Source organism: Lynx canadensis, chromosome B2 (genome assembly GCF_007474595.2).
Source record: "Lynx canadensis isolate LIC74 chromosome B2, mLynCan4.pri.v2, whole genome shotgun sequence".
NCBI classification, from domain to species: domain Eukaryota; kingdom Metazoa; phylum Chordata; class Mammalia; order Carnivora; family Felidae; genus Lynx; species Lynx canadensis.
In genome coordinates this window covers 18,474,882-18,619,060 of record NC_044307.1, presented here as the reverse complement: position 1 = coordinate 18,619,060, position 144,179 = coordinate 18,474,882, and the positions used below count along the sequence as shown (strand labels likewise).

Below are 144,179 nucleotides of genomic sequence, written 5' to 3'. Positions count from 1 at the left end.
GCCCCCTGCCCTGCTCACACTCTGCCTCTGTCTCTCAAAAAGTGAATAAACGTTAAAAAAAAATTTTTTTTAATGAAATTTTCCCCTTGATCCTCCTTCATATCTTCCATCCACAGTCCCCTAACACCTTTCCATCCCACCCGCTCGCTCCACATAACACGTTTTATCCTCTCTGTGCTCATTTAACCAGATCTATACATACACACACACATGTGAACACAGGGACAACACATTGATAGAGGTGATATTCATTGTTACACAAAAAGCATTTTATATATTGTATACCTGCCTATACCTCTTCTCAACAGTATCTGATGGAATTCTCTTCAAGTCAATTATTAGAGCTCTAATGTATTATATTCGATGGCTGCATAATATATTAGCACTGCAGATGTCGCTTGATTTATTTAACCATTCCCTATTGATGACATTCATTTTTCTTCATTTTTATATTTTATTTATTATTTATTTAAGAGAGAGAGAGTGTGTGTGTGTGTGAATGGGGGAGGGGCAGAAAGAGAGAGAGAATTGAAAGCAGGCTCTACACTCAATGCAGAGCCTGAAGCAGGACTCAGACCCATGACCCTAAGATCATGACCTGAGCCGAAATCAAGAGTTGGACGCTCAGCTGTCTGAGCCACCCAGGTGCCTTTATTTTTATATTCTTACCAAAAAGAATGTGACAGTAAAATCCATTACTCGTGCTTTTATTCCTGTGGATGGGTTTCCAAGGTGAGATTGCTGGGTCAATGAGTGCTCATGCTTTAAATGCTAATCGATGTTGTCAGATTGCTTTCCAAAAGCTTGCATATGTATTTACATATGTAAATATATAAGCATATATATGTATATATATACATATACGTATATATTTCCATAGCAATTTATAAGAAAATCTATTTTTCTAAATCCTTGCCACCAGTAGATCACCTTTGAATTATTAATTCATAACATTATTCTGTGATGATAAGAGACAGTGGCCTCTATTATTTTATTTCACATATGTCTGTCATAGATACAAAACCTAACAAGATTAGGTTACATTTTATACTCAGCTGTTGTGTTATTTGATGCATATAGATTGTGTCATATTATATCTTTTTCATAAATGATACCTTTTATCATTATAAAATGTTCTTTTACTGTTTAGACCTGTTTAAACCTCAAATTTCAACTTTCCTGATATGGACATTGTTTCCTGGGACAGCTTTATTTTTGTTTGAATTTTCTGGTATCAGTTCATCCATAGGTGTTCAACATTTCTTTAACTATGTTATGCTTGTTTACTGTAAGTACTGTATAGTTGGGGCTTTCTTTCTAATTCACTTAGACAGGATCTTTTAATGGGGAAATTATCACACTATTAAAATATTATATGTTTTATTTTATTTCTCTTTTATTCATTTTACTTTTCTACTCCCTCCTTTCCTTTTCTTTGTGTTGCTGATTAGCGTAGGATGATATTCGTTTATCTTGGTATTTCCTTCCTTACTGTATGTGCTACCCTATTCAGTTATGATTACTTTCTCCAGAGTGTAGGCATAGGCAAAAAGGACAAAGTTAGAAGTGCACCACACAGTGTCTGGTCTAATAAGGGAGCGGTAAAAAAAAAAAAAGCACAAAGTGAGAGACCCCTGGCAAAGGGAAAGATATGGAAGTGTATGTCTAAAGAAAGCATAAAAGTGTCCCATGAGAGAATAGGACATGTTTTAAAAACCCAACAATTTCTGCCATTTGACAACACCAGAGAAATAAGCCCTTCTCTGCCTTCAGCTCTGTCCTGTTCCTGGTTAGATCACAAAGGACTCAATAACCACAATTCACAAGATGGAGAGAAGGGGTAGAAGCATAATACTCAAAACTAGAAAAAGATATACCCAAGTTCTGCCTGCACTTCTCAATATTTAGGGCCAGTCTGAAGTAAACTGTAGGCTGGGTAAAGCCTTTAAAAGATGTTGAAAACTTTTTTTGTTACTAGCCCAACTAGGCATATGAACCAGTGATTTCAGACTGGAGGCAGGAGTGGTAACAAGGTCAAAGGAGGAATATTGGATCACCACAGACTCCCTTCATACAGGTACCCACCTCATACTCTAACTCCACCTGCTATGTTTGTGGTAGAAGGAGAGGGCCCCCTTATTCCCTGCACCTGTTAACACTTGAATCAGATGATGATGTTACTGGCAACTTTACGACCACACACTCTGTATTTTCCCTGGCTAAATCCACAAGCGCTGAATCCAGTCTTGTTACTTTTAAAACCAAAGTGCCGGGTGATAATTTATATCCAATAAAATATACATATTCAATTGACAAACATATGCACCCATTTATTCCCACCACAAGTAAAATATAACACATTTAGCATCACCTCCCCAAATCCCCCCATGTCCTTTGCAGTCAATCCTTCCATCGCCAACACACACGCGCGCGCGCGCGCACACACACACACACACACACACACACTCACACTCACTCGCTCACTCCTGGTGACCACTTATCTGATTTCTACCATTATAGATTAGAATTATGTTTAACATTCATATATATGCAATGATACAGTATCTACTCTTTTGTCTCAGACTTCTTCTACCCAGAACAATATTTTGATACTCATCACTTTTTTATTATGAGTAACCATCCTTCTTATGATTGTACTGCAATTTATTTATTAATTCATCTATTAATAGATATTTGGATGTTACAAAGTTTTGACTGTTGTGACCAGGTTTCTATGAACATTCATGTTGAAATCTCTTTGTGGACATCTTTTCATTTTTCTTTGGTAATAGCAGTGGAATCACTGGGTCTTTTGTAGGTGTTTATTTCATTTAACAAAAAACTGTCAGTTTTCCAAAGTGGTTGTACCACACCAGCAAAGTATGAAAGTTTCCTCCAAGTCACCATTAACGCTTGGTAGTTTCTTTTTTATATATTTTAGCATATTAGTAATCGTGAAGTGGTAACACATGGTTTTAACTTGCATTTCCTGATGACTAAAGATTTTAGGTGATATTTATAACTAACTGGATATTTCATCTATTCTTTTGTGAAACTTCTAAGTATAATTTTTTAAAAGTACGTTATTTTCTTCTTATTAGTGAATGTAAAAGTTCTCTATATCGTCTGGATACAAACCATTTTTTAGATACATGTACTGCAATTGGTTTCCCTCAGTTTGTAAAACTTGCCTTTTTATTTTTCCCAAAGGCAACTTGCTTAGAAAACGTATAATTTTGTTGAAATCCAATGGATCATTTATTTTTCTTTTAAAGTAAGTCATTTCTGTCTCCTGTCTAAGAAAACTGCCAAGATTATGAAGATTTCTCCTATGTTTTCTTCTAAAAGTTTTGCTGCCCTGGCTATGACTTCTAGGATATAAAGTGATGAGACTAGACATCCTTGCCTCGTTCCTGATTTATAAAAGGAAACATTGAACATCTCTCCATTAAGCCAGAGAAATGTATGCTGTACTATTCAAGTCTTTAAAATATATTAGGATCTAATTTATTACCCAATATATGATCTATCGTGCCTTCTGTTTCCTCGAAAAGAAGGTGTATTTTGCTGTTTTTAGGTAAAGTGTTTTGTAAAATCAATTCAATCAGGCTGGTTGGTAGTGTCATTCAGATCTTGTATATCCTTCCTGATTTCTTTTTCATCTCTTTGCATTTCTCTGATGATGAGTGATATTGAGCATCTTTGCATCTTACCTGCTGGTCATCCATATATCTTCCTTGGAAAATGTCTATTCAGATCCTCTGCCCATTTCTTAATCAGCTTCCATGATTTTTTTTTTGTTATCGACTTGTATAAGTTATTTATATATTTTGGATATATTCCTCTATCAAATATATGATTTGCAAACACGTTCTCGCATTTGGTAGATTATCTTCATTTCATTTCATTGGTGGTTACCTTTGTTGTGTAGAAGCTTTTAGTTCAATGTAATCCCACTTGTTTGTTTCTGTTTTGTTTACTTGTTTTGCTCATTTCCTTTGCTTTTGGTACCAAATCCAAAAACAGTCATCAAGACTAACATCAAACAATTCACCTCCTATATATTCTTTGAGAAGTTTTATGGTTTCAGGATGTTCCAAGGCTGTTTAATCTCTGTCATTCGGCACACATTTAGGATTGTTCTATCTCCCTGGTAAATTGTCCCTTTTATATGCGTCTCCAAGTCTACTCTTAGATTTCTCATATGAGATATTAATGGGGCCACATCAGCTTTCTTTTGTGTAGCATTTCCATGGTTTCTGTTTTTCTGTCCTTTCATCTTCAAGTTAAACTTCTTTTTAAATTTTTTTAATGTTTATTTATTTTTGAAGGAGAGAGAGAGAGAGAGAGAGACAAAACACGTACAGAGGAGGGGCAAAGAGAGAGGGAGACACAGAATCCGAAGCAGGCTCCAGGCTCTGAGCTGGCAGCACAGAGCCTGATGTGGGGCTGAAACCAAAGTCGGACACTTAACCGACTGAGCCACCCAGGCTGTCCCAAGTTAAACTTTTGTCTTCAGATTTACAGGGCACGTCTCATAGACTGCGTATAGTGGAGTCTTGCCTTTTCATTTAGATTGACAGTCCCAGCTTTTTAATTTAATTATTTAGTCGACATTTTATGCCATTATTCATATGGTTGAGTTTGTCTACCATCTTGCTGTTGTGTTTTTTGCTTCTTTTTTCTTCACGTTGAACTTCTCCTGCCTTCTTCTTGGTGTCTTACATGTGTTTTTAGTATTATATCTTATTTTCTCTATTGTTTCTACACTTTCCTCTATTACTTTCTATTATTTCTACATCTTTGAGGCGGTTCTACTATTCAACCCAAGACTAATAGCATGGATTTGAATTTTTAAATTCAAATTTTTAAATCCACGTCTGGTTATCATCAATGTTGTATAATTTCACACTTCACACCTGACAGTTCACACTGTCTGCTTCATGCTTCTCATTTCACAAATGTAATAAGCTCACAATTTGATTCTATTTCCTACCCCCCACCCATGATAACAATCATGTCTTTTAACAGTACATGGTTTACATCTCCACCACAGAATGCCATTTTATTTTTTTAAATAGTAAGTTACATTTTAAGAAAAGTATCAGAAAAATTAGTCTTTAGTATTTACCTCTGTATGTGCCATTTTTGGTTCTTCTCCATTCTCCTGTGTCAATCATCTTGTAGCATTTTCCCTCCAGCCTGAAGAACATTCTCTAGTTCTGATGGTTTGTTTGTAGTGCTGGTCTGCTGTAGAAATATTTGTTCAGCTTTCCTTCATCTGAAAATGTCCTCATACCAACCTCAATTTTTGAAGGATGTTTTTTGCCAGATACGAATTCTGGAATGACATTTCCTCAGCACTTAGAATATGTCATTACATTGATTTCTGGTCTCCACCGTTTCTAACGATAATGTTAGCCATTTTTCATACCATTATTCACTTCCATATAAAGGCTTTTTTCTCCTTCTGCCTCTTATCAGAATTTTCACTTTAACTTTGGTGTTCTACAGTTTGACTCTGATATTATTTTTTTAAGATTTTATTTGTTTTAATTTTTTAATGTTTATTTTTGAGAGAGAGAGAGAGACAGAACTCAAAATGGAATCCAGGTTCCACACTGTCAGCATACAGCCCAACACAGGGCTTGAACTCACAAACTGTGAGATCATTACCTGAGCCAAAGTCGGACACTTAACCTACTGAGCCACCCAGATGCCCCTAAAATTTTATTTAAGTAAACTTTACACCCAACATGGGGCTCAAACCTACAACCCTGAGATTAAGAGTTGCAGGCTCCACTGACTGAGCCAGCCAGGCGTCCCAGCTACAATATTCCTAATACAGGTGTCCCTTTTATACATTCTTTTGGGGTTCACTGATGATATTCAACTTATAATTCAATATATTCCATCAAATTTGGGAAATTTCAGTCATTACTCTTTTAATACATATTTCTTCCATTTTATGACCCTCCTTTCCTTCTAAGATTTGCATTACATGTATGTAAAACTATATGATATTTCCCCATGGGTCTCTTGAGTCTTTCTTCATTTCTGTCTTGGCTTTTTCTTTTCTGTACTTCAGATTGGTTAATTGATTTTAATTCTTGGACTTTAAGTTCCATAACTTCCATTTGGTTTGTTGATTATAGTTTCCAGATCTCTGCTGGGATGATCTAACCATTCATTAAGACCCTATTTTCCTTTACTTATCAGAAATTAATTTCCTTAAATTCATGAACATACTTACAATGAAATGTTTTAATGGCTTTTCCTGCTAAGTTTAATATTTGAATCATCTTGGAGTTATTTTATTCACTATTTTCTTTTGTCTAAGATTTATATTCCCTTGATCTTTGCATACATCATAATTGCAGATCATATAATGTACTCCAGAGAAGACTCTGGATTCTGTTATCTGCCTGGAGAAAGTGTTGATTTTTTTTTTTTAGTTAACAGTTCGATTACTGGCAAATCCCATTAAACTTCTGTAGGCTTGAATGTACATTTAGTTACAACCTATCTGTGAAAAACCAAGGGTTTTCAAGCCACATGAACTTATCAGAACTCAACCTCAAAACCATAAATCCTCTGATGATCTTGCTGAAGCATGGTGGCAGGTTTTCCTCAGGGCAGTCTCAGAGTATGCCACTTAGAGCATATGATTTTTTTAATATATATAGGACCTTAAAAATTCAAGTATAGTTGACACACAATGCTCCATTAGTTTCAGGTGTACAACATAGCGATTCAACTTCTCTATATGTTGTATTACAGTCACACCAAGTGTAGCTACCATCTGTCACCATGTTAGGGTATTACAATATCACTGACAATATTTTCTATGCTGTACCTCTTATTCCCATGACCTATTCATTCCTTAACTGGAAGCCTGTATCTCCCACTCCCTTTCACCCATTTTATCCATCCCCCTATCTCCCTTCCCTCTGGGAATCACCAGTTCTCTATATTTATAGGTCAGATTCTGCTGTTTGTTAGTTCATTTGTTTTGTTTTTTAGATTCCACATAATGCACGAAATCATATGGTATTTGTCTTTCTCAGTCTGACCAGTTTCACTTAGCATAATACCCTCTCGATCCATCCATTTTGTCACAAATAGCAAGATCTCATCCTTTTTTATGGCTTTGTGTGTGTGTGTGTGTGTGTGTGTGTCCATTCATCTGTCAATGGACACTTGGGTTGCTTTCATATCTTGGCTATTGTAAATAATGCTGCAAAACATAAGAGTTTATATACATTTTAGAAATAGAGTTTTCATTTCCATTGGGTAAATACCCAGTACTAGAATTTTTGGATCATATGATATTCCTATTTTTCATTTTTAAAGGAACCTCCATACTGTTTTCCACAGTAGTTGTACCAATTTGAATTCCTACCAACTATGCATGTGGGTTTCTTTTTCTCCACATCCCTGTCAACATTTGTTGTTTATTGACTTCTTGATTTTAGCCACCCTAACTGGTGTAAGGAGATGCTTAATTTGTGGTTTTGATTTGCCTTTCTCTGATAGTTGGTGATATTCAACATCTCTTAATGTGTCTGTTATCCATCTGTATCTCTGCCCTGGAAAAATGTCTATTCAGTTCCTCTGTCCACTTTTTAACTGGATTGTTTGTGGTTCTGGTGTTGAGTTGTATGAGTTCTTTATATATTTTAGACATTGACTCCTTATCAGATAATATCATTTGCAAATATCTTTTCCCATTCAGTAGGTTATCTTTTTTTGATGTTGATGGTTTCCTTTGCTGTGCAAAAGTTTTTTTTTTCTTTTTTTGATGTAGTTCTAATAGTTTATTTTTCATATTTTTCCTTTGCCTGAGGAGACATATTTAGAGAACTGTTAGCCATGGCTGATGTCAGAAAAAATTACTGCCTGTGCTCTCTTCTAGGATTTTTATGGTTTTAGGTCTCACATTTAGGTCTTTAATCCATTTCGAGTTTATTTTTTTATATGGTGTAAGAAAGTGGTCCAGTTTCATTATTTTACATGTAGCTGTCCAGTTTTCCCAGTGCCATTTATTGAAAAGAATCTTTTCCCCATTGCATATTCTTATCTCCTTTGTCATAGATTAATTTACCTTTTAAATGTGGGTTTATATCTAGGGTATCTACCCTTGTCCATTAATCTATGTTTCTATTTTTTCTTTATACCATACTGTTTTGATGACTACAGGTTTGTAGTCTATCTTGCTGGCATTGTGATACCTCCAGTTTTGTTCTTCTTAGGATTGTTTCAGCTATTCGGGGTCTTCTGTGGTTCCATACAAATTTCAGTATCATTTGTTCTAGTTTTGTGAAAAATGCCTTTGGTATTTTAATGATTGCGTTGAATCTGTAGATTGGGGTAATATGAACATTTTGACAGCACGAATTCATCCAATCCATGAGCATGGAACATGTGTTCATTTGTCTGGGTCATCTCCAATCTCTTTCATCAGTGTTGGATAGTGTTCCGAGTACAGGTCTTTCACCTCTCTGGTTAAGTTTATTCCTAGGTATTTTACTCTTGTGTGTGTGTGTGTGTGTGTGTGTGTGTGTGCAATTGTAAACGTTCCCACTGCATAGACTGAGCATCTCCATTTGCTGTCAAATCGATAATGAGGTATTAACATGCCTCTCCTGGTTTGAATTCCATCTCTGTTCCAGCTCTAGTATCTCTGTTCCGTTTTCAGGCTCACCTAGCAAAGCCCTAGTTAGTCTCCCTGAAACAAGGATTCATGGTGGTTTTCCTATACTGAATTCTTAGTTCCCTTCTGCAAATCTCTCTGTTCTGCGTTCTGCTTTGCAGACCCCAGCTGCTTCTGCTGTCCTGCATGCCAAGCTCTGTCTCCTCAGCTCAGGGAGACTCTGCTGGGATTCCACCTCCCTGCTGTACTGTCAGGACACTGAGCCCAGGTAGAAATCCAGAGTTTGCCTTAAAATGTTCTCTTCTCTCAAGGATCAGGAAGTCTGGCGCTTCCTGATGGCCAATGCCCAGAACAGCTGTTTCATACATTCTCTCCAGTTTAATAATTGATTCTAACAGAAGAGCTAGTCTGATACCAGCTACTCTGTCAGAGCCAAAATTGGAAGTTTCACTATTGTTTAAGTTTTTAATTAAAAAGTATAATTGGATATATTTATTGTCATGGGCAAGCTAGCACCCACGCTTATGTTTTCGTAATACAAATACAGGTTAATTATTTAAAAAGTTCACTTTATTTTATGGAACTACTACTCAACTTAATTATCAGATCCTCTTACATTGAGAAAAAAGACAAAATATTTACAAGTAATAGTAACCTGCTGATGCCTTTGGAATGTGTCAGCTGGGATCACCTAGAAAAAAATAAATGGAACAGGCATATTTTCTAATAATGTATGAGGTGCACAAGGGGAAAAAAAAAACACTTGTCAAAACTGTATGTTACAGTACCCTATCTATATATAAATGCATATGTTTATAAAAGTGTGTTTTCCCTGTTGCGCTAATCTTTTTTACTTGGCATATTTTTAATGGTTTTTCCAAATGACCTTTGTAAAATTAATCAAGGATCTGACACTATCCTTTGGAGAAATACAAAGAAAGAATGCTGCTTATAATAACTTTTGCATGAAAAACAGCCAGAAAATGACAAAACAGAGAAAACATTAATACTAAAAAAATTAAAGCTTGAAAGTGGAACTAACTGAAAAATGTTGCCTTTTTGTCAGTAATATTTTTGTGTGTCTCTGAAATTCCAATCCCTTTTATTTTCTAGACCATTGTCTTAATTACTTGAGATCAGATAGATTTCTCAAAACAATTTACTAAGTAAAATACACCCCAATTTTCCAAGAGCTCTAACAGTGAGAAGCATCTCAAATTAAACATTAATAAAATGTACAGGAAATATAGGTAAAAAAATATAAATGCAAAGAAACTAGAAAGATGTCTGCAATTAGACCGGATGGAAATCTAAAAAGAAATTAAATTTAGTTATAATACATTTTCTATTCTTTTCTTTGAGAAAATTACTACTGAAGTGAGGAATATTTTCCCCCTGTAATTTAAATGGTAAGCTGCCAGATGTGTGTCTCATGCTTGAAGAGTCGAAGCTTTGCATTATTTAGCATATTAAGAATCACAGAATTTTTAAAAGGGCTCCTTTATTGCCTCGAGGTTCTAATTAAGTAAACCTTAGCCTGGTACATTTAAAACTTGCAATACAAGAGATTTTTGCTTTTTTTCCCCCATAGTCAAGTCACATCTATGTAATAAGTATAGAAAATCTTTAAGATGATATAATTTTTCTTTGGCTTGAAGAATTAAAGCTATCTATTATTTTAAGAAGTTTTTAATAGAGGCCAGCAATCTAGAAGACAACTAAGGATTCGAAATACTTTTTAATCATTGCAAGTTGCTTTCCTTATTTATACCAAAGCATATGTGTTTCATAAAGGCAGTTCTATAGCTATCAATCTCCCCCTCTCTCTCCTTTCCTTCTTCTGTCTCTGCTGTGGCCTCAATCATTCTCTTGTTAGACAAAGGCGATTACAAGAAGCAACAAGATCATAGGTTTGGGACTGATATCATGTTTTTATGTGTTTCTGTACGTGTGTCTGTCTGTGTTCAATATCTGATCACACGGCATTAATTAGTTGTCTTTCAGCAGTTTGTAGAAAGAGTCCCAGAAGCTTACGTGAAAACCATAATCAGGTGGAAGTTCTGTAGGCACACGACATTCATAAATCATACCCTTAAATACAGTTATTTTTGCCATTTTAGAAAATGTCAAAGGTGTCAACTCTGTCCAAATATACCGCTTAACAGTGACTATTTTAGTAAATGGACTTGAAATGCATTCAGAGAACTGACAGTTAAAAGCACATAATCTAGTTCATAGTACCAACGAACAGTCTAAAGGCCAAAATAAGCCCCAAAGTATGAATTCTCGATGACGTGTTGCAGTGACCCTGGCTGCAGCCACAGACCATGGCCTTGGCATTGTGTTTCTACATTAGAAATTGATGCCCCCAATTTTTGAAATGTGATTTTTTAATATCTAGGTTCCAGTTAGGAAACAGAAATGTTTCAACCACTTTTAGAGTGATAGTCCAATATCTATTGGAGGATACAACGAACAAACCAGGAATGACATAAGTTCAGGGAATGAGTTGATAACGTTCTCTGCCAGCAGCATGGTTTAAACCTAGAAGCAGTGACTTCTTGGATGCCGCAGACATGAATAAACCAATGTTTGTCATAATGTCAAGACACAGGAAATTCTCTTATCTTTTCTTCACAGGAAGAACTAACGGACACATGGATCTTTAAATCTGAGCGCTGACAAAGGGCAAGTATCAAAAAATTGGAGCTCAGGTTTGGCCGGGATTATTCCCTCCAAAGTCCAAAGTGCTTGGTAACAGGTGACGGGTACCTAATATGTTATGAATTGGTTTCTTACAAGTGTTAAGAAGCTTAATGGTTTCATATTTGGGGATGTTTTGACATTATTGGCAGCAGAAATGCAACAAAACCATCTTTACTTTCACTTCTGTCCAAACCATTAAACCACAATCTGTCCACAGGGAACCACATGACACTTGGGTACTCCTTCTGAAACTCAGCAATTAGTTGACTGGCAATAATACGTTATGCTTTATCCAGTATTTTGCAGTTTATAAAAACAGATTTGCATATGCTACTTATTTAATTCAAGCTATTTGATTAACTTTATTGCTGGCACAGAACTGCAAATATTTCTGCCACAGTATCCATCCAGCAGAAATCTCTGAGTGTTTTGCCCTTGCAGGATAAAAATAGATTGATGCACGCAGGCCTTGCCTAATAAAATATTATCGTAATGTAAGAGCAGGAAGACATTTGGCTATTCTTTCTAAGAATAATGTTTAAGCATCACCCATTTCTGCCATGCTTAAGAAGATTTTACCTTTTGGGGCGCCTGGGTGGCTCAGTCGGTTGAGCGTCTGACTTCGGCTCAGGTCATGATCTCGCGGCTTGTGGGTTCGAGCCCCACATCAGGCTCTGTGCTGACAGCTTAGAGTCTGGAGCCTGCTTCTGCTTCTGTGTCTCCCTCTCTCTCTGCCCCTAACCCACTCGCATTCTGTCCCTGTCTCTCTCAAAAATAAATAAACATTAAACAAAGAGAAGATTTTACCTTTTTCATGGAAGCATCTTTTTTTCATTATTCTTAAAAATATGAAACTCTCCATCTTAAGCACAGTGAAAGAACTCAAACATTTTAATATGTTTCTCATGAGTGTTCTTTGGTTATCATCAATGAACACTTTCGTTGAACTTAGAACATCCAAATCTATTTAGAAGAGTAAATTATTTTGCCCATTAGTAAGTCTCTAGTGCTGAATGAAAATTACAGGTGAGAATAAAGTCATTGCCCAATACTACAATTAAGCAGGATATAGACGTACTCAAGGATGTATCTAATATTATGATAATCAACTCAACAAAACAGGGGTGATTTTGTGAGCACCTATTATATGTATATAACTCTTACCATGAATTTTCACTAATCTCCAAATAGGGCCTGTTACCTCCCCTTTAAAGGTGAAGATACAAAGATTCAAAATTTAAGGAATTTGACAAAGGACATTAAATGTCAGAGTCAAGGTATGAATTTAAGCCTCTCTGACTCCCATATTGAAGGTCTATCCCCGCCCCCCCCCCTAAATCTGCACTGATCTGAATTCTACTGATTCCTTCATTGGTGCATTTCTGGTAATAGACAGGGATTATGGCTAGTTGTCTCAAAAAAGAACAAAAACAGAGCTTTGACTCAACACCCTAACTGCTGACTTTTAGTTATTCATGCTAAGGAGGAAAGGAACAACAAAATACTGAACAAAATAATAGTGATAGCCACGCTGTTGAGTTCATACTACATCTCAGACTTTACAGGTTTCAAGGTCCCAAGTTAGCTACGAATTTAAAACTTTCCTCCTCAATGTTTTAAAACATTTCAATGACTAATACATTTTGCCAACTCAAATTTTACCACTTTTTATGAGGGCGTTATGCTAGGTGTATTTAACGAGTCACAAAAGAACAAATACTTTACAATTCTACTTATGTTAGAGACCTAGTAGTCAAATTCGTAGGCACAGAAATCAGTATGGTGCTTGTCCAGGGCTGGGAGAGGGAAGAAAGGGGGAGTTAGTATTTAATGGGGACAGAGCTGCAGTTTGGGAAGATGACAAATTTCTAGAGATGGATGGTGGTGGTGGTTGTGGGACACTGTCCGTGTACTAAATGTCATTGACGTCTACACTTCCTAAGCGGTTAAAAGGGTAAATTTCCAGTGATCTCTATTTTTACCACAATTAAAAACATTTTTCTACTTCCATATTTTTCAAACCCTAAATGAAATGCTAAGAGACTTTTTAAATGCTGTGGGACCTTAAACAATAAGAAGAGACTTCTGTTTAGGCCCAGAGGACTTAGACTCATCTCTCCCTTCTCCTTCCTTCTAAATGTAACTGTAGATTCCGGAAATAACGTAAGAGGCAGCCAAGGGAGAATTCTGAAAGTATACTGAGGAAGGAGAAGTGATTACAGACCCTGGAATCGGAGCACCAAGGTAGGACAAGGCAACTTAATCCCATCCACCAACCATCCAACAGAAGACCCAGACCCAGCATCTTCAAACCCGTCCCAACAGCAGATAGCGGTGAAGGTGGACTCATTTACCTACCTTTCAGAAAGAAGTCCCTCCAACACCACCAAGTGGGTCCGGTGGCATTGGAGAGGAGGGTAAACCAGAAGCCAGACTAGAATGAGCACCCAGGGGATACGTTCTCCTCCCCTGCAGCTTGAGACAGCCCTCCCGACCAAGACACAACAGGTGTCAGTGGCAGTAGCAGGTGGATCCTTTTGCTACTAGTGACTAGGCGAGGAAGCCTCTTAACATCCTGAGGCAGGAGACTCCCTTCCCCACCCAGAGCACTGGGTGGCCAGGCCTGGGGAAGCTCCTTCTGTCCTCTCCAAGGTTACTGGCGGGGTCCAGTGGGAGCCCCAGATGCACAAACTGAATAGTGCACACCAAAACAACACAGCATTTTTCAAGGGCTGATAGAGAAATACATACTACCAACCACAAATTCTATATTCAGTGACTACACTCCAGGAATGAAAGGAAATACACTTTCAGATGCAGGAAGGAAAGCTAAAAGAATCGGTCACCAGAAGACATATCCTTAAAGAATGGCTAAAGGAAGTTCTGCAAACATGAAATGATAAAGGACACGATAAAAGAAGGAATCTTGAAGCATCTGGAAGGAAAAAAAGGAAAATGGAGTGATCACCAAATGTGAGTATACACTCTTCTTTCCCTTGTGAGTGTTATAAATCATATTTAGTGATTAAGACAATACTTATAACACCATGTGTTATTCAAGACGATTATATTTAAAAGCGTGGAAGGTAAAGGGACTTAAACGTGAGTAAGGTGTCTGCACTTGACTCAAACAGGTAAAATACCGATACCAGGAAACTGTGATAAGTCACATATTTACATGGCTACCTATAGAGAAACTACTTTGAAAACTACACAAAGAAATATGTTCAAAAACTATAAATAAATCAAGACAGAATCCCAAAAAGCATTCGAGTAATACACAAGAAGAAGTAAAAAGGAACAGAAAAATAAGAAACAAAGATAATGTGAAAATACATGTTAAAGTGGCAGACTTAAGCCTTACCATATCAACAATTACCTTAAATATAAATGGTCTAACTATATCAATAAAAAGGCAGATATTGAGAAACTAAATTTAAAAACATGGCAAATTATATGCTCTTTACAAAAAAAAGTACTTCAAATTCAATGATGTAGATTAAAAGCAAAAAGAAAAATGAAAAAAACATATCATGCAGACATTAATTTTTAAAAAATGAGATATATATGATATATCTTAAATGATAAAAATGATATCTTAAATGATCTTAAATGATATATATATTTTTATATATTTTAAAAAATAAGATATATATGATATATCTTAATATCATATAAAATAGATGATTAATATCGGAGAAAATATCAGAGAAAACAGAGCTCACAGCAAAGACAATTGCCAGAGAGGAGGATTATATAATAATTAAATGATCAATCTACTTATAAAATATAACACTTAAATACACGTGCACCAAACAGCAAAGATGCAAAATACATGAAGTGAAAACTGATAGAGCTGAAAAAGAAATAGAAAACTTCCCAATTATAGTCAAGGATTTCAACACTCCCCTCTCATCAAATGATAGCACCGCTAGACATAAACTCAACAAGGATATAGAAAATCGGACCCACACAATCAACACACAATATCTACTGAAACATGTACGCTATACCCAACAACAGCTCAATATACATTTTTTTCGTGTGCCTATGGGTCATTCACAAATATATCCTGGGCCATAAAAGAAACTTCATCAAACTGAAAATAACTGCAATCATGTAGAATAATTTTTCTGATCATCATGAAATCAGACCAGTGATCAATAACAGAAAGACAAGAGGAAACCTTTAAGCCCTTGGAAATTGAACACACTTCTAAATTGTCTGTGGGTCAAAGAAGAAACCTCAGAGGCAATAAAAAATAGAACTGAATAAAAATGAAGATCAACATTTGTGAGATTCAGCTAAAGTAATACTGAGAGGGAAATCTATAACACTAAATGCTTACATCAGGAAAGGGAAAAGTCAATAATCTAAGATCTTATCTCAAGAACCTAGAAAAAACAAGAACAAAATAAAATCAAAACAAGCTGATGGAAGAAAATAATAATGATTAGAATAGAAAGCAGTGAAACTGAATTGAATTTCCAAAAAAAAAATTGACTAAATTAATACACCTCTAGCAAACCTGGCAAAGACAGAAAGAGAGAAGAAACAACTCACTAATATTAGAAATTAAGCAGAATACTATTACAGATCCTGCAGTCACAAAAAAAGAAAAAGAAATGCTTTGAATAACTAATGTTCATACGTCCAACAACTTAGAAGAAATAGATCAACTCCTCAAATACTAAAAGTAACCAAAATTCATTCCAGGTGAAAGAGATCATCTGAATAGTCCTGTAACCATTAAATTAACTGAATTCACAATTTTGAAACTCTAGGCCCAGAAGTTTCCCTGCACAATCCTACAAAAATATACAAGAGAATTAACACAAATTTTATTTAATCTCCTAGAAAACAGAGGAGCGAACACTTTCTAATCATGTAATGAGGCCATTTTAACCCTGACACCAAAACAAGACAAAGTGCATAAGAACAAAAGTACAGACCAATATCTCTCAGGAGCTTAAAAACTCCTCAACAAACTATTAGTAGATTGAATCCAACAGTGTGTGAAAACAATTCCATAGCTTTTCTATATGGCTACAGTATTCATTTCTGTGCGGCCTTGAGATAAGCACATAAATCAATGGACTAGAATAGAGAAGGAAGAAAAAGTTCAAGAAATATGCTCAATGGCTGATTTTTTAAAATATTTATTTATTTTTGACAGAGAAGGAGGAACAGAAAGAGAGGGAGACACAGTATCCAAAGCAGGGCTCCAGGGTCTGAACTATCAACACAGAACCTGACTCAGGGCTCAAACCCATGGACTGTGAGATCATGACCTGAGCCAAAGTGGGGGCTTAACCAACTGAGCCACCCGGGTGCCTCTCCATGGCTGATTTTTAAGAAAGGTGCAAAACCAACTCATTGGAGGAAAGATATCCTTTTTGACAAATGGTGTTGAAGAAATTAAACATCAATTCCAAAAATAATAATAATAATTATAAAATAAAATAAAATAAAAATTGACCTAAACCCCATTCCTTATATTAAAAATAACTTAAAATGGATCATCTTTTTGAAAAAAAAATGGAGAAAATATTTAGGGTCTTAAGCTAGACACGGAGTTCTTAGACTTGACACTAAAAGGCTGAACCATAAAAGGAGATTGATAAATTGAACTTCATTAAGATTCAAAGTCTCTACTTAATGAAAGACCCTGTTGAGAGGATGAAAAGGCAAGGTGCAGACTGAGAGGATATGTTTGCAAACCACATATTCAAGAACTATTGGTTTTAGCCAGCATGACATGTGTTACGGGGGGAAAACGACGAACTCCTCGTCTCTCCAACGACTAACTCACTACACTTCGTTAAAACTTTATTTTATGGTAATTATTCACACACATGATGCTTAATTTCTGCAAGTCTGAAAAGGTGAAAAAAAAGATGTCTTAGTATAAGTCTGTGTGAGGTAAAGGAAATGCTATTAATTATGGTTTAAAAAATGCTATAGTGTTTTTAAAAAAAAATGATGACACTTTTTAAATACTTGACCTTAGGAAGTTTTATGTGAATTTACGCATGCATGTGTATGTGCACGTGTGATTGATAACATCTTAACGCCGGAGAAGACATGCTTGCTGATAAAAACAATACACCGGCCTAACCATAAGGAAACTAACTAAAGAGAATTCGTTTGAAAAGACAGGGTGGATAAAATGGGCAAAAATATTTGTGGTTTGGGCTCTGCATTGCTTTTCACTAAATCATGTTTTCACAACCTATGTCTCTTCACTGCACTCCAGGAACCATCAGTGCCTTTAAAACTAGCATCGTGCCTTCTCTATGTTTATGTCTATGCACGTCAAAACCATTGCAGGATTTTTTTTTCACCAGAGCTTCAAACCTACCAACTTCTAAATGCTCAAGGCCCTACCGAAATAGTTAAGGTCTAGTGGTCATTTAACAAGTTATGGCAAATAATCTTAACCATTTTTTTGGTTTTGCAAATAAAAGTGGGTCAAACTCGCTGGCTTCTAGTAATGCAAAATACTCAAAGACCACGTGTTAAGTATGGTGTTACAAAGTGCCAAGTTCTTCTATCACTCATTGCCAAGGTGTCCACATTCAAGAACAGACTGATTTCTCTAAGAAATAAGGAGACTTCCAAAAGACTGGCTGAGGGAAATATTGTTTCACTCAAAATCCTATTTTCTAATTTTTATTTCCTGTTTCTTATTCCATATGGATCATCTAATTAGACTGAGTGGAACATTCTGGATAAAATTAATTACTTCCCCTTTCTGGCCTTTTTCGTTCTAATTTATTTCCACTTGGAACGAAGTCAACTGTATGTTCATAAGAAGTTAGACACTGGAACAAGGTGCACTAAATGAGTCAGACCATTAAAGTGTTCAAAGCCAGACTCATGTTTAGAAAGAGTTAATGAACTCATTTATTCCTGGGATGACTCACAATAGTGTTTACTTTTCATTTTCATATGTGGTCTTACCAGTTTGAAAAGCACAGTGCTAGACCAAAGGCAGTGCTCCCTGCGGAGTACTTATAGAAAGAGCCTATAGTACGTCTTCTTTGGAAAAATGTCTACTCATGATTGCACTCCCAGGAAGAGTTGCAAGTTGTCAAACTCAGGGAATCAGAGTAGGCTGGTAGACGCCAGGGGCTGGGGAGGGAAGGGAAAATAGGGGGGGGGCCCTTCATCAATGGGCAGAAAGTTTCAATTATGCAAGATTAGTACATTCTAGAAGTTGGCTGTAGTACATCAGCCACATGATTAACAACACCGTATTGCACACTTAAACATTGGTTAAGAGGGTGCATCTCATGTTATATTGTGACCACAATAAAACAATACTGAAAAAAAGAAAAATGAAAGAGGCTGTAGTTAAAATCAGTCCTATCAAGTAGAGCAGTTGTAAAGTCATGTCGGGAAGCCCGCTGCTTTGTCATGTCTGAGGTGCAAATTCTCCTCGGCCATGGTTTCTTTGATAATTCATTTAGTACATGTTATTGCCACAGGTCCTTATTTCCAACTTGTCCAAACTGTGCATTGAGCGTTGGGTACTTCTGGAATGCTCAGTTGAAGAGTGGGGCCAAAGACAAGTTTGTTTTATCCCAGGTCTACAGCGACCCTTCCTTTCTTAAAAAATGCTCCCAAGCCTTTCTGGAAAGGTTCAAAATTTCCCCAACTGCTAGGTCGATGGTGGTGGTTCATATTTAGTCCAGAACTATGACAGTATTTGTCATCAACATGCACTCCTGCGATATCATTTTGCAAGGGTATTTGTCTAATACTGAGGCACTGAGTATCCACAGATTAAATAAGAGAGATTTCATCAAGGAAAAATCACATTATTTTCATGGATAGTTCATTTGTTTGAGCAGTTGTTGAACAGACAAGGCATGCTTGCATTTGTCAACCCCTAGACTACAAAACACACACGCGCACACACACACATACACACACACACACACATCCACAAAACGGTGAGTGTGTGGAGGGAGGAGTCAGTACTTATTACCTCTGCATGAACGACCACATTCAGGAAAGTAAGTATCCTTTCAATTATTTCAAAAAGTGTTTCCAAAAATGACTTTATTAGTGATTCTTAAAATATCAATAACTTGAAGAGTTTTGAAATGGCCCAAGTCAACTGAGTGGGAAGAATGACAAATCCGTTTGAATGATAACACAAGTGAATTGCTTTTTTTTTATGTTTCCTCGCCAAGCTATTTAACAGCCCAGGTACAGAGGAAAAACCGAGCGTGATGAATATATGAGAGCAAATAAAACGTTGAGGGTGTAAAATGTCCCGAAAGCACAAATTGTAATCTGCGGTTGTCAGTCTAATACACACACACTCTGTAATTAGAAACATATTGGAATAGGGCAGCAAGCACGTATTTGTACTTTTCCCTCAAACCTTTATTCCGATCATTCACACGTGACACATTCATTTTTATTGCCATTTCCACTCAAAACAAGAATTTTAAAGAGGCAGCCTGAAACCCTCCAGAATTTCTTGAACTCTTCCAAATAATGTTTCATCCTTCCCTCATGAAAGGAAGCAACACAGCCAGGATTCTAACCTGCTGGAAACGTTTTAAGCCCATCTCCTCTCTCTGCTCCCCAGATCCCTTTGACACACCCTTCTCCCTCCCTCCTTGGCGTTAAAGTGCGTCTCTACTTCCTTTACATCAGTGGGAACACTTCCCTTATGGGTGTCGGGATCTCTCAGAGGGGTCAGGGGCTGCCCTGCGGAGGAAATGACAAGCTGTGAAATGTAAAAGAACAATTCCTTCCACATGTTCCTTTGCTCCTGGAGCAGTGAGAGGTTGTCAGCTAGCATCGCTCTGGAACCAGGCAAGACTCTGCGTCGGAGTTCTGTCAAAACTAATTTACAATTAAAGACCTGCATGACTGTTTAAAGCTTTTTCGATTCCGGCAGTTTTCTGAAATGACTTTGACATTGCAGTGGATCAGACCAGAAACCACTGCTGTAATTAACTGCAGTGGATGGTGAAAAAACTCACGCAATAAGGCAAAGCTTAAAACAAATGTATACATAAATATATATAATATATATATTTATAAAAATATATTTATAAAAATATATTTATAAAAATATATATTTATAAAACTATATATTTATAAAATATATATTTATAAACTATATATTTATAAAATAAATAAAATTATATATTATATAATATATTTATATTTTATAAATATTTATATTTATAATATTTTATAAATATTTATACTTATAAAATTTTTATATTTATAAAATGTAAATACATATTTTATAAATATATAAATATTTCAAAATATGTTATAAATATATGTTTTATAAATATATAAATATATATATATATGAGGGAGAGAAAGAGCGAGAGAGGGAGAGAGAGAGAGGGAGAGAAAGAAATCCTTACTACACCTCCAATTAACACATCTGTGGAAATTTCCTAGCTGAGCCCAATTTAGGGAGTTTAGTGTTGCACCTATTGGAAATTGTATTTAGTTTATAAATAAAATTACAAAATGACAATTTCATTGATCTGAAGGAAGGACCAAAGGAAGGATGGAAGGAAGGAAGGAAGGAAGGAAGGAAGGAAGGAAGGAAGGAAAAGGAGGGTGGAAGGGAGGAAGGGGAAAGAGAAGGAAAGATTGACTGATCTTGACCACTTGACACTTTAACAGTTTTTAATTACTTAAAATACTTCAAAAGATTTTTCTGATTTAAAATAATTTGATGAATTTCCCTGATATATTAAGTAAAAGCATCTTCAAATTGCAGGTAATTAGTTTTTGTACCGATTAATCACTTGGAAACATACTGTGGTGGTTCCCTGAGGTTCAATTTTGCATGCATTATAATCAACTCGTACTCACTTATGCTATTTGAAAATCAAGAAACTTAGGGCGCCTGGGTGGCTCAGTCGGTTAAGCAGCCAACTTCGACTCAGGTCATGATCTCACGGTCTGTGAGTTCGAGCCCCATGCCGGGCTCTGTGCTGACAGCTCAGAGCCTGGAGCCTGCTTCAGATTCTGTGTCTCCTTCTCTCTCTCTCTGCCCCTCCCCCACCTGTGCTCTGTCTCTCAAAAATAAATAAACGTAAAAAAAATTTTTTTTGAAAATCAAGAAGCCCAAAAAAACAAATGTCGTATCTAAAAAGTGCCTCAACATCTCACCAAGTGGTGATTCTGAAGTGACCATTCCAAGTTCTTGAAATCTAGGATGCATTTTATAGATGCACTCATTCCTTAAAAGCTAGCTGAGTGAGTAGAAATACACCTAACAGGAAATTGTTGGGGGCCAGTGTCTCCACAAACCCAACTCCAACTGTCAAAAGCGAAGAAGTCATATATATACCATTTTCAAATATCAGATTCATAACTCTTCCATAGAAACAAGGTAACAATGGACTTTCAAATTACTAACTGAAAGTATATGCCACTATGGTCTGGGATAATTAACAGTGCCTGAAAACTGCTTTCCTTTTCTTACACATGAGAGAAAGGTGGCCTAAGGACTTTGGGGAACATGTGGAGAATTGTCTAAAACTGGCCACGTGTACTGGAGCTCTGACATCCACACGGAAGTCCTCTTATATAATAATATGTAAAATATTATATAATGATATATACTAATGAATATACTAACTGAGCTCTAGTGACCAGCTTGTCTCTCCCTGTTCTGAGTTCCAGTATTACGGGCCTTCAGCTACTTTCTATCTATGTTTCTGTTCCCACTGTGGCTAATTAATTTTCCCTCCATTATGCCTCTACTTCGTGGCTTAGATTGAACACAATGGTACACGCTGGGCAGAGGCCTCCCACCAAGCCACCTAATACGTCACTAAAATAGAAAGACATATGCATGGCCAACTGAGTTTTGACAAAGGGCTAAAGGCAACTCAGTGGCGAAAAAATAGTCTTTTCAACAAATGCTGTTGGAACAGCTAGACATTCACATGTCTGAAAAGAAAAAATAGTAATAATAAAAAAAAACTTCAATGTTCACCTCACACTTTATTCAAAAACTAACTCCAAATTGGATCATCAATCTAAACATAAAATGTAAACTCTACAACTTTCCAAAGGAAAAACATAAGAGAAAATCTTCTGCCCTAGGATTAGGTGAAGAGAGTTCATAGATACGATTTCAAAAGTGCAATCCATTAAAAAAATGATAAATCAAAGTTCAAAACTTTTGTGCTGAGAAAGACATTTTAAGAAAATAAAGTCAGGAGGACCTGGGTGGCTCAGTCGGTTAGGCATCTGCCTTCAACCCAGGTCATGATCTCATTGTTCATGAGTTTGATCCCCACATCAGGCTCTCTGCTGTCCATGTAGAGCCCACTTCAGATCCTCTGTCCCCCTCTTTCTCTGCCCCTCCCCCACTTGTTCTCTCTCTCTCTCTCTCTCTCTCTCTCTCTCTTTCAAAAATAAACAAATAAATACAAAGAAGGAAAGAAAACAAGAAAGCAAGAAAGAAATAAAGGCAAGCTACAGACACGGAAAAGGCATTTGCAAACCACGTATCCAACAAAGGATTTGTATCCAGAATGTATAAAGAACTCTCAAAATTCAACAACAGAAAAACCAACAACCCAATTCAAAATAGGCACAATAGTTGAACAGATACTTTAGCAGATATTAATATAAATGGCCAGTAAGCATATATGAAGATGGCTAATAAAATTAGCCACTAAAAGAACACAAATCGAAATTATGATTTCAAATTTAATCTGAATGTGAATTAGAAAAACTTTTGGAAAAAACCGACAATACTAAGTGTAGACAAGGGTGCAGAGCAACTAAAAGTCTCATGTGCTCCTTGCAGAAATACAAAATTGTACAGCCACTCTGTACAAGGGGAAGTTCCTTATAAAGTTAAGAATATACATAGCCTCCAACCCAGCAATTCTACTCTTAGGTATATCTCTTAGAAAAATAAATACTATACTCACACAAAAATTTGTATGTGAATATTTATAGCAACTCTATTCATAATCGCCAAAATATGGAAACAATCACTGTGTCCTTTAATAAGTGAACAGTTAAAGGATGCGACATCCATTCACAGGCATGTTATCCCTCCAGGAGTAGGAATGAGCTGTTGATACATATAATTCAGATGAGTCTCGAAGGCACTATGTTGGCTAAAAGGAGGCATTGTCAAAAAAAATTACTGTACTCCACAACAATTTTGAAAGTACAAAACTTTAGTGATGGTAAAGAGATCAGTGAGTATCAATGCTTACTGGCGGGGGTGGGAGCGATGGAGTAAGGGGTGGGGGGGCCCACAGCAGTTAGCAGAAAGAAAAAAGAAAGTGTTTGGGTAATAGAATGGTTCTTTATCCTGATTGCAGTGCTAATCACACAAATCTGGATAGGTGCTAAATTACATTAGCACTCCAAAAAAAGTAAATTTTATTGTATGTTGATTTTAAAAATAAAATAAATAACCTGTTTGCTTGACTTATTTCCATAGAAAGGAACCGTAAGGTCAGATAGCATTCAGAACCTATGCTCTTACTCATTCAACAAATATTTACTGTGAATCTGTGATGTGCTAAATATTGCTGTAAGCAATGGGTACACGAATCAACAAAACGAAGATCCCAGCCCTCCTCACAGAGTCTGCAGTCCAGCAACACCTCCTTACGTTGACTTTTCTAAGATGTAGTCAAGTAAATAGGGGCTTGAAGATGAAATGGAGCCAGTGCTTTCAGAAGGAGCTCAAGGCTTTATCTCGAAAGATGAGGGAGGCCTTATATCTAAGAGTATGTCTGTTTCAGGCCACTTGGGTGGCTCAGTGGGTTGAGCGTCCAACTCTTGGTTTCTGCTCCGGTCATGATCACACGATTCTTGGGTTTGAGGCCTCAGGGCTGACAGTGCAGAGCCTACTTGGGATTCTCTCCCTCCCTCTCTCTCGCTCACTGCTCCTCCCCCACTCCCATTTACTCTCTCTCTCTCTCTTAAATAAATAAACTTAAAAAAAAAAAAAGAGTACATCTGTTTCAAAGTCCCTTCTCAGAGTGTATCATCCCCAGCACGGCTGCAACGCCTACCATACTTAGGCCACCTCCCGCCCTTGTTCTCATCTTCAGGAACCAAAACGAGAGAGGACTCAAGAATTTCTGCTCTGTCACAGAGAGCAGTTTCAGGTAACACAATATAATCAAACCAAATTAAAAGATTAATGAATTACCAGAATGTTTACTATTTTATTTGATTCTCTCCACAAACTTGAAAATCAAAAATTCAGCCACTACTATCCTTATTTCATGTACATAAGGAAACGATCTCACAAAGCTTTCATGAATACGGAGCAGTAAACTTGTGATTCACACTGGTTTTCAGACTCTGGGTCCATATTACTTTCCCCTGTACCACCGCGTCACGGCCAAGTGAAAATCATTCCTTTGTACCTCTCGGCTTTGGTAATCCAGAATTACCTAAGAAGTGCATTAATTCACTCATTTATTTAACAAATCTGGATTGAGCAATTGTTGACGGCCAAGTACAGCGATGGAAAATGTAGACCTAGGGCCTATCCTCAAGAGGCTTGTAGTCTAGATCAGGAGACATACAGATGAAGGCACAATTGTCACGAAGGGAAAGAACCCTGGGGTAACTCAGTGGAGGCACTGAATAGGGCCTCTTTGGGAAGGAAGTCTTAAACTAGATTATGAAGGATGAAAAAAGAGTGGCAGTTAAAGGCTCTTCCTGATACAGGAAATAGCATGAAAGAATACCCTCAGGTGGAAATCACGTTGCTTTATTTGTAGGAATTGAAGAAAACCAGAGCAATCAACAGCTGCACATCAGTGCTTCTCAACTCTGGCTGCACATTCGGATCACCAGAAGGAGTTTTGTAAGGATAGCGATGTCCAGGTCCTGCCCCCTGAGAATTTGATACATTTGTTCTGGGGCAGAGCCCAGACAAGAGTATTTGTTTAAAGCCCCACAGAAGATTCGATGTATAGGCAAAGTTTAGAAAGCACTGTTTTTATTAGGTTTGTTGAACCACAGATTCCAGGCAAATTTATGTTTAAGTGTGAATAGACTTCTTTTGGAATTCATCCACATTTTGGTTAATTTCAAGTGGGTCTTAATTTTTTTTTATCTTAGTCAAGTTCGAGTGGTCTGCTTCGTACTAACAAACTCACATCATATTAATTGATTTCAATATATGCGGCACATGACGCAAGACTAAATAGGGGCTCTTTGATTCCTCTTATATATGACAGTACTTACGTTATGGTCATTGATGAGAGAGATCTAGTAAGAAGGAGACCATGGACTCCCCAAGAAATATACTTCCAAAGATGGACGAAATGCCTATTTGCAAAGGAACATGGCATTCATGTAGCACCCACACGGGATCACAGGCTGAAGCAAAAAATAATTAGGGAATCAGGATAGAGCTATATTATTTTTTCAAAGGTTCTTTGAGATGGACTTCCTGCCCCCCCACCCACGGAGGGCATATTTCTGACCCCTATATCCTTGACCCATCTCACAGTATAACATAGTCCCAATATATCTTAATAATGCTGGATAAAAGTGAGTGCCATAGTAATCTCATGTTCTCTAAGAAAGTACTTCTCTACACTTGTGTGGCTCAGCCTTTCCAGAAGGTATCAGAGCCCTGTTCATCCTTATTTTGTCCTCAGGCCGAAACCTACAGCAATTTTGAAAACAGTAGCTTATCTTGAGAGGGCCCAGAAGGGAAAGCACTTAATAAGATTAAGACACTTAAAAATTAGAATTCCAAGTAACATTATTGTTCCTTGGTGATTTATTACATTTCCTAAATTTCACAAGCAAAAAAATTTTTTTTCTTTATGCTGCTGTTAGTTTTTTTTTTATTTTTTCTTAATAGAAAGTATCAAAGAATTGTTTTTTAAGCTACTCTGCTTTTTTTTTTTTTTCCTTTACTCCTTTACCTCAGAGGAAGAATTATCCTTTCTGCTTTCCAGGACTAACCTCTCCCATCTATCTTGCTTATGATGGGAATTCTCCCCAACAGACCCTTACACTCTTGATTTTTCCTCCTCCGGATATTTTCCCATCGTTTATTAAGAGAGGGGTAAGTATTCATCCATTAAAAAAAAAAAAAAAACACACAAGTACAATCTTCTTTCAACCCTTCACTCCATTAAGCTGCTCTTGAAACTCCTTCGCCTCATTTTTGAGAGCGTCTTCTATATTCACTGCCTTCATTTCTTCTTTTTTGTTCCCTCCTCTGGTCATTGCAGTCTGGTTTGTGCCTCATTTCTTACCTATCCTTTAAAAAGGCATCAAAAGGTACTTGATTTGCAAAGCAAACTATGTTTTCGTCATTCCTCAAGGATGAGGAATGTATCATGTATCACGTAGGAGCTGCAAAGTCTAAAGCCCGACTCAGACCTACCGGATCAGAACTTGCATTTTAACTAGATCCTTGAGGGATTTGTATGCATTTAAAATTTGAGTAGTGCTTCAACAGAGTAATTTACTGAGGTGACCCACCCCCTGGCTCCTTTCTTGAGATGCTTAAAATTCCATAGCCTCCATGATACCACACATTCTGGTCCTTCTACTTCATTTAAAAAAAAAAAAATGTTTATTTATTTTTGAGAAAAAGAGAGAGAGAGGGGCAGACAGAGAAGAAGACAGAGGATTTGAAGCGGGTTCTGCCCTCTGCACTGAGAGTGAAGAGCTCAGACAGCCCCAGGCGGGGCTCAAACCCATGAACTGCGAGATCATGACCTGAGCCGAAGTCAAACAACTGAGCCATGAGGCGCCCCTCTACTTCTTCAGATTGCTCCTTTTCAGTTGACTCTACCCTTTTCTTTCTTCTGTCCCTTAAATTAAGGTTTTCCTATAGTTTTCCCACTGTCCTTTTTGTGATTTAGGCCCCATCTCTATTAGGATGACACCCATATGTCCCTCCTGAATTTAAATCCATTTTTTTTTCAACTCCAAGCTGGTCACAGTCTTACTAATTTCCCCAATACCTTAACCTCAATTTGATCAAGGGGCGCCTGGGTGGTTCAGTCCATTCAGCGTCCACCTCTTGATTTTGGCTCGGGTCATGTTCTCACAGTTTGCGAGTTGAGCCCCGCATCCAGCTCCGGGCTGACAGTGCAGAGCCTGCTTGAGATTTTCTCTCTCCCTCTCTCTCTTGGTCTTTCTCCCTTCCTCCCTCTATAAATAAATAAACAAATAACACACAAACAAACTTCAAAAAATTTATACTCAGTTTGATCAAAACCAATTGGTCAACTTTTATCTGAAATCAGCCCCTTCCTTTAGGTACCTCACCTCTTATAAAAGCAAGACTATCTTCCTAGATATCCGAGCTACAATTTTCTCATTTCTCTTTATGGCACAACTTTTCATCTGCCAAATCCGGTTGACTCGACTTTAACATTTCTCTTGAGGAAACCCTGTTGATTGCATCTCGCTGCCACTATCCTATGCCGAGCCCTTACCATCTCTTCTTCTTTGGGCTGATGCAATGGCCTTCTTACCGGATTTCTCACCTTCAGTTACTCCTTTGCCCAAATCTATCCCCATACGTGTGCTGAAATCCTACAGTTCGTTATAGTTCTTCAAATATACTCTGTACCATTCTGACTTCTTAACTTCTCTTGTGGCTCTTCTTTTATCCAAAAGCATTTCCACCAGTGAATTCCAAACTACCGTTTTCACCCCAGGACAAAATTGTGAAGTTAACACACATTTTCCAGGTCACACCGATGTAGGATTTAAAACGGGATTGCATTAAAAAGAGTTCATGAGAACTCTCATTCATGAGAATGTCACCTGCCTCCAAAAGCTCACTTGTTTGTTTCTGAGAGTCCATCCGAGGGTTTCACATGAACTCACAATCTGCTTACTTATCTTGTCCCACAGCAGGCTCTGTGACACCTTGGATTACAGAATTATAGTATAGGGAACACAGTATATGCATATAACACAACCCAATGCGTCACAAGGTAGCATGTACTATACTGTATTGTAAACTCCCATGTCTCCCGTAATTCCATTGAGGAGTTTCTCTCTTTCAGCAGGTTGCTCTTTCCGTGTGGTCCCCCTCTCCCTGGGAATCCCACTATGAGATGACTGAACCAGAGAACACATCTGATTAACAGGGTACATTTCCCACCTAACTCCTCTAACTACGTCTTTCTTATTCAGCCAATTGCATCTGCTTCACTCCTCCAAGTTTGAAGTTTGTTCCAGAAAGCTTGATGGTCCTGAATTGTGAGTAGAGTGCTGGTAGACCTTCCCATCATGTATCCAACGCGCGCGCGTGCGTGCGTGCGTGTGTGTGTGTGTGTGTGTGTGTGTATTTCTCAGCAGAGGAGTATGCTTGGGCTCAAGTAAGCCCCTGCAGGGCGAGGATTGCATGCTATTTTGGTTTGCATTCCCAGAGAATTTGGCGGCCTTCTTTGCTGACGCTGGTTACACAATAAAACTTGCCCGAATTGAATGTTGCATCAAAAAACATATATAGATGTTGCCAGAGACCATTGTGTATGCCATGTAGGTACACACAAAACAAAATTATCAAGCATAACAAATATTTCCTTAGTCTGCCCCCTAAAAAGTAAAACAGCCTAAAAGATGGTAATAATGCAAGAATTATCATGGCTCTTTTCTTCTAGCCTTTCATAAATACGTTCTGGCCTCAGGCATCCACCTATTTGCAAGGCTGATCACTGCTCAAAATACCTTACCGGCCGTGGGGTTAAATTCAGAATCCTCTCAAGAGTGCCTGTGTGTGTGTGTGTGTGTGTGTGTGTGTGTGTTTGCAAGTGAATCTTAAAGTCACTTTTTCATGATTTGCAAGTGAATTTTAAAGTGTTTGCAAGTGAATCTTAACGTCACTTTTTCATGATTTGGGGGGTAGAGTGGATTCAGCAGATTCTGTCTGGAGCCTGTCAATGTGAGACAGCTTGTGAGAGATCATAAACATATTTTTCAGATAGAAACGTTGCAGCCATGAACACGTCACGTGGCCACCCCTTCCCTAAGGTTTGCTCCTTTAATTGTAAATAGCCAGAAAGCCATCAAGCCAGAGTTTAATAAACTTTTAATTTGAAATGAATTACCACATGTTGTGTTTGTTTACCCATTATTAAATCTCTTAGCAACATATCAGTGGCAGAAACAGCATACTGTAGCACAGCCCTGATATATTAGAAAACAAACCCATGGGGGATATTAACTGCTAATAATATGTTTAGGAAGCCTCTAAGAAAAATAAATAAATATAACCAATGTAGCAGAGACACGTATTTGAAGAGGTTGTTATGTTCCGTTTTTGTATCAATCTATTCTGAATGGGAGCAAAACATCCCCGTGCAGTCTTGGACTACACAGCTCGAATCCGTCTCTGAGCTGAGAGCAGAGCAGATGCAAATCAGCCTTTTCCAAGCATTTTCTTCAAGCATAAAACATTCTTCCTCTCACGGTACACAGTGTTCTATTGATCATGTCAGTATTTATGTTTCTTGGAATACCACCTGTCTTCCTTTTAGGGGAACTGAGGGCAGCGTTCTAAAAGCTAAGTTCCGAGCATGGTGCAGAAGGTGTGGAAAATATAGCCACAGTCCCCCGAGGAAAAACTAGAAAGCAAAAATGATCTGGTGACGAAGAGTCTGAGAGTAATTGCTTTGCGTCTTCAGCTCAGTATCCTAAAACTAGGTCAAAATGTCAGTATCACTGAAATATTATTACTGTTAAGGCAGAACCTATTTTCCCAAAAGTTGAAAATTATAAAATAAGATTTTTGGTTCCATGCTTAATCCTAAAATGTTGGGAGGAAAAAAACAAGGAAGAAAGAAAAAGAAAGAAACAGAAAGAAGGAGGGAAAAAAGAAAGGAAGGCAAAAAGAAAGAAAGAAAAAAGAAAGAAGGAAAGAAAGAAAAAAAGAAAGAAGGAAAGAAAGAAAGAAAGAAAGAAAGAAAGAAAGATAAGAAAGAAAAGAAAGAAAGAAAGAAAAAGAAAGAAAGAAGGAAGGAAGGAAGGAAGGAAGGAAGGAAGGGGGGGAAGGGAAGGGGGAGGGGAAGGAAGGGGAAGGGGGAGGGGAAGGAAGGGGAAGGGGAGGGGGAAGGAAGGAAGGGGGAGGGGAGGGGAAGGAAGGAAGGAAGGAAGGAAGGAAGGAAGGAAATCTACATTACACATACACATTTTTTAGTACCCCACAGTGGCTTGAATTGACTGGACATTTGAACTTGGAATTTAAACAAAAAATCAACTGCAATGTTTTCTTTTTATCTAATGAAATTATAATCATTTCTTCTACATTTCTTGATTTGCTAATTCTTGATGATATTCAACCATCAGAAAAGATTTAGACATTTATTTCCTTTTCTATATCTAAGACTCCCAAATTAAACAGGTAATATTCGAATGTTGAAGTAATTTGTTTTCACAGAATAAAGGCATCCCAGACCCTCCCGCTGGAAGGCCTGACCATCTGATTCAGTATAAAGAAGAGACATTGGGCTGAAGTCATTCTCCTATAGACACACAGTAAGTCTCAACCACAGTGGCCACCCATGTCCTCAATAGAACTGCCCCACCAATTTGGAAAGATTCTAAGTCTGGCATTGGCTGGCTTTTTATGGCACTTTTTCTTACACTGCCAGTGCCTTAGGCCCATTCTATGTACCCCACCATTCCATCCTCCCCTTATCACACCAAGCATATTGACAATAGCATTGTTATCCACCTAAAATAAAAAAAATTAAAGTCTTAAACTTATTAAGCTCCAACACAGAATGCTTAAACTCAACTTAAACCTGTGCATTTTGAGGACAATCAGCTTTACTCATTATCCTGCATAACTAGACCATGATGTCAGTCACCCATCTTCTCTGGCTACAAGCAGAACAAATCCAAGTTCTCAAATGTGGGAAGCAATACACCTTCATCAACTTGCTTGATAGTGTTGGCATTGACAACCTAGGTTCAGTATATACAGTAGTCTCCCTATCTGGGGTTTTGTTTTTCATGGTTTCAGTTACCCGCGGTCAACTGCATGGCGGAAACCAAATGATCTTCCTTCTGACATATCGTCAGATCAGCAGTAGCCTGACGCTACATCACAGTGCCTGTCGTTCACCTCACTGCATCTCATCACAGAAGCATTTTATGATGTCACATCTACAATAAGATACTATGAGAGAGAAAAAGAGAGACTACATCCACATAACTCTAAGTACGGTACTTTGTTATAATTGTCCTACTTTACGATCAGTTAGTGCTGTTAATCTCTTACTGTGCCTAATTTATACCTTAAACTTCATCATAGCTATGTATGTATAGGAAAAAACATAGTATAATATATCTAGGGTTCACTACTATCTGCAATTTCAGACATCCATTGGGGGTCTTGGAACGTATTCCCTGCTGATCAGGGAGGACTACAGTATCTCATATCTAATTTATTTTCACAAATATTTGTTGAAAGCCAAGTGACGTCATCAGATATATATAAATTATGTATATAAAATTTCAACATAACCTTCCCAGTTATATGTAACTCTGTAAAGTAAAGGGACATTTGTTTGTCTGGAGGTGGTTGGTAATTTAGTAATCACCAGCTGATGATAATGGTTTCCTCACAAGCAAACAGGTCAGGTATGGCTATGGAAGCCGAGGGCTTGTACTGGACCCACCTCTTAGTGAAGAAAGCAGTGGGTTCTAGAAATTGAGTCCAGCAATCAGTGGAGTCTTACTCGGCTCAGCAAAGCATAATCTCCAAGGGCTTTGGGAAACTCCAGACACAAGAAACATTTATCAGAAGTTGAGTATGAAGCTCTGTGTTGCCCAGCTGATAGGCAGAACAAGCCAAGAAGGCAGATGCTATCAGGAAATCAAATACTGCAGGCTTTAGATCTGGCCATTATGGCAGGGATCCAATATCACTTCCCAGGAGACACTGCTGTTTCCCTGACCTATGCTCTCAACCCAACGCCACCTTACTCTACGCACTCTCCGTGGTGGAACTCAACCACTTAGCAGTTTCAGGTAGGGTCTTTGTGTTCATGCCTCTCTAATGGACACATTCTTCTCCCTTACTTTCCATCTCTCTCCTGAGCTTCATGTGCATTTTCCCAAAGATCTCCTAAACATTTCTACTTGGATACAACATGGGGATCTCAAACTCAGTAGCTCCAAAATCAAGCTCCTGTTTTGTTTTGTTTTTTCCCTCTAATCTTGTCCCTTTTCCTTTATTTAATACTATCTGCTGGTTAATATTCATGTCTACCCGTGCTAAAATATGAGGAATTATCCTTAATTATTCCTTACCATCAATATTTAATCAATCAACAGGGACATTCTTTTCTTAGTCCTATAGTTATTCTCTTGCACTTTTTTAATACTTGATACATTTATACTCTCTTCTCCAACTTACTATTGCTGCCTTAATTCAGACCCTCTTCTGTGGCTGGCATTATTCTAAATTTTTGTTAACTCATCTGATTTTAGACATGCCCTCTTCAAATAAACCCTCCTAAAAATTACCAGAGGGAACTGTCTAAAATGGAAATTGAAATACATCACTTCCCTTCTTCAGATCCTTCAGTTGCTACCCACTTAATACCAACTTCTCATCAGCTTCAACAGACACAAAAAGACACTGGAGAAAATGGTGAGGGAAAGTTATTACTATTCTAGAATGAATACATGGATAAATGGTGAAAAAGAGGAAAAGTAAGAAAGAATAAAGACTTTTTTCAGATATACAATGGCTAAGAGAGTTTGCTACTTATAGACCCAAACTCTAAATGAATTACAACAGATTTTTTCAACAAGAAGAAAAATGGAACCAGAGTGAAGACAAGCTATATAAAAAGACTATGAAGCACAAATATTGATGAAATGTGTCAGTAAATTAATTTTCTCTTGAGAGTAAAAAAAAAAAAATAACTGAGTTTTCTGTTTAAGGAAAGAGTGAACTGAAAGCATAGCCAAGAATAATATGAGAGTACATGGAGGTGTTTAATAGGTAGGCAAAATATACCAAAAGTCCTTGTCATGTTCAGGAAGAGAAGAGAAAAACCAGGTGGAGTTAGATTTTGTAAAACAATTTTTAGGGGTGCCTGGGTGGCTCAGTCAGTTAAGCATCCAACTCTTGATTTGGACTCTAGTCATGATCTTACACTTTGTGAGTTCAGTCCCCTACTGGCAGTGCAGGGCCTGCTTGAGATTCTCTCTCTCCCTCTTTCTCTGCTCGTCCCCCATTCATGCTCGCTCACTCTCTCTCAAAATGAATAAACTTAAAAAAAAACCAACTTTTAGTTAAAAATGTAGATAAGAAAATTCAGGATGACATCTGAAATAATTAATAAAATCTATAGATGATAAACAGCAGAGGATAAACAAAATAAAATTATTTTTGGTGAAAGAGAAATGCAGGAAATAAAGTATTTTTTAAAAGCAAACAAATAAGGTGGCAAAACTAAATTGCAAAAAAAAAATGTTATCAGCAAGTACAAATGTAACAGCAATAACAATAATTACAAAAAATTAAACTCATTTATTAAAAGACGCATATTAACTACTTATCTTGAATACAAAACTAAAATCTAGATTCATGCTGCTAAGCCATACTCAAAAGAACACCACAGATGAATTTTAATTTTTAATTTTAATTTATTTTTTTAAAGATGGGCTGTATTTTTTTTTAATTTTTATTAATGTTTATTTTTGAAAGGAAGAGAGAGAGAGAGAGAGAGAGTGCAAGTGAGGGAGGGGCGGAGAGACAGGGAGACACAGAATCCAAAGCAGGCTCCAGGCTCTGAGCTGTCAGCACAGATCCCAATGCAGGGCTCGAACTCACCAACCACAAGATCATGACACAAGTCAAAGTCAGATGCTTAACTGACTGAGCCACCCAGTTATCTCTAATTTTATTTTTTTTAAATAAATATTAGAAAAACAACATATGCCATAAAACATTTATCAAAAAAAAAATTAGGTGGTAGTATTAATAGCAGAAGAAATAGAATAAAAATTGAAGCATTAATAGGCACATAGAGAGAGACTACATCTGTATGAGAGAAATAATTACATATAAACTAATAATCATAAAATTGCATGCATTTAACAACACATCTAAAATATATAACACAATATTGATAGCACTATAAGGACAAATGCACAGATCTAGGACAGAATTGGTGATTTCACCCATATCTACCATATAAATAAAACTGAAGATAAATACTCAAGCTCAAATCAGGACTTAAAAGTAACTCTTCCCCAAACCTGAAGAAAATAGGAGTACAGAAATAATAAAGCTAAGTATAAATACATGGAAAACAAAAGATCAGCGGAGAGGGAGTCTTGGTGGAGATAGATAAGCAGTTGTAAATGTTTAAAAAAATGAATAAAAAGATAAAACCCAACCAAAACTGATAAAGAAAAGCGAAGAAGGCATATATTAACCAATATGAATAATGAAAAGAAGACTGTAATAGTGGTATTGAAAAATTACAATAGTATTTTTATGTATTTTCCTATAGAAACATAAAATATCTATAGAGTAATACTCAGAAAACATTGGTTTCCTTCAAGGAGAAGAACTAGTTTCCAGTGGGACGCAGATTTTATTTTGAGCAATCTGAGTGTATTCCCTAGTCAAGAAAACTGGAACAAAAGGAAATAAACTTTAAAGATAATAAACTACGAATACAGACGTAATATACATATATCATGGGTATTATGTATAACATATATTATAGACTTAATACACGTATATATCATAACATATATTGTATTATGTACATATGTATATAATATAATCTAAATTAAATACGTATATTATACATTATATATAATCATATATAGTCATAGTATTACTATAGATTATATGCACAATAATACTATGACTAAGTTAATTCAATTGATTTTTTAAATGAATTAAATAGAATGAGTGAATAATCAGTAACAATCAAAGATTGAATTAGAAATCAAGTGCTTCCCATGACTCATTTCACATTAAAAAAAAAAAAAAGTCCAGAACTCTTACAGATTAGTAAGAAAAAGTTTTAGGGGCACCTGGGTGGCTCAGTCGGTTAAGTGTCCGACTTCAGCCGAGGTCATAATCTCACAGCTTGTGGGTTCAAGCCCCACTTCGGGCTCTGTGCTGACAGCTCAGAGCCTGGACCCTGCTTCAGATTCTGTGTCTCCCTCTCTCTCTCTGCCCCTCTCCCACTCATGTTCTCTCTCTCTCTCAAAAATAAATGAACGTTAAAACATTTTTTTAAAAAAGAAAAAAAAAATGACCCAGAGGAAAAGCGAACAAAATATAGGTATAGACAGTTCACAGAAGATAAAAACGAAATGGTCAAAGAAACATTTGGAAAAAATGGTCAAACTTAGTCATATTCAGGAATATTCTAATTCAAGCAAAGAGATATTTCATTGCAACTGAATTGGCAAAACTGACTGTAACAAAGATTGATAGGATGTGAGCCAAACAAGATCCTAGACATCTGTTAGAAGGGCAAATTGATACAATTTTGATGGCAGTTAAGCATGTGCCCTGTGAGTCAGTGATTCCTCTCCTAGGTAGACAGATGCTAGTGAAATTCGCACCTATGTGCTTAAGGAGAACATTTCCAAGAATAAACACTGTAATCTTGTTTACAATTGAGCCAAATTTGAAACAACATATAAAATAAAAATAAACACATTTTGTTAAAATCATGCACATTGCTATGTATGCAATTTTACGGCAAAGGAATCAATAAACCAAAATATATATAAGTGTGTGTGTATGAGCTGTGTAAATCTCAAGGATAATGCTGAGAGAAAATAAAGTTGCAGACATAGGTATAAAGCATGGTTACTTACATAACCTTTAAAAACATAGAAAAGACGTTATACATTGCTGATAATTACATACATCTGTAGGAAATGTATTGAAACATACACGGAAACTATCAATAGGAAGTCTAAGAGGGTTGGAACACAAGTAGCAAGCAGTTCACAGGTGACCTGAATCACATGTAAAATGTTACTTTAAAAAAAATGTTTATTTATTTTGAGAGAGAGAGAGAGAGAATGCACTCTTATGCATGCTCATGCAACAGGGGGAGGGACAGAGAGAGAAGGAGAGAGAATCCTAAGCAGGCTCTGTGCCACCAGCTCAGAGCCCAATGCGGGCATCAAATTCACGAACCCCAAGATCATGACCTGAGGCAAAATCAAGAGTCTGGCGCCCAACAGACAGCCACCCAGGTTCCCCTAAAATGTTACTTTTTAAAAGAAAAGGCATAGAGCAAAGATGGCAAAGTAGCAAGAATGGACACAGCTGGTTACTATTACTGGTATATGTTATTTGCTGAACCATATGTTTGAAATATTTGCTAATTTCCGAACTAAAAAATAAAGTCCTTCCTATAGTGCCTGGCACAGGAAAAACATGTATCACATGTAATTATTATTACTGGTAAGTCTTCTAATATTAGTTGTACTACCAGTTCAGCCCCTACTCTTGCTCCTGATACTATTATTACTGCTAGAAGATACAACCTGTTAAAGAATCTTGTACATCTTTTGGTAAAGGAAATAACTCTCTCGCAAAAAATAATAGTAATCGCTAATATATCCCTTCTGTAAGCTGTACATTAACTAGTTCAGAGAATGTTATTTGCTTATTTAGTGCTTGATTAAGCCAGGCTTTGAAAACAGCTTTATGAAATAAACTATATTAGTTGAAGACTGCTTTATGAGAGTATGTTCTCTTTCATAGCCATTTGTTGGTTACCACTCTTGTGAGCAAGCAAGAAAGTTCTAGAGCTTTACTTTAAGCCACAAGTCCGTGGAGAAAGACCTGTGTTTCAATGAAGTAATTCTACAGTTGATTATAATTAGTAAATAATTATGCAGTATGGAAACTAATATTCTTGTCAATGATTACATTCTCTTTAAGCAGCATGGCATAGAAATAACTACGTTAATAGTTAAAATTTCTTTCTCAGTTTTCTACAATATAACACAACTTGAAATATTAGTAATAGAATGCTGAAGACGGTCAACTAACCCTGAGAAGAGCGTAGGGAGGATTTTAGCCTTACCATCCAGGGATGAACAAATGTTTTCTTCTGTTTGTTTCTCTGAAAGGCCAGCCGTATTCTCCACGCCTGATTCTGCTGTCTCTGCTCCAGCCATTAAAGAAACTGGAAATTCGGGAGGAAGCTGAGTCTGCCTTTCATAGGTTGTTTGATCATCCAAACACAGAGGAAGTCTAATAACCTATTAAGAGATAAATCTCTTATCTAAACTGTTGAAAATATTTCACACACAGTGAATTTTACCCTAGAACAATGATACAATTTGCAAACTCCAAAAGGTCAATGGCGAATCAATTTTCCGAACCTTATAATTGCTTTTGTTTGGCGGCTTTACAAAGTATGCTTTTTTTGTAGCAACGATTTACATAATTGCTTTAGATATTTTCATTGCTCTATTTAGTTCTTAGTTTTTCCTTTGTTTTACCTTATAATTTTCCTTAATATCTTCTTGCAAATAACACTATCTGATACTTACACTGGGATCAAGTTAGCAAATATTCATTCTGTATTTACTATCTCCAAGAAACAACGTTTTTAGTCCAAAAACAAAAGACAAAATTGTAGACTCTAGGGGTGACTGTATGGGTTTCACTGTGCAATTTTTTTAACATCTCTCTATGTTTACAAATTTAATAATAATGTGCTTGGTGGAAAAACTCCATGACATTGGAAGTGAAATATTTAAGAAAGTGAGGAACTTTTGCCAGGGAAAAGTTAAAGGTTATTTTGCTTGCATAATTTCTCCCCTTGTATTTTTTCACATACCCTAGGGGGACGAATCAGACCTGTTCCCCAGTCTCCACACTCGGACTGTGAGCCTGAATTCTATCCCTAAAAGCAACATGGTAGAACATGTGAGGTCATGGATTAGCTACGTGCTCTGGGTTGGCCACAATCTCTTTGAGTGTGATTTTTTTTTCCACTCACAGACACAGGAGGGAAATGATCCTAATTTATCTGACTTATTTCCTTTAATATCTCCTAAGGTTGCATTACAGAAATGACTTTCCTGTTCTAGTATCCCATTTACCTATCTTTTCTCTTCTCTAATCCAAGTTACTTTTTTTTTCCTGAGAAACTCCAAAAGGAGTACTCAAAAATTACATTTACTTGTTCAAAAATTGCATTTGAGAAGACTCACATTGGAAAATTCCTAATATTTAAGAATTTCACATAAGAGGAAAATCGGATTTCAAGATAAAAATATTTCATTTTTATCCTCATGAAAAAGAAGCAAATGCATTCCTACTTATGCTGCTGACAATCAGAAAATCCTATCTTAAATAATGACACTGTTCTCCTTGATAAGACTCACGGCCCCCCCATGAAATATACAGAGAGAAAACATTTATTAACAAATAAGAAAGTCAGAGGACAATTACAATCATCTGTAATGAATAATGACCAGTGGGCTCTACACATAAGCCATAATACTACATTTCACCATTTTTTAAGGGAGTCAGAAAAGAAAAAGGAAAATTTTAGTAATGTGTTCAAATCAAGTAAATTTTAGTGAAATCAAGCTTTCTAATGTTGTTTTGCAAATAGCTAGTTTTCTTGACCTTATAAATTTTAAACATCACTTCTTGATTTATCTTAAATATAACATACTTATGTCTTTATAATCAATACCAGCACTACCGAAATGACCTTGCCATAGTTAACACAACACTGAATTTTAGGGAACAAATAGTAAAAACATCATAGATGCCTTTCACATTCACTAGTAAACCTATATCAAAATTTATTTGCTTTTATAACTGTATTTTATTTCATTTTGATTTTTTAATGCGGTATTCAAATCATCCACTTATAAAATATTTTGTTTGGGTTAGCTCACTTCAAAATTTGAGGGATTTTTCAATAACTCCTTTGAATTCATTTCTAATGGTCTCCCTTTTCAAATGTATTTATATCAGCATTTCTAAACCATAGAAGGTTTTATAAACTTCGGATCCTGATACCCCACCTCAAAACAATTGAATCAAAATCTCTGAGAACAAGATTTGGACTATTTCTAAAGTTTCCTACATAATTCCAATATACAGTCAGATTTATCCCAGAATGGTGACTATTTTTAAAATGAGTAGAAAGGTACATATTTATATTTATATTTGTTTTCTTAACAGCAACCCATAATATCTCAAAAAGATATTTCAGCAAAACATTATAATGGTATTCACTAAGAGGGGGAAACATGCCGGTTGATTCAACATAAAATACACAGGAAATGGGAAGACCATCACATAAGAAGGATATATAGCTGTTGATTTTTAAGCCAAAACTACATGTGTTTCCTGGAAATGTCCGTATTTAATAGTTCAATCACTTAGGTGGGTAGATGACAGTGATAGATGATACATACATACACATATAATACATATATATGTACATGTACATACATACATACATTAGATTAGGTTGATAGCAACCTAGCTAGTTAGCTAGATAGATAGACAGACAGACAGACAGACAGGGAAATGTCAAACACTCAGGTAAGGAAGAAAAAAAAAATCATAGCATTTTCTGATAGGGGCGCTGTGGAAAACCATCATAATCAGAAAGAATAAATTTGCACATAGAGGACTGAAATAAACTAAAATTCTGTTGGAATGCTTTACACTTAAGGTATTCTGTCATTTTTTTTTTGATCCTCCGCAGTTTCTGCCTAGAATGAATTTCTGCAATGACATTTCTGCTAAAAGACTTGGTTAGAAAATAAATTTCCAAATATGTGCAAATAAATGGTGTTCACCCAAGGGTTTTTTGGGAGTGTGTTTCGTTTTTAATTCTTGAGGTAATTAAGACAGCATGCTTTGAAGTGATATGTATGGCAAAGGGAGTTTGGTGAAGACCATTTTCATCCCGTGGAAATGTGGGTCATTAATTATCTTATGTATGAACACATGCTTGTCTCATCAAATAAGTGGCGAGCATCAGGAAGGCACAGACTCTATCTCATTTCTTTTGTATTTCTAGAACAAGCAATGCCCAACACAAAGTAGTAGCTCAATTAGTACATTGGATAAGGAAACACCATCGCCTTATACCCAAGTTGATGAGACAGATCAGATCCAGCAGCAGCAGATTATAAACAGAGAATTGAAGGATTTGGGTGCCCTTCTCAACCTGCTCAAGACATAGAAGTTTGGGTTAAATTATCTTTAAATTTCCTGCTAATTCTGGAATTTTGTTCCTTATTTGTAGACATCAATTTAATCAGCATTAATAAAGCATTAAGATGTAAATGCTTTCACAGATTTATGATACATACTGAAATTTTCAATAGCGCAAAAGTCAGCTAAACGCTAGAAATAAGCAGTTTTAGAAAAAAATAATAATGTTTATTTTTGAGAGAGAGAGAGACAGAGACAGAGACAGAGAGAGACAGAGTGCAAGCAGGGAAGGTGCAGAGAGAGAGGGAGGCACAGAATTCAAAGCAGGCTCCAGGCTCTGAGCTGTCAGCACAGAGCCGGATGCGGGACTCAAACTCACAGACCACGAGATCATGACCTGAGCTAAAGTCGGACGCTTAAATGACTGAGTCACCCAGGCGCCCCGGTTTTAGAAAAAATTTAAGTTCTTTACTTACAAAATCATATCACAGGCACATCTGTGTGGCTCAGTCGGTTGAGTGTCCATCCGACTTCGGCTCAGGTCATGATCTCGCAGTTCGTGAGTTCAAGCCCCACATGGGGCTCGCTGCTGTCAGCCTGCTTCAGATTCTCTGCCCCTCTCTCTCTGCCCCTCCCCCACTTTTGCTCTCTCAAAAATAAATAAAACATTTGAAAAAAAATCATATTACAAACCTGAAAGTAGAGATTGCACAGCCAGTGGTCCAAGTCCCGGCACATCAAATCTTCCATTTTCCTGAAGCTGTCGAATTTCTGGTCATAATGACCTCGGAGAAGGGGACACTTGAATTTCCCGTCCACTACATCGAAGTTGTTGTCACACACAGGGAAGGCTGCCCAGCCCACAACCCAGTCAAAAGAAGCATATTTCCCACGAAGGAGACAGAGTTCAAACAAGAACGCCATGCCAGGTTTCACATCTTTCTTCGGAGGGAGTGCCTAGGGAAGGATACCAAGGCAAGGGGAGATCGGTATGCTTATACACAGAAATGTGCTACATTCAATGGCACCTATGTATAATTTAGAATTAAGGACAGAGTTGGGTTTTACTTCCATTGGTTGCCCTTAAAAATTCACTATTGTCAATAATGTTGCAATAAACGTAGGGGTGCACATATCCTACCAAATTAGTGTTTTTGTTTCTTTGATTAATAGCCAGTGGTGGAATTATGAGATCCCATGGTATTTCTACTTTTTTGAGGAAAATCCATACTGTTTTGCACAGCATCATTATTTATTATAGCCAACATGTGGAAGCAACCTAAGAGCCCATTGACGGACAAATGGATAAGGGGGATTTGGGGTGTGTTTGTGTGTGTGTGTGTGTGTGTGTGTGTGTAGGAATATCACATAGGCATAAAAAAGGATGGGATCATACTATTTGCAACAGTACGGATGAACCTAGACTAAAGAGTAAGTCAGACTGACAAAGACAAATACTATATGAGTTCACATGTACATGGACTCTGAAAAAAAAACAAAGAAATAAACAAACAAACAAAAAGCAGAATCAGATGAGGAAACACAGAGAACAAACTGATGGTTGCCAGAGGGGAGGAGGCTGGTGGGGATGAACAAAATGCGTGAAGGAGAGGGTGAGATACAGACTTCCAGTTACAGACTGCATGAGTCATTGGAATAAAAGACACAGCATAAGGAATGTAGTCAGTGATACTATAATAGGGGCGTATGGGGACAAATGGTACCTACATGTGTGGGGAGCATAGCATCAGGTGTAAACTTGGTTCACTACGTTATACACGTGAAACGGATGAAACATTGTGTGTCAATTACACCCAAATCAAAAAAAAATTGAAGAAAAATTCACTATTGGATGTATTTGCATGCATAACCTTTCCAGCCCAAATTAATCGAGCAACATGCCAGAATGAAAATGTGACCCAAGCAACAAACTTGATGCTGCCCATTCAAGATTCTGCACTTCGTAAGTTACCTAACATGGTATACTGAACTTCCGGTTCCTTTTGCTTGAGCTGCTGCTTCTATAGTATAACTATTTCTATCAGTTGTCACCATCATCGTTTTACTTGCCTGCCACTCATCTTTGTAGTCTTCTCGTACCCCAAACGAGTCCTTTACACAGAAGAAATGCTTTAAAAAAAATGGTTGAACTTGGGTGCCTGGGCGGCTTAGCTGGTTAAGCGTCCAACTCTTGATTTCTGCTCAGGTCATGATTTCATGGTTCATGGAATCGAGCCCCATGTTGGGGTCTGCACTGATAGCGAAGAGCCTGCTTGGGATTCTCTGTCTCTCTGTCTCTCTCTCTCTATCCCTCCCTCGCTCTACCCTCTCCAAATAAATAAATAAACATTTAAAAAAATAAAATAGATACAAAATGGTTGAGCTATCGCACTCCAGAGAAACTAATCCTAGGTATAATGATAGCTTAAATTACTATTACAACGTCTACCTCTTCAAGGAAAAATAGTGTCCCATTTAATTATGTGACTCTCCTGTTTATTTCAGTTGAAACTGTACTGCACGTCACTGTATAAGCAATTTGTCCATGCTAAATAAATAGTGTTAGGCATAAAGATGGATGAAATGATCTGATTGACCAAATCATTGTTCAGGTCCCCAGATGTAGAGATGGAGCTTGCCCTTTGGCCTTTTAAAAAAGAATTTCAGGAAAGTGAATAATCTTTTTTTTTTTAATAGAGCATAGGCTTGGGTTTCTTTTTCAAATTCTATGTGAATAATTGTAAATGGACAAAGATAGGGACTTGCCTAAGACTATTTTATAACAATATATTTAGCCAAAAGTGTGTAGGCATATTTTATATGATTTATGTAAATATTCCAAGACTCAGTTTATGTTTAAAATGAAACAGAAGCATCTGTTGAAAAATACCATAACCCTGTGGCAGCTGCTATTAAACCATTAACAGGATCAGGTTTCATTTAAACCAGATTTACCATTTTCTACAACAGCCCATGGGAAAGCTAAAAACATTAGACACAAATTACTGACAAAAGAGATTCTTAATCAAGCCATACTTTTCATTTGGCTAGTTGGCTGTGAGTAACCTTTGTGATAAGAGAATCAAAGCTAACTGAGAAGGAGGAGGAGGAGAAATGAAGTCAGAAACCTGTTTTGAATCATCATTTAAAAATAAAGCTGAACCGATGCCATTATAATAATTTCTTCTACTCTTATCGGTGCCTTTAAAAATGCCCCTCTACTACTAACCTGATCTTACTCAGCTATACATCCAAAATAGATAAAGTAAGAATTTGACCAGTACTGACCCAATTCTATCATTAAGTTTCTGTGGTCTTGGGCTAGTCACTTTTTTTTTTTTTTTAAATCAAGGTTTCCATGCACTCAAGTTTCCTCCTCAATAAAAGACAAGGGTATAAGCATCTTCCTCAGTAAATTGATACAACCATTGGGTTGGACAATAAATACAAAAAAAAAGGTCATAAAAACATGAAATGCACATGTATTATTACTATTTTAAGCTTTTATTTCAATTATCTCTAAGACGAATCAGATTACAGTGTATTTAATAAAGAAGAAAAGAACCTATCGAGGTTAAAATTCATCTGTAACCTTGTAAAACACCAGTATCATTCTGCGTGAGGAACGACAGTTCAAGGCCGCTAAACAAAACCTAATAACGCCAGGCAGCATGTGTCCGTGAGAAGCCAGTCCTCATGCACGAAAGGAAATTCCATGGCAGCCTATTTTACAAGATAGAAGAGTCACATGCAGCTACCTTGACAGCCCAAAAAAAAATAAATATATGAACAAAAATCTAGTCACTGATATTGATTGAAAAGGAGGAAAAGAGCTATATGTTATCAAATAAAGGAATTTATCTGACAACAGTTGTCTTATCTTATTTATTCTTGTAGTCTCTTTCCCTCACCCTGTATCACAGGAGAGATCTGTTGCTCTGTAATGTGTAGCTTAGGACTCATTCTTTTCCTCTTCAGCAAGAAAGGATCACCGAGTTTCATTGTATCTCTCAGAGGATCCTCTCCACCAACCTGGATATTTCCACAGCTATCTTATGGTGTGATAGTTCCATGAGTATTTTACAATAGCTTCGTAAGTGAGTACTATAAAATGAGGGAAATAAATGCATGGGTCTCTGCCATCCACCAATGCCATCTCATCAGTCCCGGTGGTTGGGGGTCATAATGTCCTTGGAATAATACCTTTATTTTCTGAGTACCAAGAAGGGCCTACTTTTGGAAGGAAAACACACTACAGACCTAGAGTTCACTGTATAGCATAAAGGTGATGCATTTCACGTTCCATGTGATAGAAGGTACATGTGAAAGGAGAGTAGAGAACAAGCAAAATCCAAGAAGAAAACAAGAATTTTGAAGGCTGAAGCCTACATGGAAAATTGGAAGAGAAAGTAAAATTCTTAGATACCAGATACCTGGAGATTGAAGCAACTCAGAGAGGATTAGGGTAAGCCTTACAAAATGATGAAAATGCATATCGGTGAAGTATTCTTCAATTTTCTGGACTTTCTGAAATTTTGAAAAGGATTGTTATTTTTACGATCAGAAAAAAAATTAACAAAGTAATTTCACCAACAGAAGACCTTCAAAGTGCTGCTTCTGCTTTATGAGGAGGGTGGTCAGAAATGACAATAATTCTCACTATAACACAGAAAAGACACCGGCTAAATTACAAAATTATGCATATTATTGAACCCACTGGGGAACTAGGGCACAAAGAAATTTAGGGAAAACTAAACCTCAGAGAGGGGTAAGCCCTTCATATATGACCTTGGACTACAGGTGGCTTTTAATCTTAGGAAATAGATGAAGAAGCAGACTTGTCACTGGGTAGGAGGCTTCGCAAGTAAATGGAGAATCTAGCTGAATGTTTAGCCATCTTGGCCTAACATGGAATACCAAACACATAGGAGCCCCAGACACAGAACGAGTCCTCATCATCGACCAATTCTCAACCTTAGCACTTGTATCCAGCGCTCGGCCACATGTGAGTAATTGGACCCAGGGTGAGAGCCAAAGGGAGATATCCAGTGCAGTGAGGGAGCAGGGCAGAAGCCTACAGTTACACGGTGCTTGGATACCAAACCCGACTAGAAGGAGGGATTTTTTTACACCTCAAAACTTTTGAAAACCAAGAATGAATTAACACTAACCAAAGCTACAACTTAACCCCAACTTAGCTTAATTCTAACCGGAGACATCCTCCCCTCACCACAGCTGCCTGACAGAGACAGCTTTTTAGTGGGGGATAAATATCTTCTACTTCAGTCTTTACAGTTCATTTACGCACCATGTTTGGCACAAGATGGAGCCACGGAAACAGAAACATGTGATGTCTACATAAAAGATAACAGCCAATGGAGACCGACCCACAGCTGACCTGGCTGGTAAAATTAACAGACAAAGACATTAAACAATCATAATTAGGATAAAGAAATAAAGGAAAAGATAGAAGTAAACCATGAGGAGGAAGAAACTCCAAGAGGGAACTTTTTAAAAGTTCTCTAAAATAATAGTTAATAATAATAATAATTACTTTTTTAATAATAATTTTCTTTAAAAACAATAAAGTACTTTGAAATGAAAAGTTTATTGAGTGGACTTCACAGTAGAAATGGACATAGCAGGAAAAGGATGGATGAATTCTAAGAGAGATCAAAAAAATATCCCAACTGAAGCGCGAAGAAAAAAAGAATGAAAAAAGAAAAAAAGAAATTACCAGATCAGGGCATGTAAGACCCGTGGGAAAATAATGAACACATGGAATTGGAGTCCTGAAAGAAAAAGAGAAAGACAATGGTGCAGAGAATAATTTTGAAGAGACGGTGGCTGAGGATTTTTGAAAATTGATGAAAGACATCAACCCACAAAACCAAAAAGCTCAGAAAACTCCAAGAAGACAAAATAAAAGAAGGAAATAATACCTAGCTTATCAGAGTCAAGCTGATGAAAATCAGAGATAAAAGTCTTAAAAATGTAGGGCCATCTATGATATGTAACAGAAAAGTTTATTATTGGCTGTCAAAGGGCCAAGTATGGTCAAGTATCCTTATTCCCTCATTGTGAACTCCTGGATGTCATATAAAAATATTTATATCATATGGAAAATTCTACTTTCATTTTGTTGTTGTTGTTCTGTAGTCTGGTCATGTAAAGTTACTTCGGTCTCTGGAACTAAACAAAAAATTTTCAGAAACTTCTGTTAAGAATAAGCTCCACTTTTTGCTTCTTGGGTAGTCTGGTTCTTACCTAACTGACATCTTTTTATCAACTTATATTTATCGTATAACTTGTAGTTCCTTAGCATCATATTAAAGGCCCTAATGCACCCTCACCACAATCTAACTTTCTAGCATTATTTCACAATAAACATATATTATTTTAATTAAATATAAGTAAATAATAATATAATTAAAATATCAAATATATACAAATATAGTCAAAATTATTTTCTCAGATGTCTGCCCATCACACACACACAAACACACACACACACACAGTCTGTTATCTTCTCACAACACCCTTTTGTCAGGCAATCCTTCTTCCTCTCCCAAGTTTTGCTCATTATAACCAAAGTATCTTGAACAATACCTTTGAGGTAACAATTTCTAATCTACAGGTTCTCAAGCAGAAGTACAGGCAGAGATGGCCCGGACATGGGCTAGGAGGCTTACACATTTTCATAACAATTACTAAGATGTTCTCAGAATTTTAAAGCCCCTAAATGTAAAGGAAATAATAACAATAATAAGAAAAGAGGGACAAATACACAATGACTTCAGAAAAGGGCATTTTTAGAAATTTTGTTGTGGAATACAGGTAATCTAATAAAGGCACAGGTGGCAGATACAACACAAAAATTGAGAAACCGTGTTATATTCGACCCCTTGCTCCGTTAGAAATGTTGTATAACATGCAAGACAGTTGCTCATTCTCCATCTAAACCCTACACTGGCTGATGGGAAGGTTTGCCAATTCATGAGGTAAATTAATGCCTGCGGGAACAGTTCTGTTAGGAAGCTCCGGTCACTCCTAAGAAGCCATATTGTCATTAATGCTGTTTGTCAAATATTTCTATTTTCTGTTCATCAAATATTTCTAAACATATGGTAGGGTTGCGCTTCCTAGCTCCTTTGTGGGTGGGTGGGCCCTGGAACTAGTTCTGTCCAATGATCTGTGAGTGAACATAACAAGTATCACTTCTAGGCCAGAGCGTTTATTGTTGGTTCTAGACCCTCCAGAGTTCTCTTGTTCTGTCCTTTGTCACAGTGACAAATGATGTTCCAGACAGCGATCTTTCAATCAGTCTTTGACTCAGAAAGAGAATGGCTAAAACAGAACTCCCAGCTTTCCTAAAGTGGACATGGAGTTTAGGTGAAAAATAAGTTCTATTGTATTAAGCCACTGAGATGTTTTGAGGGTTTTTTGTTTGTTTCTGTAGAATAACCAAGCTGAGGTACACTGATTCATTGGCCTGCTTTGTATTGACTCAAGTTCAGTCTTCGCTGTTCTATCAAGATGATTATTATGACCAAAGAGCTTCGAGCCACCAGTCTCAGTCACCAGAGATAAAGTCAGGGATGTAGTGGTTTTTGTCAGGTTCATGACCAAGTCAATAGCTGAGGAACATGCAGATACTCATATAATGTGTACCTCCATAGAGAAGCAGAATACTCAATAATGCTTATGTTGTTCAAGGTAGGTCGACAATGGGGCTATCTGCACATTTCTTTGCTTCCAATTCTTCTAAATGCACCTTAAATGGTTCATTTAGGTGCATTGACTTTAACTTGACCTTAAACATGGATTACTTCAGTCCTCATTGTTCAAACCCATTCCGTTTAAGTGCTTTCCAACTTTAAAAGGGAAGCTATATATCTTAGTGGTTAAAATCATGGGCTTTGGCCTCAAACAAACATGAGATCAAATACCAACTGATCACTTACATAGGCAACCTACCATCTCAGGATCTTGATCTTGCCATTTATTAAATGCTGGCCGTAGTAGCATTTAGTAGTGGAAGAGGAGGGAGGACAGTGGTGATAAAGGGAAGGTGGCAGCTACACAGACTGGGAAGTGAACTAAACAGCGTCTTCTAGGACTAACATTCAAAGAATAAGAGGAGTCCAGGAGGTAAAGAAATACACTTAATTTGCAGTAGAAATAGCAACATGTTCTTTCTGAGGCAGACAACTCTGGACAGATGATTGGGAACTGATGCCACAGCCCAGGGTAACCTAGGTGATCCAGTGAAAGTTTTATAGTACCATTGTTTTCCTTTCCAGTCCCTCAGCCAAGATAAATAAATAGGCACATTAGTTCTAATCCCCGGTCTTTCTGCTGTGGGATAAAATAAAGTAATGACTCTTGGAAACTTTTGTTGGACTAGGGATCAAGGACGGAGGGTGGTAACAGCTACCATAGTTTCCGAGAGAAAATCTTCCTTCCCACACCACTGGAAAACCACGCGCTCTCAGGTGCAACTGTAGTATTTCTAGTTCCCTGTTTTAGAAAATTGATTTCCTTTGGTTTTCCTTAATCCTAAAAGGTAGTATGTCAATAGTCGACATTTATCGGAAGTTGATGAAATGCAAGGAACCCTTTAAGTCGCTTTATCCTTGCCAACTCCATCACCACAATAATTCTAAGAGGATTTTATTATTAGCTCCATTTTGTGAAGGACACAAATGAGACAAAGAGATTGAGTTCAAGGTCGCACAGACAATAGACGTCGACGGTAGGGCTAGTGTCTGACTCTTGGCAGTCTACAGCAGGGCCATTCAGGATATGTTTCCTGATGTAGGAGGTGATACAGCAAAAAGCCTGCCTTGGATTCACAGAGAAAAGGCTCAAGGGGATTCTTCTCTGTCCTATTTACTTCTCTTTGTGATTCCTACAAACTGAGGAGCTAGGGCTCTTTCTCCACGTGTTTCGGCCTGTTCTCTCTTAAATGGTTCACTTTGAGGTCAGGCATTGAAAGTACACATGGGACTGACCGAGAAAAAACATTTTTTATTTCAATAAAACCCCATTGTCCAGGATCCTTAATTAAAGAATGAGTTCTTTCTGAAGGGCTAGATTCACCAGATAACTTACAAAATAGTAATTCTGAACAAAAATCTTCCTGAAATGGGGTCACAACTCTATGATCCCTCAAAACCTCGAGTCCCGGATCTAATTTTTTTACTTCTCAACAACAAACTGTAATCATCTGAGAAACATCAGCAATCATACAATGACATCCTCAAGGCTCTAGACTAGCAGTCCCCCAAATTTAATTTGTCTAAGAATTACCCAAGGGTGCTGATGAAAAATGAAGATTTCCAGGCCTCGTTCTCATCTTGAATCACTAAGGTTGGGGTGAGTCTCAGGAATGTGAATTTTAACAAGCATGCCAAGGTAAGGTGATTCAGGTGGTCCTTCAGACCACACTTTGAGTATCACCATCTAATATGGACACAAAGATAAGACAGATTTGTGTGTCCTTGATCGCGTGACTTACACAGCGTAGGGCAACCACCTTTCTCTTGAAAATCAAACTGAATCAGACCTGAATAATTACAGGCTGAAAAATATGACCTTTCCTCCATTTCCCATCACACGTGACTGAAAAAAGAAATATATGGCATGCCATCTCATTATATCGAAATTCCATTACCTGACCTCAACCTCAATGTGTCATAACTCATCTCTACATGCTACTCAAATGTTCAACTAAGAATATTTCACTCCAGGGAGATAGCAAAATCTAATTGAATATTTTAATTTAGGAAATTCAGTTCTGGGATTTCCACACCCCCCCCTTTTTTTGACTGTGAAAACAAAAAGTCGAATTTTCTTTTCAGTTTCTCCTTGTTAGGCAAAAGATAAATTTCCCCCTCATTGTCCCTGAGAGTTGAACACATTGGGGAAAAATTGGGCACAGCCCATTACTTTTACAAACCCCAGTGACTGAGCCTCAATGCACAAAAAGATGGCATTTCTGAACATCTGCAGCATGATTAGATCAAAGACCAACAAATTAACCACAAATGGTTTTACAAAGGAGCAGACAAATGCATCATTTGGAAAGGAGAAAACTTTTGGCAATAATTGCTTATCAACATTTTTCCTTTGGGCAACCATTTTGTACCAAAGACATCTAGTAATAATAGTCATACCTATGCCACATTTTCTATGTTACAAAGTTCTTAAAGGCATATTATCACATCTGATCACGTCAATCCTTTTACATAATTGATATTAGCCCATTTCACAGGTGATGGGGAAAAAAAGATTTAGGAAAGTAATGATTGGCTCATGTTTTCTCAGGTACTAAATTGTTGATTTGACTATATCAAAAATGATAATCCAACTTCACTGTTTCTTTTCATTCATTCATTCATTCATTCACTCACACACATTTTATTAAATGTTCATACTGCACTTAATCACCATTTTTGGCACTGAGAATAAAAATAATTGAATAAAGACAAAGAAGCTTCTAGTTCTCATTAATCTATAATCTGATGCGGGAAGGGATAATCAATAACACATCAGACCATTTTAATAGCAATAAATGCTCTAATTACCACTACTGATATTGAAATAACAAAGATAAAATTGTGATGCACTAGAAAATGAGCAGAGAAGGAATAAATCTGTTAAGAAAATCTAGTCTAAGACAGTGATACTTAACCTGAAACCAGCCATGTCACAGTTGAAGGAGGAACCCTAGTAGGTAGGAAGCCACCACTAATTCGGTGGCCCTACGACAAGAATGAGCTGGTTGTGTTCAGAGAATGGAAAATGAGGCTGGAATGAAACCCACAAGGAATTTGGATTTTATTCTAAATGTAATGGAGAGCCACTGGGAGATCTTTTTTTTTTTTTTTAACATTTATTTATTGTTTTTGAGACAGAGAGAGAGCATGAATAGGGGAGGGTCAGAGAAAGAGGGAGACACAGAATCTGAAACAGGCTCCAGGCTCTGAGCTGTCAGCACAGAACCCGACGCGGGGCTCAAACCCACGGACCGCGAGATCATGACCTGAGCCGAAGTCGGACACTTAACCGACTGAGCCACCCAGGCGCCCCTGGGAGATCTTAAACAAAAGCTTGACATGATCTCATTTGCAGTTTACTAAATAGACCCTTACTGGCCCTTGAGTTCCAATGATGATTTTGTTTGACCAGAAATCATTTCCCTGCTCCCACCATGAGCTTTCAGAGACCCCTCAGTTGAAAAGTCACTGACTACTGCTTGGTAGGAAAAGATCACTGTCCCTTTTCTTCACACTTAACAGGACATGCGACCTTGGAGAAATTCCTTAACTTTTCTCAGCCCTTTATGGCTCCACTCGGTGTTCATATGAGAATTAGGGCCTTAAAAGTAATTGTAAAGCATTTTGTGTAGATGTTGAAACATTAAAACATATCCCCTCTGAATGTGAGTGAGTTCAAATATAGAAGCAAGTTTCTCCTCTTTAGAGAATTCAGAATGATTTGATTGTTGAATGGCATGCAACGCGGAGAAGAACTACTATTTTGTAACTAGGGCATTCTTAACTCTGAATACAGCAAATGTGAACAGATGTAGAGAACAGACACAAAGGGCAAGGATGGATTTATGGCACGTCAGAATCATTTCCAATAAAATAAAGAATGTGAATCTGCATAAAACACCAAAAACAGTTTTAAAGTTAAAAACGTTTCAACTAAAAGGCAGGCAATAGCTGACTATTTAAAGTCTGCACTGAGACTCTGGACTTTTTAGATTTGCTCGTTTTAGAAATATTTGAGGGTCACCTGGGTGGCTCAGTCAGTTAAGTGTCCCACTTCGGCTCAGGTCATGATCTCACAGTCCGTGAGTTCGAGCCCCTCGTCAGGCTCTGTGCCGACAGCTCAGAGCCAGGAGCCTGCTTTGGATTCTGTGTCTCCCTCTCTCTCTGCCCCTCCCCTGCTCATGCTCTGTCTCTCTCTGTCTCAAAAATAAATAAAAACATTAAAAAATGTTTAAAAAAAGAAATATTTGAGACAGCCACATTTCTAGGTGCTAGATACAGCAGTGAACAAAATAGACCCAACTCCTACTCCCAAAAGGTTTCCATTCCAGTGTTATCAAATATTCATAAGATCTTAGCATGTACTGTAACAGCCTCATTCCTAAATGTTAGTTTACTACATGATACAAGATCTGTCCTCCAAAAGTACAGGGAAGAGAGAGAGAGTTTTGGCATTAGAAATAGAAATAAGTCTGGTAAAAATAAAAAAGAAATATAATGGGCATTGATGAGTAATTTAGAGAGAGAGAAAAACCAATATATCAGTTCTTGCTGCTTCCTTTAGGGTGGATTGTGAACCTTGGTGTTTACTCTGTGGGGTTATTCACACCTGGGTTTCAATCTCAGCTTCAAACGTATGGGCAAATCCTCGTGTCCAAAACCTCGGTTTCTCTTACCTGCAAAATGGGTTTAACAATAGATTGGGTGATGTGAAGTTTGCATTGATAGTGTATATTAAGCATACGGTGAAGAAACTGGCACACTGTAGGTACTCAGTTATACTTACTCTTCCTCTCTGCGAGAGGATATGAGGCACAGTGATAAAGTGACCTTCTACACTGATGGCCTTGAACCCCTCACACTACTTAGTAGCAAGGAGCAGAGGCAAAAGAGCATCAAATAAATGTAACGAAAATTGAGTTGTCTTAAATAAATCAAGGATGGATTAACTAATACTTCTTGAAGGGAAGAGCCGCAGAAACCTAACTCAGCGGGAAACAGAGAACGTTCTACATGGCAGATTATTATCATAATGATAAAAATAATTAGAGCAACCAATTATTTCCTACATGTAACCCACTACACTAAGCGATTTGTGCACCATATTATTTAATGCTCACAAAGCCCCTATGAATTAGGTATTAGATTCCCATTGTACACATGAGGGAACTGAGGCCAGCGAGATTAAGTGTTTTCCTAAAGTGCTGAGCACTAGTAAGTACAAGAGCCAGACCTTGGACAAGAGCAGGATGCCCCACGACCAACCACGCCATATGGGAAAAACCATCTGCAATTCCGTTCCCACAAGTCTGGGGGCCCTCTTGACCAACAGAAGTGACCTGTCCAAGAATTGACGAGAAAAAAGCCTTCCTCCAACTCATATAATGGAAAACTTTCTAAAGCTGCATGCTGTACTCCAGGATTGTTCGTTACTAATGGTAATAATCAATAATCAATAAAAGCAATGATGCTCAGGCTCTAAGTGTCCTAAGACTGCCCCATCTTATGAGTTACTAAAATCATTTTATTTTTTTGGTATTAAATGTCACACAGAAAATAACCTCTTGCAAAATGTTGGGTTCATCATATTTTAAGCATTAATACTTTAGGTCATTTTAATCAGTTTCTGATATATGCAGTTTTCAGAAAGCACTTCAGGGAAGAACACTGTGGCCGTGACTAATAATGACAAGAATATGAACTATATTCTTCATATACATATTGGAATCAGAACGTTACTGAAGTACTTTACCATCTTAAGTATTTAGGAAGCTTTAAATAAAAAATAAATTTGCCTAGTTCACTGAAATTGAGCATCCTCTTTTCAGGCATAAAACATCAAACTTATTAATTTCATGGCTATATTTTAAAATGAGTGCCAGTATCGGTTAGCTGACTACATGATAAGTGTCTTAAAATTTCAAGAAGAGGCACTAAATTTTTCACAGTATTTGTGTTTCATTCTCAATGTAATAAAAATATGCCACCCTTTTAATAATGAATAATAGATTCTCAGTTTGATTTACATGCATGGATTAAATGTCATGTTTGAAAAGTTGCTATTTTATTCATATTGGATTTCCCTCCAGTAAAACAAAAATGGTGCCCATCTACTACTATAATAATGATACCTTGCCACACTGATATATAAATATTAACTGGTTGATAGACTTCTTAAAATTCTATAGATACATGAAATAGTCTGATAGTACAGTGAATCTAAGTCAGGTTTTCTGTGGAATTTCTGAGGTAACTATTTGTGCCCTACAATTAGCCAAAACTTACCTACATATAATGTGGCTATGCCAAAGGAATAGGAGAGCCAGACCCTATTTCAATGATGCTGGATTTACACATAGAATTCTAAAAGGTTAAAATCTATCATTACTTCTTCTTTCCAACTGGGAAAAAAAAAAAAGGATAATTCACTGTCACCGGTTGTTCATGAGCTCCTGTATTCATTTTCTTGGGCTGTCATAGCAAAGTACCATAGGCTGAGTGACTTAAACAGCAGCAATTTATTTTCCGGCAGTTCTGGAGACTAGAAGCTCAAGGTCAAGGTGTTGACAGGGTTAATTTTAGTTAGTCTCCCTCACATGGTCTTCCAGGGTGTGTGTCTGCGTCTTAAATTCCTCTTCCTATAAGGACAGCAGCCATATTGGATTAGGGCTCACACTAAAGACCTCGTCTTAACTTAATTACCACTTTAAAGACCCTTTCTCCAAATACAGCCACAATTCAGGAGATATAATTCAGTCCATAACGGCCCCCTCTCTACCCATTTCATCTTCTACACCTACCTTTTTACGTGTAGATAGCATAACTAAAGGACTAGCCAAGATCCAAATGCCTTTTGGGGGATCCAAAGCTGAACTTAGAAATAAAATGATTTTTTCCCCTTAAGCACACAAGTTTCAGTGTGTAATAGCCACCTACACAATTTACAGAGAACGTCCTGACTTTATTCCTCCAGCTCTTGATATACTTGGTCATATATACTTGGTCATATAAGGGGCTAAAGAAATAAGTTCTTCAGTTACAAAAATTAATGCAAACATTAGTGGCTTGAAACAATATTTTCCCATATCTGCCAATTCTGTGGATCAAGAAAAGAGGCACGATTCGGCAAAGTGATTCATCTGCTCCACACAGCATCAGCTGGGGCCACTGGGTGGTATTTATCTGGTGGCTGACCTGAACCGGAGGGTCCAAGATGGCTTCTCTCACAAGCCAAGCACATTGGCAAAGACAAAGGGAAAGCTAGACCCAGTTCAGGGGCTCTCTCTCTCTCCTGTTGTTAACAAGGCCTCTCCTTCCTCTCTAGCAAGGTAGCCTCTTAGGAATTTTTTTATGTAGCACCTCAGGGCTCTACGAGCATGGTTTCCAGTAAGACAGGAAGTGAAGCTACCTGTCCTTTCAAGTCTTTTAAAACCAGAACTTACACCTAGAAAATGAGAGCATCTCTTCCATAATTTTCTATCGATTAAGCAGTCACAGACTTCTCCCCCCACCTCTCAGACTGAAGGGGAGAAAACATGGAGCTCACTTTTCAGCGGGGGGAACAGCAAAAAAGTTACAGCCACCTTTAATCTACCACAACAGGTTATTGGTAATTGAATGAACGACAATATGCAAAATATATTATGCAATACAAATAAAATTAATCTATTTGGCCATGTACATTGCAGTGACCTTTGACTAACCCAGCAACTTCCATCTGAATTAACAGCAAACATGAAAGATTTCCAGTAACTCAAGTAAGCTAATGTGAATTCAAGAATACTACTTGACAGGTTTTCAAATTTTTTTAACTCTTTTATTATGTATATTTTCTCCTAAGTTTGAAGTGCTGATCTATTTATTTACTAAATCTATTTTTCATTTCTACAGTGAATGAATAATTTAAGCAACTTAGGTTAGATGGCAATGATTAATAAAAGGAAGGTGAGTGTGTATGCATTTAATATGGCTGCAGGATAGACACACATGCTTTCTGAGAACTAGACTTTTACATATAGTTTTTAAATTCTATGATTTTCTTAATAAAGAGCTTATAGTGGCATTCTATAATTAGAAAGGCCGATATAGCTATTTTCACTTAGAAATATCAAAAATAATCTGGAGAACCGTGTACTTGGTCTTTAAAATAACCAAGTTTGCAGTTACTATAACAGAAAACAGATGTATTTGTGGAGGTCCCCATGCACGCGTATGTACCCTGGGAATTCTTAGAAGGCATTCTACTTGAGAATGAGCTTTGTCCAATTTGGCCATGCTTCAAGGAAGGGAGTTTCTGAGCTCACTTCTCTCTTTAGAAAAGTTTTACCTAATGGGGCGCCAGGGTGGCTCAGTCAGTTAAGTGTCTGACCTTGGCTCAGGTCATGATGTTGCTGTGGGTGAGTTCAAGCCCCGCCTAGGGCCCTGCACTGACAGCTCAGAGCCTGGACCCTGCTTCAGATTCTGTCTCCCTCTCTCTCTGCCCCTCCCCACTCACATTCTGTCTCTCTCTCTATATATCTCAAAAGTAAATAAATATTAATTTTTTTAAAAAAAAAGAAAAGGTTTGCGTAAAATACTGCTTTTGAATAGTAAAGATGGGAGAAAATAAAAAATAAACATAAAATTGTAAAATCATAAAACATTGATATGTATTTTCTTATTCATTACCAGAGATGGGCTCCCCTTTTACAGGTAATGTGAAAATAGTATCTCTTTCTCTGAATTGATGGGTCTTCTCAGCCAGGTCTATTTCAAATTTTAGAAGCTACTATTACCAAGATTTGACTCTTAAGATTATCTTGACATTTCCTTGTACTCATTTTTGGTAAACTGAGTTTACAATAAACCTTGTTGCATCTCTATAACCAGAGTTTCACATTTCATTTTATTTTGTATTTTAGAAGTATCTATTGATACTACAGGGGCGCCGGGGTGGCTCAGTCAGTTGAGCATCCGACTTCAGCTCAGGTCGTGATCTCATGTTCCATGGGTTCGAGCACCGCGTCAGGCTCTGTGGTGACCTCTCAGAGCCTGGAGCCTGCTTTGGATTCTGTGTCTCCCTCTCTCTCTGCCCCTCCCCCCGTTCATGTTCTGTCTCTCACTGTCTCAAAAATAAATAAACATTAATTTTTTTCTAAAAAAAGAATACCTACTATGTACAAATACTGTATGCTTCAAAAGACACAAGAATATGATACGCCCACTGCCCTCAAACACCTGAAATCTTGTTGGAGCTCATTCATGCGTATAAATGATAACAAAAGTGATTGAGTCTGGGATTTGAAGGATATGTAGGAGTTACCATTGGGGACAAATGCCCAATGGCACACCAAACTTGTAGGATATATAGAACTTGAGTATAGCCCGCGCTAAGAGTGTGCCTGGGCTCATAATGGGAAGTTGGCTCTGATTAATGAGGGTAATCAGACTGTGGACAGAAGCTGAGGCCATATTACCAGTCTCTTTGAATCCATGGCAAAGACTTTGATTTATCTTAAGAGTAATGGGAAGTCAACCTATGTGTTAAAAGGAAAGTGCTAGAGTGAGGTGATGGAAAGACCGCTTTCCCTAATGACGACCAAAGGAACATTGATCATGCCCCTGGGGTTAGTGGAAAGCCCTTTTTAGAGGCAGAAGGTAGCTGAGTAGCCAGAGGTACAGAGCAAGGGTTTCATTGCCAACATTTCCTTACTAAGCTATAAGATCTTGGGTAACTAGCATCATTTCTCCAAAATGCAGTTTCTCATTTATGAAATAGAAATATTAATGTTTATCTCACTTATTTCTTTTGAGGTTACACGCCATAATATTAGTGAAAACAGAAAATTCTATCTTGGTCTAAAACACCTTACTGGGGGCACCTGGGTGGCTCAGTAGGTTGAGGGTCCGATTCCTGACTTCAGAGCAGGTCATGGTCTCATGGTTTGTGACAGCAACAAAGCTTGCTTGGCATTTTCTCTCTCCCTCCCTCTCTGCCCCTCCCCCACTCACACTCTCTCTGTCTCTCTCAAAAATAAATAAATAAACATTTTTAAAATAATAAAAAAATCAACACTTTACTGGTTTTAGAAAGAATGGACTTAAGATGCAAATATTTCACACAATTGTTTATCCTTTTAAGTTTTCTAAAAATGTTCATTTATTTTTGAGAGAGAGACAGAGTGTGAGCGGGGGAGGAGGAAAGAGAGAGAGGGAGATACAGAATCTGAAGCAGGCTTCAGGCTCTGAGCTGTCAGCACAGAGACCGACACGGGGCTCAAACTCGGGACTGACAAGATCATGACCCAGGCCGAAGTTGGACGCTTAACCAACTGAGATTGGGCACCTGCTCTAAGTCTCATCGCTAAGCAGATTTTGGAAACCAAAATTCAATTCCAGGTAAAGAGCGCACACTTATCCACCAGCCTACCATGTTCTGGTTCCCTTTATTTATTCTTCCCATTGGAATATACAAGAAAATTTTCTATGGAAGTATTTCCAAAAGATTCTTTTCGAGGAATTAAGAGGTATTGTCCTTACCTTCATCCATAGAAAAAGCCTCATTCGGTCACAAAGTAGTACAGAGCAGATCCTCTTGAAAGTAAGAGACTAATAATCGCCTTCTCACTGCGATTCTGTCAGGTGGAAGCCTGTGTGGTCGTCACATTCTGTTCTAGATATTTCTTTTCCTGTAGCTTCTTTGCTGTGGTGTGCTTTTAAATACTATCCAATCAAAGGATGGAGTGTGTCTGGCTTCTTTCTTAAATCCTCCGATTGCCAGAACTTACCGTAAGGCACATTACTTTTTTGCCTTTAAACTAGCATTCATAGAATTTCATCATGCACACGCTGACATGTGATTCAAACAACAGATGTGCTTATCAAATAAAATGGGGTTAAGTACCGTCAAAATTGAGTGATTTCTTTCCCCCCTTGGTGACACAGACACTCTCTCCAAGACCCGGTTTTATTTTCTTTGTGGTGTCGGGTAATGTGAAAAATGAAATATGGAAGCCCAAATTGAAGGAAACCATGGTCTTAATGGAATCATTAGAGAAATTGTTCCAGAATGCTACATCCTTCCAGAAATAATAACCCTGTAATGTCAGCAAATTCGGAGTCAGCATGGGTTACCTGCTCCATACAGACAGCCTGGTCACGTTTGTTAGAGTTGCCTGAAGGCTTAGCCCAACTTGAGAACATGACCTTTCAGAATTGTTTTTTAATTCATTAATCAATGTTCTTTGCCTCAATTCTGTTGGTTTTGTTTCTTTAACCTACCATCTGTATCATTTTTTTACATTTTATTTTGGAGAGAGAGAGAGAGAGTGCTTGAGTGGGGGAGGCACAAAGGGACAGAGAGAGAAAGAGAGAATCACAAGCAGGTCCCACACTCGGAGCAGAGCCCAATGCCAGCGGGACTCAATCCCACAACCCTGGGATCATGATCTGAACCAAAATGAAGAGTCAGAAGTTCAACGGACTGGGTCACTTGGGCGCCCCTGTATCATTTGTTTAAGTTGGCCAATGCCTGTACCCAACGAAGATGAGAATTATAAGCATAGCAGTTTTGTCGAATAATTAACAAAATGTTCTTTCAGCTCAGATACTGTTGCTAAAGTGCAACAGTAATGTTTTTGTCATATTTAAATATATTTAAATAGTGATAATACCTTAAGTGATAATGCAAAATGCTTCTCATAGTCATTACAATTCTTAATTTATGACTTTAGATTTTTACAAAGTACTTTGATTTCTCTTCTCTTTCAATTTTCCCTACAGCGCTGAAGATTCCATGTTTATTTACCCACATAGATTAGAATATTAGAAACCAAGTACGACGGAAGACAGTAAAATCTTTCACCAAGTTTTCAAAGGATCAGTCCAATTTTCTTAGAATAAGATTTTCCTTACGTAGTGGTTTTCTATAGTACCATTTCCTATAGCTTCTCATCTTTGTAGCTGTAAACAAAATGAATGTCCATGCATATATGAGTGGTCGAAATCAGTGCTTTCCAAATTTGGTGTACGTATTGTGCAAGTAGAGATGTCTTAGCCACAACTCTTGATTTAACTTTGAGTTCATTAGTTGGAGAAATAATCATGTAACTATACAAATGATACAATCATTTATTCCTTCTTCTGCTATTCAAAAGCTCTTAATTGCCTAATAGTTTATCAAAACTGAATAGTAAAGGCATACTGTTTATTTAGTATTCCTTTGGAAAGTTACAAAACGTTTCAAATATAGAGGATTCAAAAGAATAGTACAAGATGACATCAGTTCTTTCGTTCTTCCTTTTCTTGAGAGATATTCCTTGTTAGTTATTTTAGCAAGGTTCTATGAAGGATACATGGGTTCTGGATTGAACGGAGTCCCCCCCCCCCCGCAAAGAAGCTATATTGAAATCCTAACCCACAGAATCTCAGAATGTGATCTGATTTGGGAATAGGATCTTTGCAAGTTTAACCAAGTTAAGATGAGGTCATTAGGGTGGGTCCTAACTTATTACGACTGGTGTCATTATAAAAAGGGGAAATTTGGACACAAAGACAAATGCACACAGAGGGAAGATGATGTAAAGACACACGGGGAGAGGGTCATGTGAAGACAGACGATTGGGGTGGTCCATCCACAGGCCAAGGAGCACCTGGGGCTACCAGCAGCGAGAAGAGAAGCATAGGACAATTCTTCTCTAGCACAGACTGAGAGAGCAGGGCCCTGCTGACATCCTGCCTTCAAACTTCTCGCCTCCAGCACTGTAAGACAGTAAAATTCTTTTTTTTTTTTTTTTAAGCCACTAAGGCTACAGCCTTTTGTTAAGGCAGCTTTAGGATGCTAATACAGTATTCTTAGGCAAAAGTGTTTCTCTTCATTTAGACCATTCCCTACCCTCTTTTTTTTTTTTTTTAATTTTTTTTTCAACGTTTATTTATTTTTGGGACAGAGAGAGACAGAGCATGAACGGGGGAGGGGCAGAGAGAGAGGGAGACACAGAATCGGAAACAGGCTCCAGGCTCTGAGCCATCAGCCCAGAGCCCGACGCGGGGCTCGAACTCACGGACCGTGAGATCGTGACCTGGCTGAAGTCGGACGCTTAACCGACTGCGCCACCCAGGTGCCCCACCCTACCCGAACTCTTGAAGGGTAAGTTAGGTAACCATCTTCTTAAATTTTCTCCCACGGCACTGAATACGTTGTTCAATTGTCCTCAGACTTCTATAATTGCCGTCTGCTGGTTCATCACAATGCGTCCACCTGTGGATTGATTGTATTTTCTCCTGCTCACAGACTTTTGCTCCTTGAATCTGAGAGCTTGGGTTTTCCAGCAAGTCCGGGAAATTAATACCTCGCTGAGAAATTAACTCATGTAATGTTTATTCCCTCTTTCTCTCTATTTTCTGCTCCCGGAAATATTGTAAGAGGCACGTGAGACCTTCTCCCAAATCACTTCACTTTTTCCATCTCTTTATCCCTTAGTGGTGCAGTCCAAGCAAGGTCTTAGCTCGCCATTAGCTCTCTCCTCAGAAGGTCTAATCTATATTATATACCTTTTGAGTTTTTCATTTCAACTACTATATTTTTTCCATCATAGGAATTCTATTTCTAGATTAACAGGAAAAAATATTTTTTTTAAGTTTATTCATTCTGAGAGAGAGAGAGAGTGGGAGAGAGAGAGAATCCTAAGCAGGCTTCATGCTGTCAGCACTGAGCCCGACACAGGGCTCGAACTCATGAACCATCTCATCATGATGAGACTGAGCCAAAACTAAGCACTGGATGCTTAACCCACCGAGCCACTCAGGCACCAGGCACCCAGCACCCCTGGAGAAATAAAATTGTCAGCAGAGCCTAGAGAAAGAGGAGTTTCTTATTTCCCTATTGAGAGCAGATTTTTTTCTTGGTCTAGTCCTTTTCAGACTAGTCTTGAACATCCTTGATTTATGCAGGAGACTTTCAACACTCCATAGCTAATGGGCCCAAGGCCTTACCTCCTGAATGGTCACTGAAACCTAAAACTTTAGATACCCAAGACTGATACTCTCTTCTCCCCACCATCCAAGGCAGCCATAACCTCGGATTACTCACTTCCCTCTCTGATTTTCAATTTCCTCTTCATTTCTGATAACCAAGGAAATCCTTTTTCTCTCTTAGGTGTTTATCTGTGCATCTCAGAGCTATTTGCTCTTATCACATCTAGAATTTCCAGGTGTTCATAGAACCTACTCTGAAAACAAAACATGCCTTTGACTCCTGATTCTGGCAGAATGGTAGACTAAGATAATCTGCATATTTAACTTAGTTTATCACCCTGCCAAAACTGATAGACAAAAGGCATATTTTTTTTTTTTTGGCATATATCTTCTCAAAGACCCTAGCCTGTTTGTCGTCAATGACCACGATCCACAAAGAAGGCGATGTTTTCTATACGAAAGATTTCCAGGATAAGTGTCAAAGGACAAGCAGGTTCCAAATGTCTCTACCATGGAATTATTCAAACTCTTCAAAGAAAACGAACCCACATTTAAAATCCATAATTTAGAGTATTCAAACATTTTACACGAGGGGACTGGAGCTCAGACTTGTCAGTTAACTCATCATTTTTGACCACCTCCGCTCTGCAAAAGGAGAAAATCAATGTTAAGATGTAAATTTATTTAAACAAAATCCGAGTGACGGTATCTGGAAGTCCTATTTTGGGAGCTTGGGGGTGATACTACCTTTGGGCTCGCCAATGTGTCCACTACCTCCCTCAGGAGATTTCTCCAACCCTATGGGCAACCTTTTCACCTTAACCTGCAAATATTTGCCTCCTGGCACAGCCTGACGCCAAAAGGGAAGCCAGCTGTGATGTGTAACATTGTACCCTCATTCCAACATCCATTAACCGTGTAACCTTACAAGAGGGTAATGCAGGCATTTCCTCAGCAGACTAGGTGCTTCTGTAATTTACCCTCCTTCTGGGCAATGCCTTCTCAGTCCCTCTTTACTGCATGGGAATAAGGGACCACTCCTCCTCCCCCCCACTCCCAGTTAGCATTTGTAAGGTACCCTGCCCTCCCAAATGACCTTATGAAGCCAATTTCTCCTGTTCGTGGAGTTACAATAGAGATGACCCTGTCTTAGACTTCCATTTTATTGTATTGCTTTTTTGAAGACTATTGATTTATTTTGAGAGACAGAGAGAGTGACTAGGAGAAGGGGCAGAGAGCGAGGGAGAGACAGAGAATCCCAAGCAGGCTCCGCACCGTCAGTGCGGAGCCTGATGCGGAGCTCTAACTCAAGAACCGTGAGATCACGACCTGAGCCGAAAGCGAGAGTTGGACGCTTCACCGACTGAGCCACCCAGGAGCCCCTTAGACTTGCATTTTAAAAGTAGGGACAAAAATGTCTTAAGTGTCCCTATATCAATTACATACACAACGCACATTTATGCATTCTCGTATGTGTATTCCTATTATTAAAAGTATTATATTTCTGGAAAACTTGCTGTTTTAACTGTCAGTCTCCCACACACTGCTAACAGAGTGACTGGCAGGCAGAATTGTGTGGTTAGTGAAAAATTTGCTGTTATTGGGTAGAGCCCAGTGGAATGAACAGGACTTTGAGCAGCAGAATTTTTATTCTGAAATCAAACAGCCTCCGATGACTTCTCTTTCCTGTCAAGTGTTGGAGGTTTTGGTGCTTTTCTTGTGTTGGTTTTGTCCTGAACTGTGTACTTTTCTTATATACACTGAATGTGAAATAGCCTGGTGTATTTCTTTGGGGATCCAGGATTTTGTTAGGTGATACCAAGGGATGGATGTAATTCCGTGACATTTTGTCAGGCTGTTAAAGAGTAAATTTTCCTTGGCTGTGGCAGGAGGTAATTATTTTTGTTTGTTTGCTTCTGACACAGGGGAAGAAAATTTGGGGTTGTTACTTCGACGATTCCAAGATACTTTTTGTTCTTTTTGGCAGGAAGGGAAAAATGCATTTTACTATTGAAAGAAGGACCAGGCTCTGATTTCCCCTGCAGACTTGATGTACTCTTTAGCCCTGTGAATATTTTTTAAGTTTGTTTATTTATTTGGGGGAAGGAGGCGGAGGGAGAGGCAGAGAGAGAGAGAAAGAGAATCTCAGGCAGGCTCCGGAGTTGTCAGCACAGAGCCCGACACAGGGCTCGATCTCCCAACCCCCTGAGCCGAAACCAAGAGTCGAACACTTAACTGACTGAGCCACCCAGACACCCCAACACTGTGAATGATCTTGCAACATGAATCACATAGTGGTTTTGCCCTTCTCCCTGAAGGCGTCCTTGGGGCACCTCTTCATCTTCTAGTCCCTCCTGGCATTTGAACTGTAGCACACTCTGTTAGGAACCTCCAACAGCGTGCATGGAATATTCCCAAAGCAAACACAGCAATATATGTGGCTTCTGCACTCAGAGTTCATGCTTTGATGGTGGCAGACGGGGATGGGCATCTAAACCAATAATAACAATGATAAAAACGCTCGTATCTCCTTTTACCATAAAACAGTTCTTTTTATTATTTTAAAAAATTTTTTTTAAATGTCTATTTATTTTTGAGAGAGAGAGACAGAGCATGAGCAGGAGAGGGGCAGAGAGAGAGGGAGACACAGAATCTGAAACAGGCTCCAGGATCTGAGCTGTCAGCACAGAGCCAGACGCGGGGCTTGAACCCAAGAACTGTGAGATCATGACCTGAGCCGAAGTCAGACGCTTAACCGACTGAGCCACCCGGGCGCCTCATAAAACAGTTCTTAATGAAGATGGCCCTAGAAAGCAAACTGAATAATATGTTTTGTAACCTATCTCCATGCTTTACATTTTCAGATACTTAATTAAAAGGCACAAAAAGAATGTACCTGCCTGTTAGGTGTTGATTGAACTCTTTTAAAAAAAATAGCTAAATTTTGGGGCTCTGCGTGGCCCATTCGGTTAAACATCTGACTTCGGCTCAAGTCATGATTTCACAGTTCAAGGGTTCAAGTTCCATGTCGGGCTCTGTGCTGACAGCTCTGAGCCCGGAGCCTGCTTCAGATTCTGTGTTTCTCTCTCTCTCTAGCCCTCCCCCCACTCATGCTCTGTCTTTTAGGGACCCCTAGGTGGTTCAGTCAGTTGAGGGTCGGTCATGAGCTCAGGTCATGATCCCAGGGTCATAGGATCGAGCCCCACATCAGGCTCCTCGCTGATCGTGGACCTGCTTAAGATCCTCTAAATAAATATTAATATTAATTGTATAATATACTGAAATTTTGGGTAACACCACATTTCTGAAATTCCTCTGAGGTGATAGGTAGGAACCAAGACCTCAGCTCAGGGGTTAAATTATGCTTGCTGCTTTCTTAGAACACGTCCTCAAAGTCTGGTTCCACAGAGACAGTGGGTTCCCCCAGGGAAAATGTCCTCTCCCTACCCACCCTAGACTAACTCCTCTCACGAGTATCCCACGTTTCTTCACAAAGCCTTTGGGATCAGTCATTAGAGGAAAAAACCATTAACCGACATTGTTCTCAAGCAGAGGTTAGTTTGAAAGTTACTTGAAATATGAACATGTCATAGATATTCAAATGAAAGTCCACTGGGGAAACATTTATGGGCTCCACTATCAAAGAAACAGAATAATGATAGCAATAACAAAAGAAGCCTCTGAATTCTGTGTATTTCCGCAAGTATTATCTCCATCATTTCTCACGATGCATCTGAGAGGCACATATTTTTAACCTCATCTCACAGATGAGCCTACTGAGAGTTGACTCCCCAGTGAATGTTTTTCAGCGGGGATTCCTTTTCTCTCAGGAAGAATTCTTTCCCAGGAAGAGTTCCGGTCTCTTGTTTGAAAGAGACCTCTGGTGTTCTCACCACCATCAACACGGCCAGTTCTCCAAATCCTATCTGAAGTGGACTGTGGATACACCTTGGGATGAAGCTGTGACTTTTACCAAATGTCTATTTAGTCTATTAGGCTCCCAGCAGTAAGCAGGCTTCGTTTTCTTTGTTTTTGAAGCCCCATCAACTTCTTTTTTTTTTTTTTAACGTTTATTTATTTTTGAGACAGAGAGAGACAGAGCATGAACGGGGGAGGGTCAGACAGAGGGAGACACAGAATCTGAAACAGGCTCCAAGCTCTGAGCTGTCAGCACAGAGCCCAACGCGGGGCTCGAACTCACGGACCGCGAGATCACGACCTGAGCCGAAGTCGGCCACTTAACTGACTGAGCCACCCAGGCGCCCCAAAGCCCCATCAACTTCTAAACACAGAGGTCACCTGAGGCTTTGCACACATTATTCAACGGCGTGGCTTTTATGGATGCTATAGGTTTTCTATTCTTTTTTTTTTTTAATTAACATTTATTTATTTTTAAGAGACAGAGACAGAGCACAAATGGGGAAGGGGCAGAGAGAGAAGGAGACACAGAATCCGAAGCAGGCTCCAGGCTCTGGGCTGTCAGCACAGAGCCCGACGTGGGACTCGAACCCACCAGCCGTGAGATCATGACCTGAGCCAAAGTCAGACACTCAACCGACTGAGCCACCCAGGCGCCCCATATGTTTTCTATTCTTAAACTTCACTACAGAGTTGTTGACCATTAAAAAGAAAAAAAACAAAAGACAAAAACCAACCAACCAACCAACCAACAACAAAAAGAACACTATCCTCAAGGGTCTTAGATATCTAGAAAGTAAAGGCGGTAAAAAAATGAAGGTTGATAATTCTCTTCTCAGAACAAGTAAATAATGACAGCCTATGTGTGTAGTTTATAGACCTACCATACAGAATGGCTCATTTTTTACAGTCTCGCCTCTTATTTTAATTTTTTCAGTTGGTCAGAATAAATACAAGACATTATCTGCAGAGTATATTCATGTGAATAATGGATTACAACCCTTAATGAAATACCACATGCTAAAATTAATTAAAAGGATACCTTTTAGCATAAAACCTAAGGGGAAATGGAGAAAGAGAACACACTCCTATCTATTTTAGAGAGAAATTAGCTTTTCTCTTAAATATCACTCTGCGATACCTATATGGACCCTCAAGATGTGTGTTTTACTCTTTCAAATTAATAGTGTAAAAGGCAATTCTGTATTTGTGGACAGTCTGTGCTCATGCTCAACGTCCAATGCACCAGCATGTGGTAAGTGTCCCAGGACTAACCCACCCTCCTTTATTATTATTATTATTATTATTATTATTATTTTATTTTGTTAACATTTATCCACCTTTGAGAGACAGAGAGAGACAGAGCGCAAGCACGGGAGGGGCAGAGAGAGAGGGAGACACGGAATCCGAAGCAGACTCCAGGCTCCCAGCTGTCAGCACAGAGCCCGACAAGGGGCTCAAACCCACGAACCATGAGATCATGACCTGAGCCGAAGTCAGACACAACCTACTGAGTCCCCTAGATGCCCTTCCCCACCCTCCTTTCTTTTTTGTGTGTGGGTGGGGGGGAGGGCTAGAGTTTCATGGAACATGCCCCAGACGAGGCTGAGCCTTCTCTCTGCTTCCAAAGGGAACTTGATGGTCTCCAGCCTGTTTCTCATCCCTGCATCCAGGGTCACTGGTTAACCTTACCCACCTTCTTCCTCCTTTACTCAGAACCCCTCCCTATATCCATAATGTATTTTCTGAACAATCCTTCCAACTTCTCTTCTGGCCTCGAGCTTGGTTCTCACCTAAAATCAGCATCCCTGGCTGCTTACACGCTTATCCATGTACTACACGCCCAACAATGTACATCATTAATCACTCAGCGTGTAAATCCTAAAAAGGAGGAGAACTAGACCAAGCATCCACCATATATGTGGTTGCTAAATAAAGACAGCATTTCCATTTTACACGGGACTTAGGGTGTCCCTTTATGGTCCACAACACATGCTTGGTGCATAGTGGGGGCTCATTGGGTATTGGCTGAAGGAACGAATGAATGAATGCAGCCCTTTCTGTTCACTCCGCAAAGTTGAATATCTCAAGCCACATGAGTAGAGACGAAAAGATGGATAGATAGGAAGAGTGAGGAAGCTACATAAAAAGGGACAATGTGTGCAAAAAGGCCAGCTTACCACATAAAGGCTTTCGTGGAAATAGAGCCCCAGATCATAAAAATTTCCATCATGCCTCACTGGGTGTGTTCTAGTCTTCAGCTGCTCCATTTGCTGCCACTGGAAGACACAGCCACCTGGTCGACCAAGCAGGGACACCCTGAGGCGGTAGGAGCCTCGGGGAGCCTTGTTCTTGAGGCCTCTTGCACATTTCATCTGTACTTGAAGATGCTGAGGCGCCTGGCCGCGCTCAACCTAAAGACAAGGCAGGTCTCCTGAAATACGCAGGAACTGGATGAAACCACACAATTAGCCACAATGCACTTCTTGGGGGTGGGGGGAAATAGACAATTATTTTCGCTCAACCTGTAATTGTCAGGTATTAGCAATGATAACAGAGGAGGACACACGATATATAATTAGGAGGTCAAAAGGCAAGCCTGCCAATTACGCCAGGGGAAAGGTTAGCCAATTTTTAAGCATGGTATGTTAATGATCTGTGACATCAGAAACCATTCATCTATTATAATAAGATAGAATTAACAGGATACCAACACTTCTGAAAACCACACATCGTGCCTCTTCGAGGTATCTGGGAGGGTGAGTATGGGCCGTGAGTTTCAAACTCAAGAGTTTGGAAGGCAAAAACCCTTACCTCTGACACTAATCACAGACCACAGGATGCCGTAGGAGAGGAAACTGCTTTTTTCTCTACCCCTCCAGGTCTTTGCTGGACTGAAAATTAAGTTTACGTGAACAGATGAACTGGAGAAAGAAGCCAACGTTTTTTGACACGCACAAGGAGGCCCAATAATGAAAACGAGACATAAAGAAATGACCAAGGAAAGCAGTTTTTAGACATTTTAGGAAGAAACAAAATAATGTTGCGAGAAAGAGATTAGGAAGAAACAAAATAATGTTGCGAGAAAGAGACAGGATAAAGAAAACGGGTGTTTAAGAGTTTTAATTAGGAAGTAATTCCAAGCAAAATCTGGACTGAGATTGTAGATCAGTAAAAAAAAATAATAATAATAATAACAAGCTTTCTACAGCGTTCTTCGCTTGAAAGTTCCAATCTCTGGTGATAAGGATGTCTTTTCACTTCTTAGTAAAGGGAGGGTACCTTTCATATGGGAGATTTATTTCCTATTTTCAGGGGGACAGAGGAGGATCTGAGTGGTCTTGCACTGGCTATCTCTCACATAGCTTCAATTCAAAATAGTCTGTGTGCCCTTGTGGTACATTTGGGGCAGCCTGCCCTTGGTCCCTATAACACCTTGATGAGTCAAGTCCAAAGTAGGTCAGACAAACCCTTCACCTGATAGATACTTTTATTCAGTTTAAGCATGAGGTCAACTTACCCCATGGGCTTCCAAGGAGAGAAAAAAAAAACAACCTAAAGGACGGAGTAGCATTTGTGTGTGCTTTAACCTAAAACTTAGCATACATTGTATGTAACTAAAGAACAGGAGTCAAGAATATTTTATGGGGCATTTGAACTTCATTGCTTACCTTCCACTCACAGGAATAGGCCATTTTCATTTTTAGGAATAGGCCATTTTCATTTTTAGCAAGTGCTGGAAAGTTTATCCAAATGGATAAGATTTTTTTAATGGACTTGTTTCAGATTAAACAAAAATTAAACTGGGATTATTAATAACTCAAATGTCATTAAGTCATGTTTTCTATACTCACAAGTCCCAAATAGTCTTTGGAATCATTTGACCTCAAAGAATTCTCTATTACATTGTGCTTTAAGCAAAAAATAATGCCGTTCTTCGAAGCAGTTTACTGTACTCTCTTGGCTCCTGGAGTTAGTAGCTACCCATTAATCTGCAGCCAACAGTGAAGTACCTTTTAATCCTGCCTAGACTTTATTTTGTGAGCGATAATATATATTTCCATATAGATAGTATGCTTCTGGAATCAAATCACAGCTAAATAAACAGTGGAAGTTGCTAAACTTCTTTTGTTTTCTCACAGAAGTCATACTTAAAAACCAATCAGAATAACAATTATTTTTGGCTTAATTAGAAAATCTTAATTAACAATAAAGACTTAACCTTAATATGTTGGCTTCCAAAAATATTTTTTTTTAAAAAAATTAACGCCATGTGAATAAATAAGACAAGCTCTTTAAACCTCAAGGCAGGATTACTGATGCAGGCAGACCGAGTTATTAAACACATTCTAAATTAAACGCCTCTATGAATTTTATACTGAAATATATTGTGATAGTTTTGCATGCCAAATGTGACATTTTGTATTTTAGATCCATCTTCTGTAGTAATTTTGGAAATGTCATACAAACAAAGATTTTGTCATTTACCAATGGAATTACTATGCATGGCCGCTTAGTCATTTCTTTGCTGGCTCTTGTGGTTGTTTCAAGTCAGCAAGCCATAAAAAATCTTTATCTCTCTGAAACACAGCAATTTGGAAGATAATCGAATGGTGACTAGGGGGCAGAAATGCCAGTCTGAGGAATTATACCACAATCTCTCTTGCATTTACAACCTTCCTCAAAGCGAGTGTCAGATGAGTAGGGACAGAAGACAGAAGATTCATCAAATCTCAAACCTGTCTCATTTGCATGGAGACAGTCCTGCCTCATTGTCTAGTGGGAACCCAGCCTGGCACTGTGCACACCATTCTTGAGGAATTCCCAATGCTTTATAGTCGAGAATTTTAGCCCTTCTATTTGAGCGTAGAATTCTCCTCAAAAGTATTTACCAAGACCTGTTGAAACTGTTTCTCTAGAGGGTCCCGGCAGGAGGAAAAGCCAACCAGGACAGCGAGCCAAGAACCGTTGATCTCATCATTTCACATTTTTGCATCCGAGAAAGAGTCAGTCATGAGAGTCTCACCTTCCAGCAAGGTCCTGCTGCTGCTGCCTTTGATTCGTGAGTTACGTCTGTGAGAGTACAGAGCTCGGCCGGCCTGTTTTCTTTCCAGACATCTCGATGTGCAATTAATGGTTGACTTGGCACTCTGCAGCGGGTACAAGAGGAGGGGAGATAAAAGGAAGAGAAATTGACAATGGGGATAATGAAAAGGTTTGCCTTTGGAACCACAACACAATTTGATGTTTTCCTCAAACATTGTGTCAGATTAACTGAGAATTAGATAAATACCACACAACTACCGTTGATTAAAGTTGGGGAGATGAGTAGCTTTTGAAATGTGATCTCTATAAAATTCAAGACTCCCTGTAGTCAATACTGATCTCCCAGTAATTAAAATGTGGCTCGTTTCAGAAATTACCGAAGATCAAATATTTGGTAAGACATTTTGCCACTTCATTTTCAGCCCCCCTCTCCTTCAATCTTATAAACTGATGAAGAAACTTGGAAATAGAGGAATCGTTCAAATAGCTGAATAGCTGATATGACATAAACTTTTTATTTTTGTAATGCAATGGCCAGAAATCAAGATCTATTTCTACTTTCAAAAATGTCCCCCAGGCTTTTTTTTTTCCTCCTGTTAACATTTACTGCCTTTATTTGAGGTTCTTTTTTATGACTCACTTATTTATTTATTCACTTTTTATTTATTTATTTATTTATTTATTTATTTATTTAATTTTGAGCTTCTAACATTTGCCTGCGTTCCCAAATTCATTTGAATTAAGAAGGATCTTGTATTTCATTTCTCCTAACTTAAGCTTAATTCCATCAGCAGAGCCATCTGTGACAATGACTGTACCCCCACCAGAGGAATGGCCTTTTTGGATCTCACAGCTGATTTAGTTTCTTGTGATAGAAATGATTTCCCTTAATTTGGTTAGAGCTCCATTGACACAAGGGTTCATTAGGACACCATTTGCTGGCAATTCAATTTCAAATTAAATACACTTTGTTGTAAATTTTATTACTTTTAAACTACTGTATCTATTGTCTTTAATGGCCCTATTATACAGTTATGAAGGTAAACAGATTTCATTAGTAAACATCAAACATGATGTGTTAACCACAGTGAGATGGTTTCCTCAGTTTCTTTCTTTGTTCTTTTGATAAGCATTGTAAGGCACTCATGAAATATCTTAAAAACTTAATCTAAATAATTAGATGTTGAATTCATGATTATCATCCTAAAGGTGGGGGGAAGGTCCTTAGTTACAATCCTAGTTCTTTGTAATTAAAGGTTTCCTAAGAATACCTCCCTTAGTTAAAAAGAAACACAATGCACATCAAAAGGTTAATACACAGTTTTAACTCCTTATCAGGTACGGAGAGGTAAGTCTAGAGATTGGTGTCCCCTTGGAGTGAGTAGTCAGACCCTAGACCAGGAACCAGACCAGACATGAGCTCATTTTGAATTAGGTCCTGTGGCATATTATTACTCTCTGTTTCCCCTCATATACAATACTTATTACTTTTGTGATTATAGAAATATATGCTTATGTTTGCACATTATGCAAAATTTAATTGTATAAAAAGCCCCACAATAGTCATCCATTAGTCCACGACCCTGATATAAACACTGATGAAATATTGAGGTCCGTTCCTCATAGCCAGGTAGCAAAATATACCTTTTTATTCTTTACAAAATAAGACTGATGATGTAAATACTATTTTGTAACCCATATTTACCACTTTGTACATTATAGGCATTTTCCATATGACTCGATTTTTTCCCCATGGCATAATCTCTTATTGTTGGATATTTAGGTTTGTTCCAACTCTCACTACTGTAAATGAGTCTGTAATTAACTCCCTTGCATATAATGTCCTGCAGACATCCCTGGCCATTTTCCTGGTCTGAAGTCCTAACACAGAAAAGTTGGGCGCTGGGAACATGCTACTCTATACCTCCGTGATACCACCTTGAGCACTGAATGACATCTCAGCAAAATACAATCTTGCCTGCTTGGCATGTTCCCTGAGGCACTGAATTGTCTTCACAGAGAGACAGGCCCCACTCCAGCTGATACCTTATTTTCTCTGCTAGTCAGATTAGAAATTAAGTAAAATTACAATGAGCAAACAGCATTGATATATGCAACAGGATTTCTCAACCTCTGCACTATTGACATTTTGAACCCCATAATCCTTTGTTGTAGAGGCTGGCTTGTGCATTGTAGAATGTTTAGCAAGATCCCTGGCCCCCGACCACCAGATGCCATTAACAGACCCTTCCCTAGTCCCAGTCATGATAATAATAATAAAAAAAATGTCTCCAGGGACGCCTGGGTGGCTCAGTCGGTTGAGCATCCAACTTCAGCTCAGGTCATGATCTCACAGTCCGGGAGTTCGAGCCCGGCGTCGGGCTCTGTGCTGACAGCTCAGAGCGTGGAGCCTGCTTCGGATTCTATGTCTCCCTCTCTCTCTGCCCCTCCCCTGCTCATGCTCTGTCTCTCTCTGTCTCAAAAATAAATAAAAACATTTTTTTTTAAAAGTCTCCAGACATCGCCAAATGTCTCTTGAGGCCAAAACTAATCCCTGTTGAGAACCCCTGATATACAGTATTAACTAACACTTATGGGATGCCTAGCATGTTCAAGGTACTCTTTTGAAATCATTATATCTATTATTTCATTTAACCCTTCAGATAATCCAATGAGGTGTTATTATTTCTACTTCACTGATGAACCGATGCTGGGGAATGTTGACCATCTTATTTGAGGTCACATGGTCATAAGGCATAAAAGCCTGAGATTCAAAGGGAGACCATCTACCTTGAGAGCCCCTCTGAACCCACACCCACCACTACTGCACTTCCTCTCCTGGCACAGAGAAACAGCAGGTGCCACAGCCTGATCTTGGAAGCTCCTACACTGGACGAAGAATTTAGATACTTCCTGAGAGGTAAGTAAGGCATGGTTCCAAGCTATACTTCCATTACTATGATGGCCCCATCCCCAACAGTCATATAGGAATGGAAGGGCACAGATAAATCTCAAGAGGAAGGGAGGTCATGTCTCCCACAAACCTGATCCTTAAGGTGAATCAAACTCGGGCTGCTTGGTACCTATAATTGCCCCATATTTAACCTAGAGTGAAACAAACAAAATAAAATAAAATGCATTCAATCCACCATGAAGGAACGTACTTGTCAAATGTTTTGTCAGTGTTTAAACACGACATAGGAATGTACTGACTGAGTCCTTCCCCTCCACATTTCAGGTCCTGCATGGAAGAAAAAAGAAATGAAATAAAATTGGTCAAAAAAACACTTGAAGCATTGTATGTAGAAGTTGGTTTTTCTAAGACCTGGATATGCTACTATAAGGGTTGAGGTTCCAGGAGACAAATGAGAACACCTTTTGCAGCCACTTTTACAGACTATGACTTTCCTAACTCTGCTTAGTTACTTTTGGCCAGGAAGGTGGAGAGAATTATAAAAACATTTTAGAAGGAGGAGAAATAATTGAGAGATGCAAAGCCAGCTTTTTTTAATGTTTATTTATTTTTGAGAGAGACAGTGCAAATGGGAGAAGGGCAGAGAGAGAGGGAGACACAGAATGTGAAGCAGGCTCCAGGTTCTGAGCCATCAGAACAGAGCCCGATGCAGGGAATGAACTCACGAACTGCAAGATCGTGAACTGAGCTGAAGTCAGACGCTTAACCAACTGAGCCACCCACGCGCCCTGCAAACCCAGCTTTCTTTGTCTCTGCTTCTCTCTCTCTCTCTCTCTCACACACACACACACACACACACACACACGTGCCTGCATACACACCACACAATGGTACGGTTTAACAAAATGTAAATGGACATATGGCTGAATGTGTAGGATGCTAGAGATGTTAATAATAATTGTTATGGTGTAATTTATCATCCAATCCAGAACACTTGGGTAGTCAATGAGGAAACAATTATTCTAGGACAAACAGGCATAACTCAGGATTGCGCCATGCAAAATATAACACGCAGCAACCCTTCTAAAAATACTGATCCAGATGTTCTGAAAGGGTATCATATGGACAAATATCAACATATTTAGTGAAAGTGAATGATGAGGAAATGAAAGAGAGAGAAAGATCTCAGAATGGAAGCTGCTGTCCTTTGTAACCTAACCTTGGAAATGACAGAGCAGCACTTCTGCTGCAGCCTATTGGCCACACAGATGAACCCTGATACAGTGCGGGATGGAACTATGAAAAGGTGCTAAGGGGAGGCCAGGATCCTGAGTCCACGACAATGATGAAATCCAAACAAGCAAATGTTGGCAGTTCCTTGATTAAGTCTCAAGGTTGGAATGCTTCTCTATGGCTCTCAGCTCTGTCCTCTAGATGCCTGGTTCCACTCTTTGGATCTTCCCTGCTTTTTTTTTAATGAAAGGTAACCCACGTTTGCAGCTACATAGTGTTCTCAACCTGTTTTCTGCCAATAGAATTTGGGAGTCCAAAGACATCTTTATTTTGTTCTCTCTCAGTCTCTTTCTTTTTTTAAAATGTTTATTTATTTTTGAGGGGGGGGGTGGCACACAAGCTGGAGAGGGGCACAGAGAAAGGAACAGAAGATCCAAAGCGGGCTCTGTACTGACAGCAGAGAGCCCGACGCAGGGCTCGAACTCACAAACCATGAGATCATGACCTGAGCTGAAGTCAGACACTTAACTGACTGAGCCACCCAGGTGCCCCTCTCTCGGTCTCTTTCAATCCAAGCAGGTGCTTTGTCTGCTTATCTAATTCCATTTAAAACTGTGTAGGTCTTCAGTGAATCTTAGTGGAGTCCACTTGGTTAGACAAAAACCAAACCCACAAATCTCTTCAAGAAGACCTTCCCTACCACACGTTTCCACTGAAAGGATGCCATGTCATATATTGTGATTCTAGTAAGTAAATCTTCTAGTAAGTAAATCTTCTCAAGTTTATCACATAGTAATTAGAAGGAGTTTCATAATAGCAATGCTAATGTGCATTTATTGAGCATTGATACTCATTGTACTAGGCCCTGTGCTTTGTTCAGCCTCTTATTCTACAGATATTTATTATGGTTTTGCTTTATGCCAGACACTGTGCTAGAAGCCAGAAATACAGTGGTATACAAATATATACATTATACTTGACATTATAAAACCATCTTTCTACTGGACATGATAAATAAAACAAACTTGAGAAATGAATAAAACAATGGCAAGTATGATAAGAATGGAAAATGCAGAGAAGAACCCAAAGAATAGTATAGAGAAGAATTTTAAGGGACAAGTTTGTGGGGGAAGGTTAGGAAAGATGGAAATTTTTTTTTAATGAGACTAGCAAAAAAATTGTTTAGGGGCGCCTGGGTGGCGCAGTCGGTTAAGCGTCCGACTTCAGCCAGGTCACGATCTCGCGGTCCGTGAGTTCGAGCCCCGCGTCAGGCTCCGGGCTGATGGCTCGGAGCCTGGAGCCTGTTTCCGATTCTGTGTCTCCCTCTCACTCTGCCCCTCCCCCGTTCATGCTCTGTCTCTCTCTGTCCCAAAAATAAATAAACATTGAAAAAAAAATTAAAAAAAAAATTGTTTAGCCATGCAAAGAGCAAAAGAAATTAATTGTTCCAGGCAGAAAGAACAGCTTGTACAAAGGTCCTAAGGTAGGACATAGTTTTATAGAAAGGAAAGGAAAGGAAAGGAAAGGAAAGGAAAGGAAAGGAAAGGAAAGGAAAGGAAAGAAGTTTGGCTGTGACCTAAGTATAGCCCCAGAGGAGAATACTGGGAACTTGGGTTAGAAATATAAATAGGAGCCAGACCTTGCTGAACATGCAGGTGATGTTAACCAATCTACATATTATATGCAACTAGGAAGCCATTAGAAGGTTTAAGTAAATATCTGACCTATGTATAACCAGTGATGAAATTTTGAAACTATTAAATGCGTGTCTATTTATTCCTCCCTCCAATAGATCACATTTCTCAGCAAAGTTCAGCTATGGTAACATTCAGCTTCAGATAATTGGAGAGGGGAAATGTCTTCTCAAGACGGAGAACATCAAAAAGAAGTCACAACCAGAAAGCAAGAGGCAGTGGGGACTCTTCCCCCCTTTTGCTCCACGTGGAGTGGGAACTGAAGAAGGAGGTAAAAATAAGGAAATCAAGCAGCCAAACGTGTACGTATGGTGGCTTCCTCCCACCTCATCCCCTCCTCTCCAAGGCAGAAATCCTGCAGGAACTGCAGAAGTGTGTGACAATTTGAGGAGAAACCAAGGAACCGAAGGGTCATGCCAGACTTTCAGTTAAAATTCTGAGAGACATGAACCCCATGTTCCAACATGGCGGGCGTAAGGCTAGTTTACCAGTTAACCACATTACGCAAAATGGGAATTTTGTTGTGGTTAATCACCAAGAAAGCCCAAGTTCAGGGTCGGTATCAGAAAAAGTCCCAGTAGAAATGCAGGCATTCTCAAAATGAGATGATGACAAATGTTTTATCACAGAGCTATGGATTTAGGAGTAGGCTGATTCTACCATCAGGCGTGAAGGGATGAGGACACACAGCCATCACCAGACACTGGAAGGAGAGTCGTATAAAGTCATCTCTCTTGAGTAGAACAGTGACCCTGGGTGGAGGGACAGAGCCAGCTCAATGCAGCCTTGACCTCACAAGGAGGAGGGAGGAACTATTATATGACTTCTCTCTTCTCTCCTTCTTAACCCTTAACAAGACTCCCCATTGATGGAAAGCAACCAGAAGCATAGGGTACAGGAGCCCTACAGGTGTGGCCTCACACTTTAGTCCTGTGTGACAGAAAACGTGGCAGATTCAGACTCGCAAGTTTACCAAGGAGCAAACGGTGTATGTAGAGCAACCTACAGGGCGAACCACTTGACTCAGCTATGAAGCCTTGCTGATGAACTGAATGAGGAAGATGAGGGGAAATGAAAAACGAAAAACCAATTTGAGATTTCTGGCCTAAGTAAATCAATGGTCTGTGGTGCCATTTACTGAGAAAGGAAAGGTGGGGCAGGCAATGCAAACACAGTTTTGAGGAACGAAATACAAGCTTCCAGGCTGCGCCTGTTAAATGTGCAGTGTTTTTGTGATACCCGCATGGCAACGGTAAGTAGGAGTGAACTACGTGAGTCTGACAGTAACAGAAGAGATCAGAGCTTCTGGTTCTCACCAGCAAGACGATGGAATTTAGGTGACGGGAATTAATGAAGCCACCTTGCGAGGCACTTCTAAGCACTTTTGTAGGCAGTACGTCGTTTGATTCTTGCAACAGCCCTATAATGCATGCACTCTGAGCACCATACTTATTTTGCAGATGGGTAAACTGAGGCTCAGAGACCTTGAGGTTCGGGTACCCGGTGGGGACTGGAGACAGCTCTCTGTGGTTCCAGAGCTCAGTCTTTTTTTCTTTTTTAAAGGTTTATTTATTTTTGAGAGAGAGTGCGAGTGGGGGAGGGGCAGAGAGAGAGGGAGACACAGAGTCCAAAGCAGGCTCCAGGCTGCACACTGGCAGCACAGAGCCCCACACGGGCTCCAACCCGGGAACCGTGAGATCATGACCTGAGCCCGAGTCAGTCGCTTAACTGACAGAGCCACCCAGGCGCCCCAACAAAGACCCATCTTAATCCACGTAATTGGCCCTGCACAGAGTCACATTGCCTTTTTAGACGCTACATGCACAGGGTGACAGTTTTTTCACTCACTTCACTCCATATAGTTTCTATTATTAGCCCATGATCAAATCAACATCCTTGTGCCAACAATTAAGGCTTGCATCGATGGATGTGTATGGTCCTTTGGAAAGGCGTGCAGAGAGCTAAACAGTAAAACCTTATTAAAACTTAGGAAATTTTCCTTTGCACCAACCATGTTCCAAAAAAGACCAAACAGGGCAAGCATAGTTTGAAAAGATGATGAATTCCCTCACGGAGCCAACTATTTTCAAATCCTCTCAAGGACTCCGGAAGCACGGACGATTTATTAACGGTGAGCTAATTAAAAGGTATCACTTCATTAAGGAAGACTTTACCCCCAACTTTATTATGTAACAATTATTTCTTGCCGCTTTAGTCATATACCTGCTTTTAGAGAAAAATAATTCTTGTGTGGGTGTGTGTGTGTGTGTGTGTGTAGAATTTGTTTCAAAATATTTTGCCACCCAGACTGTCCACCATATCCTATTAGTCTGAACAAGGGATGGTTTGTTATAATTGGGGATTACACAGGGAACAGTTTGGCAAGAATTACTAAAGAATAATAGGCAATAATGCCTTGGAAAACTTGGGGTGCCTGGGTGGCTCAGTCACGTAAGCGTCCGACTTCGGCTCAGGTCATGATCTCACAGTTTGTGAGTTCCAGCCCCGCGTCGGGCCCTGTGCTGACAGCTCAGAGCTTGGAGCCTGCTTCGGATTCTGTGTCTCCCTCTCTCTCTGCCCCTCCCCCGTTCATGCTCTGTCTCTCTCTGTCTCAAAAAAAATAAAACATTTTTAAAAATTTAAGAAAAATAATACCTTAGAAAACTTAAATAGCTTAATCTTGCCAGATGAAACTCATAATAACATTTAAGTACTTTAAACTCTGTATTATGTTTCTCAAATATCAGAGTGAAGAGTGAGGATACACTATGGTTAACAAAACAAACAAACAAACAAAAAACTCCCGGAAGCCTTTCTCCAAATACAGAGCATCCTTGAGGAGCTTGACACACTGTGATATGGACTATCTGCTCCATATTGGCTACAAGAATTACGCCTTTTTAACTTTTACATCTGCTACTTAAAAAGACAGAAAACATAAAACTCTCCAAAAAGAAACAAAATAAGAAAAAAAAAAAATCTGTGGTCATGTACAACATGTACAAATATAGAAGTGAAGGTCATGTACAACATTTGATCAAGAAACAATGAAAGTTGTCTTTGTCTTTCCATTCTTCACATCTTCTACTTAAAGCTCTTGGGAGTCAGATCCCAGACCCTTATAAGAATGGGTTTTCTAGGGGCGCCTGGGTGGCTCAGTCGGTTAAGCATCCGACTTCGGCTCAGGTCATGATCTCACGGTTTGCGAGTTCGAGCCCCGAGTCGGGCTCTGCGCTGACAGCTCGGAGCCTGGGGCCTGTTTTGGATTCTGTGTCTCCCTCTCTCTCTGCCCCTCCCCTGCTCACGCTCTGTCTCCATCTGTCTCAAAAATAAATAAAACATTTAAAAAAATAAAAAAAGAATGGGTTTTCTATTAATATGTAGGGGAATATAACAATTTTGGAGACATGAGTTGAGAAAGAAAGAACATTCAAATTTAAATTTCTAAGAAACATAAAATCAAATATGCAGGAAGTATTTGGTATGATCCAGAGTAAGGAAGATACTGAGAAGTAGCTGAGGAATAATGCATCACTTTACAAACTCGTGAAAACTTTCCTAACATACCAATTTCCTAAATTTATTTAATTTTCAAAGTATTTGTAATAACTGCCTTATTGAGATGTATTTTAGAGTCATGAGGGAAAAATGGTTCTGATGTTAAATATAAAATCATGCCTTTGAAAACTAAAATAATAAATAAAATCATGCCTTTGGCTTTTCAAGTAGAGGAAAGTGTCTACCAATGACCTAATACCGTGAAAACTGTTTCTACATGTACCCTGTCATTTAGAAGAAGCTATTTAAGATAACAAAATAATTGCAGTTGGTCAAAGCAAGTTCTATTTATGGAAGAATTACGGCTAACAAATTTAGACAAAATGGTAGAATATAAAGCCATCATCTTGCAATTCTTAATGAATTATTTCTGGCAAGGATTATCAATTGACATAAAGCCGTCAAAAGTGACTGGTTGATGAAGAAGTGAATACTGTTTGATACCCAAGTAATCACACAGACTTTTTAATTTCAAAGGGAAAATCACAGATGAGTCACGATACCATCACCATAAACCAACAACCAATTTTAGCATCAAAAATGAAGCAATCAATGACCAGATATTATTCATCTCTAGATATATCAAAATACGGACTTCACCGTATTGTCTCTGATGTACTCCAGTCAAAGATATTCATCTTGCACTCGACCAGCACTTTCAGAACAGCTTCCATAGTATTGGAATATCTGTCAGCTCAGAGCCTGGAGCCTGCTTCCGATTCTGTGTCTCCCTCTCTCTCTGCCCCTCCCCTGCTTGCACTCTGTCTCTCTCTCTCTCAGAAATAAATAAACATAGGGGCGCCTGGGTGGCGCAGTCGGTTAAGCGTCCGACTTCAGCCAGGTCACGATCTCGCGGCCCGTGAGTTCGAGCCCCGCGTCGGGCTCTGGGCTGATGGCTCAGAGCCTGGAGCCTGTTTCCGATTCTGTGTCTCCCTCTCTCTCTGCCCCTCGCCCGTTCATGCTCTGTCTCTCTCTGTCCCAAAAATAAATAAACGTTGAAAAAAAAAAAAAAAGAAAGAAATAAACATAAATGTTTATATATATATGTGTGTATATATGCATATATATGTACACATATATATGCATATATACACACATATATTTATATATGTGTATTTAAAGCATCATCCCCCAAATAATCCCATCATCTGCATAAATCTCCAAAATTTTGTTGGAAATTGTGGCAGTACAGTAAGAATTGGGACTCGACAAAAACTTGTCACTAAAAAATCACATCTTTTTAAAAAATTTTTTAATGTTTATTCATTTTTGAGAGAGAGACAGAGTGCGAGTGGGGAGGGGCAGAGAGAGAGGGAGACACAGAATCCGAAGCAGGCTCCGGGCTCGGAGCCGTCAGCACAGAGCCTGACCCGGGGCTTGAACCAGTGGACCACGAGATCATGACCTGAGCCAAAGTGGGACACTTAACTGACTGAGCGACCCCAAATTAATAGTTAAAATAATTTGTTTTTATCCGAGTACAGTTGACACACAATGTGACATTACTTTCGGGTGCACAGGTTTCGACTCCACAAGTTTATATGCTCTGCTATGCTCATCGCCATATGTCACCATACAATGCTATTCCTTCATATTCACAGAATCTCAAAGCCAATGATGTAAATTTCAGCCACTAATTACCTTAGGGACACTGGAGTTAGGAAGTAGCAGCAATAGGAAAAAAAAAAAGTGACAAAAAAATCTCCAGGTGGTTTTTCCACTATAAAAAATTATATTTTCTAAAATGAAGCCACTTAATATAAATGGGGGAAAGAAAACATTCTGAGGAGCTTTCTTTAACAGTTATACAATTTTTCCACCAGTATTAAATTTATGTGGGCATTTTCAAACATACGGATTATTTGGGGCACTCTATCTGTCTCCCCTTTTGCACGGATGTCATTCACCTTCTTAAGGCCTTCTTAATATTTTACATTACTTTCACCAACAGTTATCGAATGCTTGATGTTCCCTGGGAAAGAGCAGGCCGACAGTCCAACATGGGGGGTCTTATCACAGAACAAGGAGAATCACTGAGAAGCTTCAAGTACAGAGAGTTTTCTGTAAGGTGAACACAAGAATAAAAAACAGATTCCTCAAAAGCATACATGGAGATAATTTATAAGTTATTTTATAGAACCAGGTAAAATCTTTATGTTTTTCAATTTAGTTATTTAAATTCAGGTTAGTTAACATACAATGAATTACTAGTGTCAGGAGTAGAGCCCAGTGATTCATCACTTACATACAACACCCAGTCGTCATCCTGAAAAGTGGCCTCCGTAAGGCCCATCCCCCATTTAGCCCATCCCCCCTCACCTACCCTCCAGCAACCATCTGTTTGTTCTCTGACTGACTTATTTCGCTGTGACATAATACACTCCATCCACGTTGTTGCAAATGGTGAGATTTCATTATTTTTGATTGCCAAATAGTATTCCATTGTGATTGGCTATTGTTTTTATTTTATTTTGATGTTTATTCATTTTGAGAGAGACAGAGACCGAGTGCGAATAAGGGAGGGACAGAGAGAGAAAAGGAGACACAGAATCCGAAGCAGGCTCCAGGTTCTGAGCTGTCAGCACAGAGCCGGACGCGGGGCTTGAACTCACGAACTGCGAGATCATGACCTGAGATGAAGTCCGTCACTCAACCGACTGAGCCACCCAGGCGCCCTGGATTGGCTATTGTTGATAGTGCTGCTATAAACATTGGGATGCATGTGCTCCTTCAAATCAGCATTTTTGTATCCTTTGGATAAATACCTTGTAGTGCAATTGCTGGGTCATAGGGTAGATCTATTTTTAGCTTTTTTAGGAATCTCCATACTGTTTTCCAGAGTGGCTGCACCAGTTTGCATTCCCACCAACAGTGCAGGATTTCTCATCCTCGCCAACATCTGTTGTTTCCTCAATTGTTAATTTTCGGCATGTTGACAGGTCTGAGGTGGCATCTCATTATCGTTTTGATTTGTATTTCTCTGATGATGAGTGAGCACCTTTTCATGTACCTGTTGGTCATCTGGATGTCTTCTTCCGAAAACATCTTTTCATGTCTTCTGCCCATTTCTTCACTGGATTATTTGTTTCTTGGGTGTTGAGTTTGTTAAGTTCTTTATAGATTTTGGATACCAACCCTTTATCCGATATGTCATTTGCAAATATCTTCTCCCATTCCACAGGTTATCTTTTAGTTTTCTTGATTTTTTTTCCTTCACTATGCAGAAGCTTTTTATCTTGATGAGGTCTCAATAGTTCATTTTTTGTTTTTACTTCCCTTGCTTCTGAAGACATATCTAGAAAGAAGTTGCTGCAGCTGAGGTCAAAGAGGTTGTGCCCTGTTTTCTCCTCTAGGACTTTGATGGTCTCCTGTCTCACATTTAGGTCTCTCATCCATTTTGAATTTATTTTTGTGTGTGGTGTAAGAAAGTGGTCAGGTTCATTCTTTTGCAGGTTTTTTATAGAAACAGATAAAATCTTTACTTTTTTTAAGCTTATTTATTTATTTTGAGAGAGAGAGCACAAACAAGGGAGGGGCAGAGAGAAAGGGAGAGAGAGAGAGAATCCCAAGCAGGCTCTGCACTGTCAGCACAGAGTCTGACACAGGGCTCAAGGACACAAACCGTGAGATCATGACCTGAGCCAAAACCAAGAGTCAGATGGTTAACTGACTGAGCCACCCAGGTGCCCAAGCCAGGTTAAATCTTAATAGGACCCTCTGGTATTTGTACCAAATAAACCAGACTCACTTGAAATAATGGTGAGACATTTTACACATACACAGACACACGCACACACACACGTATGTTCTGCTCTTTCAATGCCTTAATTTCGCATAAAATGACATTTACATTTTAGAAGCTAAACAAGTATTCTTTAATTTTAAGTTAGGGTGCCTAAATGGCACAACCAGTTAAACATCAGGCTCTTGACTTTGGCTTAGCTCAAGATCTCACAGTCATGGGATCAAGCCCTACAACAAACCCCACATCGTGCCCGGGTCTCCACACTGAGCACGGAGACTGCTTGGGATTTTCTCTCTCTCTTCCTCTCTCTTTGCCCCTCCACCACTGTGCACACACACTCCCTCTTTTTCTCGCTCTCTCAAAATAAGATTTTTTTCAAAAAATATTAAGTTAACATATATTTCTAAGTTCCTATCAAGTAGAGGCTATAAGAAAAAGCCCTTGTCCATAAGAAAACTGCGATTAAGTTTGCAATAAAATACATTTGAATAATGGTACAACGTACTGTAAGATCAAAAACAGATATAATGGGAAATTCCTAATGAATAAAGATACTGAATGATTTATATACGATTTCACAGCTAATGTTTTTGTTACACATAATAGTTGTGACAACATGGTATGATGTGAATTACTGACACTGATACCCTGAGAGTTTCAATGACTTGTCTAAGACCACATATGACGTAAGACTTGGAGGCTATTTGAACCCATTACTCTTTGACTCCAAAACACAAGTTTGTCCACCATCCCATGATGCCTCCCTCAAAATATAATTAACTGGACAGGGACACCTGTGAGAAACTAGTTAAGGCTTTTGACCAAGGAAGTAAAATGATCAGTTATACCTTAAGCACTAATTCTGGAATGGATAGGAGCAAAGAGAGAAGAGAAGCCAGGAGAACAGCTAAGCTTTTGTTAAAGTGCCTTACGTACTTTAGTAAGAAGCCTTTTGCTAATCTTTGCACAACTGTTCAGCAAGGAATGAAAGCGTTATATTTAAAAAGATGTATTTATGCCGAATTGTGATGTTTTCTTTTAATCGCTTGGGGAGGGGAAGTAACTGGAAAAAAACAGATATTTACATATCTCTATCTTAGTTAAGAGTTTTAGGAAAACAGTATCTTCTGCAATTTCAGTAATTTCGGTAATTTCAGGCGAGTCCAAACAGCATGGGTCTTAGAACAGAATTCACATTTTTTTTCCTTCCTCCACAGCCTGTCCCACCCTTTCTCATTCTTGACAATCTTGCATTTCTAGTCCCCACCCTTCATCAAACAGTCCTTCAAAAATTATATATTCATGCAAAAATTATGGTATCTCAAATCATTCAAAATTTTTACGAGTAGCTATGATCACAATACATGCTAAAAGAAGAGGTAAAATGACAGTTTTAGGGAGAAGGGAGAAAAAGAACGTAAGGAATAAAACCATTCCACACAAGAAGGGGCGCCTGGGTGGCGCAGTCGGTTAAGCGTCCGACTTCAGCCAGGTCACGATCTCGCGGTCCGTGAGTTCGAGCCCCGCGTCGGGCTCTGGGCTGACGGCTCGGAGCCTGGAGCCTGTTTCCGATTCTGTGTCTCCCTCTCTCTCTGCTCCTCCCCTCTCGTGCTCTGTCTCTATCTTTCTCAAAAATAAACATTAAAATAATAATAATAAAAAAAAACCACACAAATCAAAAAAACCATTCCCCACAAGGAAAGCTGAAAAACTATTTTAGTCCATAGATTGGACCATAGATTGGAAATAAATATCTCTAAAAAATTACAAGAGGTGGATTAGTGTTCTTAAAATATGAATATTTCCCAGCTGCCCACAGGAGCCTTTAGGTTCAGGGAGCCGAGGCCAACCCCGCCCACTCCTAGGCTGGGACATCTGATCCAGGACTGAGCCAATCAACATGATCTCAGATCGGAGCCCACTGAGGGTTCAGAGATCGAACACAAAGCCTACAATGTCCAATCAGACGGAAGTACAGGGCATTTGAAACATTGAGTAAAGAAAAAAAAAAAACCTCGCATACGAATGTTAGCAGACTAAAGGCAATCTTTTTATTTCTTCATTCAATGACAACGGCAGTGTCTGTCCATTGTTTGACAATGAGTGCTAAATTATGTTGGAATATGACCTGGAGGCAAATAAACAGATTAAAACAGGCTCGGAGAATTATAAAAGGTCCTGGGTGGCTCAACTCTTTGATTTCTCTTGACCCAACTGCAGTGAGGTGATCACTAGAGAGGACATCCACCCTGTAAGGAGAGAGACCCATGCTCTGTGCAACCAGAATGCCTCAGTTCTATAGCCCTGGCCATATTTGATTTCTCCTTTATTTTTTGCTCCACCTTGGATTCCATAATACTTAATTTTAAGGTTTTACCCTTCATTTCAGAAAAATAAAATATATTCCAAGATTTGCTATGTATTTTGGATTACACACACACACACACACACGCACACACACACATGCATACACAAAATGGACAAACTACCTTTAGTTTCTGCTCCTTAATATATTTCTCCAGGCCATGAAGTGAGGTCTTCTTCAAGTGGATGAGATTATGGATAACCCCACATAAACTTACATCACGATGTTGTTTCTTTATCAATTCTCATATTTCTCTATTTTTTTAATGTTTATTTACTTTTGAGAGAGACAGAGAGGCAGACTGCGAGTGGGGAAGGGGAAGAGAGAGAGGGAGACACAGAATCCGAAGCAGGCTCCAGGCTCTGAGCTGTCAGCACAGAGCCTAACGCGGGGCTCAAACCCACAAACCGAGAGATCATGGCCTGAGCCGAAGTCAGATGCTGAACCGACTGAGCCACCCAGGCATCCCAATTCTCACATTTCTTTAAACTCTACATGCCTGAGTATGTATATTTGAATAATCTAAACTGAAAGCATTAAACAAATTAACATGAGGGGCACCTGGGTGGCTCAGTGGGTTCAGCGTCTGACTTTGGCTCAGGCCATGATCTCATGGTTTGTGGGTTTGAGCCCTGCATTGGGTTCTGTGCTGTCAGCTTGGATACTTAAGCCCGCTTCAGATTCTGTGTGTGTGTATCTCTTTCTGCCTCTCCCATGCTCATGCTCTGTCTCTCTCTCTCAGAAAATAAACAGAAATAAATAAGTAAATAAATAAATAAACAAATTAACATGCAAAATGCACAATGTATTCCTTTGATTCCAATTCTCTATGTGATAATTCCATTTGATCTAGAGCAATAGAGTTACAGAAAATGGGATGTCTATATTTGTTTTTCCAGGAATAATTAATTCAACTTTATTAATCATCCACTGGGGACACTGAGTACATTTAAAACAAAAATTCACATTCTCCTCCCATTAATCTTGGTTTGTTAAGCTGTCAGAGATCTCACTTGATAGAGATTTGGGTTGAGCAGATGTTCTATTCTTCTCCGTCTCAATACGAATTTGTTGCATCACTTACTTTTTGCTAACAACTAGCTATTAGTTCTATTTCTTCATAGAGTGGGCACCATACCTAGGTCAACTAGGTTCAAATTCCAGTCCACTCTTATGATTTATGTGACCAAGTTCCTGAATATCTCTGAGCCTTAGTTTCCTCACCTGTAAAGTGTGAATGGTAACATTTATCTGCCTTATAATATGAGCAATAAATCAGTTAAGATATATAAAATACTCAGAATAGGTCGTAACACTTTGTAAATAAAAAAAATCTATGTCTAATTTAATTATTCATCATTACTATATTGTCTGTAACACTTGGTAATATTGGGTGCTCTGTAAATGTATATTTACATATAAATACACATGAATACATATATACTTATATTTAAAAGATTACGTATATGTATGAGATATATATGTGGGTATATGTGTATGTATAGGTATATATATATTATATGTAATATACATATATATATTTGTGTGTGTGTGTGTGTGTGTAGGCTCTTCTGTTGTTGTTACTTGATTTATTTTCCTTGTTTTCACATGGTAAGATGAGTAGAGGGTTATGAATGAATGAATAAAGTCTTTCCCACTAATCACAATGCCTACTGAACATAATATCATGTTATCCACTTGTGCTTTCTGGGCTAATCCTAACTAAGGAACAATTACGTTCAGAATCTGGCAGGGTCTTCAGTTTGGAAAATAAACCATTGAAGGAAAAGATCTTAATAAAGGCTTTTGATGGATCTCCAGTTTTAAAAAAGAAGAAGAAGAAGAAGAAGAAGAAGAAGAAGAAGAAGAAGAAGAAGAATTTGCCTGGCTTTATAAAATTTATATTCACCAATGCAACAATTCTTTCCAGAGCTCATTGCCAAGGTCCCAGCCATTTATCCAGAGTAGCTGAGATATCTTCCTTCCTGAAGCTAATCTTTATCACATGCCTACAATGACCCAGGCACTCTATTAAGAGTTCATCCAAATTATCTCACGTATTATTTTATGTTTTAATATAAGCCTCACACCAACTTATGAGGTGGGTTCTATTATTATTTCCATTTTACAGAATAAAAACAAAAAACTGAGGCACAGAAAAGCCAATTGGCCAACGTCACCCAATATGAAACCGTATACTTGGAGTTCAAACTCGCCTGTCCCCGACTCCGACCTCAAGCTTGTGATCTCATCTACATGGCATGCTTCCAATTTCCTATTCCATGTCTTGCAACTAGAGAACTCCACCTAAGAAAGTTGGGTGAGACCAGAATCTAGACCATAAATAAAGTATAATATAATATAATATAATATAATATAATATAATATAATACAGGAATAATAACTTACTTTCATGTAACACTTTAAATTATTCAAAAATACTTTCAGATACTGTATCAAATTTACCTTTCACAACATTATGAAGTAAGAAGGGCAAGTGTCATTCCTATTGTTTTACAGACAAGAACACTGGGCTACGGAGAGGTCAAGCAAGACCTTAAGACTCACATAGTGAGTGCTCATGTGCTTAAGTCTTATGTGCTTAAGACTCACTTAAGACTCACATAGTGGAGCACAATGGAATCCCTGCTACATTGTTGTTACATTTTGTAACTTGATAAAAATTTTTTTCTCTTGTTTTTATCACATGGTGGAGAGCCCGTTGGGGCTGGTTTCTCGTTTTGAAAACAACAGGCAAAATGTCTTCAGTTGTTTTACCTAAAGATATTATGACTGATTCCCACATGCTTTCTTATTTTTCTGGTTAATCCACATCTTTCTTTAATCCAGAAATACGAGGGCAGCCTCCCAAAGACATGCCATTCCCTTCCAGGAGCCAAGCCTGGGATACCTCCCATCATTGCCTCAGGTATGACACGGCAGATGGATAAAAACAGAACAACAATATCATCCGAGAAAACAGACCACACAAGAACTGAGGTCCACAATGCATCTGTAAACGTGTTTCATAAAAAAAAAAAAACTTAACTCCTCATTAAAACCACAAAGTCAATCATTAAGGTGTTCTGATTACTCTGTTTCACAAACGCATCAAGTTATAAAACGAAGCAAAATTTAAAGAGCCATGAAAAGTACCTTATCTCATCAAGTCAGCTGCGACTGTGTTATTGCTGACATATCCTTGACTTTTCTCTCTACTCTGACAATTCCCTGCACTTTCTTTACCTACGTTGCCCCCAGCTGTTGATCTGACCTAGACCGTCCAAACCCTCTGGCAAACTCTAAAATCAGCAAAACTTCCTCCTGCTGCCTAAACTACATTAATGATGGACCTGTGAGATTTTCTCCTGTCTGCTCAACCCTCACCATATAACTATTCTGGAAAAAAAAAAGTCTCAAAACTATTTTTCTCCAATGCTTTCTTTATTCATTACCTCTTCTGCAAAGGAAACACAAAATAAAAATAGAAAACAATTATTATGTCCCTATCATCTTCACCCCTCATCACTGCTTTCCTAAATATTTTTCCAGTCTTAAATGATTTCCTTCTGATCAAAGAAAAGTATCCTTAATAAATAATAAATAAGCCAACGGCAGGCTCTGGCATGTCACAGCCTGTTCCTGGTTTAGTATGTCATAACCTCGGTTGAACTGACACCCTATCTTGCTACTTTTTTGAGCTTTGATCATGTGCCAGACAATTTACTAGATGCTGAGATACTAAATAGGAAAGGCAAAGTTCCCCTTTTAGGAGCATATCATTTATGGGAATCTAATCTATAAGCAAACCAATAAGGAATTGCTAGGGTGGAGATTTCACCAAAGCTCATTAGAACTGAAGGAAAACACCACCTGGTTTTCCTGGGGACAGTCAACAAGGCAAGTATCAGGAAAAAAAAGAACAACATGTCAACGGCAAAGAAGCTTAATCCTGAAACTATAAAAGATTTGATCATTGCCAGAGTACGGAGGGCTAAGAGCAGAAAAATAGAAGGGCAAGTTAGAAAAATGGACAAGAATCAGAGAGCAAGACATTGAATACACTTCAGTATAATTTTTGAGTTTTACCTTTCATTCTTTCAAAACTATTGAAGGTCTCTTATGTGCTAAGCATTATAGATGAACAGGAAACAATCACAGGTTTCAAAGAGGGGAAATCTAATCAGATTGTCATTTCAGAAAGTATCTCTGGCAGCAGAGTGGAGGGCTGATCACAACACAGGGAGACCAGTAAAGAAGGTATAGCCACAGCGAGGGGTCAGGTGCCGTAGCTTTAGGGATGTGGCAATGGGGCCAGAGAAGAGGAACGAGGTTAGAGAAATGCTTGGGCGGTGAACGAACAGGACCAGGTGGTTGATTTGATTAACGAAAAGGTAAGAACTGAGGATGATTTCCAGTTTCCTAGTTGGGAAAACCACATAGAGGACAGTGTGGTTTTCAATACGACAGCAGGAGCATCTGATGATTGAAAGCAGTTTAATATACAACACTGGAGGGCGGGATGGAGATCTGAGTTGGAGATACAAGTTGAGTCTTCACTGAAAAGCTGAAGCTGATGGGCACAGATGAGATGACCCACAGGAAATGTGTAGTGTGTGAAAGGAACTCGTTGGAAGAATTCTAGAAAAACAGCATGCTGAAGATACACTGAGAAGGAGGACTTTTCTGAGGTGTAAAACCAGGCAATAATGCAGTTTCAAAAAAAACCAGTTCAAATGTTTTGAGTGCAGATAGGTCAAAATAAAATACAAATTGAAAAGTGGTTGCCTTGATAATTGGAAGTCACAGAAACAGTCATCGGAAATTAAATATCAGTAAGTTGAGAAAAGACTAGAAGGCAAAAGAAATGGAGAAAGCAAGGGGAAGTTATTTCTAGTTTGGGGGAGAAGAGAATAAATATTGATGGCCCTAGGGGGAAGAAAGGATGAATGGTCAAGGAAGAGTCGTGGAGGCCAGTGCCTTATCCATTAGCTTACTGGGACTTTCCTGTTTGTTTTTAAACCGAGGAGGATTTGAACTAATAGTATGATAAAGAGAAAAATCAAAGGAAAAGAAGAGTTGAAAGATACAAGAGAGACTTTGCTTCCATTTGAGACATAAAAAGTCTCAGGAGAATGTCTCTCCCTTCCTAAAAAATAAAAAATAAAAAATAAAGCAGCACAATCTACAAAACAATAGGGTTTTTTTTTTCTGAGCCTATTTGAGAGCTGAAGTCACAAAGAAACATAATCCAGTGAAATCCAGAAAAATTATGATTCTCTCCTGGAAGAAAAGAGTCCCATATCTGCTTTTATCCTCACAGAGCAGGGATAGGAGGAGGAAGCTACCATCGACATGGGAAGGAAAACAACTATTTCCCTAATTTTACAAAGCCAGGAGTGAGCTGGCATGAAGATTTAGAAGACCTTGGAGCTTCAAACAAACAAACAAAATCTACATCCACTCACCAACTCTTTTCCATGAGTCCCCACTGAGTAGTCACAAGAGAGATAAGCCACAGGACAGGAAAGCTGAGACACCCTATGCCCCAAACATAAGACACAAAAGCTACGGAATACCCAGAATGAGAGGAGTCAACAACTATTCGAGAACCTTCATTGAGTGGTCCGAGAAGGGACGGACATGCTTAGAGAGACCACCTCCCCCACGTTGCAAGTACAGAGGCTCTTGACAGACAGATGAGGGCAGGAAAACCGAGACAAAAACTCCAGCATTCAGATCCGAAACCCCACTTAAAGGAAGGCTCTGGTTTTATTATCAGATAATTTGAGCACTGTGGTGAGCTAAATCTACCAAATGTTGAAATTATCAGATGGGGACCTGTATAATAAGGATAAAAGAAATAAGTTAATGGGTCCTGTTAAAAAAAAGATGAACAGCGTTCATGAGCAGATGATGAAAACTACAAAGAATTTAAATGTCAAGTGGACACTTAAAAAAATAAATAAGATAGCAATGATCAAAAACCCTTTCAGTGGACTCAGCAGTCTGAATGGGGCTGAGGGGGAAAATCAGTAAAACTAAAGACAAGTTAATATAAATGCAAACTAAAATGCAAGGAGGAAAAAAAGTTAAAGTAAGTCAACTCCAAGATCTATGAAATAGTTATCTTATGGCCTAACACACAAAGAGTCCCAGAAAAACAAGAGAGAAAGAATGGAGCAGAAGAAATATTTGAAGAGGTAATGGCTGAGACTTTTACATAATTAATAAAAGACCAAAACCACAGAGCCAAGAAATTCAGCAAACTTCATTCAGTAAATATACAAAAAAAAAAAAAAAAAAAAAAAAATCTAAAAACCATCAGAATCAAAACAATAGAAATCAAATAAAGAGAAAAATCTTGAACATACCCAGGTGAAAAGACATGTAGTTAATTCTTGATACTTAGGGTCATTATGTTCAAGAAAGTCACTGCAAACACTGAATTAGTAAATACTGAACTATTGTTCCTAGGGGACATGCAGGGTTGGGTGCCTACGAACCTCTGGCCACATTTCATCAATAGAGACACAACCTGTTTCATATATTCATTGCCAACATTCATATAAAACAAGCCTGTCTCATTATGCAACCCTCCTTCACCACATAACCTTTCCTCATGTAAAATGTCGCTGGTATTTCTAAAATTCTTCCACAGCCTCCTGATGTATAGAGCCTGCCTTGTCTGCTAGTTTAACATTTTTCATACTGTATCACCTTTTGAAACGCAAGAGTAGGGGAGCACTTCCTGAGATAGGTTTAACATTTTCTTGAACCTCGGAAACATGACCACAAATGCATCTGGCTTTCAGTCGCAGAAAAATACTGCCCATTATGCTTTTAAAATTAGTGGTCGTCCCACGAATCCACAAATTTAGTCACTTTTCCATCTTTTCCATAGCTTCACTACATAGTAGATGAGTCACTTTAGCACTCTCTGGAGCAGACTCATGCAGCGTAGGTGAATTTCCTCTTCCTTTTTCTGGATGTACTGTATTTCTGATTCATTAATATTCAACTCACAGCCAATGGCGCACAACTCACACCTGAATGAAGCTTATCTAATATATGTATTTTTTCCATAAGGCACATCCTTGCGCTTAGGAACACTGGACAGACTTAACTACATGTGGGGACCACTTGAAACAGTGAAATCACCAAAAGTAAGGGAAAGAAATACAAAAAAAATGAGGCATTAAATAGACCCCAAAAGAACCCATGTTTAAATATGAGAGCTAAAGAAGGAAGTAGCGTGTTGCCTCATTCAATCACACCTGCAACTTGCACATTAGACAGCTCAAACATTTTTACCACGCTGCACGTGTTCATGAATCGCAGCAAAAGTGCCACAATGATTGATTTGGAAGTCACCAACAAATTTTAGCAAGCAAGTGAATTTGCAAATCAGGAATCTATGAATAATGACAATCAACTGGATCTCATGTAAGGAAACAACAGTAAGAATGAAAGCCAATTTCACAAATGAGACAACAGAGGCCAGAAGACTATGGAATAGTATATGTTAGCGCATCAAGAAAAAACCATCAATCGAGAAGTCTGTATTCAACAAAAATATCCTTCAAAGTAAAGGCAAAATAGAGATATTTGCAACCAGATGAAAACAGAAAGAATTCACTTACAGCACTAAAAGAGTTACTAACTGAAGTTCCTTAGTCTGACTAGAAATCTCAGAAGAAAATCCAGTTTTGCAGGAAAGAATAAAAAACACCAGAAATAAAATATGATAGTAAATTAAAAAAAGGCCTTTACAATATATTACCATTCATATTTTTAAATATCCATTGAAGAGCCTATTAACTTTCTGAGGCAAAATTATAATAAGAATGCTTTGGAGTTTATAGCATTTATTTATAGAAATGGAATATGTATGACCAGGAGCACAAAGCATGGGAGGTTCACAATTGGAAATAGGCTATTGGAAAGTTCCTAAATGTTTTGTGAAACAGCAAAATATTTTTTTTAAGTAGGCTCCATGCCTAGCGTAGAGCCCAACACAGAGCTTGAACTCATGACCCTGAGATCAAGACCTGAGCTGAGATCAAGAGTCTGACATTTATTTAACCGACTGAGTCAACCAGGTGCCTCTGCAGTAAAATATTTTTTGAAGGCAGACTGTGATAAGTTAAAGATGCATTTAGTAACCTCGAAAACACCATTAAAGAAAAAAATACTTCAAGGAGGCATGATAAAACATCAATAGAATAGATCAAATGGATCCATCACACACACACACACACACACACACACACCCTCCAAAAAGGCAAGAAAAAAGAAACAGAGGAACAAAGATCAGACAAGATAAATAGATATCAAATAAGACGATGTATTTAAACTCGTACATATTAGTGATTGCATTAACTGTGAATAGTCTAAATATGCTTTATACAAAGGCAGAGATTGTTGTACTAAATAGAACTCCAAAACCAGAGTATATGCTGTTAACATGAAACATGCATTTAACATAAAATTTTGAAAGTAAAGGAACAAAAAAATGTAAACCATGCAAATGCTATGCACGAGGAATCAGATGTGGCTATATTAACATCAGACAAAGCAGACCCCCAGATGAAGAGTATGACCAGAAGTAAAGAGGAGTATTTCATAATGATAAAAGGAAAAATAATAAACTTAAAGGTACAGACATGTAATAATAAAGCTTCCAAACGTATGAAACAGCACTTGACAGGACTAAAGGGAGAGATCGACCAATCCATAATCATACTTGGAGAATGTAATACCTTTCAATAACTCATGGAAAAAGACATACACACACACAAAATCAATAAAAATGTAGAAAATTTAACAACACCATCAAACAATTTGACCTATTTGACATTTATAGAACACTACACAGAACAGCATAATATACACTCTTCCCAAGTGCAGGTGGAACATTTAATAAGATAAGCCATACACTGGGTCGTAAAATAAGTTGCAATAAATTTGAAAAGATTAACGTAATACAGTTTCTCTAATCACACTGTGTTAAATTAGCAATCAATACCAAGATGTCTAGAAAAATTTCCAAATATTTGGAAATTAAACAGGATGCTTCTAAAAGAACCCAGAAGACAAAAGAGAAATTTTAAAATATGATGAACTAGGGGCGCCTGGGTGGCTCAGTCGGTTAAGCGTCCGACTTCGGCTCAGGTCATGATCTCGCGGTCTGTGGGTTCGAGACCCGCGTCAGCTCTGTGCTGACAGCTCAGAGCCTGGAGCCTGTTTCAGATTCTGTGTCTCCCTCTTTCTCTGATCCTCCCCTGTTCATGCTCTCTCTCTCTGTCTCAAAAATAAATAAACGTTAAACAAATAAAATAAAATAAAATAAAATAAAATATGATGAATTAGGCAGCTAAAGTATAACATGTCAAATCAGTGGAATGAAACGAAGGTCATAGAAGAAAATCTATAGCTTTTAAATTCTACATTGTAAGAGAGAGGTATAAAGTATAAAATCAACGATGTATGTTTTCACCTTAAACCTTTAAAAAAAAGTTTAAAAAGCAAATTAACTCCGAAGTAAGCAGATGGAGGTGTGATAAAAAATCTCACTTTTTTTTTTTTTTTTTGATGTTTGATTGTTGATAGTTTTCAGCCTCTCTCCTCCCACTCTCCTCCGTCTGTGGGCAAGCTATTAAGAAAGCTTAGGGGGGCGCCTGGGTGGCGCAGTCGGTTGGGCGTCCGACTTCAGCCAGGTCACGATCTCGCGGTCCGTGAGTTCGAGCCCCGCGTCTTCGAGCCCCGCGTCAGGCTCTGGGCTGATGGCTCAGAGCCTGGAGCCTGTTTCCGATTCTGTGTCTCCCTCTCTCTCTGCCCCTCCCCCGTTCATGCTCTGTCTCTCTGTGTCCCCCAAAAATAAATAAACGTTGAAAAAAAAATTTAAAAAGAAAGCTTAGGTACTCTCTACTTCGGTGTCCGTGGGGAGTTCAAACCAGGCTAGCACATGCTGCATAGAGCGTCTTCACCCCAGCCCCACCACCTAACAGGGATAAAGGCCAAGGCACCTCCTCTCTCTACTCTCTCAAGCCATTTTTAGGTCCACTTGCAAACCTGTCCTGTTCTCCCAGAAAGCCTCATTAGATGAGTATTAGACCAGGGCGCCTGGGTGACTCAGTCGGTTAAGCGTCCAACTTTGGCTCAAGTCATGATCTCGTGGTTCACGGGTTCAAGCCCTGCGTCAGGCTCTGTGCCTGGGGCCTGCTTCATGGATTCTGTGTCTCCCTCTCCCTCCACCCCTCCCCTGCTTGTATTCAGTCTCTCTCTCTCTCTCTCTCTCTCTCTCAAAAATAAATAAACATTTAAAAAAAGACGAGTAATAAATCTTTTCATGCCCTCTTGGTTGTGTGTATGTGAAACCATCAATCTCAATATCTGACAGATTTGGGGGTGGGGGCCCATTGCACATCTGTTGGTAATACAATAAGGAATAATGAAGATAAAGGAAGAAATCAATTACATAGAAAATGAATAACAGACAAAACCCAAAAGGTAAAAAATTAGTTTTTGAGATCATGAAGATGAGGAAAAGGGAATAACCACTGGTTTAGAATGGAATATGGGGGAAGTTGGGGATCTTCAGAGCTGGGGATTTGGAGAGCTATGGCCCACAGTAAAGAAAAATGAATTAGGATCAGGGATTCTTCTTCCATTGAAAAAACTTCTTTGATTTGCCTTTTTCTCTGTGAATGCTTTACAGTATAATATACACATTCAGTCAAATATATAAATTTTTTAAGTAGGCTTCACACCCAGCATGGAGCCCAACATGGGGCTTGAACTCATGACCCTGAGATCAACACCTGACCTGAGATCAAGAGTCCAATGTTTAACCGACTGAGCCATCCAGGGGCCCCAAGTCAAAATATTTTTAAGCAAGTTATACAGTGCTTCATTATATGTACTCATGTTATTTCAATCAGTGTTCTTAACTGCCAAGGTTGTGGACAGAGTCAAGTTTTCTGCCACCGCCATGCCAGCCCTGTCAAAGCAATATTTGCGAATCACCTAGAAGGCTATTCAAACCATGCTTCCCTGCTTTTATATTTATCATTCTGCCACATCCTCACCGGCAAAGCCCTCTCCCTGGGTAAGAATCAGTTCAGAAGGGAGCTTCAATTAACAGGAAATCAGTTTCCATACGATCATTAGACAGAAAAGTTTGAGCACCGTCCCCAAGCACGACTTATAGTGCACAGTTACCCAAATACCACCTGAGCACAATGTGCAGCAGAATCATTTCGAGGAATTATTGAAAATGTCCTTTCCTGGTCGTACTCCAAAACCAGCAAAGAACCCACACCTCAGCATGCACCTCAGGTGGCCTTAATGCTCACAAAAATTTTAGAAGTATTAATGTGAAGTTTAATCGACCCAGAAAGAAGAAAATACTCAACATTTCATGAATTTGGGATTACGTGCTATCTTTTTAATGACTATTGTACTTAAACGTAAGGTAGCACCATTAATATTTTAGAACTGAAAAAGAAACTTACAAGTGATCAAATGCCGTTGAATTGTGCAAATATGAAAACCAAGATCCAGATTTTTTTGACCGTTTCACCCAAGTGATGCAGAGCTAGTCCGAGCTCTGGGACCCAGAACTCACACCTCCGACACATAAAAGGTTAATTCCCATCAACTACAATTATAATGTTTTATTTGTGATCTTATGCTACCACAAATAATGGAATGGAAACCAAATAAAAACTTAATTAATTAAAGAAACTGAAAAACAAAAATCTCTCCATGGAATTTTAGACCACCAAGCACTGCTGGAAATCACATGGTCTGTCAGAAGAGAGGTTTTGACAGCCCAAAGAAAAGACTTCTCAATTCTCCTCCCTTTCTGAACTCCTGAAAAGATAATCCTACATATTCACATTCAAAACTGTTATTCAATAGAACACATGGAGGTTCTTCACCCTTTGGGCTGTCACATTTTTATCTTCATTTTCAGTCTTTCCACCAAAACAATGTGTAGGAGGTCGCCATTAGAGTCATTTGCTCTGCCTGGGGGTTATTTGCTCTATTTTGTTCACTTTTGAAAATACTGTTAAATCCAAAGGCAAAAAAAAAAAAAATGATGGAGGCTTGTTTCAGGTTTGCTTATGTAATTTTGTACAGATCAAATTAATCAGAAATTATGCTGGCCAAAGAAGATCTCTTGGTCTCTAAATCAACAGTAGAAAATTGCTTTTTTAAGAAAAATAATTTGAATGACATGCTGCTTAAATATACTTTAGTCAATCCCATCAAACGTGAGGCTTGAGTTTTAATGACCCTAAGGGAAAGGCATGAGGAATGTAAGAATCCACAGATACAAAGATGGGAAAGAATATTTACATGACCTCCTACAACAAAAGGCTACAGTATCCACTTCACAGAACGGAATGGAAGAAACTCTGAGAAGTCAAGAGCAAAGGGGCATCTGGGAATTCCAGATGAAAAATCGGGAGAGGATAAGAAGATCTCAGCTGCAATTTCTGCACCTGAAACATGGCGATCATCACACATCTCTCTGTGGTTGTGTGCAGAAAAACTAATGAGGTAACAAAAATTCCTGCCCCGATGGATGGCACATTAGTCAAACAAATCAACATGAACCAACCTAACATTTTTAAAAATTAACATATGTTAATTGGATATAGTGTTTATTTTTACTTTTAATTATGAATGTTGAATATATATAAAAGTGGTAGAAATAATTACATAATGAATTTAACATATCCCCATTATCTAGATTTACTAATGATTAATTCTTGCCATATTTGCTTTACACACACACACACACAAATTGAAAACCTTTAAAGTAAATAAAAAAAAAATTTTGACATTTCGCCATTAAATATTTTAGTATCCATCTGAAAAGGTGCATTTTCTTCATAACCATATCATTATGACACCATACGAAATTAACACTATTTTTTAAATAGACTATTTTTAGAATAGTTTTAGGTTTGCAGTAAAAATAGCAGAAAATACAGAGCGTTCCCAAACTCCCCTTGCCCCGACAGATTCACACCCCCCCACACACACACATGGTCAACATCTCACACCTGAGTGGTATATTTGTTAAAACCAACGAATCCACATTGCCGTATCTTTATCACCCAAAGTCCATAGTCTACATTGTGGTTCACTCTTGCTGTTGTACATTCTATGGATTTTGACAAATGTATAGTCACATGTATCTACCATTACAGTATCATACCAAATAGCTTCATTGCCCAAAAAATTCTCTCTCCTCTGCCTAATCATCCTTCCCTCCCACCAAATCCCTGATGTTTTTATTGCCTCCCTATCTTACCTTTTCCAGAATATCATGTAGTGAGAATCATTATGTAACCTCTTCAGATTGGCTTCTTTAACTTAGTAATATTCATGTAAGGTTTCTCCATATCTTTTCACGAAAAGGCTTGATAGCTCATTTCTTTCTAGTACTAAATGATATTCTGTTGTCAGAATGTTCCACAGTTTACTTATCCATTTACCTATTGAAGGACACCTTGGTTGTTTCCAAATTTTGGCAATTATGAACAAAATTGCTATAACATCCATATGCAAATTTTTGAGAAAACATAAGTTTCCAACTCATCTGGGTTAATATCGAGGAGAGTGATTGCTGGATCGTGCAGTAAGAGTATGTTTAGTTTAGTAAGAAATTGTTAAACTGTCTTGCAAAGTGGCTGTGCCATTTTGCATTCCAGCCAGCAAGGAATGAGAGTTCTTATTGTTCCAATTCCTCACCAGCATTTGATGTTGTCACTGTTTTGAGTTTCGGCCATTCTAATAGGCTTGTCGTCGTACCTCACTGTTGTTTTAATTTGCATGCCCTTAGTGACATAGGACATTCAGCATCTCTTAACAGGCCCAACATGTCGTTCATTTTCTTCTTGTTGAGTTTTAAGAGTTCTTTGTATAGTATGAATAGCAGTCCTTTTTCAGATGTGTCTGGAAATACTTTCTCCCAGTCTCTGGCTTGTCTCTTTATTCTCTTAATACTGTCTTTCACAGACCAGAAGTCTTTAATCAAGTTCAGCTCATAAATTATTTCTTGCCTGGATCATGCCTTTGGTGTTGTATCTAAAAAGTTATCAACGTTCCTGAAGTCATCTAAAATGTCTCTTATGCTGTCTTCTAGAAATTTTATAGTTTCGTATTTTACATTTAAGTCTATGATCAATTTCGGGTCAACTTTTGCAAAGGGTATAAGGTTTGTGTCTAGGTTCTGTTCTTATTTTTATTTTTATTTTTTTATTTTTTGGCATGTGGATGTCCACATGTTCCAGCACTGTTCATAGAAAAGACTTTCTTTCTCCATCAAATTTTTTGCTTTTCTATCAAAACTCAGTTGACTATATTTGTGTGAGCCTATTTCTGGGCTTCTTTTTATTTACATTGATCCATTTGTCCATTCTCTCACCAGTTCCACACTGTCATGAGTACTGTGGCAGCTAATTTTTTTCATATCCTCTAATATCCTTTCTATAGCCAAACTTCCTCAGTTGCCCCAAAAATATTCCTGAAAAAAAATGGTTTCTTGGAGATAGTTTATTTGTGAGAAAAACTTAAGAACCTAAGAACAAAAACTGACAATGATAGGATGATGATAAAGTCCAAAACTTTCCTGAAAATGTCTCATTATCTATGACTGAGACCTAAAGATAGAATAAAACCACTCTACCATAGAAAAAGAAGACCTTGATGAAATCAAATTACCACTCCAAAGATAATTTTTTTTCAATATATGAAGTTTATTGTCAAATTGGTTTCCATACAACACCCAGTGCTCATCCCAAAAGGTGCCCTCCTCAATACCCATCACCCACCCTCCCCTCCCTCCCACCCCCCCATCAACCCTCAGTTTGTTCTCAGTTTTAAGAGTCTCTTATGCTTTGGCTCTCTCCCACTCTAACCTCCTTTCCATGGGGGAGGGGAAGGAAAAAAAAAACAAAGATAATTTTTTAAAAAGCAACTCAATTTGAATGAAGGGCAGTCAAGACTTTTCTATACTAATTTTATGACTTTTTGCCAATTAAATCTGAAATTCTACCTCGTATCTTAAAAGTCTTGTCATCTCACATGTGATTGGTACATTACAAATTTATATGGAGAGTAGGAATTTATGTTCTTAGCAAGATACCTTTTTTTAAAATCATAACACCGCAAAATGCTTGATACAGAGTGAGTGCTATGGAAGAATTATCTATGATTATAAGATAGGACAAGATCTTTCATTTAATGTGTATAGAATCTTCTAGAAGGTCTGCATTAAACTAGACAATCTAAGGGTCCTGTCACAGAGATTTTGAGACAGTAAGTCTGTATTGGTTCTCAAGAATATGCATTCTAGTTAGCACCTCAGGTATCCTGAGAGAGGTCGGTAGACCACATTTAAACAAACAGTAATACTGAGTTTCCTCTGAAGACCAGAAGAGATAATAATAAGAGAGACTTGGTGTGTCATAAAAACAAAATGGATAATATGAAAAAAGTAAACCCTCAGCCAAATGACAAGGAAATCAATGGACAATCTTGAAGGTCTACTATGCATAAAACTGTGATATACTTAGGAATCTGGGAGTGGGGACAAAAACATAAAATACAAAATCCCGTGTGTGTGTGTATGTGTGTGTGTGTGTGTGTACAAACAAGATAATACCTGTTCTTATAGACTCTGCCACTCCACAAGCATCCTTAGGCACAAGTCTTTGAAAGCTCAAATTACCATAGCAGAGCAAAGGAGCAATGAAAAAACAATCATGTAAAAGATAAATTTTTATTCTTCCAATAAACCACACAAGGAGGGGGTTTTGAGACAAGTTTTAAAGAAAATATGATCTGCCATCCTTTGAGTGTCATTTCCAATTGAAACTGAGAAGTGAGTTTTTGAAAAATAATAATGATAATAATGCATCTTAAAACTCCACCCAGATGAGAATTACAACGTAGGAGAGCGCAATGTATTTTTTAATGTTTTTCAAAATCAATGGATTAAATAGATTAATATTTGAATAAGCATATATAGGTGTGTGTATATATACAGTTATTTTCTTCTTTTTTCCTACTAGTAATTAATTTGAATGGTTTTGAAGAAAATGTACACTCTTTCTTCAAATAGAAGAAATAAAAATACAGAAAAGCCCCAAGGAAATATCCCCAAACTAACTGATCTAAATGTGAAACTGTGGAGAGCTCTCCATTATTAACAGAAGACGTGATTCAAATAAAAGCTAAATAAAAAAAATATGTTTCTAAAAGCAGTATTATTTCCAAGCGTTACATAAAGTTTCTCCGCAATCTCTCAGAAGCTGCCGGTTTCTGTTGAGCACTGTTGGTATTTGCTCTAATTATCTCTGGCTTATAGATTATATCCCTACTACTGTCACCAAATCATTGAATGACCTTGGGACAGTTTCTAGCAAAAGTCGGTTTTCTCTGTTTATGAAACGAAGGTAGTAATCCTTGACACCCTCATACTTCACGGAGGTATTTCAAAAATTAATGAGTCACGAAGGCTTTGAGCTGTTCTGATCAAAGGCACTGTATAACTACAAAGAATTGTTATTATTTACCACTAGGTCCTTTTTATTGTGCCACTAATGAGCATTGTGGTCAGCAATAACTTATTAGGGGGAAAAAAGGAGGTAAAAGTTAAGAAGGCTGTTTCTCTCCATATTCAGATATAATTCTTGTTAATATTAATTGCTGTTACGCAGACATATTGGAAATGGGCTTCCTGTAGTCTCACAGTTCCGGTTGGGAAGTCTTTGCAAATATACCTACTCTGGGTTTAGAGGGTTTCACATATTGGGAGTTTTTCTTGGATGTGTGCAAATTCTACAGAGAACTCACATTTCAACCGATTTGGTACAAAAGGCTCAGCATCAAAAGTTCTCATTAAGATTAAAAACAGAGAGGGAGGCAAACCATAAGAGACTCTTAAGTACAGAGAACAAACTGGAGGTTGCTGAGGGGTGGGGGAAGGTAAGTGGGGGGATGGGTTAAATGGGTGATGGCCAATAAGGAGGGCACTTGTTGGGATGAGCACTGAGTGTCATATGTAAGAGATGAATCACTGGGTTCTACTCCTGAAGCCAAGAATACACTGTATATTAACTAATCTGAATTTAAATTAAAAAAAATTTAAGGTTATTTTCCTCTATACCCCCTTTTTTTCATTTTAATGATCCTTAATCAATTCTTCTCTCTCTCTCTCTCTCTCTCTCTCTCTCTCTCTCTCTCTCACACACACACACACACACACACACGCACATGCACACTCACACACGCATGCACACACACACTCACTTCAGTTTTCTTTGGAAATTAGGTAATCCAATTTTTCATTTAAAGAAACTAAGAGTCTTTGCTTGCTTTCTCCTCGAGGATTTTGATGGCTTCCTGTCTTACATTTAGGTGTTTCATCCATTTTGAGTTTATTTTTGTGTATGGTGTAAGAACGTGGTCCAGTCAGAGAAAGACAAATATCATATGACCTCACTTATATGAGGACTTTAAGACACAGAATGGATGCACATGAGGGAAGGGAAGCAAAAACAATATAAAAACAGGGAGGGGGAACAAAATATAAGAGACTCTGAAATATGGAGAACAAACTGAGGGCTACTGGAGGGGTTGTGGGAGGGGATATGGGCTAAATGGGTAAGGGGCATTAAGGAATCTACTCCTGAAATCATTGTTGCACTATATGCTAATTTGGATGTAAATTAAAAAAAATAAAATTAAAAAAAAAAGAACCTAAGAGTCAAATCGTTGGTTTTGCTGGAAATTTTCAATCACAGGAATATAAATGCGTTTTCTGCTTCTTCTCAAACCATGTTTCACTGTCTATATTCTAACCCATTAAATACTCAAAGTGAGCAATTGGAATAGCAAAAAAAATAAAGGTACATATTCAGCACCTGTTTGAAAAGATTTCACCCTTTCAAAATGGATAGATGGCACAGAGTCATTATGGTACAAATCAGACTTCAAAAGATTGAAGAAACGGTTATAAATATTAGTGAGAAGGTAGGCAATTTTATTTTACTTTGTCCCTCCTAAAAGCGCATGTCAAAAATCTTCTTCCAGGAATATTTAGAAGCACTTTGGGTCTCTGATGGGCAAGAAGGAGTACAACTTCTTGGAGCCTGGGCAATCCACCTGTCTCCCAGCAGCCTTCTTTCTCAGCCTGAGGCCTCTCTCCCATGCATAGCTCTATTCTAAAATAAACAAAGCACTCAGCCACTAGAAGCACTTCAGCTGAAACAAGTCCATTCTTCAGCACTCAGGGTAAATGAATTTTTCATGAGCTAAGATCTATGCAGAAGAGTTTTCATGAAAATCTCCTATTTTTCAAGGAAGAGTCCTATGGACTGAATTGTGTTCCAGCAAAATCCATCTGTTTAAACCTTAATCCCAATGTGACTCTAGTTGAGATGGTGCCTTTGGGAGATCATTAGATTTAGATGAGGTGGTGAGGGTAGAACCTTTGTGATGGGGTAACTGCCCTCATAAAGAGAGGCGAAGATTTGCTCTCTCGCCCTCTCTCTCACTCTTTCCCCACCATGTGAGGATACGGGGGAAGGCAGCCACCTACAATCAAGAGAGAGGAATCTCTCCAGAAACCAACCATTTTGGCACCCTGATCTCAGACTTGCAGCCTCCAGAACAGTGGGACAACAAAACACCTGTTGTTTAAGCCACCCAGTCTGTGGTATTTTGTTATGGCAGCTAGAATTGAAGAATACAAAGAACAGTAGCAACAGGCAGTAATGACTTTGTTTAGTCTTAACATATAAAAATTCTAATTGGATTCATGACCTTATAAAGATATAAGTTAGGAGGTGAATGGTTCAGATATGTCTGCAATAATTCCTTTATGCAATATGCTATGCATCAAATGCCCATTCAACAAATATCTAATGAGTAAAGACTGAACTCCAGGATGGGTGTTGGATAGAAAGACACACAAAAGGATAAAGCTCCTAACTTCAAGGTGAGGAGAACATGATAGAGATATGGCACTTACTCAGAGAATACAAGGTAAAATGTAAAGAAAAGGGAGAGACTGGGTTCCCTAAAGATAATGGCAGTAGAATGTAACTGGCTACACGGTGGAGAAGAATTTTATTTTTAGTGCAGTATATATTTGGGGAATGAAAGTCCTTTTTTAAGGTGAAAGAAAGTGTATAAGGTATGAATTCAATGGTAGGTAGGGTAAAGATGTGAGCCATTTTTAATGCTCTGTATTTTCAAAAATAATGGAATGATTATTTTGTAATTCATTCTTTATTGGACATTATTTTACCAGTTTCACCGCAAAGAATGTCACTGAGCCTTTAAGCTATTCTAAACACGTCTCAACTTTGTTTTTCTTGGTTTTACCAAGTACAAGATGAAAGTGTTATCACTCACTTCACAAAATATATCGGTGTATACTCCCTACAGAATAATATAAAGGATATGAAAAGCAGTTAATTGGTCTAGAATGTCCCTTCCTCCAAAAATACCAGATAAATGACAGAACATTTTATGTTAAAGAGCCATATTCTTTGAATACTGTGAACTGCCACTAAAAGCATAATGTAATGGTTAAAATTGTTGAAGTTTGAATCCTGACTCAGCAACTTAGCTGCAAAACTTTAACTTGAGAAACGTGTTAGCCTCTCTGTGCCTCACGTTGGTCTTCTATAAAATGACAATGATAATTTGTTCTTAAGGCAGTTACAAGGTTAAATTATGCAGTGTTTAGAATAGAATCAGTAGGTATGCAATGAATGTTCACTATTGTATTATTTAAGAACTTTTTTCTGATTTGGATGCCTTTTATTTCTTTTTCTTATCTAATTGCTCTGGCTAGGACTTCCAGTACTATGTTGCATAGAAGTGGCATTTGTGTCTTGTTTCTAATCTTACAGGATAAGCTTTCAGATTTTCACCATGGAGTGTGATGATAGCTGCGGGCTTGTCACAGATGGTTTTTGTTCTGTTGATTTCTTTATACCTAATTTGTTCAGATTTTTATGATAAGTGAAATATGCCAGAGAGAAAAGGACAAATAGTGTATGGTATCCCTTATATGTGGAATCTAAAAAAACAAAAATAAAAAAAATTGTCAAATTCATAGAAACAGAATAGGATGGTAATTGCCAGGGGTGGGGAATATGAGAAGTGGGGAAATGTTGCTCAAAGGCACAAATTTCCAGGTGTACGTTGAGTAAGTTCTAAAGGTCTAATGTACATCATCATGACTATCGTTAATAGTATATTGTACATTTGAAGTTTGCTAAGACAGTAGATCTTAAGCACTCTCATGAAAACAACCAAAAAGTATACCAAATCATTACAGTACACACTTCAAATATAGTACAATTTCATTTTTCAATTATACCTCAATAAGCCCATAAGACATAAAAACTATTTTTCTTTATCCTACGACACAAATATTTTTCAATATAATTGAGATGATATGCACGAAAGTACCGAATCCTAACACTCCACATAATGACATTAGACTGTATTAGAGAAAATTAATATCAGAGAACATCTCTATGCTAATGATATCCATGATAATTTTGCCCTATTAGTTATCGACAGCACTCACTCATTTATTCATTCATTCATTTAAAAATAAGAGTATACTGGGGCCCCTGGGTGGCTCACTTGGTTACCTTCTGACTTTGGCTCAGGTCATGATCTCATGGTTTGTGAGTTCGAGCCCTGCATCAGGCTCTAAGCTGACAGCTCTCTTTCTCTCACACACACACACACAAATAAATAAAACATTTAAAAAAATTTAACAAGAGTATACTTTATGTTTTCTGCCAGGCTCTGTACTTGGTTTTGAAGATTAGAAAAAAATGACCCTCTCTGTACAGGAGATCATGGAATAAAGCGTATCTTGACATATTTGTTGAAGTACTATTTTGAGTGTTAAATATCATGTATGGGGTTCCTTTCCTTTGAACATAATGTACTAGTCTCATTTCTGTCTCATTCAGCACAAATTTTCATTTGCTGATATATAATTGAAGGCTGACTTTCTGAAGGAAATTTGGTTAGACAAGGAACTTTACATGAGAATGGGGAGAGTTGGGCAAAGAAAAGAATAGAATTATTAAATAATGTGTCAAACTGACCCTATTTTGTTTTAAAAATAGACATTAAAAAATCATGTTTTGTGATTGATTTTGCATCAATAACTTTGTTTCAGAAATGTTGATCTGTTTTACTACAGGTAAAAGGATATCTGGTCAAAATGCTAATACAGCCACTTGGAACTTGCCTTGAACTCTGAGGAAGCCTGATTGTTATTGGTGGTGGACTATATATTAATAAAAGACAAAGGGGAATGAATGGCTAGAGATGTCAGGAACCACTTTACTACAATTTTAAATATGCGAATGTAGAAAAAGATCTAGAAGATTCATAGAACGTGACAACCTACCAAAGATTATTCAGCTCTCCTACTTTGTCTTTTCCTATGTACATATAGTTGTATCTACACATATAAACCTGTCCTCCAAATCACGGCACTTTCTCCTTCCTTGACTCAATTCCATACAGAAGTGGAGTGGCTTCCTGTTCTGGAACATGTCCTAGTAGGCTCCTGGATTTTCATAGGAGCACATAAACCATACCCTATGACTTACTTGAATACCAAAAGAAATGCATCTGAAATAAAGAATTTTGCACTTTAGATCTGTATACCATAACAGAACCTCAAACTTTCTGGGAGTTTAGAGATGCTAAATTTTCATTTCTAAGAAATTATGTTAATGGGGTTTTTTTTGAAGAATGACCAGCCTACTCAGTCTCTAGATATCTAAAACGCTATCCTTAGACCATGTCCAACACCTGAGATAGATGCTCGGATCGTCCAATTTTGCCTGATTGCAGTATTAGTTGTCTTTGTCACTCTCAGGTTGCTGTTCTGCTACGTATCCACACATTTTTTAATGACATAAATGTCTCCAGTGACATACTACTGTCACTATTGGACAGGAGGAAAGAAAATAGATCCTACTATTGGAAAGGAGGAAAGAAAAGATGGAAACAATTTTATCTTTTAGTAGGAACTAAAACTAAAATACTATCAATCACAGCAAAAAAAAAAAAAAGGTAATATATGAAATAAATCTCCATGAAAAAAAAAGTAACAACTAATAACATGTTTTCATTTTGCAAATCTCTTTTCACTTGGAGGTGCTGATGGAATGTGAACTGACAGTAAGTAAATCAACAATTGATTGTGACCGCATTAGATAAAGATTTTTCAGAGCAAAGATGACATCAGTGGAATGTGTTTACTCATTCTACATGGTAACCTGTTTCTCCTTCAATGCCAGTCAGCTTTGACAAGAATGCCCCCATCTGAAACCTTTTGTTTCCTGGGATGTTCAAAAACGTATGCCAGGTAACTAATGAGGAAGAAAACTAAATACCTACAATGGAGGCTAAAGAAGGAAACATGTGAGTGCCATAAATTGGACAGTAAATTTTTCTTATGTAGATTTAACCAATCCCTTGAATTACCATGTGGAAAGTCACCACTGCTTTTTTTTTTCTCACCATGATATGATGTTTGTGCTCTTGTTCTGTTTATCTTTATAATTTTATTCATGATATCTTAATTTATATTTAATATAATATTTAAGGAGTGATACATAAGCGACTGTATTGGTTCAGTAATCATGTAGAAGTTGAGCTCATGTAAATGTCCTTAGTGATTTATAAAAATCCATTTCAGGGGCGCCTGGGTGGCTCAGTCGGTTGAGAGGCCGACTTTGGCTCAGGTCATGATCTCACGGTTCATGAGTTCGAGCCCCACATTGAGCTCTGTGCTGACAGCTCAGAGCCTGGAGCCTGCTTCAGGGTCTGTGTCCCCCCACCCCAATCTCTGCCCCACCCCTGCTTGTGCTCTATTTCTGTCTGTCTTTCAAAAATGAATAAACACCTAAAAAATTTTTTTAATAAATAAAAATAAAAATCCATTCCATCTCCAAAACTTTTTCCATATTAACTACAGAGGTAAATACAGTCCGGCCTACAGAAAATATACTGGTTAATCTGTTAAAGTGTCTTATGAAATCCGTCTTTTATTTATGGAGATTTCATTATGGATTTTACACTTCTACATTTTTGCTGGTATTTGGAGAATGAGGGTTCAGACGTGACTTTCACTCATGCAGAATACTAGATTTGATTCAGTCCCGTTGCCAAATGCCAGTCAGTTGTAAAGAATTTAGAAAAGGGGGTGGCTCAGTGGGTTGAGCATCCCACTCTTCATTTCAGCTCAGGTCCTGATCTCACACTTTTGTGATTTCTGGCCCAGTGTCAGGCTGCGTGCTGAGAGGGAAGAGGTTACTTGAGAGTCTCCCTCTCTCTCGGCCTCTCTCCCCTCTCTCAAAATAAGTCAATAAACTTAAAAAAAAAAAAGTATTTAAAAAAGTAAGGGTAGCTAAGACACCCTGATAAGCTTTTTTTAATGTTTATTTATTTTGAGAGAAAGAAAGAGAGCACCCTAGTAGGGGAATGACAGAGAGAGAGGGAGGAAAAGTCATAAGCAGTCTCTACACTGTCATTGGAGAGTCTGACACAGGGTTCGATCCCAGGAACCTGAGATCATGACCTGAGCCGAAATCAAGAAGTCAGATGCTTAACCAACTGAGCCACCCAGGCACCTTACACACTGGTAAGCTTTTTAGAATGTGCCCCTGGAAGATGCTTGGTTCAAGCTAGCATGTTATTCCTCCACTACCCCAAATCCAATATTTTATTTGTAAAATCAAGACAAAAACTTAAAATAATGTTCCTTATTATGGCATATTACACATAAATCGTGTCTTCCAACCTCCCGAAAGCCTGGTGACTTAATTGAATAAACTAACCCTACGAATTTTTATGAAGACGTTTTCTATCTCCTAGACATTAGAAAGCTTGTAGGAAAGGCATGAAATGACTTAGGTCTGAGAATGACCCAGCCAGAAACAAAACCAATCAATTAGGTGCATAGCTTTAACAAACTTGATCACAGAAGAAATTCAGGGGCGCAACAATACCTTGTTTTTCCAATAAGTATTGAATGAAAAATAAAATAATTTTATTTTTAAACTCTCTTCCTGGACATTTCCTATCATTTATTGTATATGATGTACCTGTTCTTAATCAGTTGCAGATAACTAGGTTTTCCCCTGGGAAGAACGCCATTCTTTCTTTCCTGCCATTTAAGGAGTACCTCCTTTGTGTTGGATATTTTATGTATGAGTCATCTCCTTCTGGCTATATAACTTGTCCCTGGTGATATTTTTTTCCTTTTTGGCCTGAATCAGCTTACCTTTCACAAACAATAACAACACACACACACACACACACACACACACACACACCCCTCTGGAACTACCCATGTGTAACGCTTCTCTCTTTGGTGGATCTGAGCACATAATGTTACATCATGGGTCAACAGAAACACATACAGAAAACAGGAAAGTGTTTCCAAAGTCAACACAATCCATGGGCTACAGACGGCCTTGTGGGGCATGAGTCACAACAGTTAAAATGTCCAAGTTCCCTTTTAAACGGTGACTTCACAAATACCGGATTATTCACGTGTCATGCAAAACAGATCCAAGTACTTTCTTAATTGTATCCAAGTATGTTGATGCTGTTTTCAGATTTCATTACAGACCGTTCATAATATGCTACCTGTGAGCAAGCTTAGCATGAAGTAAAACCGGATGAAGTAAAACTAAATTGTGTGAGGGCTGGGATTGATATTGAGAAACAGCATGAGTTCTGCGTGATACAACATGTACGAAAAATGAGGGAAAAGATTTGGGTGAGTCATGAATCATGCATTCTAGACAGGCATGGGTTGGGAAAATCAAGAGACAATGGGCAGGACCGACATTTCAACTGTTACCTTAGAAAAAGATTATCTTTGGGCACCTGGGTGGCTTAGTCAATTGAGTGTGGGACTTTGGCCCAGGTCATGATCTCGGGGCTCGTGAGTTCGAGCCCCACATGGGGTTCTCTGCTGTCAGCCTACCAGCACGGAGCCCACTTCAGATTCTCTGTCCCCCTGTCTCTGCCCCTCCCCCACTTGTGCTTTCCCCAAAATAAATAAATATTTTTAAAAAAGGAGAGCGATTATTTTAACATTTATCGATGTATATTTGAATGCTGACCTGTTCCAAAGAAGAACTTCCAAGCAGAATTGTATTTTTCTGAACATATCCTTCAGATGCCTCGCTGCCCTCTTTGTGGGATTCCGGTCTCTTTCTGGAATTCACTGTCTCTTCAGAATCCAAAATCTCCTCCTGGCGGCTCCCATCTATTCACCCCAAAAGGATCACACGAAATTTGACTTTCTCTATGTCAATTTAATGTTGGCTTAACACACAGTAATCTAACCACTTTTTTTTTCTTATAAGGGATAAAGCTTGGTTTTCCGTAATCTACAGTTTAAGCAAATTATTTTCTGTCTAATGTACCAGGAAATCGCTAAAGCCCGGAGCAAGTTGTAAGATTAAAACACAACCACAACGCCAACAACTTTTGTTCCTCTTCCTGTGATGCTCACAAAGTGGGTAAAGTATAGGTTCTGCATTCCAGCCTTTTTTCCCACTTACCAAATAGATCCTGAAGTGTAGATACCCTGTGTTTCTGTGCCTTAATATTACATGTTGTTTACCACAACATCTAGCAGTTCTTGTTGGTTTGCTAAAACCAACTCAGGAGATGAAGAGGTTCAGAAGAAGCCAGTGCACTTGGGTTCATTTTTCTTTTCTTTTCTTTTAATGTTTCTTTATTTTTGAGAGAGAGACAGAGACAGAGCATGAGTGGGGGGAGGGGCAGAGAGAGAGGGAGACACAGAATCCGAAGCAGGCTCCAGGCTCTGAGCTGTCAGCACAGAGCCCTATGTGGGGCTTGAACTCACGAACCTGAGCCAAAGTCAGACACTTAACCAACCGAGCCACCCAGGCGCCCCGGGTTCATTTTTCAAGTGGGGAACGCTGAGAACAGTTCCCAAGCTATGCAAACGCAGAGGGACTTTATTTGGGTTGCCCTGTTTATTTGCATAGAAATGCCTGCATGTCTATAAACGCTGCCTGTACGTTATTTCTCTCTCGATCACCTGAAAACGGTAGCATCTACAAAGTGCATTTCTTCATCTAGCTGGATGGACACTGTAAATATAAAACAAACGTCTCTCTTCCAGGCTCGGAAACAAAAACGCCGGAAGATAAAATACGGGATTTTCCACGCCTTCCAAAGTTAGAATTTTAACAAAAATCTAGGCACTTTTAACCAAAGGAAGAGAGCTTGGTTTCCAGCAGGATGTGAGACGGGGAACTGAAGAGAGAGAGCACTGGACTACAGTGTCCAGAGTCCTGTTGGCCTTTCTTCTTTGTTCACGGATACACTGTCTTGCCTTGCACGAGTCTTTAAACCTTCTAGAGCTCAATTATATCCTCGTGTATAATATAGCTGATAAGGAGCCTGACTATTCACTCTGCAAGTTCCATAAGCCTTTTGTAAGCTCACAAATGATTTCGAAAGGCTGTTAGGTGCTACCTGTAAACATGTACCTGGGTGGCTTCCAGGATCCAAGTTGCAAAGACGTGTCAGAATCGAAGGGACGTGATAGAAAAGTGCATTGGTCAATGTTTAGCACACACACACAAAAAGGTATTCAATATCTATTTGCTGACTCAGATATTAGACTAAAAATATAGAAGCCTCACTTACTCAAACATAACCATTTATGATGTTTAATTTTATGTGTCCGCTTGGCTGGGCTGTGGCGTCCAGTTCTTTGTTCACATCCGGGTCTAGATGTTGCCGTCCAATGTGATTTTTAGATGTGATTAACATTTAAAAGGTCAGTAGACTTTGAGCAACATAGATCACCCTTCATGATGTGGGTGGGCCTCACCCAGTCATTGGAAAGCCCTAAGACTAAAAGATCGGGGTGTTCCAAAAAGGAAGGAATTGGGTCTCAAGACTGCAAGCTAGGAAATATGGCCTGAGTTCTTGGCCTGCTGGTCTGCTCTGTGGATTTCCATCTCACGACTGTACCTCTATCTTACTTGAATCTCCAGCCAGCTGTCCTGTGAGATTATGACTCAAGCCTTCAACTCCTGCCTGAATTTCATATCAACTCTTACCTGAATCCCCACCCTACCAGTATGTCCTAAGGATTTCAGACTTGCCAGCCCCCATAACTCTCTCTTTCTATTGGTTCTACTGCATTCTGCTTTCCGGGGGAGTCCTAATTGATTATTCAAGTTAGGATTTCTCAAAACGAGGGATCAAGCTGGCTTGAAAAATGAGTTTGTTTGGTTTATAAAGACAAAATGAAATAAAAAGTCACACAATCTGATCATTAAAAAGCAAACGGGAGATGTATCTAGGCAGGAATAAAATTTTTAGGGGATGCTATTCTGTAAATGGGGATTTAAAAACGGGGCCTAACCTTTAGGATTGTTATGACATTTAAATAAATTAATATTTACACTATTTAGAATAGAATGGTCTTAAGACAGTGCCAGGCACGTAGTAAGAACTCAGTAAATGTTTAGCTGGTGTTAATATTTTCATTATCATCAATTATCTTCACCATCATTTCATCAATTATCAGTTATCATCAGTTATCTTCATTATTCTCTGTATGTGCTTATGATGTCTGCCCACATAATAATTAATAATTTAATCCCCGTAGCTACCCCGTTGTGGCAAGTATGATATGTCCGTTTCACAGAAGTGGCAAAGAAACGTTAAGAAATTGGCCCAAGGTCACACAGTAAATGGTGAAGATTAAACATAAAGTCAATAGAAAAATACCATAAAATATAGAGGGCTTAACCATGAGTCCTGCCTCCTCACATGAATTTTAAAGAATTATTTAAATTAGAAAGACAAAATGATCATTTGAGGAGAACTAAGCAAACACTAAAGAAAAAAAAAATAGAATTTTTCCCCATGAATTTGAATTCATGTGTATACAACTGACACTTAATGCTTTGGTAAAAACTCCAGTGTGGTTCTGGCATGAATTTGTATGTGTTAACCTAAGAATTTAGATTTTAGTTTTTAAGGGATTACCTTTAAATTCCTAGATTAATACACATGAGAATTACTTACTTAAAGAGGCTAACATTCATAAATATGAACTCCCATGCTAAGATTGAAGACAATATACTACTTGTCTTCTATCACCCAAAGCACTTATTTAAAAGCTAAAACACACTCTTTAAAAAGAATGGCTTCATATTAGAGAATCCAAATATGCCATATGCCATTGTAAGATCCCGCAATAGTAAGTAAATCATTTTTGCCATTTAGGGTTATAAATTCTATGTACTTATAGAAAATTGGGCCATGTTTAGCTTTCCCCCCAACTTTAGCTATATTTAGGGATTTGCAGCCATCAGAAGCACACATAGGTCACCAATCAATGGTTATATTTAGAAAATACAGATTAGCTTTTGCAAGAAACCGTCTTAATGAATTTGCAACTAATGTTAATACAAAAGGTTGAAAATAATTAGTCTCTTACCTTGGGCTTCTCCTTGTCCTCTCTCCTCAAACAGCTTCATTAATCGATCATTGAGAATTCTAGTATCAACTTGCAGGGGTGCTAAAAGAACATATTTATGGTAACTTTCTCATCAGTTAATTTAATTACAAAAAGAAATTATCAACCATTATGGCTATTTGGTTATTTATAGGTCATAGACACAAATTCCATCCAATATGCTGCCTTGTTCTGAAATTAAAAAAAAAAAAACCTTTAGTAAATCAATGATAACTGGAACAAGGACTTTTAAATGTATATCACAGGCTATTCATAATAGGATACTTCTTCTCCATTAAAAGTCATCTGATATTCAATGGAATATGGTATATACTACACAAGAGTCATTTCAGAACAAGCCATTATGGTTTGTCAAATCATAGAAAAGAATATTTAAGCAAAATGAATATTTTCTACTAATACTCGCTGTATATCTTATTTTTTACTGAATATATATAGGAAAAAACAAACTTGGGTGGTGTTAGGTGGTCTTAGATTCCCATATATATGCTAATGCAATATAATAGCAAATACAAATGCTACTTAGTTCTTTTGTGAACCTAAAGTAACAAGGTTATGTCAGTACAAAAAACACAAACAACCAAAGAATCAAAGAAAAAACACATAATCATAAAAACACGACACTGGAAGAGGGTTTAAAGAATCATCCAGGTAGATTTGCTGCTGGAAAGAACCAAACATAAACGATGCCAATGTGGATGACCACCCCAGTCTTAGAATTCGAATATACATACATACATCAAATATGTTCCCCTTCCCATAGAAGGCAAGTGAACCAGCTAAACTGTGGTTGCACTTTTACAGTAGTAGTTTTAATCCAGCCCAAGTATTCCTACTACTTATCTCTCTCTTTGCACTCCATGGGTGAGCCAATGCTGAAGATGGTCATTAAACTCTGCAACTCACACCTGAAACTCTACCACCAAGTGGTCTAGAAGAGCCTTGAGGGGTCTTCACTGAGCCAGTTAGAAGCTCCTGAAAATTCCAGGTCTCCCCTTTCTATCCATGCCTATGATCTTTTGAACATTAGTGTTGGGGAAAAAATCCAGCGTAGCCTATACTCATAGGCTTAGGTTGCTGGAGCCAGATAGAATGGTTGAAAGGGCAACCTAAAAAGGTCTTTAAAGTTAGTAGCTTCTGCTCATTGATTCCTGCAGATGGCTTTCCCAAGTAGCAGTTGACCTGCAAGCGTTCTTTTCCTGACAAGGGCCAGCACAAACCTCCTACCACCCCAACACTTTGGGAAAATGGAGAGGGGCCATTTCTGGAAGCCATTTTGCAAATTTTGCATCAGGGAAGCATGAACTTGCATTCCAGCATTGCCTGGATCTTTATAACTCTTAGTGGAACAGTTACAAAACTTACAAAGCTGATATATGGCTCATAAAAGAATCTTATTTGGAAGTTAACAATGAGCAATAGCAAAGGCATAGATGGGGAAATACCTACAGATGTAATAAAAGCTTCAATATAAGGACTTGGTGGTCCTGACACACCGATGGGGGTCACAGACAAGAATAAATGAACATGCATTTGGATGTTAAAACAAATGGATAGCCAAAAGGTAAATGGGATCAATACAGAGATAACATCTTTAGAGAGAGGCAAACCTACGTCCAGATCCCAACTCTGCCACTTACTCGCTCTGTAACCTGAGGCAGATTCTTAGAGCCCCTGAACTCGAATCTCCTTGCCCCAAAGATGAAATGGTTGTGAGGGTTAAGAAGATAACACACATAAAGCACCTCACTTCATTCCTGGCATAGAGTAGGTACCCAGTAAAGGGCAGCCACCCCCCCCCTTTACTTGTTTGTTAACCATTTAGCAAGTGTATGAAGTACATACTTTTTCAATAGTTTAGATTCTGTGATTCTGAATTAGTGTTTGTGTTTTCACTATGAAGTAATGAATTCTAGACCACTTTTGGGGTGTTGTATGAGAGAAACCTGAATAAGAGACCCCTAACCAATAATTGTTATAGATAGAGGTTCTGGTTTCTTTACTTACCAGGCAGACCCGGTAGGGAAACCCCCTCAATGATGCCCCAATAAAACCCTGGAGAGTCAAACGGGTTACATAAGACAGAAACTGAAAACAAGAGAATGTCCCCTTCAAACTCAAATTCAACAATTTGGATGAATCTGCTTATTTTCCGCTCCAGAAATTTTCCCAAAGGGAAAGGTAGAGAAAGCCAACAGCACAAATGTAACTCCCGAGGGGAAAGAGAACAGAGAAAGCCAAAGATGGGGGTCCCCTCCATGCTTGCCAGATCTCTGTGATCTTAAGAAAAATACTAAATCTCTCTAAGCTTGTTTCTTCATCTTAAAAGTGGAAATAGTAACAACTACTTTGGGTGATTTTGCATTGGTTGGTCAGAGCTACTATACCCACCTGAAGACATCCCTTGAGCACTCAGTAAGTCATAATAACCAATGTTTACAGAAGACTTGCCAGGTTTTGGATACTATGCTTAGCACTTCACGTTCGTTTAGTCATTTATACATGAACTCAACAAATATTCCTCAAGTCGACTCATGTTCTATGCCATCTGCTGTGGTAAGATTTAAAAATTCATCAGCATGGGGCACCTGGGTGGCTCAGTCGGTTAAGTGTCCGACTCTTGGTTTCAGCTCAGGTCGCGATCTCACAGTTTTGTGAGTTCAAGCCCCTTGTCTAACTCTGTGCTGGCAGGGCAGGGCCTGCTTGGGATTCTCTGTCTCCCTCTCTCTCTCTGCCCCTCCCCTCACGCTGACTCTGTCTCTCTCAAAATAAAAAAAGTTCATCAGTGAGCAAGGTAAGCAATATCTCTGCCCTCTGTGTTCAGAATATGGGGAGAAATACATATCATGGATAACCTCACTAATAAAGAGATTAGTGATCATTTGGTATGAGTGTGATAAAGAAGGTATACAGGGAAACATCACCTTGGTTAGTCAAGGGAGTTGAAAATTGACATTTAAGCCAAAACTTCGGGAAGAGAGTCCAATGGCCAGTAAGGAGGCTGCCCCAGCACCTGTGAGTATCTGGTGTCCAGAAAGAGCTCCATGAATATAAAGAACAAAAAGAAGTCCCGCGTGGCCAGAGCGCAGTGAGCACATGGCAGGAACCTGAGATGAAGGACAGTATATTGGTCTTTACCTTGAAAGCAACAGGCAACAATAAGAAAGCATCAATGAGGGAGTGGCAAGATGCTGTGTGGACAACAGATTAAAGGAGAGAAGGCACGGATGTGGACAAAAGCGGTCCAAAATATTCCAGATAGGAGCTGGTGTTCACTCGAGACTGGGTAGGAACAGCAGAGATGCTGAGAGGCAACAAAGAACGAGATCTCATGTATCTTGTGATTCCCGTGTCAGCAAATAAACATTAGGTGCTATATATGAGCCAAACATTACGCTGGAGTCTAAGGACCTTTAAGGTTTAGTGGAAAAGAAAGCTGCTAAAGAAATAAGTATAGCGATAAATATGTAAATAATAACTAGGATGCATGTCAAAGGAAAAAGAGTGATGAGAGAAAGAGAAGCATAATTAAAGTCTGGTGATCAGGGAAAACACATTTCGTGTGTCAAATCCATGGGCCTCAACACTCTGTAAGGTATTATTATGAATTAGTTATTATTAAATAAATTCAACATGTGATGGTTAACTTGATGTGTCAACTGGGGGTAAGCTGTGGGGCCCAGTGGTTTGATCAAACGTCAGTCTTGATACTGCTGTGACAGTATTTCTTAGATGTGATTGACATTTACGTTGGTACACTTTGAGTAAAGCGAATTACTCTACAGAATGTGGGTGGGCCTCATCCGATCAGTTGAAGACATACGGGAAAATGCAGGTTTCCCAAAGAAGTCATTCTCCTCAACACTGCAAGATAGAAACTATGCCTCAATTCCAGTCTGTTGCCCTGATGAATTCAGTCTCAAGACTGCATATCAATGCTTGTCTGAATTTCACATCAACTTTTACCCGAATCTCCATCCTACCAGCCTGCCCTATTGCCCTGCAGATCGACTTGCCAGCCCCCACAGTCACATGAACCAATTTCGGAAAATAAAAATAAATCTCCCTTTCTTTTTGTCACTCTTTCTCTCTCCCTGTGTGTGTGTGTGTGTGTGTGTGTATGCACACACATATATATACATAAAATATAGGTATTATATACATGTATATTATATGCATTATGTAATACATACAAACAAAAAGAGAGCCTATTTATTGGTTCTGTGCTCTGTTTCTTTGGAGAACCCTGATACGTAAGCTAATATTACCTACATCAAATCATATACACATGTAAAATAATAAAACGCTGTGCAGCTTTGGAGTGGATGGTATATAGAAGCACTGAGATCTGAAGTCCATATTAAGTAAAGTGTATTTACCAAGAGCCAAGAACCAATTGTCCATTGTTTCTACAATCTTTGTTACATAAAAATTAACATACTATCCTGCCAGGACTTCTTGCTAAAAAGAGAAAATGGCGGTGGTGTTGGTAGATTGTTGACACTGAAAAAGAGTCATAAATTCTACAAAACATTGAACGTTGTCTAACATCTGTCCCTTTATATTTAGATTCCAGGAAGCACAAAGTAAGATAAGTGCTTGAGTATAGGTATAATACCGTCCTCTATTTCTCATACATTTACTTCTCCCTTTTTTGGTTCCCCCAAAATCCCTCTTTCATCTATATTTGAACTCTGCTTTCACCATATACATTTACATTTCTATTATACGCTGCCTCAAACTGTTTTGGAAGTAAGTAGAGAACAAATTATAAATAGCTTTGCCACACCTACTGTAAGAATCAAGATGATTCTCGGCAATGAGACTGACAACCTTCCAAAAAATGTCGACATCACTCTGAAGGGAAGCACTGATCTCATGAAGGGCCCCGGAGGAATCCTGTGAAGGGACTTAAATCATGTCAATACAGGGGCACCTGGGTGGCGCAGTCGGTTAAGCGTCCGACTTCAGCCAGGTCACGATCTCGCGGTCCGTGAGTTCGAGCCCCGCGTCAGGCTCTGGGCTGATGGCTCAGAGCCTGGAGCCTGTTTCCGATTCTGTCTCCCTCTCTCTCTGCCCCTCCCCCATTCATGCTCTCTCTCTGTCCCAAAAATAAATAAACGTTGAAAAAAAAAAATCATGTCAATACAGAACTCAGTCTCTTTGGAAAGAAAAGGAAGAGGTTCTGACTTGACAAATGGTGGGAAACAGAAAAGAACTGGCAGGGCACCTGGGTGGCTCAGTCGGTTGGGCGTCCAACTTCGGCTCAGGTCATGATCTCACAGTTCGTGGGTTCGAGCCCCGTGTAGAGCTCTATGCTGACAGCTCAGAGCTTGGAGCCTGTTTTGGATTCCGTGTTTCCCTCTCTCTCTGCTCCTTCCCTGCTCACACCCTGTCTCTCTCTCTCTCTCAAAAATAAAATAAATATTTTTTAAAAATTTTTAAAAAAGAAAAAACTGGCTACTCTTTGCAGCATCCGTAGTCACATACAGACCACGGTCAAGGGCGTTACACTGGGCTTCCGTTACAACACCAGGTCTATGGATGCTCACTTCCCCATCAACATTGCTATTCAGGAGAATGGTTCTCCTGTTGGAATCCGGAATTTCTTGGGTGAGAAATACATCTGCTGGGTTTAGATGAGGCCCGACATTGTTTGTTCAATCTCTCAAGCCCAGAAAGATGAGTGAATTCTTGAAGGAAACGACATTGAACTTGGATTGAACTCAGTTGCTTTGACTAGGTAAGCTACAACAGTTAAAAACAAGGATGTCAGAAAATTTGGGAATGTTATCTATGTTTCTGAGAAAGGAACAGATCACCAGGGCTGATGAGTAAGATCTAAGTCGTCGAGCTACAGAAACAGCAAGATGCCGGTGATTTTTCAGACTTATCTGTGATATTTTCAAGATGCGATAAAAGCTGTATTGACTCGGGGGGAAAAAAGCAAATGATAAACAAATGAATATGAGAACAAAGCTGAACCAGGGTGAAGATAGACGGCAAACGATGTAAAGATGGCCACCTGCTTGAAAATGTAGGACCCAGAGGGAAGTACAGGCATTGGACAATCACTGCAGACTAAGGAAGAGTGACCCACAATATTTTATTCTATTACACTTACTTGTCCATGGTTAGAGCCATTCATATCTTATCGAACATCTTATTAAGTCAACTTTCGTCCTTACATTACAAAAATTCCCCCAATGCAACTATATATTGTAATCTCCGAGGAATTAAAACAGACTTCAGGAAGAATCCAACCAATAACTCCTCTCCAGAATTCACTGGGATTACCTTTCATCCCCCAAGTGTATTTGGCAAATAAAAGGCTGGGATTTTTTTTTTCAGTTTTCAGTTCACCTTACTTTGGGCTACTGCTAAAAACTATCCTGAGAGTAAGTCCTCGCCTTCTCTTGTACATGTCTCTTTTGATGATATCCGTGGATTCTGTATCGTCTAAAATTAGGCATAGTTACTGAAAACTGTCTTTTCAAAAAATGTTTGCACTGGGGCGCCTGGGTGGCGCAGTCGGTTAAGCGTCCGACTTCAGCCAGGTCACGATCTCGCGGTCCGTGAGTTCGAGCCCCGCGTCAGGCTCTGGGCTGATGGCTCAGAGCCTGGAGCCTGTTTCTGATTCTGTGTCTCCCTCTCTCTCTGCCCCTCCCCCTCTCTCTCTGCCCCTCCCCCGTTCATGCTCTGTCTCTCTCTGTCCCAAAAATAAATAAACGTTGAAAAAAAAATTAAAAAAAAAAAAATGTTTGCACTGTGTTTGATCCCTTTTATCGGAGGATTTACCCCTCTCTTTCACTAAAAAGTGCAGATTCAGTGACTGGCGCCCAACGGTGAAATACGGTCTTTGTTATTTTACAACTGCAACCAGACTCGAGGTTACAGAAGAAGAAATCAGAAGAAGTCATATCACTGCACCTTGTGGTTCAAAACTTAAGTGGTGGTTCCATGCGTTCCAATGAAAGGAATTCAGTAGTCACTAGGCAAGGAAGCTCCACATGCTAGATGAATTTTGCACTGCATCCAAGAATGCTCATTTTAAGCTCAAAGAGCAGAGGCGGCATTTGTAAAGGAATGATGCGCCTCATATACATAACACAGGCCTTATAATGACACCAAACTGCTTAAGGCCCCGTGTCAAATGAAAGCAAATTCTTGCTGCTTCTATCTGACCAGCTGGCTGTCCTTGATCAAAAATTACCTTCGCTGCCCATCACGTTGTTAGTGGTTAAAACTTACCATTTAAATTGTAAGCTGCAAAATCTAAACGGAACTGCATGTGTGATCTTTGTCACCTCATTTTCATGAATGGAAAAGAATATTCTGACACAAAAATTACATACTTAATTCTAGCTCACCCTCTCTGCTGACCTCCATCCCACACTGCCTTGGGTTTATTTCCTCATCCATCAGTGGGTCAAAGTAATTTCTGCTGTATTCATTTCCTGTGGAAAGTACACGAAGTAAGGGTCAGTGATTATTAGAAGCACATGAACCAAAATGTTAATTTTGAAATCGACACCAGCACAGAAGGGCCATTTTAGCTACTTTATAAGCTTAATTTTTGTACAAGTCCTTCCAGGCCTCCTTTTTTGTAATTATCATCTTGCAAAAGGTCAGAAAAGGTAATTCAAGAAACAAGTTCATGCTATCTTTCGGTTGCTAAAAAATTAATGAGAAAATTATCAAATGTAGACTTTAGAATAATAATATAAAAAACTTAAGCAAAATTATGTTTAGGATAGACTCAAAAAATGGACACTGTTGGATTACAGTGATGTTTCAAGTTCACCAATCGTTGTGTTTGCCTGCTTGTGTATCATTCCCAAAGTAAACTGTGTTGTTGTTTCCGGAATTCTATCATCGACTTACTAGTACCTTCATTATGAGAAACTGTAGAAAATTTCCATGTTGACAGTTGAACAAAAAGAGAGAGAGAGAGAGAAAATAGAGAGAGAGAGAGAGGAGGAGGGAGGGAAGGAAGGAAGGAAGGAAGGAAGGAAGGAAGGAAAGAAAAGGAAGGAAGGAGGAAAAGAAGGAAGGAAGGAAGGAAGGGAAGGAAGGAAGGAAGGGAGGAGGAAAGAAAGGAAGGAAGGAAAGGAGGAAGGAAGGAGGAAAGGAGGGAAGAAAGGAATGGAAGGAAGGAAGGAAGGGAGGGAGGGAGGAAGGAGGAAAGGAGGGAAGGAAAGGAAGGAAGGAAAGAAGGAAGGAAGGAAGGAAGGAAGGAAGGAAGGGAGGAAGGAGGAAAGGAGGGAAGGAAGGAAAGGAAGGAAGGAAGGAAGGAAGGAAGGAAGGAAGGAAGGAAGGGGGAGAGAGACAGAGAAAAAGAAAAGAAAGTGAGAGATGGTATTGCTTATAGGTCTTTTTTGTTCTGTCAAGTTAAGTTACATGAAGGGAAGTTACCAATGATGCAGTCAGAAATTTGGTCAAAACACATCAACGCTCTCAACAAACGAACCAAAAACTCTCACTTTATGTTTCCCACTTACCTTTGTCCTTATCCCGATAATCAACCTGCAGCATCGAATATGACTTTGTAAGAGAGAAAAGGGCCTGTTATCAATTTTCCAAATCTAGTTTCATACTTCCTGCAGACCGAAATGTACATGTCCGTTGCTAGTAATTTGAATTCAGTAAAATATAACCTACTCTGACGATAATTCAAGTTGCCTCCAACACTGTCCAAGAAATAAAGCATCGTAGTCTGAAAACAATAGTACTTTTGAAAGTATTATTCACAGGAAAGGGTTAACATATACTAGGCACACGGTGATACTCCACGGTATATTTGATTTAGGATCAAAAATAATCCAACCAGCGTTTCCTTTTCCAAGACTAAATGGAATTTTGATATGAACCGAGGTTTAATTTATATTTCTGGACTGGCACATTTTTGCTGTCAGTCTCTGTTCCATCAACGTAGTAAGTACAAGAACTGAAAATCTGCTTTTCCTTGAGGTCTCAATAAAGGAAAAAAATAAATAAATGAGTTTCATTTTTGTTACTTTATCTGTCAACAACTACTAGGCTGGTATGAATCTTGGCAGTATGTAATCAAAGTCTTGTGTACTGCAATAACACAGCCGTTCTCCCTCATTCACTGTGATTGTTTTTGGTTTTTTTCCCCCTCTACCACAAAGCACTGTGGTACCCTAAGCTCAGTCTTCCATATGCTCGCAAAATAACTCGCCTATATGAGAGCGCAAGGGGTGGTCTATTTCTTACTATTAATGGAAGCGACAGCCGTCAACAATCGGTGCCCAGATCCTGCAATCCCCCCCCCCATCAAGCACAAAACTCAATTCTTTGTCTCCTGAAACGACTTAGTAAATAACACCGAGAGAATCAAGACCTTGGAGAAAGAAACAGAGGGAAGTCATTTTTAACCAAAAGTCTGGAGAAGTTGATTTGCTTTGTAACCAAATGTATTAGCCAAATTTATTTGGTTCGTAACCATTTTCAATCCCTGCTGTCAGTGGAGAGATGAGGGTCCCGCCCAGCTGTGCAAGGGGGCCTGCCCCGTGGGATTGCTGGGAGACTCCAGCCCCCACTCCCCGAGTGTCCCCTCAGGGCTGGGTGCTTCCGCAAGCCCCTGGGAGGTGGGCCCCTCAAAGGTCCACGTATGGTTTTGACATCTATGCAAATCGTTCCTCCCACATTCATTCTGGGCAGAGGCACACATGTAAGTTATAAATGCCATGCCTGGAGTGATTTATGTTGTGCTCCGCATTCTGGGAGAGGACAGGTAAACGCTAATAAGGAATCTTTACAAAGTAAGACAGGCAATCCACAGGTTCCCTTTTAGCATCCCCAAATTTTAGCTTATCTTATCTTTCTTATCTTATGTTATCTTGTTATATTAATGTTATGTAACTCATATAGTTTATATAATTCATATCTTTATATAATTCATGTATTTTATATAATTTATATATCATTATGTAGTTCATATAATTTATGTAATTTGTACATTTTTGTATATTTCATAACTTCATATATTTTTATATAATTCATATACCTTCATATAATCCACATATTTTATGTAACTCATATATTTTTTGTATTTCATATATTTTATATAATTCATATATTTTATGAATATATATTTCATGTATTTTATATATTTTATAGAATTCATTATTTCTATTTCATATATTTATATAATTCATTTTTTATATAATTCATATATCTTAATTCATATGTCTTTATAAAATTCATATATGTTGTATAATTCATATATTTTTACAATTTGTGTATTTTCCACTATATTTTACATCATGTTGTACATTGTGTTACATATACAATATAATATATAACATATATTATACTTGATCTATAATATTATGCTTGTTTATTGTCTGTCTCCCCTACTAAAAAAAAAAATCAAAACCTAAAAAACATGTTTTCAGACTAACCTAAAATAAAATTGTTCCATGGGGACAATGACATTATCTCTTTGTTTACTGCAGCCCCCTCGGGGTCTAAAAGTGTGCCTGGCACACAGAGGTACTCATAACATCTGAATTCATTTGTTAAATCAACCCTTCTCAGAAACCTACTGCAAATTCTTCCCTGTCTGAGATGATTTGTCTTGATTAACTGAACGACTTTTTTCCCACTCTTTATTCATCTCTTCCTTTCTATTCCCCACCCCCTCTATCCTTTCCTCCAAGATCCCTCTTCCCTTTGCTCTTTAAGTGCTTTCTAGGAACAAAATATTATGTTTGTGGATTTTAACAAGGAACAAACAAAGCACCATGGCCTCTGCCTTCAGAGCACAATGAGCTCAGAGAACAAGGAAGGGAAACTATGCAGTCTGGTAAGATTTAATACTGTGGTGGGGCGCCTGGGTGGCTCAGTCGGTTGAGCGGCCGACTTCGGCTCAGGTCATGATCTCGCGGTCCGTGAGTTCGAGCCCCGCATCGGGCTCTGTGCTGACAGCTCAGAGCCTGGAGCCTGTTTCAGACTCTGTGTCTCCCTCTCTCTGACCCTCCCCGTTCATGCTCTGTCTCTCTCCGTCTCAAAAATAAATAAACGCTAAAAAAAAAAAAATTTAAAAAAAAAAATTTAATACTGTGGTAAAGGAGTTCTGTTCTAGCACACAGCAGGAACATCTAACCCGTAACACTGGGGACTTAGAGAAGACTCCCGGAGAAATTGCTACCTGACGTTAAGTTTCAAAATGTGATCGGGAATTAGCCAAATCTAAAACTACAGGGGAAAGGAATTTTTCATGGAAGGGGAAGCATGGGCAAAGGCGAAAAGATACAAAGAGCCTAAAGACATGAGAAGCGTGTTTCGTTAGCAGATGCTGTTCGATTTTGCTCAGTCCCCTGAAGTTCCAATATCGTAAAGTAAGTAATGGCGTCCAGACTTCCTCGCTAGTCCCAGAATGGAGTTTAACTCATGTTTTTGTTCAAACGATTATTACGTTTTTGCACTTTCTGCTGGTATGATGTTTCCTATCTATTCATTCTACCAGTATTTACTGAGTGCTTTTTATGTGAATATGTCAGTAAAGTAAAATGCTCAAATATCCTTCCCCTCCCAGAGCTTACATTCTGGGAGTGGAAGAATAAAGGCAAACAAATATGTATATTTTATAGGTTTTGTGGGGGTTTTTTTGATGGTGATAAGTGTTGTGGGAAAAAATGAGAGCCAGATAAGGATGATGACGCAACTCAAGGACGAGTAAGGGTCACGTGTTTTGCATATGCCTTTGTTTCACACTAAGAATTACACTCAAGATCAAAATCACTGTATTCTCAAGACTATAGAGATAGTGACGCCATACTGCAATACTTAAAACCTATTATTTATAACGTCTTATGATTTTGCCAAGTTCTTGCTATACAATAAATCAGCCTATGAGTCAGATAAGAACCTACACTTAAATGGCAGAACAATTCCTCCTCTTTACGGTTATGTCTTGCCCTGATAAACCACTAACCTGAATACAGTAGGCTAAATCCAGTAGTCTAAGACAGTAAAGCACAGCAAACCTATGATACATTCGGAAACAACAGACTTCATCCTAACACTACTAGCTCCTTTGCTCAAGTTTCATTGGATAGTGTGAGGATATAATAAAGTGGGATGGCTTTTGAATAGGGCGTAAATTACCAGAAGGTAGGTTGCTAATAGGATAAATTTCTGAAAGTGCCCTAGTCATTCAGAATATGCATTTGGATATATCTAAAATCATCTCACAGGAAAATTAATAGACCCACTGAGAAATTCAAAGTAGGGCATCTAGCAACATACATACAACAGATTCTAATTTCGCTGGCATTTAACTGTTTGTTATATTCAGATGAATAATCTGACAGCCCCACGTGTAAATATATATCTTACAGGATGCATTGAAGCAATTGGAGGTGATACATAAATTAATAAAGCAGGACACTGGTCTTACAGGCACTCTTGGTACTCTATTTTTGTTTCCAACTTCCTAGAATTAGCCGTTCAATGTTTAGAATCAGCCTCAGTTGATTCATTTCTTGTGCTATTTTTTTACTGAACGGGGGGTGGAGAACACATGTACTTGCCTCTGCCCTTCCACACATATCAGGTTTTCCTATCATTTAACTCAGAGCAGCACAGAATGTAATCAGGGCTTTTACTTAAATTACAGTGTACATGAACTTTGGTCAGGAAATACTCCAGTGTGCACCCATGCAGTTCCTTGGGGGCTGTAAGAGCGAGAACGAAATTGCCCACCAGAGGAAGGTTAGTGTGAATCATGGCAGTGTCTTGGCTCAACGAGGCAATCACTTCCTTTCAAATCAGCTCCATTAGCTCCCGAGGAAGAAAATCTGAAGGCATCTATCTGTTCCTTGGGAGGTTTTTATCGACTCCATTCTTGTCCTTTTCCTGTGAATCCACCTGTTTCAGCTCAGCCTTTTATCACCAACCATCATGTTTTCTGTGATATACTGTCAGTGAAATAAAAATAGGAGAACTGCATGCAAACTAAATCACTAACTAAACGGTTTACATTCTATGATGCTAGCCATGCACCAAAATTTTACAAACTAGGATATTCTCCCGAACACTATTCCTTTTAAAGGCATGAAGGCTACGTAAGTATAATGAAACTGAATTGCTATGCACTTTATGAATACATTTGGGAAACCTTCCTAGTTTCCCCTCTTTGAAAATCCAGTATGAAGAACTCAGGTTTAAATGTCCACAATGCTAGTTTACATATACATATGTGGAAATCAGGGGCTGTAGTAGAATATAGAAAGTGAAAACTATGTCAAACTTATACATGCCTTACCATACTAAATCAATCCAAATACTGTTTTATAAGGTTGATTTACAAACATTTTATATATATATACATATATATGTGTGTGTGTATATATACACACACACATATATATTATGTTTGTAATATATATAATATAAATAATAAATATAAGTAAATATATAATATCTAATATTGTAATATATAAATACAATATTATAATATATATTATGTATATAATAAATAATATAATAAAATATAAAATATATGTGTGTGTGTGTGTATATATATATATATATATATATTTTAAATAGGCTTCATGCCCAGCACAGAGCCCAACGTGGGGCTGAGATCAATGCCTGGGCTGAGATCAATGCCTGAGCTGAGATCAAGAGTCAGATGCTTGGGGCGCCTGGGTGGCTCAGTCCGTTGAGTGTCCGACTTCGGCTCAGGTCAGGATCTCGCGGTTCGTTACTTCGAGCCCCCCCATTGGGCCCTGTGCTGACAGCTCAGAGCCTGGAGCCTGCTTTGGATTCTGTGTCTCCCCCTCTCGCTCCCTGCTCACACTCTGTCTCTCTCTCTCTCTCTCTCTCTCTGAAAAATAAATAAACTTAAAAAAAATTTAAAATAAAAAAAAAGAGTCAGATGCTTAATCAATAGTCACACAGGCACCCCCAAACATATTTTACATTTAACTTAAAGGCAACTAAACATACAAGAATACGTCTTACTGTGATAAAGCATAGTATTATACTAAATATTTAAACAGCACAACACAACCCAAATAAACATCCAAAAATAAAAGTTAATGACAAGAACTCAAAGTGTGATTCAGATGTTCACTATCAATACTATTATTCAGCACTCTCTTAAAATCTTGGCCAAAGCAGTTAGAACAAACATAAAGGGGTAGATGAGCTCAAACTATTGAAAATCATTATATCTTATGCAATTATTACTTGAAGATGATATGCTTCCCTACCATGAAAACATAAGAGATGTAACCAAAAAACTTTTAGAACAAAGGAGGTATTGTTGGCACAATAGCTTGAAAATAACCAGATAATCGTTAAGAATCATTAACTTTTCTAAATACCAACAATAGCCACTTAGAAGACAAAATGAGTATAGAAAAGCAACACCCAGGGGCACCTGGGTGGCTCAGTGGGTTAAGCATCCAACTTCAGCTCAGGTCATGACCTCATGGTTTGTGGGTTCGAGCCCCACATCGAGCTCTGTGCTGATAGCACCGAGCCTGGAGCGTGCTTCAGATTCTGGGTCTCCCTTTCTGTCCCTCCCCCCACACACTTTGTCTCTTTGTCACTCTCAACGAATAAACATTAAAACAAAAAGTTTTTTAAGAAAAGGAACACCCAGAAAAGCTCCAGAGCGCTCTCAAAAATTAAATTATTTATATTAGATTTTGCCTAGGAGTCCGTTGGTCGTCATCAAGAGTATTCGTCTTACTCAGAAATTCAAACTGAAAGGCATGAATTTCTTTAACAGCCGGGTTAAAAACAGCAAACGGATAATAGTTCTTTTTTCATCTTTACAGACAAGCTAGCCTGTGCCAATTACTTGACCACTAACCCTGTATTCCAGAACGGGTGCCCTGTTGGGCAAATTCGCCTTCTCAACTGCTTATTCTTACTTCCTTTCCACATCTTGTGGGTATTTGAGATATCAGTGATTTGGAAATCTAAATAGGGTAACAGTAGAAGTTTGCTAACAAGTACTAATTAATTGAGCCATATTCTTTCTTCCCCGAAGGCCCTCCCTCGTGGTAGATTATGAGGCATCTTAACTTTCAAACCACCATAGTGCCGTTGAGTGCATAATTCCTGCAGGGCATTATCCCACAGCACCTCGAGGCATTAATGCATCCTGTGCTCCCCTGGACCTCAAATCCGCAGTGGTAGAGTGTGTCCCTAAGTAGCTAGCTCCTAAACTGGAAGATCTTTCCATTACTTAAGTAATGGCGATAATTCAAAGGTGAAGTATAAATATACTATTTTTTTTACACATGTTTCAAAGTCCTTCCAAAAATATCAAGGTGGATTTCCTTTTTTTTTTTTTCTAGCTTGAAGCCTGGCAGCATGATTCTACATGTAAATAAATTGATGTATGTAGCGTGCACTATTGCCTTTCAAATTAGGACCTACCTGAAATTAAACATCAATCACCCTCTAATCTTTTTTTTTTTTGAGAGAGAGATAGGGAGAGAGAAAGTGAGCAGGGGAGAGGGGAGGGGGGCAGAGGCAGAGAAAGAATGCCAGGCAGGCTTGCATTGTCAGTGCAGAGCCTAACACGAAGCTCGTTCCCACGACCCAGGGATCATGACTTGTGCCGAAATCAAGAGTGGGACGCTCAACTCACTGAGCCACCCCAGAGCCCCACCCTAACCTTTTTTATTGCGCCATCATTCATTTAATAATACGTCTTCCTCATGGATCTAAGGTTACTTGTATTTATGCACTATGTTTAAGACTTCATTTAGGTAGTAATGTTTTCTTAATTTTTTTTTAATGTTTATTTATTTTTGAGAGAGAGACAGACAGAGTGTGAGCAGGCAAGAGGTAGAGAGAGAGAGGGAGACACAGAATCCAAAGCAGGCTCCAGGCTGTCAGCACAGAGCCCCATGCGGGGCTCGAGCTCACAAACTCTGAGATCATAACCTAAGCTGAAGTCGGAACCTTAAGTGACTGAGCCACCCAGTCTGCCCAGGTAGTAATGTTTTCATCACAGTGCAGCACATTTCAATATGGAAGCAATCAATACCATGGATTATTAGATTTAGTTTAAATAATCTTAATTAAGAATCCTTTCTCTGAAAACTCTGGAAATTTATAGATGACTACACTTTATCTCCTAAAGCAAAGGTGAACCCTTTGGAAAGTCCTGAACGGACTTCCCCTGGGTTGTTTTTGAAATAAGGTTTTTGGTCAATTTGCTGTTAAATTCTCTCTAATAGAAAACAAAAGTGATCTGAAAGAAACTCTAAACGGAGTTATTTGGAGATGAAGGACTAATTTATATTTAAGAGCATAAAATACTAAGGTCACGAAAAACTTTTCTAACAAAATTGTTCTTAAAATGGAAATGCAACCATTGACTCTAGTCAACATCATGGCTTGCAAAGTTTGAATGTATATGAAACTGCATTGGTATGGTGTAACTTCTTATTCTGATAGGAAGTTATGTCTTTTAAAATTTCACCATTTCAGAGGATGTGGGTAAACAATCCAGTAACACGTCCAGCTGCTAAGACGATGATCGCATCGCTAATGTGGCAGAAAACATTGTTCTGTCACATTTTGTTCTGTCCTTTTACTGTGCAGCTGTTTATATTAGGAAATATATATTCTGCAATACCAGCTTTGTGATTTCCAGTCTAGCATTTCCACGATTCTAAGATTCTTAACCAACCTTTCCACCCTCGTATACATTCTTATGTCACATTTTTTTAAATTTTTTTTAACGTTTATTTATTTTTGAGACAGAGAGAGACAGAGCATGAACGGGGGAGGGTCAGAGAGAGAGGGAGACACAGAATGTGAAACAGGCTCCAGGCTCTGAGCAGTCAGCACAGAGCCCGACGCGGGGCTCGAACTCACGGACCGCAAGAACGTGACCTGAGCCGAAGTCGGACGCTTAACAGACTGAGCCACCCAGGCGCCCCCTTATGCTCACATTTTTATGTTAAAGCTATATAAATTTCACCGGCGTATAAATAGATCAGTGGTTGTAATGTGTGAGCGCATTTCTCATCCATGAACCAGAGTAACAACGCAACATCTCTCAATGTTAAAATCATTCTTAAAAGAATTCTTATCCCAACCAATGATGTACGAACGATTTTATAAAATATTATCTTACGAACACAGTTATCCATTAGGGGTTTTGCTAACATCGACTTGAAGACAACACAGAAAATAATTGTGCTGAATGGTTGGTAAAAAGTGTTACCAATGGTTTCAATTTTAGCATTAACAGAAACAGGAAAAGATAACACAAATAGACGTTCTCCTAATTTCCTGGGCAAATCTGTCTGATTAACTCTAAGCAGGCGGTTCTTTCTGAGAGGACAATAAATGAAACTTTTCTTATTCAATTGAAATTCTCAAAACTCAAATATCTGATTAAAATGCTCTTTCCCAAACTGAATGTTGTTCTAGAACTCTTACTCAACTAAAAAAAAAAAAAAAAAAACAGGAAAGTAAACTTAAATTGATGTGTGTTGATTTGTATAAACTGACCAAATATTTTATCTTCCATGTGTCTCCATAAAATATTAATTCATTTCAGAAATAAGGATACATTCCTGAGTGTTTATTTTTAGCCTTTGAGGTCAATGAAGGAGATTCAACTCACTTAGGAGCCAAATGGGGTCTACAGACACAAATCCAGGTCAGTTCAATAAACCTAAAGCAAATGATTTGCCTATTTCCTTCATCTTAATAACAGTTGAAATGTCTTAAAGCAAAAAGAATATATATTTTTCAATGTTCTATAAATTTAGGGGTGCCTGGGTAGCTCAGTCGGTTGAGCGTCCGGCTTCAGCTCAGGTCGTGATCTCACAGTTTGTGAGTTCGAGCCCCGAGTCGGGCTCTGTGCTGACAGCTTGGAGCCTGGAACCTGCTTCGGATTCTGTGTCTCCCTCTCTCTCTGCCCCAACCCCACTCACACTCTGTCTCTCTCTCTCTCAAAAATAAATAAACATTATAAAATTTTAAATGTTCTATAAATTTCATATAACACTTATTTCCCATCTTAAGGGGAAAATAGCCACAAGTGAGAGTGATGTAAACAGTTTTATACAACATGACTTCTAAAATAACCTAGGCTATGTGCACTAGGGGGAGAAACAATTCTCATCACATATTTGCTCAGACAATTTGAATTATGCACTTTGCATGTGCACTACAAGTTATTTTTATTACAAATTTTTGTGCAGGTGTAACTTTAATGGCTACACCAATCTGAAATTAGATTTGGAGTCACATTTGTAACCGTAATCCATGATTTCTTTGGCTCAGGCACAACTATTATGGATCTCTTACCCTTATTTCAAATTACCCCTCATCTCTGCTGGAAGGATCTAAGGCCTTAGGTCATATATTCCCAAACTAATTTCCCTCAGTGTCTTTAGAACATTTGCCATTTTCTTTCTCTACTGCTCCACCTTCTGCTTTGCTGCTGCCTATGTAAAGGTTTTTCTACCAACAGAGGAGTTTTGCAAACCATTCTTATCATGGAATCAATGGTGGTGCCTCCATTCTATGAAGCCACAGGAAAACCACTTGTTGTCAATTCCAGAGCTGCCATTGGGGCCACCTCCAGTGACCACTGTTGCCTCCAATACTAATGTTTGCTGGTACCCATTCTAGGCTATGGCACATTCTCTCCGACATCTTCTCTTGTTCTGATCAGACCTTAGGCTCGTGCCTCCATCCATCCCATGTGCCATTGGCAATGTCAAGTGAAGGGATATACATAGTCTTTGCCCACAAGGTACTCCTCCACATTACACAAGTTAGCAGGTAGAACCATTGTGGTTCTTCAACAACTGACAGAGATCTCAGTTCTTATTCCAAGACCCTCTCCCAAAAAACCAGGAAGAAATGCCTGGGGATTAGATCATGGGACGATATGATTGGCAAACACTCCTGTAATCAAAATTTGCACACCCCACTCACAGCAATGGACAGACCACCTAATCCAAAAATCAACAAGGAAACAATGGCTTTGAATGACACATTGGACCAGATGGACTTAACAGATATATTCAGAACATTTCATCCTAAAGCAGCAGAATATGTATTCTTCCCCAGTGCACATGGAACGTTCTCCATAATAGACCATATACTGGGACACAAATCATCCCTAAGTAAGTACAAAAAGATCAAGATCATACCGTGTATATTTTCAGACCACAATGCTATGAAACTCGAAATCAACCACAAGAAAGAATTTGGAAAGGTAACAAATACGTAGAAACTGAAGAACATCCTACTAAAGAATGAAGGAGCTAACCAAGCTGTTAAAGAAGAAATTAAAAAGTATATGGAAGTCAATGAAAATGATAGCACCACAACCCAAAACCTCTGGGACACAGCAAAGGCAATCATAAGAGGAAAGTATCTAGCAATCCAGGCCTTCCTAAAGAAGGAAGAAATATCTCAGATACACAACCTAACCTTATGCCTTAAGGAGCTGGAAAAAGAACAGCAAATAAAACCCCAAACCAGCAGAAGACAGGAAATAATAAAGATTAAAGCAGAAATTAATGCTATCGAAACCACAAAAACAGTAGAACAGATCAATGAACCCAGAAGCTGGTTCTTTGAAAGAATTAACAAAATTGATAAACCACTAGCCAGTTTGATCAAGAAGAAAAAGGAAAGGACCCAAAGAAGTAAAATCAAGAATGAAAGAGGAGAAATCACAACCAACACAACAGAAATAAAAACAATAATAAGAGAATATTATGAGCAATTATATGCCAACAAAATGGGCAGTCTGGAAGAAATGGACAAATTCATAGAAACATATTCACTACCAAAACTGAAAAAGGAAGAAATAGAAAATTTGAACAGACCCATAACCAGTAAGGAAATCGAATTAGTAATCGAAAATCTGCCAAGGGGCGCCTGGGTGGCGCAGCCAAAAAACAAGAGTCCAGGGCCAGATGGCTTTCCAGGGGAATTCTACCAAACATTTAAGGAAGAGTTGAAACTGTTCCAAAAAATAGAAATGGAAGGAAAACTTCCAAGCTCTTTCTATGAAGCCAGCATTACCCTGATTGCAAAACCAGACAGAGATCCCACTAAAAAGGAAAACTATAGACCAATTTCCCTGATGAACATGGATGCAAAAATCCTCAACAAGATATTAGCCAACCGGATCCAACAATACATTAAAAAAATTATTCACCACAACCAAGTGGGGTTTATACCTGGGATGCAGGGCTACTTCAATATCCGCAAAACAGTTAACGTGATTCATCACATCAATAAAAGAAAGGACAAGAACCATATGATCCTCTCAATAGATGCAGAGAAAGCATTTGACAAAATACAGCATCCTTTCTTAATAAAAACCCTCAAGAAAGTAGGGATAGAAGGATCATACCTCAAGATGATAAAAGCCATATACGAGCAACCGAACGCTAATATCACCCTCAATGGGGAAAAACTGAGAGCTTTCCTCCTAAAGTCAAGAACAAGACAGGGATTTCCACTCTCGCCACTGTTATTCAACATAGTATTGGAAGTCTTAGCCTCTGCAATCAGACAACACAAAGAAATAAAAGGCATCCAAATCGGCCAGGAGAAGGTCAAACTTTCACTCTTCGCAGATGACATGATACTCTGTATGGAAAACCCAAAAGATGCCACCAAAAAACTGCTAGAACTGATTCATGAATTCAGCAAAGTTGCAGGATATAAAATCAATGCACAGAAATTGGTTGCATTCCTGTACACCAACAATGAAGCGACAGAAAGAGAAATCAAGGAATCGATCCCATTTACAGTTGCACCAAAAACCATAAAACACCTAAGAATAAATCTAACCAAAGAGGTGAAAAATCTATACACCGAAAACTATAGAAAGCTGGTGAAATAAATTGAAGAAGACACAAAGAAATGGAAAAAGATTCCATGTTCCTGGATAGAAAGAACAAATATTGTTAAAATGTTGATACCACCCAAAGCAATCTACATATTCAATACGATCCCTATCAAAGTAACACCAGCATTCTTCACAGAGCTAGAACAAATAATCCTAAAATTTGTATGGAACCAGAAAAGACCCCAAATAGCCAAAGCAATCTTGAAAAAGAAAACCAAAGCAGGAGGCATCACAATCCCAGACTTATACTACAAAGCTGTAGCCATCAAGACATTATGGTACTGGCAGAAGAACAGACACTCAGATCAATGGAATAGAATAGAGAACCCAGAAATGGACCCACAAACGTATGGGCAACTAACCTTTGACAAAGCAGGAAAGGATATCCAATGGAATAAGGACAGTCTCTTCAGCAAGTGGTGCTGGGAAAACTGGACAGCAACATGCAGAAGAATGAACCTGGACCAGTTTCTTATACCATACACAAAAATAAACTAAAAGTAGATGAAAGACCTCAATGTAAGACAGGAAGCCATCAAAATCCTCGAGGAGAAAGCAGGCAAAACTTCTTGGATCTTGCCCGCGGCAATTTCTTACTCAACATGTCTCTGGAGGCAAGGGAAACAAAAGCAAAAATGAACTACTGGGACCTTATCAAAATAAAAAGCTTCTACACAGCGAAGGAAACAATCAGCAAAACTAAAAAGCAACTGACAGAATGGGAGAAGATATTTGCAAATGACATATCAGATAAAGAGTTAGTATCCAAAATGTACAAAGAACTTATCAAACTCAACACCCAAAAAACAAATAATCCAGTGAAGAAATGGGCAAAAGACATGTATAGACACATCTCCAAAGAAGATATCCAGATGGCCAACTGACACATGAAAAAATGCTCAACATCACTCATCATCAGGGAAACACAAATCAAAACCACAATGAGACACTTGCCGGAATGGCAACATTAACAACTCAGGCAACAACAGATGTTGGCGAGGGTGCGGAGAAAGAGAATCTCTTTTGCATCGTTGGTGGGAATGCAAGCTGGTGCAGCCACTCTGGAAAACAGTATGGAGGTTCCTCAAAAAACTAAAAATAGAACTACCCTAGGACCCAGCAATTGCACTACTAGGCATTTATCCAAGGGATACAGGTGTGCTGTTTTGAAGGGACGCATGCACCCCCATGTTTATAGCAGCACTATCAACAATAAACAAAGTATGGAAAGAATCCAAATGTCCATAGGTGGATGAATGGATAAAGAAGATGTGGTTTATATATACAATGGAGTATTACTCAGCAATCAAAAAGAATGAAATCTTGCCATTTGCAACTACGTGGATAGAACTGGAGGGTATGATGCTAAGTGAAATTAGTCAGTCAGAGAAAGACAAAAATCATATGACTTCACTCATATGAGGACTTTAAGAGACAAAACAGATGAACATAAGGGAAGGGAAACAAAAATAATATAAAAAACAGGGAGGGGGACAAAACAGAAGAGACTCATAAATATGGAGAACAAACTGAGGATGGCTGGAGGGGTTGTGGGAGGGGGGATGGGCTAAATGGGGAAGGGGCATTAAGGAATCTACTGAAATCATTGCTTCACTATATACTAACTAATTTGGATGTAAATTTAAAAAAATAAAAGATAAAGTCAAATCAAAAAAAAAAATTTCCCTTCCTCTCTGGTCCTGAGCTGTTGGCATGACATCAAGCTTGTGTGTCTGACTGTCTCTTACTTGGAATTAACCCTTTCCTAGGAGTCATCTTACTTTTTTCTTAAATGGAAATGCAATAAATGAGCCGGCCAAATGGCAGCTAAGAAAAGCTTAGCAATGTTTGAATTTAATATGGAATTTCATTGATAGAGTGTAACTCCTTAATCTGATGGCCAGAAAGTATTTTTTAAATTTCCACCCAATATTTAAAGGAAACTAGGTTTTTAAAAAATGGCATTTCTGTCCAACTGCTAAGATATTGACCAAATCACTGACATATCAGAAAACCTAAACTTCTGTATCAGTTTTGTCACTTAAAGCTATGTTCATTTTGGGCTCCTTTAAACCACAAATCCTCAGACATGCACTGAGTCCTAGACTGAACATACTTGAATCAGCTAAACTGGGATTCCACATACACATACACACACACACACACACACACACACACACACACTGAGTGGTTCTCTGCCACTCTCCCTCTTCAATGACTATTTGGGGGGGGAGGGTGGTCAAGGGGCAGAGAGGGAGGGAGAGAAAGAATCCCAAGCAGGCTCCACAATGTCAGCACAGAGCCCAATGTGGGGCTCGATCCCATTACCTGAGGTCATGACCTGAGTTGAAATCAAGGGTTGGACACTAAACCAACTGAGCCACCCAGGTGCCCCCTTTGCGAGTACTATAATTCTGAATTTCCATGGGCTCATCATCATCAGATCAGTGCATAGCTGGCAATGAGCAGAGAGGATGAGCTGGGATTGGAAAAGCAGTCCACACACACAAAGCACAAGTTCTGGGCATGATGGAACAGAGGACATGTGGCCAAAAATAATACCATAATTCTTACTAATGTTTTTTTGTTAAGCATCTAAAAGGTGGAAATACACTGATATTTACTTATAGGATGATAATTTATGCTCATTGTAATAATACCGTGGGAGAAATATCTAATTACCCTTTTGCCTAAGTAATCACATGGGTAGATGATATAAAATTTTCTTTTTTTTAATATTAACAAGAAACACTGTGTTCTATAATATCTCAAGTTTCTAAAATCACATATTTCTTCTTCATTCACTGACCGTAAAATTGTACATTTCATTCGCAATTGAATCCTTTTTTGGAGGGTCTCTCAAAGGCAGGCAAACAGGGTGGGTTTGAATAGAGATGTAGCAAATAATTTGTTTCTTTCTTTTTTTGATTTTTAAAATTACTTATTTATTTATTTATTTTTGAGAGAGCCAGAGACAGCATGAGCAAGGGAGGGGCAGAGAGAAAGGAGAAAGAGAATCCCAAGCAGGCTCCCTGCTGTCAGAGCAGAGCCTGACACAGAGCTTGAACTCATGAAACTGTGAGATCATGATCTGAGGCGAAACTCAGAGTCAGACACTTACCAGACTGAGCCAACCAAGCACCCTGCAAATAATTTTTTTTCTAGATGTTGACCATGTTCCAGAAGACAGATAGTATAACCCCTACCTTTGTAATGTCTGGCTGATTGTGTCAGGATGATAATAAATCATTTCTGGATTTTCCATCTAAAGTTTCTTCTTTTTGTTCCTTCTACTCTGCTCTCTCTACCTTTGAGTCACAAAATTTTCTCTCTCCTTCCATCTTCCAGAACCAGGTCAACTAACTGTCACTCATGACAATTACTATCTTCTATCTCCCAGATATGGGAAGAGGCCCATAGTGGCAGGTCTCAACCCACGCTGTCCATCAAAATGCCTTGTAGAAAACTTGGAATGTAGACCTACCCAACAACCATCCTGAAGGTTATGACTGCCAAAGAGTCTCTCACTTCTAGATAATTCTCATATATAGCCAGGGTTGGTAAACACTAACAGAGGAACATAAATTCTATTTTTAGGCATATGTAAAAGTGATAAAGCAATATATGTTTACCTAAGCAATTATACTCTTCTCGTGGAAACTCCTACATACAAAACCAGCATCAAGGAAGTTGGCCTTTGGTATAGGCCTTCTTTAAAATCATGGAGAAGCTACTATTTCCTGGCACGCAGAACTCACTCAGCCTATGTCCAGGAATACCCTTTGTGTTCAGACTTCTTTAATATCATAGAACTGATATTAGAAACAACAAGTACAATTGAGACCATGTTGGGAATATTATATTGTGGGTCAATATTGGTTAAGCGGCATTTGGGGTGTTGGGATGTTATAGCTCTCTAAGAGTTCTTGAAAATCTACCATGCAGATTTGCACAGCTAAACTTCCAGAAGTAGTTAGCTACAATCAAAATGCTTAGTACGAGACACCAGCCACATACACCTATGGAGTACTTGAAATAAGGCTAGCCCACGTTAGGATTTGTTGTCAACGTAAAACACACACAGATTTCAAAGACTTCATACCCCCCCCCCAAAAGTGAAGTATCTTTAAATATTTACATTGATTATAACTTGAAATAATAATATTTGTAGATATTTGTAGCTATTGTTTTAAATAAAATGTATTATTAAAATTAGTTCACTAGTTTCTTTTTATTAATGTGAACTATTAGAAAATGTAAGGTTGTGTGTGTGGCTCGCATTATATTTCTACTTTATAACACTTACCCATAATTACTTCCGCCCCAACACTTATCACAAATGTCATCCTTTTCATAGACCTCATCCTATCCTCTCTCACCAACACTTACTGTACCATAAATGTAATTATTCTCCATGACTGGCTTTATTCAGCTTCTATCAGCCAAGCCATCAAGTTGGTACTCCACTTCTGAATATTCATCAAAAAACTTAAAATTCAAGGTTTCCACGTAGGCTTCTAGTCTTCTGGGATCACGGAGAATAAGAATTCCTACTGAAAAAACCTGAACACCTCTGTTGAATATAAATTTGTAAAAAAAAAAAAAACAAAAAAAAAAGCCTGCTCCAGCCTTCATTTGTGCTAAGGGACACACTTCTCTCTTGCGGTGAAACACCCTAGCTCCATAAGAAAGACTAATTTTCCACCACAGGAACCAAAGACCTAAAAAAAAATCTTTGCACTGAAGGTACCAGAAGTTTTCCTTCAGAGTCCGGGGTTGAACAAGAAGAAGCCAGACGAATGCCATGGGTCCCTAAGTCTCCTTCATGCTGCTGAACATCTGTCACTCTGCCAGAATTTTCTTTGCCAGCTTGGGAGGTCGCTGATCTTGAATGTCTGACCCAGCTCTAGAGTCTCCCTTCTGAATATGTCAGCAACCTCTCAAGATGTTGTCTTGATCTTCCCGCACAATGCCCTGTGGCATGTCCCATAAAAAAAAGAGGGAAGGTATATGGCAGTGGGGTGAGATGTGGAGATCACGGAGTCAAACGAGACTTGGCTTAAATCCCTTATTCCACCATTTATTCTCTTTCTTACTTCAGTCAAGTTAAAACCTAGATTTCCTCGTCTATAAAATGAGGAGAGTAATAAAATATACTGGATGTAGACTCTACCAGTTGGATACAATATACATTCACGAACCCCCCAAATGCAGCTGGAAACTTGACTCCCAGGTAACATTTTCCGGTCTCTGTGACTAGACTTGTCAGGTGACCGGTTTCCAGCAAGAGGGTTATAAACAGAGACAATACATGTAATTCTGGGTCTGTGACTTTCAGCTTCCTTCCCAGAGCTTGGAACATGGAGCTGATATCAAGCCATGTTGGATCATGCAGATGGGAACGAGCTTAAGGAATCCAGAGGAACAAAACAGAAGGTACTAGAGCAAGCCTAAGCCTCTGTTATTGAGGCTTCTATTGCATTAGCTGATATGTATCCTAATATGCCCAAGGAAGTACAAAATGAGAGAAGAGAGTGCACATAAAATGCTTAGCATAGTGACTAACTGATACTAAGCACTTGCAAACGGAGGCGTTTATTTTCACAAGCGATAGCCCTACATCTAGCCACTTTTCACAGACTTCCAGAAAAATACACACAGACACATGCAAGGAGAATAAGCCAAGCCAAATTCACTGATGAGAACACGCATGATACGACATAGAATGCAGAAATCTAGAGGCTGGTAGAATTTCCCCCGAGCCTTAGGAATGAAAATTGGTACAATAAATGCTCTGTACCCCGTGCTAACCCATGGGGATCTGGATTGCCTGCTCTGTACAGGTGGAAATCACGATGAGGCTGCTAAGTGCGACCAGCAGAGAAACACATCTGTGCCAGCTCATGCTTCATTACTTCAGACAGCTCCCTTTCAAAAAGCTATCTGGTCATTCAATTCTGATGTCTTTTGTCCCGTTCGATGGATGAAGACGAGAGCAAAGACAGCAAGTTTTAATGACTTCCTTCTCGATAGGTACAGAAGAAACAATCTTTCCCTCTTGGCAGCAAAGAGGCCCAAGCTTAGAAGAAGAGCTGTCTCTCTCCCTCTCTCTAGGAGTCCGCCATCTTGTATCAGCCCGATGCTAAGTATGTACGCATTCCCCTTGCTTGGGTAGAATCTTTTAAATAGTTAACTATTGGAAATAGCCCTATGCCAGAAAACGGAGGAAACTGTGGGTGAATGTGGATTCCTGCAGATAAATCCTAACTAGTAAGGCATGCTTTCTGCATTTAGCAGATGTTAAGTGAAGCTCCTAGCACAGATGTCCCAACCTATAGAGAAACTGTCCTTTTCCAAAGGAAGGGGCCATTGAGGTCTTAAGGCCCCAGAGTGACAGGCCCGCATCGTTTACGAACATACTGGCACAATGGCATCCTATAAATGGGAGTGTCAGCATTTCATCCCCTATCTGCCCCAGAGTGTGATGTCCTGAGATTGAACCCGTTCCATCTCAGCACCCCGAGACAAGACTGGATTCACTGCTCAGCAACCTTCACATATGAGATTATGGCCTGCATACCAATGGCAAAACAGATCCTACGGGTGCCCTCCGCGTGGCATCCAGAGCCTCTCAGGAAGCCTGTGCAGACACGCTGGGATGGAATGCCTGATGCCGGCTCCAGGATGCCCAGGTTAGATCAGAAGCACGGCAACTGTCAGCGAGTATGAAGATAATCAGGACTGAAGTCACACCTTTTGGTTCAGCAGAGGCCAGCAGCCTGAATTTTTGTTGGTGAGCTGCAAGGCTACGATCCAGCGTGTCACGTCTAATAACTTTCCTGTCTGAAGTCTGATGTGCTAAGAGATCCGGGCTGCTCACGTTAAAAGCTGGGTTCCCAATGCCTTCCGTAGCCTCTCTATCTTCTTTAACTAGAGCAAAACAAGGAGGTCAGAAGATCATTCTAAAGCAAAATGTATTCCAATGACAAGCAGAAAATTCCTCCCAGTAATTCTTGTGCGGAAAGACTCAAGTGTATCATCCTCAAATGTCACCAAAACAGAATTAGGTTAAAATTAACTCTTAAAAAAAAAAAAAGAATAAATGATTAAAATAATTACAAATTGCACCCTGACAAGCAAGAGCAAAATTTCGCCCACAGCCATTTGTCTGTAATTAGTTAATTAATCCTTACACAAATTATGAGCAATAACTCATCAAGCAAGGCTCACCCATCAGAAATTCAGCCGACTTGGATTTCTTCTGCTTAGTTTGCTTCAGAGCCTTCTGCCGAAACTTCTGGAGGGAAATTGTTAAATGAATAAATTAGCTAAAGAATGAAGATCATCATTTATGATCCACAACTAACACAGGATTTTAAATATGGGATGGCATTGAAATGTCATTTAATTTACATCTCTCCTAAAGGGGTCAAACACTAATTGAACAACAGAAGTGGAAGAATTAAATAAAAGAGGATAAGAAAAGTTAATACAAATGCCAAATGAAGGTCACGTTCAAATACTTTGTTTTTATCATTTTTAATTAATGCAAAGGGCCCTCAACAAATTAAGGACACTAGCCAATTTGCACAGAGAAGCTTGCACTGCAGGATTGACAGGAATTCGGACAGTGCTGTGATGCCATTTCATTTCGGCGAGATAGAATGATCTTGTAGAAAACGTGCTCAGTGTTGGTGCTTGCTTGTGTCCATATTTGTTTTAAACCGCTAAGTTCCAGCGTGTGAATTAATTCCTTCTTGAAATGTAACCAGGGATAAATATGATCCAAAATTTCAGCAAAAGTCAAAATGATGTGAAATGCCAAGAGTTTCATAGTCTCCTGGGACTTACACAAATTTCATAAAATGCCACCTCACTGAAAACCAGAATTCATTACGTGACTGG

The 144,179-nt window shown here is 38.5% G+C and overlaps 1 non-coding gene and 1 pseudogene across 1 annotated transcript; one reads left to right on the top strand and one right to left on the bottom strand.

Moving 5' to 3' along the window:
• Positions 1-66,766: 66,766 nt before the first annotated feature.
• Positions 66,767-66,851, bottom strand: TRNAQ-UUG. The gene has a single exon. It is a non-coding gene; the product is annotated as a tRNA-Gln (tRNA).
• A 1,501-nt stretch (positions 66,852-68,352) lies between these two features.
• On the top strand, positions 68,353-121,209 carry LOC115514868 (annotated as a pseudogene).
• The last annotated feature ends 22,970 nt before the right edge of the window (positions 121,210-144,179 follow it).